Genomic DNA, 144,179 nt, shown 5'->3' on the forward strand with positions numbered 1-144,179 from the left:
TAATAATAATAAGGGATTTTTAAACTGGATATAGAAAAGAAGAGAAAATGCAATATTTTGTATAATATTTGTTTGGAATAATGAATAGAATATTTTTCCATCATAATTTTCTGTAATCTCATTTTGTATTAAAAAAAATATGAGAAAATCGTATTGTGAACCCAGTATCATGAATTGTATCGCATTGTGAGTTGAGTGAATCGTTACATCCCTACTGCTCATACATGTTTATGCCACCTATGTTCTCAACCTTTGTCCTAGGCTTCTTTGATGACATTTTTTTCTGTCTGATGATTAGAAGTCGCTTGTTTTTTTGCAACAGTCCCTGTTAATTTACACTTTAAAATCAAATTAATGCAACTGTTTTCAAGAGACTATAAAGTTAAAAATGAAAGAATGAAAAAACCTGTAAAATGTGCTTACAATTTTGAAATAATTCTGTAACATAATTTTAAATATGTAATTATAATAATTCTGAAGATAATTTTCTTTTTCACCTAGATATTTTTTTTCTAGCTTTGAAAAAATAATTATCCAAATCTACTAATTTTTTTGCAATTCTTGAAAGATTTCTCGCCAAGTTGCTTATTGCACTTTTCCAATGTTTCTGAACAAAACTGCACTGATTTACTCAGGGTTCAACTGTTCAAATACTTGTGAAAAGAAAGCAGCACAAGAAAAGTGATGTTGCTCCAGGGTTCAAAGGGTTATCATGAGCAGTTTGTGTTTAGTCGCACGGAACTGAATTGGCACAGAGCGTCTTCAGGACGAACACAATACGACGTTGCACGCGGTCAGTCAAATGGGCTGGATCCTATCTCAAATCCTTAAATTGCATCCATGCTTTCCTCACTTCATCTTTTCCTTGAGTCTAAGCCCCACCCACCAGCGATGCATGGAGAGACGCAAGGAAACCAGGAGAGGAGAGAGGAAACGGGCACAGACGGTTTTAAGAGACATGAGATGACGTTTCCTTTGAAGCCCCTTTTTGATGATGGCAGCAGCTGATCAGCTGATTGGGCTGCTGTTGGTCGTTTGGGTGCACTACGATGCTCTCATAGAATTCTCTCCATGCATCCCTGGTGGGCAGGGCTTAGACTCAAGGAAAAGACACAAGTGAGGGAAGCATGGATGCAATTTAAGGACTTGGGATCCAGCCCTAGGCTCCTCCAGAAGCCTCCTGTCTCTTCCATCCTCGCCTCCTCCAAGTGCATTCGTACAATTGGAAGATCCTTCAAGATGGGGAGGGGAAACGATTTCCCTGTCACCAGAGGATGCAGGAAGGGAGCAAGCATAAATTAGCATCATGGAAAGGGCCATGGTTGCACCCAGAGCCCTTAAGAGAGAGTCACGTCATCTCCATTCACTCCAATGGACCGTTTTTTTCACAGCAGTGGCAGAATGTCGAGCATCTCAATAGTTCCCGGAAGTGGCATTAATTGCTAGCGGCGCAGTGGAGTTGTAGCACAGAAGACCATTTGTGATGGGCTTTAACAGGGTAATACTAAAAAAATCGTTTTTTATATTATCAGCATATCTTAGCTAAATTAACATATGCATTAAAGGATGATTGGATTGTATTGGATTGGATTGGATTATTTGTTGCTAAATTAGTAGATTTACGAAGCAATAAAGATATGCTAACAGAGTAAGCTAACGGTATAGTACACTGTACTGTATATACTGAACACATATCGTTAGCCACGAACAGCCTGTTAATTTAAAATGTCCTGCTCTTGAATAATTTCATCTAACATTAAGGAGTTAAAGGGGAGAAAAGGCTGGTGTGATTTATTTTACAGCTCAGTGTGAGTTACATGTTTTGCTTTGTTAAAGATAACATGGTGCTTGATAGCAGAGTGCTATTTTATGGTACATAAGTATTGATATGAAGTAAGTGTGCATATTTAAGACTAATAAACAATAGAAAAAAAGATTACTGTAAACAGAAATGTAAATTAGGGGTGCTGTTGACTCCATTTGTCTTTACTATGTTTCAAACAAAGGAAAAAAAAAAAGCTTGGACACAGGGATGGGCAGGCTGACAAAGGATCAAAGTCTGATAAATTATTAAAAGAGGATCAATATTAGTAGGCCTATCATATGAAACACTATAGACAAATGCTGAGGTTAGCACAGCAAAAGCAAATTTCAAAGCGAGTAATTCACTATGATAACAACAAACACGACTAACAAAGCACTCAGCACTCATGGAATGCCTGTCAACCAATCAAATTGCTTGGTTGGAACTAACTGTTGTTTTTTATATATATATATATATATATATATATATATATATATATATGTTGTGTTTTACAATATATTTTATTTTTTGTATTTTAATCATATTTTAACCCTTATTTAGCACTCAGTCACTTTTTTCCATTGCCTCTGACTCTTGAGCTGCTGAAATGTTTGAATCTCCCATGTGTGAGATTAATCAATCTAATCTAACCCTAGCTGTTTACATTAATCTTCAAATATTAGCACATTTTACTTTATTTAATGAAACTACATATATTGTAAATCAATGCAGTTACTGACTGCTATTTAGCGAAAATCGGGGTTTTGACTTTCCATATTATGTATTCAAAGAGCGCCAGACACTTCCGGGAACTATTCGAAGCCTCCATGAGACACGTGACGCCCGAGCATTTTGAACAGTGCACTAGAATTAAGGACTCTGATTTTGAACTTCCGTTGTCATTGCTCTGTTCATTCTAGTGCACTAGTTGCACCAACTTCACATAGCGCAGATGTCTGAGCTACAGCAGCTGCAGCGGAGCCTCCGCGTCAACGGAGTGACTGAGTGAGTGAGAGAGAGAGAGCGCGTGCGAGAGAGAGGGAGGGATTGTGTGTGTGTCTTCAGTTTGCAGCGGTCCTCAGGCTGCACAGACGATCTTTGGGACGCACGATGCCTTCCCCGATCCCCGTGACCCGCTTGCTGCCCAAAGACATCTACCCCTCACTGGACATCGGGACTTGTAGCAGCCCGTTGACCAAAAACTCCACCGACACCACCTTACAAGTCCCTGTCCAGCGGCTCCACGGCAGAGTGGCCAGCCGGTTCTGGTCCACCGTGATCCACTGGAAGGAGCTGCGCTGCGTGCAACCTGTGGGCTCCGGGGGCTTCGGCTCCGTTTACAGGGCAGAGTACCTCGGCAGGACTGTCGCGCTGAAGAAAGTCAAGAAGTGCACTAAGAACAAGCTGGCGTCCAGGCAGAGCTTCTGGGCCGAGCTGAACGCAGCCCACCTGCGCCACGCAAACATCGTGCGCGTCATCGCGGCGACCACCTGCGTGCCGTCGGATTTTGGAGATGAAAGCAGCATTGGAACGATACTGATGGAGTTTGTCGGGGACAGAAATTTGCAGCAGATCATTTACGGCTGTGCGGAGCCGCTGGGGGGGGACCGATGGCTCCGGTACTCCACAGACATTGTACACGGCCTGCGGTTCCTCCACTCACACAGCGTGGTGCATCTCGACATCAAACCAGCCAACGTGTTGGTGTCCAGTGAAGACGTTTGCAAAATAGCAGATTTCGGCTGTTCTCTGAAAATGGAACGTGACTGTGAGGTGAGCACTCTCAGCCCTAAGCTGAGCCACGTCGGCGGCACATACACGCACCGAGCTCCAGAGCTGCTAAGGGGCGAGGGGCTGTCTCCTAAAGCGGATATCTTCTCTTTTGGGATCACCCTGTGGCAGCTGATCACCAGAGAGCAGCCCTACACCGGCGACAGGCAGCACGTGCTTTACGCGGTTGTGGCGCACAACCTGCGGCCGTCCGTCGAAAGACATCCGGTGTTTGGGTCTGAGCAGGGGCGGCTGTGCAGGAGTCTGCTGAGCCGGTGCTGGAGCGCCGAGGGCCGCTGCAGACCCACCGCCCAGGAGCTGCTGCCTATGCTGGACCAGCTGCGCTCCCTTTTATGACTCCTGGTGTGGCTGCAGAACATGTCTACTGACAGCCATGCACAGGTCAGCTTCACAGGACCGAGCTGTGGACTCGCCGTATTCTTCTGCTCACTTTCAAATGCCATATCTGATTTAAGAAAGCAAGTAATTCCACGTTTTTTTTTTTTTTATCAGTGAAAAGAGAATGTGTGGCCAACAAATAGGGTTGTAATATTTACATGACAAATCACTTATTGTAGTAAAATCAGCTTTGAAATATTTACTTTGGCATTACTTTGCCTGGATTGATACAGTTTTGGTTGCACAATAGTCTCAAACCAGATTTGTTGTTTGTTGCACAGAGCGCTGGTAATTCTCTACTGAAGGGGCTCTGTAGGATTCAGCATAGACACTGTTGTCTCAGCACTATGAGGCCTCAGTGTGCTGACAAGAAAGGCATCTATAATATATTGAATTTGGAGCAAAGTCCTCTTCTCTGACAGTGTCTTGAGAGAAGAGTGAGCACTTTAAATATTAAGGAAACCAACACTGACTCCTGGAGGTCCACATCTAAATTTGTTTAAATCTAGTTCATTATTCTAACTCAATGGCAGAAGTCCTTCACTTGTTTATAGAAAATAGATGTCTTTAAAACCATACACTACATGCACTGTTGATTCAGATGTGCACTTTGCCAGCACCTTTCAGTGGTTCAAATGTATTCAGTGTGCACAGTAAAGCCATCCCTCCAACCCTCCATACTAAGTCACTGGCTTTGTTTTAGCAATTTCTCTTAACTATGGAATCAATATACTGTGATTTGGGTTTTATTTAATGAGATTGTAATGTGGGATTTAAGTTTGATAGGTTTTCATTAAAATTATTTTTATGCTATATATGTATTTTGCTTCTCAGCTCTTTCTCACATCAAGCTTACAGGTTGCCATTTTGTCTCCAGCTACTTGCAACTTTTTTATTAGGTGAGTGCAAAGTGTACAACAAAAAAACAAGGTAGTGACAGGCAGCACGGGCTTAGAGGGTAGATCAAAACAAATGGACATAACATACAAAAGAAAATCAGGCATAATAGTATTTGCTGTAATTGATAAGATGGGTTTGCTTGTTCTCTCAACTGCGCTCATTAATTTTGCAACCAGCATTTTTGGGGCCAGCTCTTGAAAGTCTTGAAAGAACTTTTAAGGTTTTAAAAAAGGCGGTTGCTAACAAGTGGCTAAATGGGACTACAGTGTGTGTCGGGGACGCTAGACGCCATCACACCGCACACAGAAATTCATTAAACCCACTTGCCCGACATTACAGCTTTACAGAGTCGCGCTTGAACTTGTATAATTATCTGTTTGTAATATATATTTTTTGTGTTTTAAAACCCTCTATGGTACAGCGTTGCCACATGGCAACAACCCCATTTTAAGCCTTCTACACACAGATACTACATTCAAAGTTATGATGCAATGCATTAAAAAAGAGGTGGGGTTCTAAGTAAACCAATTGCAGTGTTTAAATTTGTCACATTACTTTCTATAGGCCATTTTGAAACCCTTTTCTGCAGACATCATGGACGGGAGGAGCCTCACCATTTGACGCCTAAAAATTCAACAAAAAAAGTGTTTTTTTGAAGTTTTTCAATGGGAAAAAAAATATACACTCAACAATAGGTTAGTTAAGTTCATTATCATGTAGTTTCTTGCACTGTAGTCGATCAATAAATAATAGAAAATGTTAAAAATGTGTACGTTGCCATATGGCAACACCGTACCATTATGGATTGCTAGCCTGGTATGTTGATAACATTTTGTATATAGGCCTACTTTGCAATTGCATTGGTGTACACTGATCTTCTATAGTCTCTAAACTATAATAATGCACTTTGTGAGTCCTTTCCACATTGCATATGATGATATTTGACACATCTTTCTTCCATTTACAGAATGAATGCAAATTTTTTTTATGGTACATCGCGGAAAAAGGCTGAACTAGCCCTCCCACTAGATGATAGTGAAGATGACAAAGAATTCAGTGACGAGGAAAATGAGCTGCTGGAAACACAGAGTGAGAGTGATGAAGACAGTGAGACCGATGAAGATTATGAGCCAGAGAATGAGGACAGTGGGGACAGTGAGGACAGAGACAGTGAGGGCAATGGAGACAGTGAGGAGAGGGAGGACAGTGAGGATGAAAGTGAAGTGACAGGTATTACCAGTAAGAGAGTGTAAAATGGGTAACATCTTGACCCTAACCCTGTTCAGGCTACTGGGGATTGTTTATACTATAACATGAGTTTTAAAATAAATGTTACATACAATTTTAAACAAAACTCATGTTTTCATTACTTTCCATTATGGTACGGTGTTGCCATATGGCAACGAACCCTAAAAACTACTAAAAAAATAATATTTTTTGAAAATGTCTCTTAATTATGTTTACTTGGTCTATTTTAAGACAAAAAAACACCCCAAACATTTTTTTACCAACTGGGATCATAGTGCGTACCATAGAGGGTTAACATGTTTTATAGTGTTTGTAGTGGTGACATTTAAGTCGTGCGACCGCAGTGTTGTTGGTTTATAGCTGAACAATAGCTTTTTCCTTCTGGAGATTTCATTTACGCTTCAAAACACACAAAAGTGGTGTTCATCTGTGAAGATTATTATGCTGAACAAAAACTGTAAGTATCATAAACTTGTGTTCGTTACAGGGCATGTTTTTGGCGATAGTCGAAAATCCCATTCAAAAATCCAGTAAGGTTTTGGACAAAGGAAACAGTGCGATGCCAACTTCCTGGTTGGCCTATAAAAATATGTCATCCCTTCACCACTCAGTTAAGACTGTGGGAGGAAACTCACAAAGACATCTGAAGAACAGAAGAATTTCACACAGAAAGAACTCCGCTGATAAGGTGAGGGGCTTCGCCTCCGTAATGATGGGAAGTCAATCACATGAACGCTTGGGTCCAAAGAGGTCATTTTACAGAGCAGTTTTGATTTTATTTGCAGAGAAAACCCCAGAGCCCTGTTCACTGTAGAAAATGAACTGATGCAAAAAGACCTGGTCAGGTTTCACTGAACAAAGTTAGACATACAACTCGGCCTACCTGATTCTTAAAAGGCATTATAATCACACATATTTAACTGTTAGAGGCTCCTTTCTCCCCAAATAAAACTCAAGGGTCATCCTATCAGCGCAAAATTTCAATCAAATGTTTACTGGCAAGATAATATATTTAGAGGAAGCTTAATATAATCGCTGTTGAAGGTTGTATGATCCACTTGTAATATAATCCCTAGCCAATATAAATATTCCCAGACTTAAGAATGAGAAGAGATGTGTTATGTAAAACAAACTTTCATATTAACATTTGTATTGAATCCTCAGATATTTGCAGAATCTTTTCTCTGTTAAAAAGTGTGTGTCCTCTGCCTCTGTGTTGTAACAGCCAGCTGCTACTCACTTCTAACTGTCCGAGAGGACATCTGGAGATTTGAAACTGCTAGCGGAGACCTCTTAACATTTGTGTCTGTTAATGCACGGCCACACGAGCTGATAAAAATGAAAATGAAGCAGTGTTAAGTGCTGTGATGCAGCCATGACGTGTCACCTTCCAGAAGTTTATTAGCTGATTTAGTGTTTGAGGGAGGGAATCATGGGGAAGGCACAACTGTCATCATTTCACTTCTTTTCTTAATTTCCTCTTTTAACAAAACTCATTTCATCTACTTCTCACTCAGATTTGATGACTCACATCTCAAAGTTCAGAAGCATTGTTAGAACTGGCCCAGACCCACATTTGAAACAGAGGGTGTGCATAAAAAATTTGAGTATTAGAACAAATATTATATTCAGTGGATAGACTCACAACATAAATGTGTTCTCTAGTAATTCACAGAGCTTGGTGCTGCACTAGCCCTTACCTTTCCATTATGTTTTATGAAACACAAACTGCATTACAAAATGTTTTCAACAGACACAAACACGCAGAAGAGGAACTTCACAGCTTCCATTTACGGACAGCAGAGGTCACTCCTGTAGAAACTTAAAGCAGAACATTGGATGATTGGACAGCAGATTCTAGGTTGGCCACACACTTGAGTAATGAGCAACCGATCAGACTGACTATTTTCCTGTTTAATAGGCTACAGAACACACAGATATGGGCTGCGGTAACCACACAAATTACAAAGTTAATTTCAGCACATGTAGATTATTCACAGAGACAAGCGAACTCCAGCTAATAGTGTTAGAATAAAAAAACAACAACAGACTCTTCAGTTGGCTGTGTAATAGTCATGGCTAGGTCTTCTGTAGATCTAAAAAAAAAAAAAAAACAGCAGAAGCTACATCCTTATTACCCTTTATTAAGTTTCTAGCATAATCTCTATTCAAATATTTAGTATTTAATATTACAAGTAAAAATTACACTTTATTAATCACTTTTAGAAATGAAAAAAAAAACCCTCACTGATATGCTCACACATACACACGTGTTTCTAAAGAAGCCACTGCACTCTTATAACACTAATTTAACATGTCATATTAAAATCCCTCAGCGCTCCTTTCAATACTGTTGACGTAACGTAACCAGATGTGGAGATGTCATTCTGTGCCGGAACAGTAAGGGCTGTACCACGTCAGCTCTGCTTTACATGGCTGTCGCCATGGAGACGAGAGTCAGATAAGGTGGAATCCACAAGGTGGAATCCAAGGAGGTGTCAATCAAAGCATGATCTGCCATGCCCACACAATCTGAAGAAATGCTGTTATCCTATAAATTAACTGATTTCAACTTGGTTTTCTAATATTTGCGAACATTTATTCTCATGCAGATTTTTGCAGGTACTCTATGAGACACTTTGGTATAATATGTGCATTCTTAATATTTCAAGCCACGTTTCCATGGGCTTTAAGCAGTGACAAAAAAAAAGCATGTTATGCTGTCTGAACAGGTGTAGGCTGAAGCCTTAGCTTTTTGCACCTACCCACATTAATTCACATTAATACTTTTGTACTTTTCTCTTCAGATTTATACAATGAAAATGAAAGAAACAATCAAAACAAAATTTATGTATATTTAATGTACCCCAAAGTCCCAATCAAATACTCATATACACACATTGGCATTCGTAACTCAGCTATATAATTGTCAATCATTTTACTTTTTAATATTTTTTTAAGTTCATGTAAGGTGTTTTACACATTTTCAATTCCTTCTCAAAACAATTCTACAAATTAACTCGTTTGACTGTTACACATCTTTGTTCTGCATTCGTTGTAATCTATATTTTTATAAATATACTAATTCCTCTCAGTTTAGACTGACTATCTCTGATTTTGTACAACTTCTGGACATAGTCTAGAAAGATCTTTTCTTTTTCATTTTTTTTCTTGTGCAGTTTTAAAGTCTGTGAGCATGTGAGTTTATAAATCATTTTTTGGTTGGTTCATTAAAAAAAACAACTCTGTCCACAGTTCTTATGGCGCTCCTCTGTAACATTTGTATGTATTTCCCCAAATCTCCATACATTAGGTAGGCTAATGTATGGGACTGTAAAAGCTTGACACAATATATGTATAAGCTCCACCAGTAACCCTCGGCAAGTCAGATTTAAACCATTAACCCTCAAAATTGTGCAAAGAATGGCGCTACACCCTGGACAGGTCACCAGAGTATTGCGTAGCAAACACATATAGACAGACAACCTTTCTCACTCACATTCACATCAATGGGCAATTCATTTAATTTTTACGGGAATTGATTTAATTTCTAGATTTACCAATTAACCTAACCTGCATGTCTAGGAAATGTGAGAGGAAGCAAGAGAACCCAGAGAACACCCACACTGACATGCTCCAAAGTAAACCTCGCCCCAATCCAGGTTTGATCCGGGGACCCACTTGCTGTTTGGTGACAGTGCAAACCACTACACCACCATGCCACCTGCAAACTGAAATTGCTTGTATAAAATATGGCTAATTGAAACATGTCAATTTCGAAAAAAAACAAACAAACCCAAAACCTCCTTTTTTTGGCAAAAAATGTTTTTAAGCTGGCATGAGATGGCATTTGAGCCGATGCACAAAAGCCATATTTTGCAAAATTGCAATGGAAACTCTTTTTTTTGGCTTTTCTAGGTCACTTGTCAGAAGGAACTGCCTCCAGACGCTACAAGAGGTGTGACTGGATTGCACAACTCTTAAAAAGCTGATCATGAAAAGGTTTGAATTCACAATTCTGCTGTGAAATTGTGGACTATCACCTCCCAGAAATCGCTCCCATAAGGGGCTTACCTTTACATTATCACTCACATAACATGCGTCTGTCACCTTGGATTGGATGACGGCTAGTGTGGTGGCTGCATAGAAGCAGCTAATGTTGTGAACATCCATCGCCATGCTTCTTGGAATGTTATCACCAGAAAATCACTCAGTGAAAACTGCGGAAGCCCTGAGGGGTAAGTGAGATTTTTTTTTTTCTGGTGATCCATTGATCCCGCTGATTGAAACAGTCCAGGGTCTGAATTATTTGTGTCTCAGCCATTTTTCAGTGATTTTTTTTTTCATGTGTGAAATTGCGGGGTTGCTTTGGCAAGAAAATACTTTTTTGTGACATTTTTTTGTTTTTTTGCAAGAAACAACATTTTGTTTGGGGTGTGGGGTTCTTTAATCTGCTGTTAGTGCCACGGGTGGAATATTGTGTACTGTCAGCAAGTCAGATGGAAGAATAACATTTTATGGCCTCATATGTACAGTTATTCAATTCTGATATATGAACACTTTCATGTTACATAAAAAGTTATTGTCATAGTGGTCACCATCACTTGCAGCAGTTACAGTACAGGGCGTTTGTTTTCTCATGTTTTATCTTCAAACTGCAAAATGCAAAATGCAAACTCTAACATCAACAGTAGTAATTACCAGAAGCCTCCAGCAGGGTGAGCATTCAACTGTTGAGCTGTGTTCCTCATAATAAGGGTTCATGGTAACCTCTGCTTTAGGTCAATATGTACATCTGCTCAGGACACTATTTGTAATACAGTGTGTTCGCGTATTGTCAGTGGGGCTTTTGGAAACTTGCAGGGAATAATATTATTTTTCTATATGTATTGGTAGCTATAACAAACAGAATAAGCACTTTTAATGCATTTTGATCTTGGCAATATAAATGACTATGGTTATCATTCATAGTTATGGTGATATAGAATTGGACGCTGTTTATTGAATACTGCAATCATAATGCAATGCTTATTTAATCAGCCCTTCAATTAACAGTTGAACAACTTTGATCAATCTAAATCACCTCTCAGGCCCGTCAGCTCCTTTTTGATTGTTTCATATTCCACAGGAAGGTCCACATTTGACTTGCAGGTCCAACAATTTCATCCTAGAGGTGTAAACTAACTGAGGGGGCTGTTAAAAATTCTGAGGAGGTGATTTGTTTTTTTATATAGTATAGTCAGTCAGTCAGTCAGTCATTGTCTGTAACCGCTTGTCCTTGTAAGGGTCACAGGGGGGCTGGAGCCAATCCCAGCTGTCATCGGGCAGAATTATATAGTATAAAATTAATTAATTTATCCATGCAATGGCAACATAAGGGTACTGTTTCGAAGTTAAAGAATACATTTATTTATCAGAGCACACGGACGCAGTGCTTATTCTGTCTGTATGAGGCCAAAAAATGTTAATCCTCTGTCTGACTTGCCGACAGTACACAGTTTTCGACCTGTGGCACTAATGGCAGATCAGTGCCAAGTATGACACAATCATGGCCAAAAGAAAGACGTGACAGTCATGTTACGTAACCTGCTGACACATAAGAGACACATGTTGTGTTTAGAGTGCAGAGACAAATAAAAAGAGATCGGTGGTGGTGCGTTTATGCCTCTTGTGGTCAAAATTAGTATTGCAAAATGGTAAATGGTCTTATTGACCACTCAAAGCGCTTTAACACTACATGTCACATTCACCCATTCACACACACATTCACACACTGGTGGCCGAGGCTACCATACAAGGTGCCACCTGCTACTCAGTAATCATTCACACACACTCACACTCCGATGACGCAGCATCAGGAGCAATTTGTGGTTCAGTATCTTGCCCAAGGATACTTCGACAACTGCTGACCTTCCGATTAGTGGACGACCCACTCTACCTCTGAGCCACAGCCGCCCCATGAAACAAAGGTGTTTTGAAACTAAGGTGTTTCAAAAAGAAACACCTTAGCTTCCGCCCTATTTTTTTTTTCACTGGGCTCCACACATGGAGAAAACTAAAAGGTTTTTGTGAAAAGAAGAGTTTTTCTCTGTCAAAAAAAACAAAAAACAAAAAACAAACTCTATTTCACGCATGAATTTTTTTTTTGGGGGGGGGGGAGCTTATACTTAACCTTATGTTTCAAGTCAACAATATTGTATGATCAATTGTGTCTCATAACTTTTTATACCTATGTCTACATACAAAACAGCACATTGAGTGTCAGGATCCCTTGGTTTCTCATATCTTGCTGCTGATATTTTTGCTTAAAGCTCAGTTTTTTGTTTTATGCAGCTTGTTAAAAAGTACTGGACACTTTAGCCTGTTATTGGTGGTGCATCCCACCACACAGAAGCGCTGAAGTGTTGTTATGTTGTTTGCCAGCAGATACAAGTGACATAGATGAACCTTCAGCAGCACTGTCAGTGGAGAGCATGGATGTACTGGCGGACAGCCATGGATTGCTTCTGCCTTCAGTGGGGGCGGCACATCTAACGCTTTGTATCTGTACAGCAGCAGCTAGCCCGTCTATTTACTGAGCTAATACCAAAGAAAAAAGAAGGGAAAGGGGGCGTTTCTGTCTTACGTAAACCAACGGTGTACGTGGGCATTCCTGTCCTGCGCGACAGAAACGCCCCACCGCCAGTGCGTCACACGGACTTTGCTGGCTGAAATCTTAAGTGTTACCAAGACACGTTATTTTCAGCGGCAACCTTTCGTCTCCGATCTTCCACACGGGACGTGAACGCAGCATGTGTTGAGACAGCGGAGACTGAGTGGACAGGATGAGCACCGGCAGCTAGCATCTGGTCTGCGGCTCAGCATCAACAGCAGCAGCGTTCTTGTGGAGCTCCATGACAGGTCGGTAACACACGTCACACTCACACGGTGTATGTAGTGACAGTGTGGCTGCTCATCTGTCTCATCTCGGTACGTGTGCGTGTGCTTGCTGTGGTGTGTGTGTATCGTGTGTGTGGTAGAGCAGCGGCTGGCCCTGATGCAACGCTACAGGTGCACACACACACACACACACACACACACACACACACACACACACATACACACACACACACACACACACACGGCCGTGTCCTTCACAAGATCACTGTCTCCGCAGACAGAAGGTCATTAGAAGACGCAGCCTTCCTGATGCTCAGATGTCCGGTGATCGGCTCTTACCGAGCTGTGTCAGCAGATGATGACTTTGGTAGAGTCCTCTGCACAGCTGCCCGTCTTTTGCAGCTTTGCAACCCGAAATGTGTTCTTATTGACTTAGGGTGAAGTCAGGTAATTTGTGACATCAGGTAAAATGGGACAAACATGTGTTTGGTGACTAGGTATAGCTTTTTATGAAATGTTTAACAAATAATCAAAACATTTTCACAACACTCTTTGCTTTTATGGGAAACTGTTCTGAGCATTTGATGCACTCAGGTAGAATGGGACAAAAATTAAGCTAAAATTGGACATTTTATTCTGAAGTGAAAGCAGCATGATTTATGCTATTGTGTGCCACCCTGTCATATTACAGACATTTAAGTATTTTTGTTGCCTAAAGACATTAAAGATGCTGTGAGTCCATGTTAGCCGCAATACTCCAGAACAAGCCATCACTGTAGACAATATGGCACCAAAGAAACAAGCAGCAAAAGAGCAGGGAAAGCATGGCAGCACAGTTGGACAATCGTTTTTAAAATGAATATCTGCAGGTTACATTCATGATTTCACTAGCAAGGACCACACCTCAACAGGAGAATCATTTTGACGATTTATTGACATTAATGCAAATTGGTATCAACATTGATGTTGAATTATTGTGGGATGGATGGTTGAGTGCGGTGTGGGGAAGCTTCGGTGGGGAATCCGCTGTGGCTCCCAGGCACGACAGACCCCTAGGACCCTAGAGAGAGAGAGAAGGAGGAAAAAGGAAAGAGATTAAGGGAGGGGGGGAGGGGTGCAGAATACAAGAACGAAAAAGGAAGAGCAGGTTAGGAGGATATTTAAGCCAGAAGAGGCGCGGCTGAGGCTCGGTTGAGGTGTGGTCCTGCTCCCGAAATTCTGCTAGATAGCTTCACTTAATGAATTAATGACTGAGCTGTTGAATCATTTAAAGATCAAACAAACACGATTGTCCCTAATTCAGTGTTCCATGTTCTCTTAACATGCCATCAAAGGGAGATCGTGGTTTGAAGCTTCAAAGTTTCTAAATTGGGTTCGACATTGGGGGGCAAAAAAATGTTGGTTTAGTTTGATGACGTCATCATGCTATTTGTACATTAGTGTCAGGCATCAGTCGAACAGTGTTATACCTTAAAAAAAAAAAAAAAGAAAAAAAAAAAAAATATATATATATATATATATATATATATATATATATATATATATATATATACAAGTCTGTAATAGTATATGTATATGTGTATATATATATATAATATATATACTCACTGGCCACTTTATTAGGTACACCTTTTCAACTGGTTGTTAACGCAAATAGCTAATCAACCAACCACATGGCAACTCAATGATGCATTTGGGCATGTGTAGATGGTTAGGCATGTATGGTCAAGACGACCTGCTGAAGTTCCTGTCAACTAAGAAGAGGAACCTGCAATTCGCGAGGGCTCACCAAAATTGGACAATAGAAGACTGGAAAAACATTGACTGGTCTAATGAGTCTCGATTTCTGCTGCGACATTCAGATGGTAGGGTTAGAATTTGGTATAAACAACATGACAGCATGGATCCATCCTGCCTTGTATAAACAGTTCAGGCTGGTGGTGGTAGTATGATGGTGTGGGGGATATTTTCTTTGCATACTTTGGGCTCCTTAATATCAACTGAACATTGCTTAAACGCCAATGCCTACCTACATGTGAAGTTTGTAGATATGTAGCACCTAGCACCTGGCGGGCCGTGCATTTCACACCAAGGCCTTGTCGGGTGATGTCGAGTCAAATTTGAAGCTGCTGGCTAAGGCTAAACGTAAATACAGTAAGATTGTTATTCATGTCGGCGGCAATGACACCCGGTTATGGCAATCGGAGGTCACTAAAATTAACATAGAGTCGGTGGACGGCATCCATCCCACTTTGGATGGAGCTGCTCTACTCTCTAGGAATCTGGTCGACTTTATTAGAGGCCCAAAGCCATGACAAAACCAGAGTTGGAACCAGGGTGCAGAGTCGCAGTCTCGCAGTCTAATGTAAATGTTATAAAAAAACGGTGTCTGTCCCCCGACCACTTCATTTGTTTAAAGCTAAAATAAACAAAAGGGGAGTTGCACAAGAAAATCTCCTAAAAACTAACTCATCTCCTGTCAAACAGCATCGTAACAGGAGAATTAAATGCGGTCTCTTGAACGTTAGATCCTTATCAACCAAAGCTCATTTAGTCACTGATTTAATATTGATATTGATTTATTATGCCTCACTGAGACCTGGCTTTGTCCTGAAGAGTACGTTAGCCTGAATGAATCCACTCCTGCTGGTCATATAAATAGTCACGTTGCCTGGGACACTGGCTGAGGAGGGGGAGTCGCTGCTATTTTGATTCAAGCTTAGCAATTCACACTAAGGCTAAGCTAAACTATAGTTCATTTGAAAGCCTTTTTCTTAGTCTTTCTCATGCATCCTGGAAAACTCTACAGCCAATTCTAGTGTAGTGTACCGCGCCCCCGGCCCATACTCTGAATTTCTATCTGAATTCTCTGAGCTTATATCAAGTTTAGTGCTTAAATCAGACAAAATTATTATTGTAGGGAAATTTAACATTCACATGGATGTTAATAGTGATAGCCTTAGTTCTGCTTTCTCCACACTTTTGGATTCAATAGGCTTCAGTCAGTGTGTACATAAACCCACCCACCACGACAATCACACCTTCGATCTAGTCCTTGCATACGACATCGATATTGAAGATTTAGTCTTTCCTGAGATTCCTGCTCTGTCAGACCATTATTAAATAACTTTCAATTTTTTATTACTCAACTACAAGCCTCTCAGTAAGAGTTACTATTCTAGATGTCTATCTGATTCTGCAGTTGCTAAATTTAAGAAACTGATTCCTTCTGCTTTGACATCATTACCATGTCTTACAGTGACTGAAAACACTACTACTAACTTAAGTCATTGTCAAATTGACCGTCTCATCGATAATGCTACTGGCTCAATGCAATCAGCTCTCGACACTGTTGCACCCTTCAAGAAGAAAATAATGAAAAAAAGAAAATTAGCTCCATGGTTTAACCTCCAGATTCGCAAATTGAAAAAAACATCGCGAAAATTTGAAAGACACTGGCGTTCAACCAAACTGGAAGAGTCCCGTTTAGTCTGGCTGGACAGTCTTAAAATGTATAAGAAGGCCCTCCGCCATGCCAGGGCAAACTATTATTCATCATTAATTGAGAATAAACAAAAACAATCCCAGGTTTCTTTTCAACACTGTAGCCAGGCTGACTCAGAGTCACAGCTCCATAGAGCCTTGTATTCCTTCGGCCCTAAGCAGTGACGACTTTATGACTTTCTTTAATGATAAAATTAAACTATTTGATATAAAATCCCTCACCTCTTACCCTTACCTGACCTGACCCCGGACACAGATAGCCTGGCTATGGCAGCAAGGCCTGAAATTTATTTGGACCATTTCTCCCCCATTGACCTTTATCAACTCTATACTTTGATTTCTGCATCTAAGCCATCAACATGCCTGCTAGACCCCATCCCAAGTAAGCTCCTTAAGGAAGTTTTGCCCTTATTAGACAACTTTTTATTAGATATAATCAATGCGTCTTTATTAACAGGCTATGTACCTCAGTCTTTTAAAGTAGCTGTCATTAAACCTCTTCTAAAGAAGCCCACTCTCGATCCTGAGATTTTAGCTAACTATAGACCGATATCTAATCTCCCCTTTATTTCTAAAATCCTTGAGAGAGTGGTTGCTCATCAACTCCGACTTTCTTCAAGATAATAGTTTATTCGAGGACTTTCAGTCAGGCTTCAGAGTTCATCATAGTACAGAGATGGCACTTGCAAAAATTAATAACGACTTATTTATCACTTCTGACACGGGTCTGGTGTCTGTTTTAATCCTATTAGATCTCAGTGCCGCATGTGACACCATTGACCATCAAATCTTACTGCACAGACTGGAAAACTTAATTGGCCTTAAAGGAACGTCACTAGCCTGGTTTATGTCATACTTATCAGATCGTTCCCAATTTGTTCACATCAATGATCAACCCTCCACACATACTAACGTCTGCTTTGAAATGCCACAAGGTTCGGTGCATTGGACCAATCGTTTTTACTTTATGTATGCTTCCTCTAGGCAACATAATTACAAAACACTCTATAAATTTCCATTGTTATGCTGACGATATGCAATTATATCTATCTATGAAACCAGATGAAACTGATCAGCTATCTAGACTTCAAACATGTCTTAAGAATGTAAAAGCCTGGATGAGCCGTAATTTCCTGATGTTGAATTCAGACAAAACTGAAGTTATTGTTCTTGGCCCCAAACACCTCAGAAGCTTCTTTTCCATCAATGTAATTTCTCTAGATGGCATTAACTTGGCCTCTAGCAATACTGTACGGAACCTCAGAGTTTTATTTGATCAGAATTTATCTTTTGCCTCTCATATAAAACAAACTTGAAGGACGGCTTTCTTTCAAAAAAATTAGACATATCCTGTCCCAAACAGATGCTGAAAAATTAATACATGCATTTGTCACCTCTAGGCTGGATTACTGTAACTCCCTATTATTTGGTTGCCCCAACAAATCTCTTAGGTCTCTCCAACTGGTGCAGAACGCCGCTGCTCTTGTTTTAACGGAAAGCAAGAAAAGGGATCATATTTCTCCTGTTTTAGCTTCTTTGCACTGGCTCCCTGTGAAATCCTGGATTCTTCTTACTTACAAAGCTCTAAATGGTCAGGCTCCATCCTATCTGTCACAGCTCATAGTACCTTACCAACCCTCAAGATCACTGCACTCTGAAAATGCAGGGTTACTTGTGATTCCCAAAGTTTCCAAAAGTAGGATAGGAACCAGAGCCTTCAGCTACCACGCTCCTCTCCTATGGAACCATCTTCCAGTTTCAGTCAGGGAGGCAGAAACCGTTTCAACTTTTAAGGGAGGGTAGACTTAAGACCTTCCTCTTTGATAAAGCTTATAATTAGGGCTGGCTCAGGTTGCCTGGATCAGTCCATAGTTAGGCTGACATAAGTTTAACCTGCCGGGGGACTTCCTCTGATATGCTGAGCTCCTTTTCCTTCTCTCAATGCCGCCATCGGAAAATCATACATGTCTGTTAGCTGCATTGCCATTTGCAAGCTTAGCTTAGCCTCAGTAGTTTAGCTTAGCCTTACATCTGTGATAGCCATGTGGTACTCTCACTACCTGGGGCTCACGATTACAGAGCCTGGGTCTGTTGAATTGCACTATGCTAATCTTGTTGCCTCTCGGGAGCATTCCTGCACCCTTGTTTCCTAGTTTCCTGGATTCTGGCCATAACCTTGACTGTGCCTGACTGTGGTGATAGCTGTGCTGATGCTACGACCTTACCTTTGGTTGTGCTCGTGCTGTGGCTGTACTGATACTGTGATTGCGCCGATGTTGTGATCTTGCCTTTGGACACCTCCCTATCAACATATGCATGAGACTGTTATCATCACCCTCAACATCATCATAGAGTGCAATTAATAATTTCACACCTACCGTTATTGTAATATGGCATCTGTTTCTATTATTGCTGTGCCCCCCCCCCCCCCTCCTTTTTTGCCATGATTGTATTTCATTTGTTATTTACGACATTTATTGCTCATCTGTCCATCCTGGAAGAGGGATCCCTTATCATCCTCTACCGCTCTTCCTGAGGTTTCTTAATTTTTTTTCCCCCCGTTACAGGGGTTCTTTTTCGGGAGTTTTTCCTTGGGTGATGTGAGGGTCTAAGGGCAGAGGGATGTCATACACTGTAAAGCCCTCTGAGGCAAACCATGTTTTGTGATAGTGGGCTCTATAAATAAAATTGACTTGACTTGACCAAGAATAGGCAAGCTTTAACAAGATTGTACACTAAATTGTGAAACTGCAGTTAAATATAAAAAAGACAGCAACAAGACTGTCACATTTGTTCTTGAGAATAGGCCCACATGCGACAGCGACACAATGAAACAATTCTCTTTTTGTACTTCCACTACAATCACACAGCTGCGTCAGTGCGCCACATTATTTACATACATTGCAGAAGAGCAAGAATTTATGTTTTCATTTTTAGTATATTTGTCATTTTATTTTGTTGTCATTGATTTGATATGAACAAAATAAAATTACAAAAACATATTAAATATGAAAAATTAAATAAATAAAATGCTTGCACTCACTAAAACGGCTGTCCCCCAAAACACTTATTTCAACACAAAATCCATTCTCCTTTCTTTCCTCAAGAAGACTTCAGTGACTTGGTTGTACAGTTTATCTGTGCGTTTCAGTTCCAAAAACAAATCCTTTTCTATCGACATGGAGGCCAATGCTGAAAGCCGTGTCTGTCCAGTCGTGTTTCTGGCGTATGTTTTGATTTGCTTTAAGGCCGAAAATGACCGCTCAACAGAAGCAGTGGACACAGGGATTGTCACAGCCAAACAAGCCAGTGCATAAAGCTGTTCCATACTCTCACTCAGTTCTTTGCTCCTAAGAAAATCAAGGAGATCAGCTGGACTTTTCCCTTCAAAGTCAGTTCTGTTTTTAGTCGGGGCAGATCGAACAGTGCACCGTTTGTGTTAAGCTGGAAAAGGCTGTTTGTGGAAACTTTCTCCGGTATGTCTGAAAGTGCTGGGGATCCAGAAGGGAGAGAAACAACAGTTTTTCTTGATTCAATAGTCTTGAAATTGATTCCGTATCTGGCAAAGAATGTTGTCCAGAATGTTGCTGTGGAGTTGTTGGTAGTGTGCGCGAAGGTCGCCTTGCATGGTGTTCCAGTATGTGATCAAACAACTCCTTTAGCGCAACCCTCTTCTCATGGACTGCATTCACCAGTCTTGATGTACAGTATATTGCCACTGCATTGGTGCAACATGAGGAAGATGCCGCTTGCACATTTCATCCAGTAGTTGAGTGCGCTTTGGGGATCTGGAGAAGAACGCAGCGAGGGCATTCAGGTTGGCAAAAAACACCTTGCATTTTTTAAGCTTTGAGGCTCCTTGAGTCAGTACTAAATTAAGCAATGTGCATAGCAGTGAATGAATAAGGCCATAGGTGCCCTCCTCTTAACTTTCGCTTGCACCCCATTTAGTCAAGATGCCATTACTGCTGTGCCATCGTAACACTGTGCCACAACTTTGTCCAGACAACATTCATATTCCTTGAGGAAAGAAAAGATAAGAGCAGCAATGTCATCAGCTCGCCTGCCACTAGTTACATCCTCATATTTGACAAAACGCTCCTTGACACCTGATGTCGTTACATAGCTCAGGACAAGTGCGAGACGTGCATTACCCACGTCTGTTGTCTCATCCACCATTACAGCGACGAAAGGTGCTTTTTTGATCTCCGTTTTGATCTCTTCTCCCATCACTTCCGCAATACTATAAATTAGGTCATTCTGTATTTTGCCAGATGTCCCAGTAAACACTCTGTTAGTAGACAGGGCGTTATGCAAGTCTGTGTCATGCTTGGCAAGAAAAGAAAGAAGTCCCATGTAGTTGCCTCTGTTTGTGGACTGAGTGCTTTTATCGTGTCCCCTAAATGAAAGTTCCTGTTTACCCAGGAACACGACACAATCAATCAGTCTTTTTAGTATCTCCCTATTTTTCTTCACCATTTCATCGTGGAGCTCTCTTTCCCTGCGCACCTGTTTGTTGAGCTGTGTATCCACTCTGGTGTCCCCAAAAGTTTTTAAAAGCACGGTAGCTTGCAAGTGTCCAGACGTGCTTTGGTGTCTTGTTGCTGCCTTGGTTAAACAATTTAAGTTCGCAAATCCAGTGTAGCTCCAAACACCAAATTGATCATTTGCAGACAAAAGGCATTCCCAGCAGAACAATTTGCAGCGCCCCTCGGAAGCTGTAAGCCAGGGGTACCGCTCATAGTTACTTGATGTATGATTTTTTTATGTTAACTTGGCTGTTTTTCCACAGGAAACATATGGGGCTGGCCGGTAACATAAAATGTTGAATTACAGTTGCAAATTCAGTTTATACCAGGGTTTATACAAGGCATTTTGAGCAACCATTTAAGCTGTTTTTTAGGATGTGAACATTTTCAAATCAGTTTGATAATAAGCCAAACACTGGACAGGACCAGTTTACCTGATTTTACAAGGTGTTCCACATGATTCAGCAGTCAGTCCTGAGTGGAAACAAATGACACTGCTTCTCAACAGAAAACGAGTGTCTGACTATCATGTAGCATCCCGTAACACTGGAGCTCTGTTTTTACACTAAATCCACTGAATATGCACTTCTGTTACTTCATGTAAACAAACCACACAGCTATCAGCTTTGCGCTGGAGACCAGACCAGAGGCTTAAACACTTAAGAGATGGATAAGTAACCTACTCCGTGTCTTCCTTCGTTTGTAATGTTACTTTTTATATCAGAGAACACACTTTTCTAGTGTGTTTACTAGAAATTACATACAAAATAGCCAACAGCAAGTAACATTGAACTTTTTGCAATAATCATTTATCTCAGCAAAAACCTTCAGCCTTCCAGCCATCTCCCTCCAGCCATCTGACACTGTATTAAGGCTTTTGAAGTGTAATAAGGAAGTTTCATGCACGTAAATAATTAGTCATCTCCAATTAATGAGTCTGCTGTCCAATGAAAGTTGAGCTCACATACTTGCGGCCAGTAAGGACAGCTCTTTTGTCGGCTTTGAATGCAAAATGTTTGGATTTTGTCTTTTTAAGAGAACAAGACTAGATTAAAACCTAGTATTTGGCTGGACAGTGTACAGGGGTTCTCAACCTTTCTCCTTCAGGGACTTATTCACTTTCACTGAGTAAACTGAAGTATTTCAGGGATATTTCATATTATGTTAAAATTCTAAACGTAACAGCAAATAAACTGTTCAAATAAACTGTACAAATAACCCAAATGCCTACTGCAGGAAGTTTGGGTTAGATAGGCAATTATGACAAATTTTTAGCATATTATTTTCTGTGAATATTGCATCAGAAATGGTTTTCTTGGTGTTTGTTTACACTTTTTATAGGATTTAATAAACTCACAATAATACATTCTTTAAAGTCTTTGTTTGTGAGAAATTTGTGTAGCTTGGCCATCTTTTCTTTGACAGGTTGAAGCTGTCTAGCATAGAGTGAAGGCTTTGTGAATACTGCTTGTGTTCAGGTCTTTACTGTGATTTAAAAAGTTTATGTTGAACAATAATCTAAACTTCAAAAATACAGCTGCGTTTAATTATCTTTGGTGGTTTGTTTTATTTTGTCTTATTTTATTTTTAAGTTTTTGAACAGCCTTTAAAATGAAGAAGGCCTTTCGACCCACTGGGATGCTTTGGTGACTCACAGAGGGTTCGGGACCCCCATGTTGCAAACCAGAGGTGTATGAAGCACGTTGTTGTGGTCCAGCCCAAAATTCATATAGCCTAAATATATGTTTAAATAGAGAACAGTCCAACACAGCCACACAGCGGCTGACATAGGTTTTGTCTGCCGGGGGATTTTCTAGGATACACTGAGCTCCTTCTTCCTTCTCTTGCTCCCTCCATCTGCAAGCGCTCTTGTCTTTTTACTGCATTACACTAACTCGGTTGCCTCTCTGGAGCATTCGTGCTGCCTTGCTTCGTAGTTTTCCCAGATCTTGGCTGCAATCTTGGCTGTGCCTGGATTGTGGTGATGGCCTTACATTTGACTGTGCTAGTGCTGTGGCTGCACTGATGCTGTACCTTGGGCTCGCCTTGATTGTGGTCTTGGTTGTGCTGTTGCTGTGGTCCTGTCTGAGGCTGCGCCTGTGTGGTGGGCCTTGGTTGCATGATCCTGCTTGACTTGACCTTCTACTGCCGTTATTATGCGTCATACCTCCAGTTTTAATATACACATGGGACTCTTATCAACACCTACGATATTTGCAACATATACATAACATGTAACATCACATGCTATCATACAGTTCATTTAGTAATTTTACGTCTATCACTATTTTTATATGATATGCTATTGTTACCATTATTGCTGTGCTTCTCTCCCCCCCTCTCTCTTCCCCTCTCTCTTTCTCTCTCTCTTTCTCTTTCCTCTTTGTCATTACATGTAATAATCATTTAATTGTTATTTACAACATCTATGGCATGTCTTTCTGTCCTGGAAGAGGGATCCCTCCTCAGTCGCTCTTCCTAAGGTTTCTACCATTTTTCCCCCTGTTACAGGGTTTTTTGGGGGGAGTTTTTCCTTAGATAATGTGAGGGTCTAAGGGCAGAGGGATCTCGTATGCTGTAAAGCCCTCTAAGGCAAATCGCAATAAGAGCCAAGCTCCGCTGATACCGATAGTTTGTGAATTGTATCGCCGTTAATTAACAAACTGAGAATTCTGTCATTGTGGTGGCACCCCGTCCAACACTGTAACACAAAATATTCATAACAACAGCACCACCCATAAATAACATCTAAATAAATGTAAGGCTCATGTTTTACAGACATGGCTGTTTTCAAACAAACTGATTAGGTGATCCTCTGTCCTCTGTCCAAAACTGACATAATGATCGTGGATGGCTCTATAGCTGTCTAGCTTTGTATTTCCACCATGCTGCCATGTTACACTGCTTACAGAGTATGAGGAATAACTTTACAGTAATACAGGACCGTCAGCTTCTGTCAGCGTGTCCACCGTGTCCACCGTGTCCACGCCTTTGAAAGAACAACGCCCAATAGGGAAATGGCAACGTCACATCCTCAGTCACACTGACCAGTGGTGCAACTGTATCAACTCTTATCACTAAGTCACTCACTCACAGAGCCCTGTGTTTATAAGGCTGATCTCACATGCTGCGGTCCAGCCAATAACTTGTTTCTCCTCTCATTACCCCCTCCCTCCTCTGCTGAAATTTAATCTCTTTCATGTTGCTGTAACTTACAGAAGCATATTGCTGACACTCTAGAATAAAAAAATATGGATCAGTTTCATGTTATAACGTGATAATTTTTATTGTATGTCAGCTGTATGACTTCAGCCTCGCCAAGCTGCAGTGTGTTTCATGCTTTTGGTCTGAACACATACAGCGTTGTTGCAATGTTGCTGCTGCGTTACTGCTCGCAGATATTGGTATTGTATTTTCATATTTATAAGCACAAATTCCTCTCATTTATGAAGTCGTACAAGCTCCTGCACAGCCGACAACACAGTCCTGTAAATGTTTCAAAATCAAATGTCTTGTATTAGCAACTGAGGCCTGTCAGAGGGCTTTTGTTTTGAAAGGGAAGCGGGGAAGTTGGAGTAAAACAGACGTCTTTGTATTTCCTAATCTCTGTGCAGTAACTTAAACTGCAGTAAAACGTGATGTAGATTCAATATAATCATCAAAACACCATCTTCACTGTCGATTTCTGCTGACATACAGTATAAATTATCACGTTATAATGTAAAACTTTTCACATTATAATGTGAAACTAATCCGTATCCGTGGTAACTGGCCGCCTTGGCTTGTCAGTAAATTACACATGACCTATATGACACTTGTTGCTCCATTAGTGAGTTTACAAACATGACACTATATTAATCATGCTGCCATATTGCTTTTTACTAATGTAGTTTGAGTTGGATTTAGCGACTGTGACTTCGGCTACTGTTAAAAGTGCCAGAACGACATAATAACAAATGCTGGTTCAGCTGGTTTGCATAAATTAAACTGGTTTAAGATTGTGCACTGCACTGGACCAGCCCAAGTAACCCAACTTTTCAATTCAGAGTTGAAGTGTGGTGGTGTGTTAAGTGCATCAATCCATACCTTTGCAAGTCTGGTAACCAATTACAGACAAACAGTAAGTAATACCATTACTCAAGAGTTTCGTTCAGGGTCATCTATAGTGTATGTACCAAGTTTGATGACGATAAAATGAAACGTGCCAAAATAAAAAAAAATAGCAAAGACATCTAGGCACCAATGGGCATGGCCCATATTAGTTGAATTGCCAACATCCAAGAAATACACTGTGCAAAGATTGTTTTAATGGCCTCATGGTTTATGAATTATTAGCTAAAATATATACAGTAACTTACAATAACTGACCACATGGTGGCACTACCGTGTTGTAATATGTTTAACATTTCCAGATGGGGCATGTGTTAGGGCTGAGCTATTAATCAGATTTTAATTTGGATTACGATTTTGGTTTCCCTCGATTTTCAAAACAAGATAATCGAGATAAAACGATTATGTGCGGCATGATGAGCGTAACAATGTTGCTCCCATTTTGTCTTTTATTCTGTAAATCAAACACACCCTTTCCTCCTGCTCGAAAATCCCCCCCAGAGTCCAAACAAGTGTCAGCACAGGTTGAAAACAGAGAGCCACAGCACACTGCCTCTGGTTGTTGTGAAACTTCTCATCTTTTTTCCAGACAGCATGTGCAGCGTGACAGAGAGTTCGAGTGACAACTAGCGTGAGCAGAGAGAGCAGAGAGCAGTATGTGCCGGTGGTGGTGATAGTGATTCTGCAGTAAGAGGAGCAGAGGGTTTAATGTGAAACAGGGCTGTGTGATATGTCAACATTTGAGGCTATTTGTCAGAGAATAAATGACTACAGACATGTCAGATGTGGATTTAAGTGACAGAAGTTGGCACAGAAGTTAGCAAGCTGAGTTAGCTTCCCACAGGAAACACACCAGGCTCCTTAGGTGAACTGTAAAGGTGGACCCACTTTACTCATTGTAGTAACGCTCCCAGCCGCTTCTAAACAGATAATGAGTCTCTCCTCAGTTATAGTGAAACAATCATTGATCCCAACTCAAAATTTATTTTGCTGATACAGTAATTGTTATGTATTGTTAAAATTATATTAGGTGGGTTAGGTTTTATTATTATATGAATGTGAACAAAGTACAGTTAATGTGCAAGACGTGTTGCGTAGTCATGGTTGCACCACAAAGCTTTCATTGTTTTTCAGTTCACTTATATTTAAAGTTAAAGGGCATCCAGTGTTAAAAATAAACACCAGAGTTAATGTTCAATAACTGTATGATGTTCTAAAGGCCATTGAGTAATCAGGTTAAATAATGATTCCAATATCAATCAAAATAATCGGGATTATTATTTTTGCTCATGCGTAGTCATTCTACCTTATCTCTATAATGCCAAAAATAAATGCCTAAGAAAACCAATTATTTAATGATGCTTAAATCCTGCCCTCCTTCTCCTTTCCTCTTACCTCACTTAGACCCACTGAAAGCCTCCTAAGCAGAAAACCACAGAAGAAGTGACAGGAAAGAAGGATGGACTCCATCTCCATGATGGGCAGCAGCAGGGGCCCTGTGTTCCTCACAGCCCCATCCTCCCAACACCCCCGACACAAACAGACCTCTTTTCTACCAAATGGAACAAAGAGCGGCGATGGAGATGCAGAGACTGCCTGTCTACCTGCCCAGCCCACAGTGGCCATCCTGGGCTCAGGTGACTTCTCCAAGTGCCTGACCATCCGCCTACTGCGCTGTGGCTTCCATGTGGTGGTGGGCAGCCGCCATCCCAAGCTGGCAGCCCAGTCATTTCCTCATGTAGTGGATGTGACACACCATGAAGACGCTGTGGGGAAGGCCAGCATTGTGTTCCTGGCAATCCGCCGTGAGCACTACTCTATCCTGTGGGACCTCAAGCATCTACTGGAAGGTAAATATCAACACAAATGCGCACCGAGGACACGTATATCTAATTTTACATATCTTGACCCTTTCTCATTACTTTTACACTGCAGTTAAGTGATGGCTTAAATGCATTGCCATACAACACACCTTTGAGAACAGTAAAAGTAAACTTCATGTTCATTGTGATGACCAAAGCACTTTTAACTTACTTCAAGCTTGTTTTTTAATTTTGCACAAAACAGAAAAGCACTGAAAGATAGTAGTTAGGGCTGTGTGTGTAAAAGGTTAAAAATATGAAAAAGTGTTTTTTTTTAAAGATTTTTCCCTTTTTTATTGATAGGAAAAATGTAGAATGTCAGGAAAGCGTGAGAGTGTTTATTGTTTATTGTTTATTGGATCCCCATTAGTTGTCACCATGGTGACGACTATTCTTCCTGGGGTCCCTAAAAAAATAATTCCCAAAATAGAAATCACGAAAAATACAACATAAAATATAAAACAAGCAAAAATTATTCTCATAAAACTAACTCAAATCATAAAATAGAAATAGATATAAGCATACATCATAACGTGTGCATGCACACATCCTCTCACAGACATCAAATTCTTAAAGGGTCATATAGTATGCATACACAGTACAAGTATACATACACAGTACAAGTATACATACATAGTACAAGCACCTACACATGCACCTACACATACGTACGCACACAGACACATTCAGAGATCAGCTCATTAAGAGCTGTCTCTCTACAAGTTTAAACTAAAAATCCAAAAATAAGGCACTTTGCAGCTTTACAGACATCAGTCAACTAAATTTAACCTAATTTCTTTACTCAAAACCGCTTTTTTCAATTCGCTTCTAAATCCTGATTTTTTACACTTAAGAATGAGGCAGTATGGAAGTCCATTCCAATATGCAATAGCTCTGTACAATACAGTTCTTTTCAGTGCATTTGTCCTAGGTCTAGGTGGTCTGAAACGACAGCTTAAGGCCTGTCTGGTTTCATAATCATGTGTGATCTTGATAGGTACTAATAGAGAAAATAGGCTACTGGGTTTACGTGAACTACAGATATTATTCAAATACAAGATAAGGCTGCACGCCAATCTCTCCTCTACTTTCATCCAGGAGAGTTTATCATGCATAGCAGTTACATTATTCCTGATAGAACAGTGAAGTGCCAGTCGTGCAGCTCTATTCTGAGCGAGCTGGAGTTTAGCAAGTTCTTTTTTTGAGGTGCCAGACCATATTGCAGGGCAGTAGTCAATGTAGGATAAGACTAATGATTGAATAACAAGCTTGATTGTTGTGTCAGTTAAAAAACATGCACATTTTCTTATGTTTGAGATACTTTTACTCATTTTACTAACTATATTGTTTATATGAGTAGACCAAGATAATGTTTCATCTATAGTAATGCCCAGCAGTTTGGCTTCTCTAACTTACTCAATAGCTGCACCATGTAATGAGAGGACCAACTTCTGATTAGATCGAAGTGAGTAGTTAGACCCAAGTACCATACATTTTGTTTTAAAAATATTCAACTTTAACTTGTTTGCTGTAACCCAGTCAGCTATCAGTGTTAGCTCATCTTGAAGTGTCTTATTAACTTGTTCAGTACTGTTTGCAGATGTAAAGATGGTTGTATCATCCGCATACATTACTATACCCGCATTTCTTAACACATATGGCATATTGTTTACAAAAATAGAATAGAGGAGAGGTCCGAGGCAGCTCCCCTGGGGAATACCACACTGAAGTGTCTCTATATCTGAAAAAGCACCATTAAACTTAACACATTGTCTCCTGTCAGTCATATAACTTCTCATAAAATCAATCACAGAGTTTTTAAAACCATAGGCTGAAAGCTTCAAGAGTAACAATTCATGGTCAATCAGATCAAAGGCTACACTAAAGTCCAGAAATACAACACCTACCACTGACTTCCTGTCTATCTGTGTAAGCAGGTCAGGTCATCAGTGAGACATGTCAGAGCAGTGCTAGTGGAGTAGCCTCCCTTATATGCATGTTGGACATCAGAGTTCATATTATTTGCTTCAAAATAATGCTGAATTTGCTGAAACATGATTCCCTCCAACAGTTTGCTTAGCACAGGTAACACACTTATTGGCCTGCTGTTATGCCCTGTGAGTGGCTCTCTGCAGTTTTTTGGCAGAAGAGTGACTTTTGCAATCTTCCACAGATTTGGATAAATAGATTCTTTAAAACATAAATTGAAAATATGACATAGTGGTTTTGCTATTACTTTTGCTGCAAGCTTTAAAAGTTTGCCATCTAAATTATCCAAACCGCAAGGTTTGTCACACTTAATTGTAAGAAGAAGTTTTTCCACATCTACCTCCCTAAGAATTTTAAATTCAAAACAACAATCTTTATTAACCATAATGTGATTTCTTATATTATCTATAGATGACCTGTAACATCCCGGCAACAGCTGATCCCTAATTGAATTAACTTTTTGTGAGAAATATTTATTGAAATAGTTAGCTATATCATAGGGTCTAGTTATTAATATCCCATTGTGTTCTATAAAAGAAGGCGTTTTACCATTTTTACTTCTGCCCATAACTTCATTAATTGTTCTCCATAGTCTTTTACTGTCACCATTGCACTCATTGAATTTGGATTCATAATATTGTTTTTTCTTCTTTCTATTTAATTTAGTTACCTTATTTCTTAGCAAGCGGTAAGCTTTCCAGTCTACTAAACAACCAGAGTTAATTGCATGCTTTTTCAGTTGATCCCTTCTTTTCATGCAATTTCTTAATTCCTCATCCAGCCATAATGCTTTTTTCGATCTTACAGAGAGCCTCTTAATTGGAGCATGTTGGTCACATACTGTAGAAAACAACGTCATAAAGGACTCCAATGCAGGTTCTGCATGCAGCCTCTCAAGTATAACATCCCATTCTATATTTTCCACACTAGAAACAAAGTCACTTTCAGAAAAAGTTCTGTAAATTCTCTTGTAAATGACCTTAGGCCCTGCTTTGAGAGCCTTTGTTTTTACAGCCAAGGCAATAATATTGTGGTCACTGAAACCCACAGGTAATGATACAGCTTTTGAGCATTTTTGTTCATTTTTGTTAGTAAAAAAGTGATCAATGCATGTTGATGTAATTGAGCCATAACCATTAATGCTTATTCTAGTGGGTAAGTTAATAACTTGAGATAAATTGCATATATTAGCTGCATCAGACAAAGCCCTTTTCAATGAACAGTTATCAGAAAACCAGTCAATATTCATATCAGCAAGAAAAAAAATATCATTACTAGTATCTGTTGCATTATGGAACATAGTACATATATTGTTCAAATATTCAATTTTCGAACTAGGTGGTCTATAGCAGCAGCATGTTAGTATAGGCCTGTGATGTGAAGTATAAACTTGGAGCCAAAGGGCTTCCACTCCTGTCATGCCAAGATCATTTCTAATTTTTACTGGAATATGATCTTGTATAAAGAAAGCAACCCCACCTCCAAACCTGTCTCTATCTAACCTGAAAACATTGTATCCTGGAATTGATATAGCTGCATCCTCTATAGTGTCATCTAAATGCGTCTCTGAGACAGCCATTACCTGAATATTATTATCATGCACAACAGAGCAAAGATCATGGACTTTATTTTTTAAACTGCAGATATTTAAATGAGCAAATTTTAAACCTTTTTTGGTAGGTTAAGGGTCATAAAAAGAAAATAGCTGCAAAAATTTAAGTTTAAAATTTACAATTTGCAAGTGGGGATTATCAACCTTGAGACATTGGCATATCCGTCTTCGGGGTGGATGTGAAAGGCACACTGCTCTCCCTTTGATCGTGACGCCCTTTCGGTGGGTAGGTGATAAGGCGGTCATATTTGAGGTAGGCAATGTCCCCCTTGTCCCATGCCTCTCTCAGTTTGGGCAGAAGTTCTTTTCTTTTTTGCCTTACCACCTCTGAGAAGTCTTCTTGATGTACACTCCTGGGGCAGTGGTTTTCAGCTCTTTCCTTTTCCTCCAAACCAGTTCTCTGTCTTTAAAGTTTAAAAATTTGACCACAATTGGTCTAGGCCGCTGCCTTTCCTCCTTGTAGCCCAGCTTCCCCACATGATGGGCCCTCTCAATGGCCATGGCACTGGCATCTAGATTCAGCTTCTCAGAGATAAGTTTCCGGACATGCTTCTCTGAATCCTCCCATTTTTCATGGAAAGATTCTTTCAAACCATCAAAAATGAGATTGTTCCTTCTGGATTGGTTCTCGAGGTAGTCAGCTTTAGACTCAAGTGTGACAAGACAGTCACAAATCTTGCGAAAGCCGTTCTCCAGAGTGTTGTGATCCATTGAGAGCTTGGGCACTTTGATTTTAATTTCATCAATGTCCTTCTGAGTGTCGTGGATGCTGTCCTTAAGCTCCTGGATGTTCCTGTTCATAACGTCCAGTCTCTCATTAGTGGAGTCCATAATCACTTTAACAAACTTGTTAAAAGTGTCAGCTTGTCTATCAAGCATCTCCACAAAATGAGATTTCTGTTGTTCTAGTGACTGGGAAATTAGCTTTTTGACAGCATCCATATTGATAATTTCAGACTCACTCTGGGTAGTTGGGTGGCAGAATGAACTGTCTTTTCCAGCCGCCTCGCAATCACCTTTATCCTTCTTGCCTCCCCCACCGCGCGGCATCCTTCGATATCCACAGGTTAACCACACACTAGCTCAGTGGTGGTAGTCTGGGCCTGGGCCTGGCCTGGGCCTGGTGGATAGGCTCCGGTCCCGCGCAGTGGCTCGTCGCGCTGCTTGTCCCCGCTCTCCGGCGCTCTGTGGGCGGCTGTGTGGCGGTGAATGCCCGCTGCTCCTCCGGACGGACCGCTCAGTGTGTGTTGGCGGTTTGAACCGGGCTGTGGCGGGTCGGTAGGTCCAGTTTCCAGATGCTGTTGTCTCGGCGTGTCCTCTGGTGTGTCTCTCTGCTGCTCCAAGACTGCTGCTGCACGTGCTGAGTGGGAGCTCTGCAGTCTGATGCTCAGTAAGTGGAGCAGCAGGAGCTGAATGGAGTGGGTGTAACAGCGGGGAGGATTCGATACGGGAGGAGAGAGAGAGGGGGAATGACATGCAGCAAAGGACCACAGGCTGGAATCGAACCAGGGCCACTTTAGAGGCTTTGGCATATCAGGCACACACTCTAGCAGGTGAGCTAGAGTCCACCCAAAGAAAGAATCTTTTAAAAGGAAGACATAATGTAGTCTAAGAGCCCTGACACACCAGGCTATCTGTTGGCCATTGGTCAATCTCCGGCCTCCGGTGAGTGTCTGTCACCATACTTTTTGCAGTTTGTGCTGCAAGATAGGACAATCAATTAATGTAGTTACAAACCATCAATCAATTTATTTGTCACATAAAATCATCTCAATACAATTTCAATGAAACAGGAAGGTTGGTTTCCTTGAAACTTTTCCTGAGGCTCTCAGTGCTGGCCAAGTGTGACATGAGGAGAGAGAGGGGGGCGACATGCAGCAAAGGGCCGGGGCCGGATTTGAACCTGCGGCCGCTGCGGCGAGGACACAGCCTCTTTACATTGGGCGCCCACTTTATCCACTGTAAATCCACTTATTTATCCCTCTTTCAGGTAGACCTTTTCATTGTTATCTGTGATCAGGCCCACTGCCCCTGTGTTCAAGATCAATCAATCAGTCAGTCAATCAATCATTTATTTTTCACATGAAAACTATGCTAAGTACAACTCCAGCAAAATGTGATTCATTAGCCTTGTGCTCTGTAAATTAGCCTTTTTTGCATCTTCTTACATGGTTAGCTGTCGCTTCATGATTGTCCATGTTTGGTTCTGGTAGTCCATGGTTTCTGGTTGTAGAATGTAGAATAAATTATAGAACTGTCCAAACATCCTGACTTCAACAAGATAGCTGCATGGTCGCTCAGCCTGAACACGATAGTGCCGCTTTGCAGCCACCATAAGCAGTGGTCCACAGCAGGACTTGCTGGGACAGCACTGGTTTCCATTCCTCCATCTTTCCTCTATGTTTTCTGATGTTTACATTTAAAAACTTCAACCTGGGTAACTGAAGTCTGCAGGAGGAGAGTTTACAAACTGGTGAATCAATTTCCTCATCCTGATGCAGCCATGTGCCACCACCGTCAAGCATTTTGAATGGTTCAGGCAATCCATAGTTCCGAGTTTGGGGTACAGGTGCTCCTTTTTAGAGATTAAATCCAGCGTAGACTCACTGAGTTAATGGATGGATGATGATGGTGGTGTTCCGGAACTTGCTCCAGAAGATAAGCAGTTCAATCTCAGGTTCCCCTAGTTAACATGTCAAAGTAGGGGCAGGATACTGAACCCCAGATTGCTCCTGGTGGTGGTTCCATCAGTGTGTGAGCGTGTGGGAATGGTTAGTGATTAGCAGGCGGCACCTTGCATGGTAGCCTCAGTCACCAGTGTATGAATGTGTATGTGAATGGGTGAATGATTCAGATTCAGATTCAGACAACTTAATTTATCTCAAAGAGGGCAATTAATTAATTTGCTGCTTACCCTGTCCATAAACACACAACACAATTACATGTTACATGTCAAACTTGGCTCAAACAACAAATAAACAGACAAGCGGAGGTCGGTGAAGGACAAGATAAAAATAACTAAAATATGTAGCATTAAATATGTCATTTAAAATGACTACTGTCAGAATTTAGTAACCTGACAGCAGAAGGAATGAAAGAATAGAAATATGTGTCATGGTGTATACCTACCTGCCTGCCTCCTCCTCCTCCTCTGCTGCCAGTACTTTTCCACTCATCCTCCCTCTGCTCACTCCACCTGCAAACCACGCCCACCTCCACAGCCTGCTCACCTCACAGCTGCAACTGATCACCAATCAACCCTGCATATAAGCTACTCCAGCACACTCACTCTCTGCCAGATTGTTCTTCAGCATTATGCGAGACTCTCCAGCGATATTCTGCCAGACGCCGACTCTGCCTGTCCCCGACAAACCCTCCTCGCCTGACTCCTCGTGTACCTGCCTGCCTTCCGTCCCTGACCACGTGCTCTGCTTCGGCGTTTCGGAATCCTGACTGCTCTCCTGGTTACGTCTCCTCTGCCTGGCTTCGACAATCCTTCTGCTCTCTCCTCATCGGTACTGCTGCCTTCGCGGACTGCTTTCCTGGTTACGGAACTCCTGCCTGCCCTCGACTATCCCTGTGCTCAACCGACGACGATCACTCACCACGTGTTGTCGGCTCGACGGGCTACGGGACTTCCTGCTCTCCAGCTGCAGCAACTGCAAGGTTCGTGTCCTCTCTTCGTGGGATTCCCAGAGACTGTGTTTGGGCTCTCAGCCTGAAGAACGAACTTTCCACATCATTGACTTTGAGCAGTATTGACTTTAATTGTGTTGGTTTAAATAAAGTTTATTACCAACCGTCCCTGAGCATCAGAGTACTGCATTTGGGTCCAACACTCACTCGTTTCAGTATGTATTAGTTCTCCTTGAAGATACATGATTGCGGCGGCCAGAAGGCATCACCATGAACTCACAAGACAAAACAAGATAAAGCTGGCTGATAATATTCTTAGCCTTTTTTTTCACCTGATTTTCCTAGAGGGGACACAAGTATCTGACTGACTACAATGATCTTGGAGAAGATCTTGACAATGCTATGCAGGCTGTTCTTGTCCTTAATGGATTGTCCATTAAACCAACAGATAAAGGAAAATGTTAACTCACTGAGTACCATTGACATATACCCAGCCAACATTTTTACGTAGGGCCGATGTGGGTACAAAGTGGGCAAAATAATGGGCCCCATATAGGATTGTCAGATCACACCCATATGGGATTGCCGCGGGTTCCATGTTGGCCCCAAGCCAATTGCCCATGTGGGTTTAAGGCAGGATTGCACCGGGTTTTAGGTGGGCCCCAGCTGGGCAAAACAGACAAGACCCATCTTGGTCCCAGCTTTAAGTTCTATGTGGGGCGTACGTGGGAACAGTATGGGCTGAAATATGGGTTGCAGATGGGATTGTCCGCAGGTTCCATGTTGGCCCCAAACCAATTGCCCATGTGGGTTTAAGGCAGGATTCCACAAGGTTTTCGTTGGGCCCCAGCTGGCAAAACAGACAAGACCCATCTTGGTCCCAGGTTTAAGTCCTATGTGGGACCTACATCGGAGAGGATGGGCTGAAATATGGGTTGCAGGTGGGATTGTTTACAGGTTCCATGTTGGCCTCATGCTAACTGGCCATGTGGGTTTAATGCAGTATTACACTAGCTGTTAAGTGGGCTCCAACTGGGCAATATGCAAGACCCATTTTGTCCCAGCTTTTAGTCCTATGTGGGTCCTACATGGAGACAACATGAGCTGAAACATGGGTTGCAAGTGGGATAGTCTACGGGTTTTACATTGGTTGCATTCTTGCCTGATGTGGGTTTAAAGCAGGATTATACACAAGGGATAATGTATAGTTCGGAGGTTATGGAGAAATAAACCCTGACAGGGTTGGAGGACGGGTTCCATACATCCTGAAGGGGTTTATTTCTCCATAACAACCGACAAACTACACATTATCCCGCTTATTACATGGCTTGTAAGTAAAATAATTAATTTGAAACATAATGTTGATAAAAATTCAACTTTTCTCAATTAATAAATTGACAAATCAGAGTGCAGCATCCAATAGAGCTGTGTAATAATAGGTGTTAAGTACGCCCCAACTGGGTTAAATACATAAGGCCATCTTGGTCCCAGCTTTAAGATCCATCCAAAATCAAAAAATCAAAAAATAAATTATTAATCACCAACCAGTTTGAGAAAGGCTCTATCTAATTTTAAAAATGGCCACATTCTCTGATTTCAACTTTTTATTTATGAATATGCTCTGTTTTTCTGTACATATTTTCAACAAAATGATAAATGACAGATTTATTGATAAGCAAAATAAAATTGCAAAACAAGATAGTCTTGAAGTTAAAGTTTACTTTGTTTAAGAAGTTTTACTTAACTACGCAATATCTTAACAGGGTAACTGTACTTAAAACAAACTGCACTCACTTGCCACCACTGCTTCTACTGTTTAATTTGACACTGGCTGTGTGGATGCCCTTCTTCCTCCTCTGTCTCTTGCCCCAGTGAACCACTTCGACAGTGCCCTCTCTGCTTCCTGCTGGTTCACCTGTGCCGTCAACGTGTTCTTCTTGAGAGCCTCTGTAAAACAAAGTTGGTTGACAGTATGAGTTATGAACATGATGCTCTTCAAACACCATTTAGAATTAAGTAGGGCTGCCCCGACACAAACGTGCAGGCACACACACACTAAGTGTGTCCAGCTTGAAAGAGCTCCTGTGTGTCGCTGAATGTGTGTATCACTGACTGAAAGACGTCTTCTGCCTCCATTTATCTGTTCGCTACAGTGGATTCATGTTAATGTGTATTTAAAGTTGTGGAAAAAATGGGGGTGGCGGGGAGGTTAATAAAAAAGTCTAATCTACGGCTGTCTTCAACTAAGGATTTTCATAGTCGAATCTGATTCGGCAGATTTTGCCAATAGTTGATTGTCGAATAATGCTGCATGCACGACTGTCTTGTCTTTCGTGGCTGTAGCAATGATGAGTATGAGTGTGTGCTGTGAATTAACGAGTGTGTATGGAGAATGAAAACGTTAAAGGAGAGCTCCGTTTTTTTTCAACCTGGGCTCTATGTTTACATATTTAGATGTGTGAATGATTCGTACTTATCGCGGGTCTTAAAATCAATCCAGTAGCTCTCCTCCGCCGGGAACCGCGATGTAATCCTGTAGGGCAAATGATCACTCGATGATCCGCACGGCAAACTGCTTGAACAGGAGTGTTAGCATCTAGCTAACTGTAGCTGAACGCTGAGCAAAGTGCGCTGCGACATGTTGTTGGCACAAGCAGGGAATGCACAAACACGTCCCGTTGCTCAGTGATATATTCTAGATTATACACAAACATTAATGATCGTCTCAAAACAACAATCTCCTCTCTCAAACTCTCTATAGCAACCTCCGTGTCCCTAAACAACACAGTAGTCGCGCGAGGTTTTAGACCGAAACTGTACCATGACCATGACCAAGACTGTTTCCGGGTCAAGTAGAGGTTACTATCGGTAATATAATATAGCATAGCATAACAATGTTAGCATGTCAATGACAAAAACAGATACTTTTAGTGGCTTGACTTTGCCGGATGCAGTTGCCCCGTACGATTACGTTAAAACTGCTGTTTCTGTGTTGGGGCTCCCGGCAGAGGAGAGCTGCTGGATTGATTTTAAGACCCACGATAAGTATGAATCATTCACACATCCAAATATGTAAACATAGAGCCCAGGTTGAAAAAAACAGAGTTACTCTTTAAGTTTCATTGTGGTGTGGCCATGATACGGCATCAGTGCTGGTATAGACAGCTCAGGGGCCGAGCACCATGGACAGCACTATTTTGTATGTGTGTGTGTGTGTGTAGGTGCTGTCTTCATCACTTGTGTCATAGTCAGACATTTTTATGTTAACTGATGTTATCTGAGCAGTAAACACCGTCAAGCAGGTGATGGAAGCATGCACAGCTGTCTACAGGCTGCTGCATACAGTGAGAGAGAAAATAACGCCAAGTGATTGTGAGGTCTGACTTCTTCATGGACAATGGTTTTGTGATGCAAATGTATTACTCTTTTGAACACATATGGTAATGAGAAGCAAAACGCTTTATATTTGTGACCCCAGCCAACTAGCCAGATAGCATTTCATCAACACCAAAACCAGGCCAGAACTCAGCTCACAGGACGCAGTAAAGGGAAAGTCATTGTTGATGCTCGATACTGCTGTTGGGGATTTCATATAGCTTCCTGTCAAAAGACCCCAACTATCCCTTTAAAGCTACAGTTGGTAAGTTGACGAAAGTGAAAGTTAAGTCCGCAACTTGGACGAAATTTCAAGACAAAACACCATCAGGTGCCTTTATGAACCTCTGCCAAGAACCCCACACACACGCAGACACACGTACACACATGAAGACACACATGCAGACACACACACACAAAGCAGCCATAACGCACCCACAGAACATGTACCGTATCCATAGCTGACTCACTGGCTCACTGATCACGATCCAATCACTTGAGGGAGAAATATGTCTACTTAAATAACTTCTTTATTGACTGTTACGTACTGTTTACTGAATATCAACAAAAGTAAAAGTGTACAGTAAAACTGTTTCTGTGCTGCCAAGTAGATTCAGTTACGATTATTGAAGTCTTATTGTCTTTCCTAGACAAATGCAAGTCTAGCTGCTTACGATTCAATTTGCCCAGAGAGAATATGACTTGGATAAATGAGAATATCCATAGACAGTTATTACGGTACTATGGTAAATAAAATATGATTATTTGAAAATTCATTGTTTATAAGTCACAAGTAATAGCCAATCAACACAGACATACATGCACATACAGATGTCTAATCTGCAGAGGGATGGTGTCATGGACCTGCTGTTTCTCCCCCTACCTGCTGCCAGTACTTTTCCACACACCCTCTCTCTGCTCTGCTCTACCTGCCAACCACGCCCACTGCTGCAGCCTGCTCTCCCCTCAGCTGCAGCTCATCTCCAATCAGTGCAGTATTTAAGACACTCCAGTTCACTCACTCATTGCCAGATTGTTCCTCTGCATTATGCATGTCTTTCCAGCGTTTCTCCATCAGATCACCCGTTGCCGACTCTGCCTGTTCCTGACCTGCTCTCCTCGCCTGACTTCCCCCGGACCTACCTGCTCTTTGTCCTCGACCACGTATTCAGTTTCGGCATTCCGGAAATCTGACGGCTCTACTGGTAAAGACTCCTTCGCTCGGCTAAGACGATCCTCCTGCCTGATCCCTGTCGGTACCGTTACACCCGCGGACGGACTTCCTGGTTACCGAACCCCTGCTTGTCCCAGACCATCCCTCTGCTCGATCCCAGTCAGCGTTCCAGCACGTGGAGACGGCTCGTGGAGCTACGGGGTTTCCTCCCCGCCAGCCACTGAGGGTACAAGCTTTGTTTCTTCGCCTCGTGTGAAACCCAGAGACATTGCTAGGGCTTCCTGCTCGAAGAACGAACTCTTTGTCTGTAAGCTGAGCCATTTCTGTGTTGGTTATAATAAAAGTTATTACCAACTTAACGAGCTTGTTGTTGTACTGCATCTGGGTCCCACCACCACCCGTTTCAGATGGTGTGGTTGCAGGTATCCAACCAAACAGGAGAACACCCACAACTATCATGTATGAGAACTGAAATCAACTGAATTGAATGAACTGAGTTTGGTGTGATCCTGCTTGATTGGAATGACAATCTGCAGCTACACCAGCCCATGACAAATTAGCTCAGGGAAACCTATAGAGAAAAATTAACATGAGAAAAAGAATAAGTTGGGGACAGAGGCTTTAAATTAAGTAAAGCAAATAGAGCAGTAGTAAATGAGGAACATTTAAGTTACCTGCATTTCCCAGCACACGCACATTACACAGGATCCAGTTTTCAGCTGGTGGTGTGCCCTCTTTCACAGCCTTGGTCACATTTAGTAATCCGGCTGGTGGCCACCAGCATAGTTTTCCATCAGTGCCCTCGAACCACTCCGATGGAATGATGTCCACCTGCTTGCAGCCATCATGATCAGTTTCGTCGACAAACTCCACCACACTGAATGAGGCCATCCTGCAAAGTTAATCATTTTATGTGCTGTGCAGCATTTTCTTAAGAGGCAATAATAGCAGTGGTTTTGTGAAGTCTGTTACTGGAGCACTGGCAAGCTGACCAGACAGTTTTGATTGTAAACAAACTCCAAGACATGTCGAGTCAATGGGGTAGTTGAAAAAATGTGCCCCTGTCTCAAAAAGTTCATACACTATATGTGTTTCTGCACAGGAATGCACAATATTCCTCACAACTGCAACTCTTCCCCCTAGTTCAAAACAATTGGAACCACTGGAGTTGGTGATTATTGTGTCTTTGAGTTTATACATCTTATATTGAACACCCTGATACATGGAAAAACCGGTTGGCAGTGGCCCAGATGCATAGGGCTGTTTCCTTTCGTTGACACGTCTGACAATTTGTTGCACAGGACCTTGTGGTCTTCTCACCATTTTTTTCAACTGTCCCAAATAGTTCTCAAAAGGGAAACATGAAACTGAATCTAGAGGGCCATATTTTTCAGCATCATCTGCTAAATGTATAAGACTGTGTGTATTGTTAACCAGAAATTTTGTCCCATATATCTTAGCAAAGTCAGTAAAAATAATCTTAACAATTTTCTAGCATAACCACAGAACTCTCTACACAAAGGAGACAGAAGTATTCTCATAGCACATGACAAAACCAGGAAGTTTCTGTATTGTTCATTGGGCAATCTTTCAAAAAGCATAACTGGCCCTGTATATAATAAGAACTGTTGAAATTCTGTAGCTTTCCACTGGCTGTACTCGAACAATGATCTTGGCTTTCTGGAAAAGCTCCGGGGTAAGCTTTGTCTACACCGTTTCAAGTGACAGACACACAGACAGACACATTGACTATTCATGTGAATGTTGATGGGCTGCCTCTTTCAAGAAGCTCTAATATGCAGCTGTGGCCTATTTTAGGTCAAATAGTTGAACTACCAAAAGCAAAAGTGTTTATCATAGGTGTATATGCGTGTCCCTGTAAACCTGAGTCTGTGAATGACTACATGCATGATTTTATTGAAGATTTAAAAGCCATCACAACAACTGGTGTAATGTTAAATGGGAAACACTACAATGTTGCACTTCCTGATGCTTTCATCTGTGACACTCCAGCAAGAGCTTTTTAAAAATGTATCAAAGGTCATGGTGGCTATAGTTCTTGTGAGCGTTGCACACGGTATGGCATTTATGTTGACAGTAGAGTTGTGTTTCCAGAGATGGATTCCAGCCTGAGGACAGACACTCAGTTTGAACAAATGTCTGATGAAGACCACCATCACTCTAAATCCCCTCTCCAAGGGCTAGGCATTGGTATGGTTTCTGCACTTCCTCTGGACTACATGCATTTAGTTTGCCTGGGCATTGTGCGCAAATTGATTGGTCTGTGGTTCAAGGTGCCATTGCAGTGTCGGATTCCATCTTCTGTCCTTTCTGCCATCTCTGATCACTTGTGCATAATATGACAAACTATTAAATTTAAATTACTTACGTGGCAAAGACGAACACTTTCCAGCAACTGTGATCTGGACAAATCTAAATGTGACAGGAGGAGAAGAAGTCAGAAATGAGTTTTGTTTTTTCTCTCCAACCACAGCTTCCAACTAGACCAGTTCTGAGTTCAGTTTAGGTTTCATGAGTCCAGCCATTGTTACTATTACAATGATAGGAACTTCAGTCAGTACTAAATCTGCTTTATATATATATACTCTACCTCTATATATACTCTACCTCTGATTGGCTGGTGTTCGTTGCTGTGTCTGACTGTTGTCTAGCAACGAACACCAGCCAATCAGAGGCAGAGCAGGAATCGGGAGCAAGAAAACGGAGGAAGTACGGTATGACAGTGATTATTTAAAGTTTAAAGTTTCATGGGTTGGTTCTAAAGATGCCCAGCAGCCACAGTGTGTTATTTGCAAAAAGCTGCTCGCTAATGACAATACGAGACCACGCAAACTCCGGCGCACTTCTGTCGGTCTGTGGAGTCGGAGTCCCGCACCTCTACAAAAAGGCTGTCAAAGTGCTCATCCCCTTCACCTCCACCTACCTGGGTGAGTGCGGATTTTCCGCACTGACCATGATTAAAAGCAAGTACCGCTCAAGTCTGCAAGTGGAGGATGATGTACATTTATTCCTCTCTGCAGTGCGTCCCCGCATCAGGCGTCATTGCGCATCAAAAACACAGACTCATTGTTCCCATTGAAGTAGAGGTGAGCAAAAGATTTGTCTGCTTAAAGCAGCGTCCTTAAGCTCCCCCAAACACTGTAGAAAGTCCCGTTAGTTAAAAATAGTAATCCGATGTGTCATGGTTCCTGCCTCTCATCCACCTCCTGCCACTCTGCCAGTGTTTTTCCACTCACCCTCTCTACCGGCTAGCCACGCCTACCTCCTCTGCCACCTCGTCTCACTCACCTCTCAGCTGCAGCCTATCAGCAATCAGTGCCTGATAAAAGCCTCCTCAACACACACACACGTCGCCAGATCGTTCTTTCGCAGCATGCAAGACTTTCCAGCGTTTACCTGCCTGATCACACGAAGCCGACCCTGCCTGTCCCCGACCTGCTCTACAAGCCTGCTCCCTGGAGAACCTACCTGCCTTCTGTTCCTGACCACGTGCTCTGCTTCGGCGTTCCTGATCCACTTCGCTGGTTACGAGACCTCCGCCTGTCCCCGACGATCCTTCTGCCTGCTCCCCATCGGCACCGCTGCGTTTACGGACTGCTCCGCCGGCTACGAAATCTCCGCCTGTCCCCGACGATCCTTCTGCCTGCTCCCCATCGGCACCGCTGCATTTACGGACTGCTCCGCCGGCTACGAAATCTCCGCCTGTCCCCGACCACTCTTCCGCTCTCTCCTCGACGGCACCCCCACACGTGTCGCCGATCCAGCGGACGACGGGATTTCCTCCTCGAAGGCGTCGAGTGCAGTAAGCTCCGTTTCTTCCCAACGTTCATTCACCAGAGACTCTGTTTGGGCGTTCCGCTCGAAGAACGGACTATTGCCATTACTGTTTCATCAGCATTGGTGCATTTTCTGTGTTGGTTTAAATAAACGTCATTACCAACTAGAACTGTTAATCGGTGTACTGCATCTGGGTCTACACCTCACCCGTTACACGATGTTGAAATCCGTGTTGAAATCCGTAGAATAAAATCACAGCCTAAAACTGTGATTAATCAGATTAAATTTTTTAATTGATTGACAGCACTAATAAAAGATAAAAAGATGTTCAAAATGATAAAAAATCTCTGAAAAAAGCAAGCTAGCTGACCTCAGAGGTCAAACTGAGAATGCCTCCACATCTTAAATTAAAGCCTATGTCCTGAAGAACAAACTCTGAAAGTTTCATGCTTCTTTCACAAAAAGCACGACTGTCCATATTTTAAGAGCTTAACAGCCCCACTATATTACACATATCGAATCGGCTGATCAGCAGGTTTTTTCCTTTTCAGGCAGAGCGAGCAGGCTAATTAAAATTAAAATTAAAATCCTAATTTGTTATCACATTGCTGCTTTTCCTCTCCTGAGTTCCTCCAAATACACACACAGACACACACACACACACACACACCTGCATATTTGTACGAATTTATGTCATTATCAGATAAGAGCCCCATCCCCACCCCAAAGAAACCCCCGCTGTTACTGCCAAAATCTCACTCTGAACTCAGTTCAAAACTTGAGAGCCCTGTACACATATATTATCTGAAGCAATGTTGTCTTTTCCCTCTATTTTCCCCTCACAGCACACCAGAATGCCTCATTTATTATGTGTGAAAAATCATAAAATGTTTCTATGTAATGCCCCCCCCAGCCGGGTCTCTGTTCCAACGGCTCTTCCGCTCTGCACCTTGGGCTGTGCAGCAAGCAGAGCCAGGCTCAGCGGGCATCCACACCTCCAAGCCGGCCGCGGAGCGGAGCCACAGCACAGAGCCGCTAACGTTAGATAGCATGCTAGGTTGCTAACAACAACGCTGTCTTTACCTGGTCACATGGCTGCTGCTGTAATTCAGCTTGCATTTTTGCATTCGAAATTGTTCATCACAGTACTTAGATAGTAATGGTTTTGTACAATTATTATACAGAGACAGATATGCCACTCACCAGTATCCAAAGCGCACTGCTGGACTGCTGCTGCTCTTGGCTGCTGCTGTCAGTGCTCTGTGCTGCTGTAGCCGCTGATCCGAAAAAAATGAAATAAAAGCGCGCACTGTGACCCTTAGGCTACGTAGGCTACGTCAGCTAAACTAAACAAGAGTACCTTCCAATTAAGATGGCCGACAGCATACATCCAATCCACGCCACAAGTCTCAAGCAGAAGTTAAATAATTGCCGCCAAAATAAAAGCTTACAATCCATGCTGGAAGTATCTTAAGTTTTTTTTTTTTTTTTTTTTTAACAACGATTTAAAAAAGCTATAGATATAAATTGCTCTTTCTGTGAAGGACACCCTGAAGACATATTTCATTTATTTTGGTCTTGCCCCCTCTTCACCAAATTATGGAAAGATATTTGCAACTTGATTTCTACCTGTATTGATCCACATTTTTCCCTTTGAAAAATAAAATCTTACAATCCATGCCAGAAGTCTCAAGTGGAAGTTAGTTAATCGCCACTAAAACAAAAAATAAAAGCTTAAAAAACACATATGTTTACACATAACATAATTTTATGCATTTTGTGCAGTTACATGTTTGTCATAACGGTATAATTGACTAGTTAATTGTCTCGCCACAACTTTATAGGCTACTGTAAAACTCAGAAGTTAGTTAAAACCCTACAATAATCACTAAGTTATAATGTTAAGGTTATGAATACAAATGTGAATATTGTTTGTGTGGTGGGACACACACGCCCTTCTTTTTTTTATTCAACACAAGGAGGTTATACAGAGTGTTAACTGAAAGTGATCATAGGAAATAACACAAAATGCAAAAATCAATTTATTCAAATTACAGTGTAAACACAAGGAGTCATGTAAAGACACCATTTCCAAACCATATTCAATTGTGAGCAGAACATTAGTTAGGAAATTATTAATTATAGGCTATCGAGTAGTTTGACTGTAATAAACCGCATGAGCAGTAGCCTAAGTCTCAAACCAGTGGGCAGTCAGTCAGTCAAAAAAAATAATTGAGGCACATTTCACCTTGTTACAGCACACCTGACAGCTGCTTTCATGTAGTCACAGAGTTATTAGGAAGAAATATAGAGCCTGTAGATTTTAATCAGGGTCTTATTCAGAATCAGAATGTTTCACATGTGTTATCATGTCTGTATTAATGTTAATTATGAAAGTTAGTCCACCATTGTTTATTTGGGATTTTGCTAATAGGATGAAACAATAAACGGAACGCATTTAAAAACAAACAACAAACAAAAACACAGCAAATGCTGTCTAACCTATACATAATTCTTCCCCACAGTCATGACTTTCTGATTAATCTGGGGCCCATGTTACTGAAGCAACATGGGCCCCAGATATTATTACCATGTTCCACCCCATGTTTACTTTGCCCCATTATATCCCTTTTCGGGCCCATACAGTAGGCCCACATGGGTTTACCGTGTAGGACCCATGTTACGGACACAACATGGGTCTCATATAGTATTACCAAGTTCCATCCCATGTTTGCTTTGCCCACTTACATACCTTATGGGGCCCATAGAGTAGGCCCACATGGGCATACCATGTTGAGCCCATGTTACTGAAGCAACATGGGTCTCATATAGTATTACCAAGTTCCATCCCATGTTTGCTTTGCCCACTTACATCACTTATGGGACCCACAGAGTGGACCCACATTGGCTTACCATTTTGGACCCATGTTACTGAAGCAACATGGTTCCCAGATGGTGTTACCAAGTTCCATCCCATGTTTACTTTGCCCCATTATATCCCTTATGGGACCCATAGACTAGGCCCACATGGGCTAACCATCTGCCACATGTTACAATAACCACATTGGGCCCACACAACCTGTCTAACTCCAGCCAATGCCCACTTAGCCCACTCCCATCACTTGCAGGGCCCACATGGTTACCCCACAAGGGCTTCCCATATGGGCCAAAGTTGAAGGAACCATATGGGGACCAAGAAACTATACCCAATTCCACCCCATGCCCACTCTGCCCACTTATATCCCTTATGGGGCCTTTTGAGTTGGCCCACATGGGCTTTCCATGTGGGGCACATGTTATGTGACCCATATGGGACCCACATAACTTGCCTACTTCTATCCCATGCCCACTTAGCCGACTTATATCCCCTATGGGACCCATATGGGCTGACCATATAGGCTTCCTATATAGGACCCATGTTACTGAAACCATGTGGGGCCCAATTTGCCCAGTTCAAGCCCATACCCAACTGGTACCCATGCTGCCCCTTTACAACCCATATGGGGCCCACATGTACATGTTGGCTGGGTATCTACGTCAAAGTGTGCTCCCTGTGTGTAATTTTGGGGCTGCTGGGATTCGTAGTTGTGGTATAAAAGACGGTAGATCAAAGCATGAAGTGGAGTAGCCGGGATCAGATTAGAGTGATCTGTAGGAGCTGATTCAAAACTACTGCAACAAAGCTACATCAATTCAATATCGGCATAAACGATAAACATAAAATAATGTTCAAAGCAGGCCGGTCGCCTGAATACTGCAGGTAGGATTTATGGAAAAGGACTCCGGTTCTATTTTGTGGGTTTTCTCTCACTGAACTGGGGCCATGATTTGTTGCATTGTGCTGTACTTTGCATATTTATTTTACAATAAAATAACATTTGTAATACCATTTTCAGATGTATTTTATGTCATTGAAGGCAAAATTATAACATTCAAATCACTGTTTTGCTTGAGAGACTCCCTTTCACAAAAATGCATTTTTCTCAGCTTTCTAGAAAATAAGTGGTCTTTTTGATGAAACTAGCCTCTATTCAACTTCAAATAAATCAAGAATGGAAAAAGGTGCAAACAAACGTTTTGAAAAGGAGAGTTTCTTCTTTCATTTGGGCTATTTGGTGTAATCAGAAGCCACTTTCCGTTATATAATAGGGCTGGCACTCAATGAGTTAAAAGACTTTTGATAAATGAAAAATAAAAGTTACTTAAAATCCTTTCACTGACATTGAAAGAGTTCAGCTTCCACATCAAGTGGATTCTCTGTTGTCCATGCTCTACAATAGACTCAGTGTTAATATCAAACCTTTTTAAAAAAAGTCAAATACTGTTCCAAGATATTTATAAGACTTCACAGTCTGGACTTCTTTGCCATGTATGACACTAGCTTTATGTTCAGTGTTGTGTCTGAAATCAATAATCATTTTCTTTTTTTTTAAACAGAGATCAAGATAATTATCATCACACCATTTAACAAACTCAGGTAATGCAGGACCATGATCAGACTCTAAACCTTGGAGTAGTGATACGAGGACAGTGTCATCAGAAAACTGTAGCTGTCAGTGTACATGATAAATAGAAGGGGAGACAACACACAGACCTGAAGTGAACCTGTGTTTGATACAGTTGTGTTGGACATTTGTTCATTCAAGACCTGCTGGAACCCTTTCAGAAAGAAAGCTTAAGATCAGCATTAGAAGCTGGTTTGGGAGATTAAAACAAGAGGCAAGTCTTTCACTCAGAATATGAGGCTGCATTTTGTTAAAAAAAAAAACCTGAAGAAAAAACAGCAAATATGAGTCTTGCATGAGATCTGGATTTTTTAGGTACACAGCAAACTGCAAAAGATTGAGTTTTCCATCTATAAATTAAACAATGATATTTTTTAAAAATCTTTTCAAAATTATGGTAGATTAAATTAAATTAAGGTAAATCACAGTGATTCACTGCGAACAGTGTTTAAAATAGGTCCAGAGTATTTATTCCTCTTGTGGCGCAGTAAATCTGTTGATAGAAGTCAGGCATTACTTTTTAAAGGTTTGCCTGATTGAAGTTTCCAGCAGAAATGTGCACAGCATCAGGATTACTGCTCTGTGAGGGCTCAGGTCTTTGCAGAGATCTGACAGAGCACCGTCTGAGTTTGTTTGTAGTGTAGACCACTGTGATAATGACCATGTGGAATTCCCTTGGTAGAAAGTGCCGCCTGCATGTGATTGACTGTAGCTCCAGATCAGGTGCGCAGGGATAGGATAACAGTTATATTCCAACTGTTCTGTCACATGGATACATGGAAAAAGAATCGCCTGGTTGAATGGCACTGTCTGATATTTCAGGATTTAGCCAAGTTTTGGTGAAACATTACAGTTTCTGATAAATTGTTCGGTTATCTAGCACCTGTACATTGGCAAGCAGAATGCTTGGCGGGTGAACACCTATGTGGCCAATATCTGCACTGTTGTTTGATCTCCTCACATTTGCCTTGGTGCCTCCTTCAATGCTGAGGTGGACACTGAGATGGCATTGGTGGTCCATGCAATTGGGATTGTTGCTGAAGCTCATCTTTTCCCTTTTTCCTTGACGTTTTCTCTGATGTTTACCAGGGGCATTTTTAGGATTTAAAAAGATCTGGGGCCAAGCCCAGAACATCTGGGGCTGAGGAACTGGTTTAAAAAAAAGGCCAATATTTGAAAATTTTGGCCCGCCCAAATTTTTTTTTGTCCATTTAATTCTCTTTTTTTCTCTTCTTTCCTCCCCTCCCCTGCTTCTCCTCTCCTCTCCTCAGTAAGTAAGTAAGTATTTAAGCTAATTTACTTCTATGGCACCTTTTACAGAGCAGATTAACAAAGTGCTTCATAGATTCAAAATACACAAAAAACAATCACAGTGTACACTACGATCATGTAGCGGTTATTAATAACTATGTTAAAATTTGGATTTTGCACTCGTTAAAGTAAAAGGGGCACCATTCTCCATTCAGGAGAAAATTAAATCTTAAATTGTGACAGTGTTAAGACATGTCATTACTTTAATCAATCTCATAGTCTGTACCGTTTATTCTGTATACATTGATCTTGTTTCTCTCATGAAATAATATCCACAGACAACGACTTGGCGATAAATGAGGATAATTTATTTAGACTAATAAAATGAAGAGTAAATAAATGAAATAATATGACATATAAAAGGACAGTGAACACATAAAAGGGAACCTACGTGATGTATGTTCAGGTGATGTAAATAATTAATTATGGATGATAGTGGAGGAAATACGTGACCGTCTAAAACGTGGATGCGCACTGAACGGTGACGTAGAATTTAGAAATTTGGCATTAAAGCTTCGCTATACGACATCAACTCTGATCACTAGAAAATGTTATTCTGCCTACTTTTGTCGACTTGATAAGACTTCTCCGGGGAGGTCCAGGTCCTCGCGTCACTCCAGGGGAGAGCTGCGGCGCGTCCTCCAGACGAGGTGACCCGCTGAAAGGCGGCGGCGGCCGGGCAGGTGGAGTCGGTGTGCGGCGGTCTTTAACTGGCCTCGGTTTTCGCCTCAGCGAACCGGTAAAAGTCTTTAAACAAAGTCCTTAAGGGCAGGCAACGGATGCTGATAGTTTGGGCAGCAGGTGTTGCTTCTAGATCCGTGGCAGAGTTGATGGCGAATCGATGTCCTTCTCAATTAAAACTCGCAGAAATAATCAAAGTAATTCCACTGGTCTGAGGGAGTCACTTTAAATTATTAATTTGATTTTACTTAAAAACGAATTACCAAAAGTGTCTTTACTGACCAAAAACTGGTATAAAGAAAAGCGTCAAAGAGATGTAAAAGAAAATGGCTTCAAAAGTTAAAGTTCAGCAAAGCTCTGGTGAGCTCCGCTTATAACATTGAAGAAAAGAAAAGTTGCGAGCGCGGATGCACGAGACGCACCGCGGTAAAAAGGAGCGAAGAAAAACTTCAGAAGAGAGGAGGAGAAGCCTTAAGAAGAGTGAGCTTAGAGAGAGAGAGAGAGCTCTGAGCTAACTTTAGAGAGAGTCACTCAGTTTTTATCTTTCGATTTGGGGGTGCGGATGGAAGGCGGAGTTAGCGAACTTTTGCGCCGAGCGATCGCGCATCTGGTATAAGTTTCTAAAAGACCTAATGTAATTTAGGAGACATTTACGTCTCTGAACTTTATGACGAATTACGCGATCTAACCCGTGGTGTATAAATTCACGTATCTCCTCACCACTATAGTCTCATCACAGTAACTTCCAACGCACGTTAGGAGACCCAAAAGTAATTTATAACGTAACACATGATTCTGAAGATCCTTTGCTCAGTTTTGTGAAATATGTGACCACACATAACATAACATTGTACCATGGATCCTAAGAAACTTGTGATTACTTAGATATAGGATTACTTTTAAAATTATACAATGAATTCAAAATACGATATAATTACAAAGTTGGTTATGAGCTTACTAATAACTAAGACCACTAGATGGCAGTATAGCTCCATTATAACAAAAGGGGAATAAAACGTATTTTACCTAACTCATTCAAATTACATGAGATGAAAAGAATGGGAGGTGCTCCTATCTGTTTACTGAAGCATGGAGACAACCTCACCCCCAGTCACAAAGACTAGGGAAGAAGGGAAATTTTAACTTACAACCTTGGTCCAAGTCATTCTGTCAGATGTTTATCACAACACAGGGTTATATAATGGCTTTACCCAATGTTCGACCAGTTGGTTATCTCAGCATGGGAGGCAATACAATGGTTGTTTGGTATTGCTTGGGTGATCCCAGGAGGTCGTTCAGATGCCTTACATCCTGTGGTATGCTGATGGGACCTTCGGAGTGCTTACCTTCCACCATATGTCAGGATGGAGGGTGTCAGATACTGACACTTTCCTGTGGCTCAAAAAGCCAGAGCGTGTTTGCAGACATCCCCAGGGAGTATAAGTTAAGTTAATTAACAACCCCCTGTTGGATGTTTTGGGTTCGTAAAACAGTGTCTCTTGACGTGTCCCCAACTTGCCCAGGGGACATTGAGCTCTGGAGTTCCTCAGAGGGACAAATGTAATGACCACGCCAAGGCAGTCCACTACAATCATATGAAACACAGAATTAAAGTCACAATTTACAGCAGTTGTTCTCAAACTAGTGTATGAGTACCCCTAGGGGTACGTGGGGGTACTACAGTGGGGGAAAGGGGGAAATGAAAATGAGAACGTGTGAGAGTAAATCAGTTATCACTTGACTTACTAAAATGTTATAGCCACAGTGTTAAATAAATTTGCTTTGAAGGCACTAATTGCAGCTCTTTCAACCCTTTTTCTAATATGTAATGTTTATATTCTTCAAAAGATAAGTTATAATGATAATTGCATCATACATCTACCAACGTCAATGTTACTTGAAACACATTCTGCATCACTGTCTTTTGACCAAGGAGATTTAACTGTTTCGTATTATTTCTTTTCTTTTCTGAGGCCCGTTTTACACAGCACACATCAACAGTCTGTGACGGCAGCCTCGCTGAAATGCAACGTATTTTATGCTTGTGGTGTTCACACATGCAGCAATGTCCCTGCTGTGTTGCTGCCTGCAGCTATGAGTACTGTATTTACACATTATTAAGCACAAATTACACTTATTCATGAAGTTGTGCAGCTCCTGCATTGCCGGCACCACGGTCCTGCAAATGTTTCACAATAAAATGCCTTGTATCAGCAACTAATGGGATTCTGTCCACGGAAACATTGTCAGAGGGCTAGTTTGAAATGGTAGCAGGGATGTTGAAATAAGGCCCGTTTCACACAGCGCGCATCTACAGTGTGTGAGCAGCGCCAAATGTGTTTTTGCATACAAATGCTCTAACTTGTCAACATGGGCACTGAAACAAAAAACCCCAAGAGGACTGGCGCTGCTCACACACTGCTGCTCACACACTCGCACACAGGCCTTACTCCTACACCAACAGCCCAGTGAAGCCACCCACACGATGGCTAAGCACACACACAGACACACAGGGAGTGGCCCGAGAGCAGAAGAGTGGTGTAAAACCCTGGGTGCAGGGGGGTTCACACCAAATTAGGTTTGGGGCTGAAGCCCTGAATAAATGACCCTAGCAACGCCATTGATAAAAACCTCTTTTGGCCAGTTAGCAGTCAGCCCCTGTCGGCTGATTTTTGGCCAGTTTAGTGAATTGCTGGAGAAGCCCATTGGGGAGACAAATCCCTCTCAGCTCTGTGCATGAGAAGAGAAACAGAAGTGAGGAAAGTAAACAAACGACAGTCAGGAGGGCTTGAGATTGAAAAAGATCTGTTATATTAAGTAATTTTTTTTAGGCATTGAACTAGGGCTGCAACTAATGATTATATATTGATAATTGATTAATAGGTTGATTATTTTTCCGATTAATCGATTAATTGGATTTAAAATAAAAAAATTTAAATAATATTAAAATGAGCATTTTTTTTCTCCCATCACTTTGTAAGTATAAATAAATAATATAACTAAATAATCAAATATGAAACAATTCAAAAACGAAATGTTAGCTGCTTTTACAACATACCCTTATCATTTCCTTACTTTAAAACTAAACATACATGGATTTTGGCTCCCGTCTGCATGTGACGTAAACAGTCCCACGACACAGCGACTGATGTAATAATCGTGCAAGACAACAAATCGATAATTTTGTTCATTGCCAACACATTAAATAATCAATTTTAATTGATTTATTGATTTGTTTTTGCAGCCCTACATTGAACTCTGTTGCATAAACAGTTCTTAATGGTTTGTGTTATTGTTCATTAGTGCAAAGGAAATAGGAAGGAAATATCCATTGTTATTTCAGCATCGTGTTGTGTTGTTATTGTGCTAATTGGCTGACTACTGTCCTGAATTCATCCTGTCAGTCTTCAGGTTTCCCTTTTTGAATGACATATACAGACTACTGCGCCTGTTGGTATGGAGAGGTATTGCCTCTCATGCACGTGCAGAACACACATGCCATTTGCCATCAGCTGTAGTCTTTGCAGCTTTTTTGCCAAGACACATGCGACCTGAGGTGACGTAACAGTCGGCCTTTGTTGCCACTGGGTCTTAGATGTCGGTTTAGTGTGTCTGAGCCTTCATGGTCAAGTATACTCGGAAGCTCTTTGATAACACTGAAGCGAAGTGTACACTATAATGAATTTGCTCTGTATTGTATTGTTTCTCAATTTTAATACCATCACTATGCAATACAGTCCATTGAAAGAATTTTTTGCCACTGTAATTCTTATTATACATGATGTATTATACATGATGAGATACAATCCACAAAAAAAAAAACAAAAAAACATCCTAGAGTTCAGCTGGAGATCTTCAGCAGTCTGAGTGAGGATCTTCAAAGTTAGTTAGTTCTTTAGAACAAAGTTGCTTCTTTATGTTTTCTCCAGTGTGTGATTGTGTTGGGTGACGAATTAAGATAGATTTAGAAATTTCTAAATCTTTTCTTTGTCACTGTTCATCATGTTGTCTGTAAGACATAAGAATATAATACAAATATATACAATACTTAGACTTATTTACATGGCAAAGTATGCAAAGTAATGTAGGCATAGTATGTTTTGAACTTTACTGTAAAACCTGAATAAAATGCAAAATAATAATTAAAGCTGCAAGCAGCAATGAACGGGCTCCCATGCAAGTCCAGGCTACAGGCGGGATTCTGAGTGACGCAATCATCCTTTTCAGTGAAAGTCAGGAAGTACACAGAGACATGGGAACCTTGAGTGAGATATTTCACATGGTGAATTACTTTCTTTGGACACACAAAATTGACGTCATCTTGGTCTCAAAGATAAAAAAAAGTAACTTCCTGCTACCAATAGGTGGAAGATTCAAAATTGCACTGGAGATGTCTTCAGGCCTGGACTCTTATCAAATCTGTGAAATTTTGTAAAGATCTGACCATCTGGGGCGAAGTTATAACAGTTTTTGATGTCATGTTGAAACATTGAAATTGTCCACCCGACTTCGGTAATGCCTTTCAACAAAAACTCTCAATATTCATTTTCAAGCATCATCAGCATCTTAAAGATTTTTGAGACCATTTTGAGATCAATCGAGTCAACCTGCTAGGAGCTGGGCATCTTACTGTAAAACTTTGCCTTTCTTGTGCCAATAGGTGGTGCTCTGTCATATAGATGTGTTCAGGGCAGGACCCCTATCAAACATGTGAAGTTTGGGTCATATTGGACCATTTACAGCAGAGTTAAATACCACTTCCTGTTTACTTCCTGGTTCATGGCAGAACATGCAAATTAGATGCCTCATACAGATCACACTGTGTGATAAAAAGTCATGATTTAAATAACCTTTGCTGTCAAAGGTCTTATGAAGGTAGCCATAACATTGGAAGTCTATCTGATGAAAGCGCTAGGACAAGTTCTCAAGATTACGAGCCCTGAAAATGGCCAAAAATACACCAAAATTACAACTTCAAATCAAAATTGCTGACTTCCTGTTGGTTTTACGGTATGGCCCCAAGAGACTTTTCACAGCTCGAGGTAAAACGTGCTGTGAGGGCTGCTTTGTTGAAAATCAGTAGGGGGTGCAACTGATACATTTCCTCCCAGCCATGCACGAGGCCATTAAAATTGAAAACTAATTTGGGAAAAATGGGAAAAATGACAGTATATTTCTCCTATTTCCTGATAATCTAAATAAGTCCCTAAATGTGTCTTTTGTTGCTGCTTAAATATAACGCCGCTAAGAGGGTCTGCAAAATTGCTAAATACTATAAAGTTAGCTGGTTGGTAGTCCTTTCCTGTACCCTGGAGCCTGAGATCATGTTGTATATTTGCAGAAAGAGGAGGCCATTGTTTTTTAACATAACAGTATGTATTTTAATGTTGCTAACTGTAAAAACACTGACCACCACCGTCCACTGTTCTGCAACGCTCTCTGTGACCATATCCTTGAGTGCTGATAGTAGTTTAACAATGGAGTAAGCGCACAGTCTGACTTTGTCGCTCCATGACTCTCTCTCTCTCTCTCTCTCTCTCTCTCTTTCTCTCTCTCTGTGTGTGTGTGTGTGTGTGTGTGTGTGTGTGTGAGGTAGAGTCAAAGCTGGAGCTGCCAGAGGTGTGAAACAGGAAAGCAACCAGCCTGTGTGATTGTTGTAAGGCTGTATTTGCTCAAATGTGCTGATTTTGCAGTGCCGAAAGAAGGGCCCCAGCATCATTTCCTGTATTATATGGTCTGTGAACAGAGTTGTCCTATCAGTGCATATGGGAAAAAATATGAGCCGAGGCTGATTTGCTCCATTTTGTCTGTATAAGGCTTTAACAGGTGATAATATAGGTATATTGAAAAATCAGTCGGGCTCTAGCAGGAATTGTAAAAATTGGCCAAAAATTTAAATAAAATTAAAATTGATGGACTTTCTGTTGGGTTTAGGGCATGGCTCCAGGAGGCTTTTTGGTAGGTCTTGGGCTTATACACATGTTTCCCAAGTTTCATAGCTCTAGGTTAAATGGATTGCGGAGGCTGCTTTGTTGAAATTTTCTAGGGGGTGCTCAAGAGCCACTTTGGCACATAAATGCAAAAAAATCATATCAGTTATCTTAAGGACTTTTGATGTCCGATTGTAACCATGGCAACAATATTTGATGAAAAGCCAAAAATTTTTTTCTGTTCATCATGAAGGTGTTTGTTGCATTCAGGCTGAATTCACTCTGCTGAGTACTTTTCCACTCACCCTCCCTCTGCTCCACTCTACCTGCAAGCCACGCCCACCTCATCAGCCAGCTCTGCTCACCTGCCTCACAGCTGCAGCTCATTACAATCAGTCCTGCATATAAGCCTCTCCTGCACTCTCACTCACTGCCAGATTGTTCTACAGCGTCATGTGAGACTTTCCAGCATTCTTCTGCCTGATCTCCCGAAGCCGACTCTGCCTGTCCGCGACCTGCTCTCCTCGTCTGCCTCCCGGTAAACTTACCTGCCTTCTGTCCCCGACCACGTGCTCTGCTTCGGCGTTTCTGGAATCGGACTGCTCTGCTGGTAACGATTTCTCTGCCTGGCCTCGACAATCCTCCTGTCTGTTCCCCATCGGTACTGCTGCCTTCGCGGACTGCTCAGCTGGCAACGAACCCCCCGCCTGCCTCCGACCATCCCTCAGCTCTCTCCCCGTCGGCACCTCCGCACGAACTGCCGGCTTGTCGGACTACGGAGCTTCCTCCTCGCCGACAACGGCTGTAGTAAGCTTCGTCTCTTCTCCTCGTCTGAGCCCCAGAGACTGTGTGTGGGCTTTCCACCCGAAGAACGAACTTTACTCAGTACTCATTCAATCTGCTTCGTACCTTGTTTGTTGTGATAAAAATAAAAGTTATTACCAACTGTTTCTGAGCGCCGGTGTACTGCATTTGGGTCCAAACCCTACCCATTTCACCTACAGGGGAAAAATCAAAGTGTAAAAAAAGTAACTTCCTGTTGCCACTAGGTGGCGCTATGACTGTGATTAAAGGTTGTACCGCAGGTGTCTTCAAGCCTGGACTCTCATCAAATGTGTGAAATTTTGTTAACATCTGACCATCTGGGGTCAAGTTTAAGTATGTTAAGGCCCTCAAAAATGGGTCTCATTTGTTAAAAAAAAAAAAGAAGAATTCTTTCAGTTACAATAGGTCCTTGCACCCTTGGAGCTCGGGCCCTAATAATAATAATTATTATTTCAAGAGGGTGCTTTCACCATTCGGTGCTCGGGCCCTAATAATAAGAATTTCTTCAGTTTCAAGAGGGTCCTCGCACTGTTTGGTGCTCAGGCCCTAATAATAATTCCTTCAGTTTTAAGAGGGTCCTTGCACCGTGCTCGGTGCTCGGGCCCTAATGATCAAAGTGAAAGTACAAAAACAACAACTAAGTCATTCACTGTTGAGACCAGAGGATACCTTTACAGATCGGGGTATACAGAGGAAGAAGCAGGGGGAGAGTGCATGGGCTGAAAAAGAGAGAGGGGAATATCTGTGCTAACTGGGGCCTGTCTGCCCACAAGTTCAACAAAATAATACACTGACTGTAGATATTCTTCATACAACTCCAATTCAAAAAATCTAAACTATCCCCTTAAACCAATCACATTCATATTAATTCTGCAACTCATGAAGGTATTTTAAAGTTAGAGACAACAAAACACCACAGAGGTTTTACTGTCTAGTATGGCATTAATTGTCATTGTTAAGTGATACAATCCCTAATAGTCTAGAGAGGCTTATTGTGCAGCTGTAGTTGTAGCTGTAGCCCAAGCTTAGCATGTGTTTAATGTTTTTAACTATGGGATTTATGTGTGTTTGTCTTGTGTGTATGCAGGCAAGATCCTGGTCGATGTGAGTAACAACAGGAGGGTGAACCAGTATCCAGAGTCTAATGCTGAGTATCTGGCTTCACTGCTGCCAGACTCCATTGCGGTCAAAGGCTTCAACGTCATCTCAGCTTGGGCCATGCAACAGAGCTGCCCCAAAGATGCAAGCACACAGGTGCAATAAAACATCTTCTATTTTTTGAAAGAGAAGAAAATCCAATGGCTTTTCATAATCTTTATCAATAAATAGAGTTGTTCAGTTGTCAGTTATCATAAAGTCACTTGATATAAACATAATATATATTATATTGGTAAGGTCAACATCGGCTGTCTGCAAATACTGAACCAAAACCCCTCTCAGAGAGTCTACATGGAAGAGGTCAAAGATCAGTGACTGGGAGTCACTGGGAGGGCTATTAATAACTAACACCAAAGAACAGGGGTTACCATCTTTACAAATATATGACCACCTCTTATCATGTGACTTCACCAATCTAATATATATTATGTGAGGACTGTCTCTTCAGTAGAAAGACACAAATATTTTTTTAAATAGGTGCAACATGACCAGAGAAACCAGAGAAAAAGGACACTTTTGCTCAAGAGGTAGAAAACCTACAACTACCAGAATGCATCAGACCAATAAACAATCCTGCTGGTAGGTGATGTAATGTGACCTCGTCTGTTTGACACAATGGTGGCAGATCTCGTGTTACAGTTACATTGTAAGCTAAAACATGACATTGAGGTGAGAAAATATGCATCTTTTTTGGCCTCTGTTTTCATTCTGCAAGAAACAGTATGCTGCCCACCACTTCCTGCTCACAAACTCTTACTATTACGGCAACACAGGACAATAAAATATGTTTCTAAAAATATTTAAGGAGAAAAATAGGCAGTGCAGTAACATAATTTCCAATTAAACTCCATTACAAGACAAATGCCACAAGTTGTGGTTTAAATCTCCAAAACAAACTCATAGGTGAAGTTATTATTATTTTTTTCAGACTTCTATTCCAAAGGTCAAGAATGAATGTTCATACTCACATTTTTTGTCACAAAGAGTACTGCAGATCTTTATAGAAACAGATGCATGTCATATTACAATAATGATAGGTGTGAAATTAGTAATTGCTCTCTATGATGATGTTGAGAGAGATGATAACAGTCTCATGCATATGTGAAAGGGAGTTGTCCAAAGGCAAGATCACAGCATCGGCGCAACCAGGACCAGACCACGATCAGGGCAAGCGGGGGGGCACAGAATCAGTACAGCCACAGCACGAGCACAACCAAAGGCAGGGTCGCAGCATCAGCACAGCTATCACCACGATCAGGCACAGTTACGGCCAGGATCCAGGGAAACTAGGAAACAAGGGAGCAGGAATGCTCCCGAGAGGCAACAGGATTAGCGTAGTGCAGTTCAACAGACCCAGGCTCTGTAATCGTGAGCCCCAGGTAGTGAGAGTACCACATGGCTATCACAGAGCTAAGCTAAGCTTGCACATGGCAATGCAGTTAACAGACATGCATGATTTCTGATGGCGGCTTCCATCAAACATCCACAGGACCACAGCATGAATTTGCAGTTTACTTCAGGCACAGCAATATACAATACAGTTATCCAGTTCAAAATAATAAAAAAAAAAAATCCAACATAAAAGAGGGGAAAAAAGAGAAAACCTTCCCATGTCCAAAAACTCTCCCTATTGGTGAGAGTGCAAAAGAAAAGAAAAAAGGGCAATTAAAGGTGTTCAAGGTAATTCAGGTATACTAGGTGACCAATAAATTGTGTTCATGGTATTGAAGGAGCATGTGCAGCAGTGTTGCTTTTTCATATTTTATATTATTAAGAGTTACTTTTAATGGGACAACAGTGGTGCTCTGGGATGAAGGAATATGTCATATACTGTATGCTTCCCTCTCAGTTCCATCCTTCCCGGTTGTCTTCACTATGAGTCTAACCAGTCCTCTCCTCTGTAATCCTGGCTCTATGTAGGTGTTCATCTGCAGTGACTCTGTGGAGGCTCGACAGCAGGTTATGGAACTAGCTCGCCAGCTTAACTTCCTGCCGGTGGATATGGGCACCCTGTCTTCTTCGAGGGACATTGAGAACATTCCCATACGGTTATTTCCTGGCTGGAAGGGCCCCGTCCTTGCTGCCGTGGCCCTCTCCATCTTCTTTTTTTCATACTCTTTTATACGAGATATTATCCACCCGTATGTGAAATACAAGCAGAGTGACTTCTACAAGATCCCCATAGAGATGGTGAATCGAACACTGCCCACTGTTGCCATTACTCTCTTGGCCCTGGTGTACCTGGCAGGCCAGCTGGCAGCCGCCCACCAGCTTTACTATGGTACCAAGTATAGGCATTTCCCACACTGGCTGGAGGGCTGGCTGCAGAGCCGGAAACAGCTGGGCCTCCTCAGCTTCTTCCTGGCTGCTGTCCACGTACTTTACAGCCTCTGTCTGCCCATGAGGAGGTCCGAGAGGTACCTGCTGCTCAACACTGCCTACCAGCAGGTCAGAGGCACGGAAGGCTCTAACACACGCATACTCAACATGCTTTGCTTGAGGGCCAGTTTGCAAAAAGACAGGAGGCCTATTATACTTTTATTTATTATACTATTACTCTTTAAATAGTAAAAACACATTATTGATAATAATATTCTTAATATTGTCAACGATAGAGTAGAATAAATGTAATTATATAAACAAGAATAGATACAATCATTTTTGTGAATAATTTTATTTAAAAAAAAATATATATATGTATACACTTAAGCAACTACTGATACTACTACTGTTACTGCTGCTACTGTTTATTTAACAAGGACACATGCATAAAGCACTGCATCATACGTAAAATAAAAAACAGACTTACAGGTTCATAGCTAAGACAAATTTGCAAATCATCAGTAAAATTACCACTGCTACTAACAGTAGTGCCGCTACTACCACTATTAGTAGTACTACTACAAGTACTTACAGTTCAGCTTTCAGCTTTTCTGGTGGTCTACTTCAGCTCTTACCTTCTTTAGGAGTGCAGTTCAGATTCCACTTCTGCTAGATTTTTAGGTGTTTCCAAATATCTTCTTTTTTGTGTGTTTTACCTTTTTCAGCCATGGTTTCAAATTCATTTCTGCTTTTAGCATTCATGCATCCTCCTCAGGAAATGCATTTTTATAGTTATGATATTTCTGCTTTTTTTTAGAGAGGATCCATGTTCTGTTGTCGATGCATTATTGGTTTTGTTAATGCTCTCGAGATCTCTAGATCAGCACAGGTGATGCAGAAGTGCCTGAATTCTGCTTTGAAAAATTCTGGCCTTTGGACAGATCTAGTTGATGACGCCTGCAAGAGTCCTTCAGGCTTGAACCACTAATAATAGAGTTGAACTATACAATTCTTCTGAACTCTACATATGCATGGAAAGGAAGTCCACCCCATTAAGTAAAAGCAAATACACACTAAAATGCCTGAAATACTCCAATAATAAACTGTACATACGACTTATATATATTTAAGATGTCTGCATACATAGACATATTTCACTCATGCAATCAGCACACTAGTAGGCATGGACAGTACACACTGTCATAAATCTCTGCACTGACAAATTTTGTTCATGTTCATGAGGGTCTATGTAAACATTTGTGGAAACTAACTGAGCATTTGTGTAGGTATATCCACCACTGAACTACCATATCCACAACACTGACATCATAATAGCTTTAAGGTGGTTCTAGTTGCATTACTGAGTACTAGGGTATTGAAAGTCCAGCTTTAGAACTTTAGGATTTCATTGTTTGCACTTACATGTCGCATATTCCAGAATAATTGTGTTTAATCAAGTGAACACACAGCATGGGCCAGGTAGTATTCCTGTAAAAAGTGTTCAGTATGGGGGCTAAGCATCTTAGCTTTATCCCTGGCCCCTTTTGAAGGTTAATCAGGCCATGCATAAAACAAGTGAAACATGATGACTGTGATGAATTCCATCTTTGGCATTATCATCATCTGTGTTGCCAGGTCCATGCTAATGTGGAGAATGCGTGGAATGAGGAGGAGGTGTGGAGGGTGGAGATGTACGTTTCCTTTGGGATCATGAGTCTTGGGCTCCTGTCGCTTCTGGCCATCACCTCAATTCCCTCTGTCCACAGCACACTCAACTGGAGGGAGTTCAGCTTCATACAGGTATGAGATAAAACAGGGCTTTCAATCTGGATTCCTTTGATCATGCAGAAAACTTCATTCTGGGGTTTTAAGGAGAGTCTTTTCTCTGTGATTTCAAATGCTGATTTCTGTGGTTGACACTTGAGATAGTTATATTCTTAGAAAGTGTAAGTCACATTAAATCTAGGAATATGTCTATCATGTCTGTATTTTCAAATTTAAATGAGTTTTAACTCAAAGTAAGGAGTCCAAAATGATACAAGTTGCAGCAATTGGGCACTAGGGGTTTTAAAGTACCTTAACTGCTGCCATGAGCTGTGTGTCACAGCCACTGCTGCCTGTAACATGTCAAATCATAAAGTGCAGTATAAGCGACAAAATTAAGACAACTGAGAAGTCACCAGAGGCCTTGCTTAAGCCAGCTACTGATCTGGCCATAAGCCAGTGCTGGTGACTGAGAGGCACTGGGGAATAAGAGGTCGACTATTCATTCAACCAAGGAGGTAACTCGTATGTCTGACCTGGCAACCTACTTGAGCGGCTGGTCATTAGCAATCTAATGACAACAGGGACTCCATGGTATACTCAGTGCACCTCATAAATTCTAAAATATACCCTAGAATGGCTATAATTGTTTTTTTTTTTCTTAGTTTCATTTGTTGAAATTCATCTGTCATTACTTTATTATTCTTTCAGTACCTAATATTTAATGATTATATGCTAAAATCATTACAATATTCCATTCAGTTCTGCAGACGTGTCAACTTCTGAAGCTTAAAAATGAAGCCAGTGTCAAAGTGCTTTAAGCAGCAGTTCGGTAAATGTCCACTTAAGGCTGGCTCCAGAATAAGGTCAAAGCCCATAGACTCCTCATGATAAAATTCCCACATTTACAGCAGAAATCAATTCTAATAGACTAGTTCAGTTTTAGTCTCTAATTTTCAATCACATTGCAGTCAAATGCCAGCAAATCCTAACATCTATTTAATAAAAACATAGATATTATCCCATAGACTGTCAAAATAATGGGTGTAGCTACCATGACATCACTCATTGTTTGTTATGGGCTCCCATTTTGACACTTAAACTTCCTCATCACTGCTGTCACCAACTTGTTTTTTTGGAGCCTGAAGTGACCACATTTGGACAAGAGGGTGGAGCTGCTGAGGAGTCGAGGACACTATCTGCAGACAGCCTTTCACTCAAAGTGGCCCAACTTTAACTGTGCATTAGCCAGTCACTCAAATATCCATACCCTCAAACCTTAATAAAATGTGAACAGCTGACTTAAAAAATATTCACCTCTGTACAATTGTCATGAAAGTTGGAATGAGTTATAGAGAACAAAAGTTTTTTTTGTTTTTTGTTACAGGCTGTAAATATGTTTATATGCTGTGAAATTTGGCATTTTAACATGAGTTTGCCTGTGCACATAAAACCATGTAACCTTAGCACAAAAAGAAAATCTCAAGTAGTTCTGAAAATATTCAGAATCAAAGTGAACAAATTAAAATGGCCTCTCAGCGAGGCCAAAATTGTGTTGAGAAAAGTTGCTGCCTCAGCAAGATTATTTGTAGGTTGTTGGGAAGACATCCCTACAGTTTCCCCCCATTTACACTTCTGGTTTAACTATACCTTCCGGTTTCTCCTGAAATGTGTTCCGTTTCTACTGAAATGTGTTCCATTTTAACTGAAATTTTTCGCTGTTTTTATGGGAGCATTTCACCATTGTGCGTGTGTGTGAGGTTTTCAGTTGTGTTTGTGTGTGGTTTTCAGTTGTGTGTGTGTGTGGTTTTCAGTTGTGTGCACGTGTGGTTTTCAGTTGTGTGTGTGTGTGTGTGTGTGTGGTTTTCAGTTGTGCGCGCATGTGGATTTCACTTGTGTGCGTGTATGGTTTTCAGTTGAGTGTGTGTATAGTTTTCAATTGTGTGTATGAATGTTTTTCAGTTGTGTGCGTGTATGGTTTTCAGTTGTGTGTGTGAATGGTTTTTAGTTGTGTGTGTGAATGGTTTTCAGATGTGTGCGTGCATGGTTTTTACTTGTGTTTGTGTGTGGTTTTCACCTGTGTGTATGAATGATTTTGGTTTCGTATGTGAATGTGAGAGGTAAATAATGTCCCACACGGCCCCTCATATTGCTGTCTCCTTTTTGTTGTGTTAGAGGAGCCATGTGTAACTGCCAAAAGTAACCCAGTTAATGTAACACTTACAAATGAGAGAAGTGTGCAATCCACAAAGCACTCGCAAAGGGTGAAATGCACACAAACTGCACTGCCAAGCAGACAGCATCTGGGGTGCCCCTGTCCCATTTGCTTGTATGTAAATTAGGGAATATTAAAAAAATCTCTCTCCCTATGCAAATGAGCCTCACTGCAAATACCATCTAATTGCCACAGGCAGTTACAGGGATGCAGTTTAACACCACTGAGACCCGTGTACTAAACAGGCACAATTTCTCCATCGAGCTTATATCGGATTTTCAAATGAAATAGTTGTGATGGAGCTCAGGATTCAAGACAGCCCCTATGGAGGAACACGAGGATGAGAATGACTCAGGGGATAAGGAAGAGGGGCTACCTGATTCACTGTCTGATGTGCGAGCAGACATTGGCAGACATGCCAGACAGCATATAATTCAGCATTATTTCCAGTAACATGTTGTTTTTTCAGTCAGGCCTTACATTATTTCCAGAGATATGCTGTGTTTTCAGTTAACATTATTTTCAGCTATATGCTGTGTTTTCTGTTTTACAACGTTATTTGTTTGAAATATGTTAGGTCACTGCAGGCTATGTTAAAGATTAGGCTATGATCTAAACCTGCTCTACATAATATGTGCCTTGTGATATTCTTTTATTTTACTTTTATTTTTATTTGGCACTAAATAAAAGTGACTTGACGATTCTGTAATATGCTGTGTTTTCCTCTCTGCAACAATTCCACCTTTCTTGACATAAACATGACAGCTGTGTCTAAATACAATCTATTAATAGTTTTACATTTAGACAGTCGCAGCAGCTGTGTCTCAGGAGGTCTTAATGCAGGATGCTTCAGCGAATACATCAGTAAAACCCAAACAAACCTGAGCAATCAATACAACTCAACTTATCACCCTGAAAGCAGCAATTCACAGGCCTCATTGATAGGTCAGTGTGGGCTTTATGTTGACCTAACCCATTTATTTTGTTAGGATGCAAACACAGTTGTGTCATGTTCTGTATTTGTAAAGAGCCTTTTCAGTGTTCTGACCACTTACAGCACCTTCACACTACAAATTCATGTTCACCTACTGACATATTCAAACACTGTTTGCAGACACTGGAGGCTGCCATGCAGAGTGCCAACCAGCTCATCAGCAGGTGTCTATCCATTTACACACAATAAATGAATACGTAAAGCATAAAACAGTTTTGGAAATGCATGAGTATGAAAACGAGAAAAAAAAGACAAATGAAGTCATTATTAACAGGCACTAACAAAAAAAAATATATTTATATTTATTTATATCTCCTTTCTCTTAATAGCTATCATGTGAAAGGCCCCTCCTGCATGACATGTGGGTCAGGCTGACTCTCCCCCCTCATAACCAACACATTTCTGGCCTCAGTGGCAGCAGCAATCCTACCCATGGCCTCCATCATCTCTGCATTTGTGCTCTCAAGCCCAAGATGTTTTGGTTCAGGCTGGCCAGAGCACTGACCAGCTGATGTGAACTACATGCTATTGCAGCAAGTTGCTGTTTAAATGTAATTCCCTTCAATGCTAATGCATATTTTGTCCTGTGCTGTTGCTTGTTTTTGCTGGTCAGTGTAGTTTACAGGGACAGAGGAGGGTGGGATGTCAACTGTATGTTGGCACAGAGGCGGGTGGTGTGTCATGGGATGGGGTGGTGTCCTCCAGATTTAGGTTGTGTGGACGCCAAATGGGCATCGGATCATTTAAAAAAAAATTTGTCTTTTTTTTTTCCTCTGCTTCAGGTTATGCAATCTTCTTTTGCACTCTGGAGGAGAGAATTTGCATACATCAACTGCACTGAAACACTGGGATATAGATTCCCATGTGCAGTTTCTCTCTGCACCTCATCAGACTTTGAGTTCTCAGTCTGAAAATGTTGCTTGTCTTTTTCTGTCTGACACTGCCATTGTTGTGTCTACTGTGATCTTGGCACAAAGCCACTAATTTGCCACATTGCTATTTGCAGTCACAGGCACAAATTGTGCTCAGTCAGCAAACTTTGTGGGCATGTTAGCGCCAGCATATAATTAGTCCAAATTCTTTTGTGGATATCATGGTGCTATTAGTGAGTGCAATCCGTTCTTTGTGGATCTGGCCTTCAGTGTGGTTACATGTACATGAATAATCTGTGTATGGGGCTTATCCTGGTTATGATCATATTTAGGATATAATTTGGTTTTCTAATGAACAGAATATGCTGTTTTAATCTCAAATACATAAACAGGATACTCTGCAAACCTGATCATATGCAAGCTATCCATGTCCATGTAAACACACACACACACACACACACACACACACACACACACACACACACACACACACACACACACACACACACACACACACACACACACACACACACACACAAAATGGAAAAAAGGCTTAATTTAAACAAAGTGAAACTAATGTTTTTTTATGCATATTTAAAATCTGCCTATGTAGAACTGAAGATGATACTGTATGATTTTAGCATATAATAATTAAAATGCTGTGTTGAAAAAACAAGAAAGGAATGACAGATATGAATTTTAGCAAATAAAAAAAAGAAAGACAGGGAACTTTGTCATTGTAAACAACAATTATAGCTATTCCAGTATAGATTTGAGAGTTGACCATGTGCACTGAGTGCACCATGGATTCCTGTTGACATTGGGTTGCTAAAGACCAGCGGCTCCAGTAGCCAGTAGTCGCTCCAGTGGCCGCTCCAGTGGCCGCTCCAGTGGTTTGCCACCACACCACACCACCATGCTCAAATGAATAGTCGGCCTCTCATTCCTCTGTGCCGACCTCTCCCAGTCACCAGCGCTGGCTTATGGCCAGATCAGTAGCTGGCTTCAGCAATGACATAGGTCACAGAATTCTTAATTTTGTTGCACCAGAAAATCAGTGGGCCAAATACAGAAACTTCCACCTGCCCTTTCAGCTCACTCAGAGTCTTACTTTACTCCCCCTGGAGCCCTCCCTGCAACTCCAAATGTTAAAGCCCGTGATTTCAACAGTAAAGGATGGGACTGGAGCACACCGATCAATTCACAGCCTTTGTCGTGCAAATAGACAATCGTTTCAACAGCTCTGTGTCTTCATCAAAATCAAAGAGGGCAAAGCAAACAGGCACACGATAGTCAACCTACATCAGGTGAGCAGTTCACATGATAATAGGTAGTTCAGGATTTCAAATCCATTAGACAAAACACAAGTGGGAGTTACTTTTTTCAAAGCAAAATCCCTGTCCTTGAGCTGAGAAGCACCTGATGTTTTAATTAAACAGTAAAGGCTAAGAAAAAACAGCAGAAATTGCTTTAATAAAGTAAATGGACATGAAAAAAATTAACAGCGGTAAATATTTGCCTCCCATTCACTTGTATTCATTGAGGCAATAAATCAGTGGCAGAGCAAATTTACATTGTCAGTCTTGGTGAATTTTGACTGGCAAAGTTGCAGCCTCAACTAATAGCAAAAATATGTGGAGAAAACGATCTGCCCACAGAAGAGATGCTGCTAAGCTGGCAGTGAGTCTGGAGATAGACATGGAAAATGGAAAATGGAAATTGTACAAATAACATCATATTTTATGGCATTTATTAGCAAGCCAGCTAAAATTAGCTATTTACCTAGCTTTCTTTGTCTGTCCAACACATTCACATCCCAAATCGTCACTTTGCCACTTTGCAGTGGAAATCCACGTCTACAGACACTTTAGGTTTGCTTCTATGGGGTGTTAATTGTAAAGCTGAGCACTCTGAAAGCAACAGCAACATTTCTCCACATTTAACTCTAAAACATAATTACAAAGAGGTATGAATTTTTCAAAGTAATTTTTTAACCACATTTAGAGAAATATATGCAAACTTTGTCAGATTTATTCTATTGTGAAAAAAATATGTTCAAGATAATGTCACTGTGAAATAAAAATGTTTCAAATTAAATCTAAATGTTAAATGTTAAATCTAAATATGTTATATATAAATGTTAAATGTTAAACACCAATAATCAATAAATGTTATTTATGATGGAGGAGGGTGATTAATTAGGAAAAACATTTAGAGCTTTATTGAGTGTCGAGATAAAAGAAAAATCACCCTAGCCACTGCCCTCCTCTGATAAATAAAGTACAGTTTCTTAGAGGGTTTGGGTCATGTTTAGGTACGGGTAACACATATTGACGGGGAAACATCCTAAACACAACAAGCTCCACACAGGTGTGTGTGGACACTAGAGGACAGTCACATTGGGCATAGACCCCGCAAACCCCTGGCCCTCTCCGCCTGGTTCTGTCCTCCATAGGACCCACAGTGAGCCAGGCTTTGCTGTGCTCTGTCTCCTGGACTGCAGCCCATGCTGTGACGCTTCTCAGTGGGGAGAGCGGCGGATGGAAGCCGTGACGACTCTCCCTCAATCAGCAGTGGTAGCAGTTTGAATAAAGCCAGTGCAGACCTCATCTCCCCAGGTTAGGCCGAGCGCTGCCGCCTGCTGTGACAGCCCTTGCTGGGTTAACAGGTTAGCTCTGGCTGAATTCAGCTGCTACAGCGAGTCAGTCTCCTTTGTGGAGGTGCGGCCACTCTCATCATGGCAAAAGTTTCTCATATAAGCCAGGAGTGAGGCAGAGATGAACCGCTGTGTAAAAATGTGTTTTCTGATTTTGATTTTCTCTTTCAAAACCAAAATCTGTCGGTTGCCATGTACAAAGAACAGCAATACATTGAGCTCTTATTTTGGTACTTTCACCAAGCGGCAGTGTGAATTTGCATAAAAGTAAAATAATTAGAATCGTGACACAACGATTTAAGATTTAGATTTAGCATATAACAATTAGATTTAAGATTTTGATTTAATTTAAAAAAAATTATTTTCTTATTTTGAACATATTTTTTCATGAAAGAATAAATCTGACAAAGCTTGCAAATATTGATCTAAATGTAATTAAAAAGTGACTTTAAAAAATTCACACCTCTTCAAAGGTGGCTTTTGGTGTCGGAATCTTACACCAAGAGCACTGTCAAAGCAACGGTATTTGATGACTTCGGAATGAGAATGTGCAGGTCTGTCACAGCTGGCACTGCAGACATTCAGCACAAATATCGCCTTGGCAGGCGATGGTCACTTGTATGCATTCACTCATGCCTGACTGTGCCCATTCACAGAGTGAAGATACAGTGTAGCTGTTTTTGTGGTTGTGACCCAGCTTGCTGGCTTTCCTCTGTTTGCTGTATGACCACAGAAGCTGTTACTTTACATTCCATCATGAGTCTTCCTGTCTTTGCTGCAGTCCACTCTGGGCTACATTGCTCTACTTATTGCTACCTTCCACGGCTTGCTGTTTGGCTGGAAGCGAGCCTTTGAGGAGGAAGCCTACCGTTTCTACCTGCCCCCAGCTTTGTGGTGGCCCTGGCCCTGCCAGTGTGTGTTATAATGGGGAAGGTGCTGATGCTGCTGCCCTGTGTGGCCCGCAAGCTCCACCAAATCCGCCAAATCCGCCGGGGCCTGGACAGCAGTCACTACCGATGCCAGCGCCTGGAGCCAGTGGGCTCAGCTGCACACGTTTCACCTGAGAGAATCACCATCATGTGATCACTGCAGCACACAGCCGACTGTTCCTTTAGTGGGTTTTTACCCATACAATAGTTAGTTGTTTTATCTATTTGTCTATTCATGGGATTCTCAATGAAAGTACATGTTACTCTTATACTAATGTCACAGTAAAAAATTATGCTGACATGTGAGGCCTCTTGTGTAATAATCAGCTGTTACTCGTTACAATAACTCCTGACCTGTATATTTATTACTGATATGTTACAATTTGTCCACCTTAACTGTAAAATGGAATAGTCTTCACTTGTCTGTGTCCTACCTATATGTCAACAGTGTTTGTTGTGACTTTGAAGGGGAATTCCATTAATTTTATAACTTCTGCTGAGCAGGGGAAATCAGTTGTATGACATCTTTTGTTGCTCTGGATGAACTTTTACAAGACCAGGAAAATAACCATCATAATTTCACAGTAGTGTCAAGGATGGTGGAGACAACAGCGGGTGTTAACCAGGCAGGGATGGTCTCATGAAAGGACACTACTGAACTGCATTACTGTTTTTGAAGGGTCCAGTGTTTGTGATATCTGGGCTTCTGCAGCACAGAGTTATGATCATTCTACTCTTTCTTCTTAATATGTCTCTTGAGAGTTCCTCTGTCTCATGGAAGTGCAGTACTAAATGGCTGTAAGCATGTGCAGTATTTCTGTTGATAGGTTGATAAAATTTCATCAAAATAAAAATAACTTGTAAGCAGTGTTTTTATTCTTACAGCTCACAACAAAGTAACTGATTATGCAATTGTGTAAGCAACATAGAAGATATTATATATTGATCAGATATAGCATCAGCATATCAATATTTCTATGTGGGTATGGGGCTCGACCGGAGAAAAATACTCTCCTCTCTTTTATCACTTCTACTGTTTTAACTGTGTAGATATAATTTCCTCCTTAAGTGTTGATAAAGTTCACTACAGGCCTTCAAGTCTTCAATATTTGAAACCATGACACTCTCCTCTGCTGATCGATACCAAACACCAAACAAATAACTCTTTGGCAGATCATTAACTAATTAAAAGAGTATTAACCACGTTTAACATACATAACAAATATATGTAAAAATAAGTAAGTGTAATACTATGGTGTCAAAACATTTTGATATAATTAAAGGTTATTAAAGATCCTATTTGAGTAAGGATAAACAAGTACTAGCATCAAAATATAACAAAGTAAGAAAGTACTTAATATGACCAAATGTCTATCAACAAAACCTATAGTTAGTGGTCCTCTCTCCCAGTCTGGAGATGTGCGGGTGTGTCGTGTTTTGGTTGCACAACAAAAGCATAAATTCTCAGTTTCTATGCTGTAGCGATCTCCTGATGTCTCATTGAGTCTTTGCAGGAGCCCAGCTGACAGCTCTTTGCCCCAAATGAGTCTTAAGTTAACTCAAACTGTTGGTCGGGCAATAAAATCTGTCGGAATTTTGTTCTGCTGCCCAGAGTCATAAGTTCAACAGGCAATAAGGTCCATTAGCTGACCCTGATGGTCATGTAAGGAATCTCCAAAAAGAAATTTCAGTTTTGGGTAGGCATTTGAATATCTTCTTATCAGGAGCTGCCCTCACCAACCACGACACTAGGTTTTGAGATACCCTGGAAACATCGTTCAATTTTGGACTCTTTTTGAACGAAGGAGATGGCGAGCCACTGTTGAACCTGACCAATTCCTTATCTAGAGGAGCTGGAGATCATCTTTTGCTGGAGGAGGGAACCACCCATGGCAGGACTGTTGAAGCCCACATTTGATGTCTGACTAAAAACTGAGACAGCAGAAACTAAAACTGACTTGACACTACCCTTTCTGACTGAAGCTAGCTGAACTGAGCTAGCTTAAACCTAAAGGAACGGAAACAGGAATCCTGAACTCTACCGCACTCAGAGACAATACTCTTTCCTTGGAATTTAGTTTTGTCAAACAACTACTTTAATGGGATTATTATTATTATTATTATTATTATTATTATTATTATTATTATTATTACTAATATTTAATGGGATTATGGCATTTATATTATGTGTTCAGTTTGTGAAGCACTGTTAAAACAGTTACTGATGTACTGAATACATTTATATGGTATCCACTCTTTTATTGATACTAGAATACTTGTTTAAGAGAGAATTTCATTTTTTATTTTTTTTTTCTTGGTTAGAAAGGGACCCTTTGATTTTAGTTTTATGCCTACATTTTAATATACTTTTAAGTAAAATCCACTCTGTGACTCCAGTTGTTTATCATGTCTGTCATTCTCTTTCAACCCCTCTTACGAATCTACATGCTGGTCCTAATATATTGAGATACTCTCGTGACCCCTAGGCGGGTTACAGAACACACCAAGATTCTTGAGATATAAGATTCTCCAGGGTAAGTAAGTCAATACAAAGCAAATGTGTGAGAATCGGGTAAGAAAAGGGTACAGTGGATACTTCATAATCCAGCCTGCACCCCTGTACGTACTATGTAAGTTCAGGTAAGTACTTTGTAGTACAAGGTAAGCACTGTGTAAGAATATGGTAAGAAAGGGGTGCAGAGGATACTCCATAATCCAGCGTGCACCCCTATAAGTATTGTGTAAGTACAGAGTAGATTTTATATAAGTTACAGGGTTATAAAAAACAGTGTGATACTCTATAACCCAGCCCGCACCACTGTAGGAGAACAGTGGATACTTGTATTGATTTTAAGACTAACAATATTATTTATTCAGAAATAGCCGATCTGATGGTCTTGTTTACTTTAGTATTACATTGAGACTTTAATATAATGAGTTAAATTTTTCATTACATTGCATTTAAAATTTTGGAAAAAAATCTTACTAGCTTTGCATATAGCATAGCTATGTTTGATTCACCTTCATATTTGTCTGTGTCATTATTAGATTACTGTATTATGTTACTTTGCCATCCTCGGATGACAACATAAGCTATCTGTTGAGCTGAAGAAAGGTAAGTTTGTTTTCTACTTCAGCCTGTCTCATATGTGTTGCTGCAGAGGTGAATGAATGAAGGGTCTATTCCATGTCCACCAGCTGAATGCCTGTATGATTATTATGTTCAATAAAGACAATAGAAAAGATTCTTGGTGTGTTGTTATTTCAAATAATATGTCCTATGATGTCAAAGACAAATAAGATGAGAAGATAATACAAAAAGTATAATTCATAATAATTCTCGTAACAACAGAGAAATGCATAGTTGGCAGGATTCCATTTTTGTCAACCATTTGGATTTATAACCCTGTACCTACCTTGTAGGTACCCAGTACTTATTACTTCTTAAATTTTTCCCTCTAAAGTACCTTTGTAAAGTATTCCGTGGGTACCTAGTGCTTAAAAACACTTGGGGGATAACTTAAAACATCTTTCCTCTAAAGGACTTTGTGAGTACCACATAATTACACTGTAAGTTGTGGGCTGTATTATAAAGTGCTTCCATTAATTTCTATGTCTTATTATACTTAGTATCAGTATTAGCCGATATGTTATTAGGGTGCCTGCACTGTGAAGCAGCGCAAGGAACCTGTTACAATTCACATCATCATGTCATGTCACACTCCCAGAGTGCATACACATTACTACACACTTAACACGTATACTAGTAAAGACTCGTGGCCCCACTCGTAGTCCCACACAAAATATACATCAAAACGTGTGGAAATTCAGGAATGGTGTGCCATGTCTTTTCTTAGAGAGAAGGAGCGGCTGTGGCTCAGAGGTAGAGTAGGTTGTCTTTTAATCGGAAGGTCAGTGGTTCAATCCCTGGCTGACCCAGGCAACATGTTGAAGTGTCCTTGGGCAAGATACTAAACCCCAAATTGCTCCTGTTGCTGCATCATCAACCATCACTGTGTGAATGTGTGTGTGATTGTGTGAATTTGACATATCCTGTGAAAGTGCTTTGAGTGGTTAAAATAAGAATAGGAAAGTACTATACAAGTACAGTCCATTTACCATTTATCTTAGAGATTGGTCAAGTGATTTTCCCGAAAATCCCAAAAAAAAGCCACAGTGTCGCTAGAGTGTAGAGTAGCTAAAAAATATTCCCAATTTTTCTGAAAAAACTGTTCTTCTCCCACAATCACCACTCATTATACAAAATGTATACATCAAAACAAAGGAACACAGAAATGTATTTTTGAAAGCAGACAACCCAACATAGCTGACTCAGTGAGCCTCAAAGGAAGAGAGACCCCAAAAAAACCCCCTATTTACTCCAATACAAACTGAAATGAGAAATTGCTGGAAATTGGCTGAGGGCAACTGTTTCTTACACGATGTTTTGGGCATTTTTTCAGACATTTTTCAGAAAAAAAATGATATGTGTGCATTCAGGAGAACCTCCTCTCTCTGTCAAATGTCATAGTTTGACAACTAGGTGAGTTTGAGAGTGAATATTTGCATCAAATCCAACAAATGCAACTACCTCCTCTGAGCAGCACTCAGAGGAGGTAGGAGAGGAGGAAATAGCAGAGCCCTTTAAGAGAGAGTCGCGTCAATAACAGATATGCTAATAGAGTAAGCTAATGTTCACTAAGCTAATGAACACATTTCGTTAGCCGCTAACAGCCTGTTAATTTAAAATGTCCTGCTCTTGAGTAATTTCATCTAAGACTGGGGAGTTAAAGGGGAAAAAAAGCCTTGTGTGATTTATTTTTACAGCTCAGTGTAAGTTACATGTCAGCTTTGTTAAAGATAACATAGTGCTTGATAGTGGAGTGCTATTTTATGGTACATAAGTATTGATATGGATTAAAAGTGCATATTTGAAACTAATAAATAATGTAAAAACATTACTGTAAACAGAAACATAATTCAAGGGTGAATTGTTTTTAGCTTTGTGATTCTGTTGACTCCATTGGTCTTTATTATGTTTCAGCTCGGCTGATTTTCAATCGATGGCAAAGGGAGGGAAGGTGAAAGACCTGAATGAGATCACAGGGTAAGTCATTTAGAAAAATGAAACATACTACGCTTAAGGGGATACCGAAATTGTTACACTACTGTATTATATTATATTTTTTATTATGGTGTTATATATGTAATCTTGTTATTGTATATTGGTAACTTAAAATAGGAGCACTGGGTGCTGGAGGAACTATTTCGAAGCAGATTATAAAAACACAGATGACTCTAGTTTAATGCAGTTCATTAACGTATAAATCCAGTAAAGGGCAATATTACACATCCTAATGAAGGCTCTCCTCTGGAGTCCAGATCTGACTAATTCATGCATTCACATGCAGTGGTTTACACTTTGTATTAAAATCACTCTCTTATATTCACAGTAGAGTGATGACATAGAACCATGAAGTAGCCTAGACCTCTTTAAAACAAAGGAAAAAGCTTGGGCACAGGGACGGGCAGGTTGACAAAGGATCAAAGTCTGATGAATGATTAAAAAAAAGGATCAATATTTGTAGGCCTTTCATATAAAAACACTATAGACAAATGCTGAGGTTAGCACAGAAAAAGCTAATTTACAAGCGAGTAATTCACTCTTAGAAGCGCAAACATAAGATAGCCAAAAGTTTTCATAACTGAAGTTGGGGAACAAACATGCCTTATCTCCTAAAGTGGTTTCATCCAGGCTATAAATGTGTTTCTAACCTGCTCGCCCGTCCTTTTTCTCCCTCCCTCTTTCAGTGAAAGAGCTACACGGGATTCAGTGGAGTCTGGAGACTCCCTGCACTAAGACAGCACCCTCATCCTGAGTGTCATCTCCCTGTCTTCTGCAAGCCTTTCCCTGTTCCTTATTTTTATTAAACCATATACAAGGCTTCCCAATGGTGTGGTTTATTAGATATTAATTAAATTAATTAATTAATTGCCGTAAGTAAGTCAGAAAAAAAAGACAAATATAAATAAAATACACACACATATATAAGCAATAAACAACAACCTGCTCCTTTACCATGGTAAGTCTAAAATATGTCAGCATAACCATATATGTCATATCCATATAACTCATATTTTTACTATGTAATTACACATTTTATATATGAAAGTACTATATATATGTATTTATATATATGTATATATATCTATTTTATATATTTTGTGTTTTACAATCTATTTTATTTTTTGTATTTTCATATTTTAACCTTTGTTTGCACTCAGTTGCTTTTTTTCTATTACCTCTGACTCTAGAGCTGCTGAAATGTGTGAATCTCCCGAGTGTGAGATTAATCAGTCTAATCTAACCCTAGCTGTTAACCATTAATCTTCAAAAATAAGCACATTTTACTTAAAAAAAATATATAATAATGAAACTAAAGACAATGTGCTCCGTGTATATTGTAAATCAATGCGGTTATTGACTGCTATTTATCAAAAATATGAATTTTGTGTCTCCGTATAATGTTTTCAAATGGCCCACCAGACACTTCCGGGAACTATATGAAGCCTCCATGAGTCACGTGACGCCCGAGCATTTTGAACTTCCTCTGTTTATTCTAGTGCACTCTAGTGGAATAGGGGTGCAGGTGGGAAATTAATTACCATAGCAATGGTTACCGACACACAAACACAGAGACATGTTGGTGGTGCGTGTGTTTAAGTTAAAGGCTTTCATTTGCACATTTTAAAGGATGAAAACATCACTTTTGCAAAGCCAGTTAAATTATGGCCTCAGTGGGAATGTTCAATAAATGTCTTCAAATAGGCCTAGTGAGAAAAAGATCACCTGGATTCTGAATCTCATTTCACCAGTGACCATAGATGTTTTATGAAATTATTTTCTATGGAAAAATGCTACCTGCATTTTATCTATTATACAGAAAATGTAGAAACTTTTTTTTATATATATGTATATATTAACAATGTTCATATATTGTAATATAATCTGCTATATCCTCTTGTAATCAAAGTTCAAATCCACAATGTGTAATTCAGTTCAACTAAACATCTAAACTTCTAAACTAAACTTCCTTTTGTAATCAAAGTTCAAATCCACAATGTGTAATTCAGTTCAATTAAAACACAAGAATCTTGCCTTGGGTGCCTTGGAAACTTGCCAGGGTGACAGGTCACAGGTTGTGCTCCAGAAAAGAATAAGCACACTAAAGAAACTAGGGTCACCAATTAGCTAACACATCTTTGGGGTCATCAGGTGGGAACCTCCTTTCATCAGCGTTTCACCTAGTTGGTTCCACAACACCTCCAGGAGGCTAGGCAGTGAACTCTGGCGTCCCAAAGCCACTCCCCTACTGCCAGCTCTTACTGCTCCTATGCAGCCCAAACAGCTCTGCCACATTTAACAGACCCAGGCTCCGTTAATGCAAGCTCAAGGTAGTGGCAGTACCACCTGGCTGTCACAGACACAGGGCTAAGCTAGACTACTACAAAGCAATCACAGATACAAGCTAAACTAATACAAAGCTATCACAGATACAAGCTAAACTATTACAAAGCTATCACAGATACAAGACTAAGCTATGCTACAACATGACTATCACAGCTACACTAGCCACGCTAGCTAGGCTAGTTATCACATGCCTATCACAACCCAAACAGCAATGCCATCTTCAACAGACCCAGGCTCCATTTATGCAGACTTCAGACTTCAGGTATCATCAGTATCTTTAGTATCATCTAAGAATACTTCAACAAGTTGCCTGGAGGAGCTGGGGATCGAACCGCTGACCTTCCGATTAGAGGATGACCCACTCTACCTCTGAGCCACAGCCGCCCCAAGGAGTTGCCTGTTCAGTGGGTTCGCCTGCTGGTCCCCAACTACCATTGTTTCTTCTGATCCAAATCCACTGACTGGATTTAACTGTCTCATCTGACATTTCCGTTACTGTCTTTTTTAAGCTCTGTCCCCTTACTTCCATTTCCCCCAGGAGAGAGGTAGCTGATCCACCTACAAATCCACTACATCCCACTTTAACTGGGTGAACCCTAACTTTCCATCCTTTTTGCTCAACTTCTTCCACTGAGGCTTCCCAAGGGACTGTTAGCTCAATGAAATAAACGATTGAATAATAAACCATAAACCATAAATAAACCATTGACTCACTGACCACAGCACTATGTCAGGCCTCAAATTAGTACAGACTATTTCCTGGGGAATAACAAGCTTTCCTCTTCACAAGCTCCTTCCAGGCAACCACACCCCTGCCTCCTCCCTGTCTTACTGCCACTATGTTTCTCCCACTCACGTACAAACTGGACAGCTAGACTCACCTTTTTAAAAAATTCTCCTGAATTCACCTGTCTTCTTCTCCCCTCAGTCCCTGCAACTAAGCTTCTCAACACCTGAATATGTCACCACGTATACCGGCCCTGTGATGAACTAATTTTGCAGCCTCACAAAATATGTCTTAAGGTTGCTGTACCTGAACACAATGGGCACCATTTACTCAGAACTTCAGGTTCTGGGGGGTTGGCAACACATCATGTAGCCCCTATCAGGAATCTAATGCGGCTCTCCTTCATATTCCACAGGTCCCTCTAGCTAAGCTTCCTCCTCTCTACATTTTCCCAATTCAACCACTGACCATGCTTAGCCTGAGCCACTGACTTAGCACCCCTTGCAGTCTCCTCCTGCCCACGTACCTGTTCCGCTACCAGCTTTCTTCTATCCTTGGGGCCTGCTGTATTCCACACCAGTTTGCCTAGCCCAAGCCCCAAGCCTCCCCGGCCAAACTGAACATTACCTACTATCTCCGCATGCTTTAGCGGTTTAAATAGGGGATGTATTAATTAAAATTAATTAAAATTATTAATTTATTAATAAATTAATACCAAAATACATAACTATAACTCATAATGCTAAATTATGACTCAGAAACATTAATTGGTATAAAGATGAAGTGGAGTAATGGGATTCAACTTCAGCTTTCAGGAACAATAAGTTTACATTAAAAATTAGAGTTTAAAAACCTCGGAGCACCACCCATTAAAATAGAAAGGTTAATAGCCCATTTTGCCTTATAAATTAATCTAGTCTTATAATTTTAAGTTTGCTACAGAGTTCTTTTTCCAGGTGTACAGTGACCTGACATTATACACACACAAATCACAAGATCAAGTGTCTTTATAAATGAAATGTTTATTAAACTATTCACTACACAGCAAAACTACGCCTAAAAGACTACAAATGAATGAGTTTAAGAATAAGTATGGATACATGATGAAACAGTAAATACAGAAGAGACACCAAGTGAATAAAATGACTAAATGAACAACAAAATCATAAAAGAAGCAACAATAAAAATGAGAGAATGAAAACCAATGAGGAACTGAATTTGGTGAAACATCTGGACTTGATCAGGTGCACTGAAATAGTGCAAGATGATCAAGCAGATGAAAAGTTAAGATTAAAGAAAAAAGAGAGGCAACCTATCACATAAAACATAAAAGGAAAAGATAAAGAAAAGGCCTGATCAGAGAACAACCCACAATTGTATAAATTTGAGATCCTAACCTAGGTCTAACACTTCCTATGTGTCCTTATCATTTAAGAGCATCAACCCCATAAAGCCACAGAAAAGATCATTTTACCTTCCTCAGAAGTCTCGATGCCAGGGAAACGGTTTGCTTTAGAAAGTTGCAGTGTGGCCTTTGTGAGGACACTGGATGGGCAGTTTGGTTATACTCGTGCCGTTCCGGTGGCTGGCCTTGGTCGGTTTGACTCGGCTTGAGTTTGATTCCTCCATCTCTCTCTCCATGAACAGCTGGATCATCTTCTGACACCTCATGTGGCTGAAGCCCAAAGAGCCAAAAGCGCAGAACCCAAAAAGCCGAAAGAGCCAAAAGACCCCAAAATACGAAAGTCCTTCAACTTCACTGGGGTTATATCTCCTGTGAAAAAAGGGGTGTGGTGCTTAACCGTGAAAATACACTCCTCCCCTCTGTCACTTCTGCTGTTTTAACTGTCTAGATCTAATTTCTTTCTCAATCGATAAATTTCACTACAGGCCTTCAAATCTTCAATATTTGACACCATGACGCTCTCCTCTGCTGATCGATAACAAACACTTATGAGAAAACCAAATAATTATATGGCAGATCATTAACTAAGGAAAACAGTAGCGACCACGTGTAACAAATATAACGAATATGTGTTAAAGCCTTCAAAAAGGCAATTCATTTGTGAGAAAAATAAAAATAACAATAAGAATAATTCCTTCAGTTTCAAGAGGGTCCTCCCACTGTTCGGTGCTCTGGCCCTAATAATTCCTAGCATTCCAAGAGGGTCCTTGCACCATTCGGTGCTCAGGCCCTAATTAAATCAATGATGAATGGGCCTGAGCACCGAATGGTGCAAGGTGGAGTTACTGGCGTTACTCTGATTGGAGCAATCTTTAATTTTAAGTGAAAGCTGGAAAATACAAACAGAAACTTTGGAGCCTTGTGTGAAACATTTCACATGGTATAGTTCTTCCTCAAGGCCACACAAAATCTATGTCATTTTGATCTACATTATTTGTAGACCAAACCATGTACATTTAATGTCAGTGAAAGGATAATTGTGTGAAAAGCCATACTTCCTGTTGGCAGTAGGTCAAGCAGTGAGTATCATATCTCAATGACATGTTGATGTAGAGCTGCAGCCTGATCACAACTGTGAAATTTGGGGCCAATCGGTTGATGCAAAGTGAAGTTACTTCCTTGTTGGTGGCAACCACTGGGTCTCCATGGCAACAGCATTCATGGAAAACCTATTCTACAGAGGGAGGCATCTTTAAGGTCTTAAAGGTTTTGTCACCAAATGTGAAGTCAATCAGATAAAATCTGTTGGAGCAGTCCAACAAAGAAGAAAGCATGTAATTTCAATGACATTTCATGTTGCCAGTAAGGGGCGCTATAAGTCATGGTAACGGTTGTCATGTGGATGTGTTCAGGACAAGAATGTCATCAACCACGTGAAGTTTTGTGCAGATTGGACCATGTTCCTCAGAGTTATAAACTAGTTCCTGCTAACTTCCTGGTTCAAGGCAAGGCATGGAAATGTTTGGCCCAATAACACCCACAGTGTGATGAAAACTCACGAATTGAATAACTTTTGATGTCCCAGGCCTTCTGAGAAGATGTGTAAAATCTGAAATAAATAGGAGGAAATCTGTACGAGAAGAATGAAAAAATACAACCCCTGAAATTGGTCAAAAATACACCAAAATTGCACATTCAATTCAAAATGGCCGACTTCCTGTTGGGTTTAGGGATGGGTCCAAGAGGCTTTTTTGTGGGTCTTGGGGTTTTACACATGTCTCCCAAGTTTTGTAACTCTGGGTGAAATGTACCACAGGGGCTGCTTCTTTGGAATTTTGTAGGGGGCACAAAATAAAGGAAGAAACCTCAGGAAGAGCAGCAGAGGATGATGAGGACAGACAGACATGCAATAGATGTCATAAATAAAAAATGAAAAACAAGGGGGGAAAAAAGGAAGGGGGGGGGTGGGGGGCAATAATCGAAACAGACATATGTCATATTACAACATGGTCTTTGCACCGTTCAGTGCTTGGGCTCTAATAATAATAATTTCTTGCATTCCTAAAGGATCCTCGCACAGTTTGGTGCTTGGGCCCTAATTACGTCTCCTCATCTTCATTCCTGTGTCCTGACTGACACACCATCCTGATAAATTACTTACCTGAACACATTTAATATTTCTACACACTGGGGTCCTTGAACAGTCTTTGTAACTGTATAAATTGCGTATGACTGGAAAGCTGAGACTCTTGCGAATTGACTGAGCCTAATTTTATTTATGTGTGATGATGTTAGCCCCCGTAGTATCCATTTTACTTTGTCTCTCATGATCAGACCTCTGCTTTCACTTGATTGGTCTTTCTTGATAAATAGATTGCCACAACAATGTCCAGTTCATTATTAGCAGTTAAGTGAATGTCAGTGATAATATAAGTGATTTGAAATAATGCTCTTCCATTTCCACAGACCGATGCTGGATTCCTGATGCTGGATACCTTAAGGCCTATTGAGGCCTTCTGAGGGATGTCCCTGATGGACCACTGCTTCTCTCAGAGCACACCCATTGTTCTTGACTGACTGACATGACTCTGTATTTATTTTTAAAAATGCACTACTATTTGAATTCACTCAGGGTTGTTGAATGGTGCACTGGCTGTTGGGACATTTTAACCTGTGACATTTTGGTTTGTGGACAGTATTTATTTTATTCCATCTTGGTGTGCCTTTGTGGCACTAACACTATCTGCTGGTGACTGAAGGGCTGACAGTTTGATTCCTGACTCCTCCTGTTTACATGTAGAAGTGTCCCTGAGATATACCCTGAAGCCGGCATGTAAAGCCTTGCATGGCAACTTTGTCACCATCAGTATGTGCATGTGTGTATGAGTGTGTGTAAATGGGTAAATGTGAGGCTGATTAAAAGTGCTTTATCTGTAAAGGTTTGCTGTTGGACCCTCTATTTTGTAGGCAGAGTTGTCCAGCAGTGCAGTTGGCTGGCAGTAGACCCTTCAAAGCTGCATGAAGTGGCATCATAAACAAAATAAGGAGATGATGGAGCTTGGTTTTGAAAAGTGTGTTAGTGTGTGTATGTGTGTGAGGACACTTTCTACTTTCATGACTGAAGTTAATATTGAGATATATACTTTTTTTGTCCCTAAGATTTGTGTAATCAACGTCATGTCGTGTTGATTTAACAATTTCCTAAAATGCATCTCTTTGTCCTTTGTCCTAGTAGACATCACGTTCTTAATTATTTATACTTTTTTAAAAAGTGTAATTATAATGCAATAATGCAAATGTGGTGCAAATAAAACAGAATTGGCTCATTAAAATGACTGAAAAGTAAGCACAATAACAGCATATAGTTTTTTGTCAATAGTCACTGGAGGAGGCAGGATAGATATGTCATGTTCAGCCTCCAAATTACGGAGACATCAAACAGTGCAGACGAATAATAATATGACATGAGGAATCATCACACAATCATACAAAACCAACATTTTAACAAGGAGGTGAACTGTCTAGTGTAACAGTATTATGCATGTTACTCTATTACAACAGGCTGAAAATCTGTAGTCCACTCCATGGGCACTTATTTAGTTAAGATAGTATCTGTCTTTTCATACATTTATACATTCTTGAAATTTACAGGGGTATACTCCCCATTTCCTTTTATAGTTAATACTCGAGATGATAAAAGTGCTTGCAAATGGCGAGGTAGTGCACAGTTGTGACAGAGAGTAATTTTTTTTTTTTATTTTAGTGGTGACATTACTGTTTTCCATAGTGTTTTAACACCAATCAAAGTCCCCTTAAACAAAGAAGACAAAGACTTGACTAATTTCATAGGTCTTTCAAAAAAAGGTGTTGAAAAGAGCATGTATTCGTTTTTTGTAATTCAAGCTTTTATTGCTTTTGTCTTTGGTTTATGAGAATACAGCCATTCACACTGTGAGAGAAACCATGTCACTTACAATAAAGGCATCAGTGATAAAATGATGAAAAGAAAAGATGGAAAAAAAGGTCAAATAAAAAGGAAGATTACAAAGCAGAAGTGCCCTGGGAATATTAGTATAAACATCGCTAGGAAGAACATCCACACACCAGATTATGATGTTATATGATAACAAGAAACAATGTTCCTGCAGCAGTTTTATCAGTCAGAATCTGAGCAGATTGAAGGCTTTATATGAGTCCAGAAACAATCCCACAGTGTTGGCTTTCTTTTGGTCCTGTCATTCATCCTGTCAAGCATTTACTGAAAAGAACCGGTTCTCGTTATCATGTTTACCCATTCTTTTAATTCTGGAGACTTGGGTGTTTTCCAGCGTCTAAGCACGATGCAAACTTCATTTGCTGTGACTTGGCAACCCTGTGTGGCACGACTTTGCGCAACTTCTAATGGCGGCCTTTCTTGGTTTACCACGCTTCAACTAGATGAGACGGCAGATACCAACATAATCTACCATAACGTTTTTCTTCACATAGGAGCAGTGGCAGAGGACCGGTTCAGAAGAAGTCCCCAATCAGGAATGTGGTGTGTCATGTTCATCAAAATTGCTGTCTGAGACCTAATGACCCAAATCTCTTGTCTGAGGAAGCTGCCCTTACACTCCAGGATACCTTTGCATTAGCTAATCATTTGAACTATGAGGAATGGGATGACTACACCCTTGTCGAGGTAGCCTTGTTTACTCTGGAGGTTGTTCTCTAATCGTAAGGTCAGTGGTTCGATCCCTGACTCCTCCAGTCAGCATGTCGAGGAATCCTTGGGCAAGATTCTAAACCCCAAATTTCTCCTGATGCTGCGTCATCGGAGTGTGTATGTGTGTGAATGATGTGTGGGTGAATGTGACGTAGTGTGAAAGCGATTTGAGGGGTCAAAAAGACTAGAAAAGCGCTATACAAGTACAGTACATTTACCATTTAAGTCTTGTCCTGGCGGCCACAGTAATGCCCACCATGATCCCCGAGAACTCCCCATCCGAGATGTTGTATATTGGGGTTTGTCCCCTACTAAACACAGTCTTAGTCACACTGGCAATGTCTTTCCCAGCCAGTTGCTCAAGTATTCCAGAATTGTCCTCCAGAAGGGCTGTATGTTTGGGCACTCCCAGATGCAATGTAGAAAAGTGCCTATATCTTTCTGGCACTTCCAACAGAGATTATTGTTTATTATACCCATTCTGTTCAATCTCAATGGTCCAGTAAAACCTGTTACTTTATATTGGGTAAATTTCCCTTTAGCTTCCCTTCCTACTGTTGATATAACTTTTAATGTGTTGTCCTCAATCGCACACCCAAAGTCCTTCTTCCACAGTTTCAGCAAGCTCTTATAGTCATTGGCAAGCATTTGGTTGGCTGCTCTGTAAAAAACAGAAGCACAATGTTACTCCTCTTATAGTGTGAAATAGTCCATGATGTGGTTTCCATCTTTGTACTGGATCCTGGAGATTATACAGTTCCTGATCTGTAATTATATCCAGAAATGCTCTTTCCCTTCGAGGTTATATTTCCTTATCATGTCTGCATAGGACATAATCACACCGTGTCCATATATATCACCAATATTACATAGCCCATTAACATGACACTTTTTTTAATACACCACTGTCTTTCCAATGCTAATCACAAAGTTATACCATAAGGGAGACAGTTGTTCACTGTTTTTTATTGTTTACAACATAATATCTTACGCATCAACCCACCCTTTGTTCCTAGGAGAATACATTTTACTAAGCTTAATCCTTGGCCTTTACCCCTCCCATAAAAAAATCCTTAATTATCACATCATATTGCTTAAAAATTGGGGACCTATACTAATTGGCAACATCATAAGTATATGATTAAACTGTGGTACCACGACAATTTTATAATGTGAGATTAATTTTTCCCCACTTGTTTTACTTTTACATTCAAAATTTAGCACGGGCATTTCCTCCACATCTCCACTTTACTCGATTTCTATGTTTTAATCCATCTGATAAAAATGAATCCAAATCCAAAATTTGACAAAGGGCTGGAAAATGAAGCCATCGCAGCAGTGCCAAAAACTGCAGTTCCTCTAATGGCCACATTAGGCTGGCTTCAAAAGTGAGTCAATCACCATAGACCCCAATGTTAAAATGCCCAACTTTACTGCAGAAATATGCAGGTTTACAGAAAAAAAAATTTTGGTCTGTATAGCTGATTATTAACATACAAGATAACTGTACAAGGGGTGATTTTTTTTTATTAAAGTAATTCACCCGATTACATTTTCTTAAGGCTTAAAGTTATGCATATTATTTAAGGGCATGGCCTCTAGAAAGACAGGCTGTTTGCTGATAGCCTGGCAGGACCATCCTAATGAGCTCAACATTTTGTTTGTCTCTCTGTATCAGTCTGGACTCTCTGCTGCCCCAAACACTTTCAATGAGCAGGATTACTTTCTTTGACATAGAAACTCCTCTAGACGATCCTGTCGTTAGCAGTAGCCTGTACTACACAAATACGTTTTTACAGTAGACAGCAAAGTAGATCTAAAAAACAACAATTTCCACAAGGTTTTTGTGATACATTGGTGCTGCCAGCATATTTTGCCATTTCTTATTCAGTAGCCAGCTGCCTTTGGACTGCTGACTACCAGCTGGCAGCATCCTTACTATCTATCTGAAGTAATGTGAATCTAATCTGGATGGCCACAATTCCTAGCTTTATATCTGGTCTGGCTTTTGTCAAATCCAGTCAGAAAATACTTTTTTGTCTTTTTCTCAGAGAAACTCAATAAGTGCATACTATTATTTAAACAACCTATTTTTAATTACCAGTCACCCAGTCCAACAGAATGGAGGGCAGTATTTCAACCTTTAAATGACTTTTCCACACATTTAATTTTGCCTCATCTCATAACAGTTATCCAAAGTGGTTACAATAAGGTGAACTGGTTGACATTATTTCAGTTGGTCTACTACTGTGTCCATACAACCGCAATGTACAGTCATCAGTCATGAATAAAGGCAACTCATAAGAAGAGCAAGAATACAGAGGCTCTAGTTTACTTTATAACTTAGCTCAGTTTTAGCAACTACACAGTGACAAGAAAACAGTCACATCAAAAGTTTATTGCAATCTATAAGCCTACAGTCTGTTACACTAAAATATGTTTATATAAAGTTTATATAGTCTAAAAGAAACTTACGAGTTCAGCATCAAACTGCACCTTTTTACTCTCCACCATGGGGAACGTTGCTTCTTTCCGGGAGCTGCTTGTGACAGGATAGTGTGACTTGCTGGTGGCAGCATGACTCGCTATTACCTGTCAGGCCAGGATGTGTTATTACAGAAAGGATGCCCCGTCCCTGGCTGCTTAGCAGTGGTTATCTCTGCAGTACAATACATGGGCATCTTGGCCATAATGTCAAAGTTGTTACTTCTTCGCACTCTGTTGATACGGTTAGTTCATTTTTGGAATGTTTTAAACTAAAATGATGTCCATATAGCTCCTTTAAATTGTTGTTATTGACTTTCTTTCTGAAATAACTTCACTTATTACTATATTTTGTCTAGAGTTAGCACCTGCTGCTTGGTGAGCTTTCATTAGTGTTCTGCAAGCCTTCATTTTTCAACAACTAAGTCCCTGATTGGATGCTTACATTTTAAACTACAGAGCAGAGACCTGATTGGATTTTAATTACTGAATACAAGGCAGGGCCCAGCTCCGACATGCATAACAATTCTGAATGTTGAGCTCATGTCATCAGGATGGTTCTACCGGGCTAGTCTGCAAATGGTGTCCAAACAGTCAGTCTTGCACAAATCTGGTCACCTCAGGCTCCAAAACAAAGATGGGGGTAGCTGAAATGCCAGAATTGAGGCTTTAAAATGGCAGTCCAAATACCAGTGGGTGACATCATGTTAGCTATATCCATGTTTTTTCCAGTTTGTCTGACTCAGACAGAGTGTTTTGGTTGGTCAATGATTGCCATTGATCATTATAAGGCTTCCAAAAGTTTCCAAACAAGAGCCAACAAACCAATGGGTAATGCCAGAGTAGCTATGTCCATCATATTGCACTACATGGGAATGCACACAGTTTATCACTTAATCTGCTGCAAGTGACTCTGGATCAGTGACAAGTCCTTCATTTATGTTAGTTTGCAGCTGTGTGATGTTTTATGAGGGACCAATATCTGGCATGTCTAGGTGAGGCTGGCATCATCGAACTAGTGCAGTTTCTTATTTCACCTGCTGGAGGCAGTAAGTTCTCACTGTAAGCCAAAGCTCGGACAGTTGCTTTTACCACACAGATGATATCAGGTTTGTCTCTCCTCAGGGGAGACATACACTTATAATTTTATACTCCTTTATTGTGGAGGATAGAAGTTTCACTTATCAGACTCGCTCAAATCAAACAAAAAACCTGTTAGTCCATCTCACTAAAACCTCAGTGCAGTAAATCATGTGACATAAATATCTATGTCAGGATGCTACAAAGAATTCAATACAGGACAATATGTGGCTGACTTTTAGTACCAGCCAAACCTGAGTGCAAGCACATTGTTCTAGGAAAACATATTTGTAATTCAACACAAAAGCCAGTATTCTTAACTAATAGATGTCTGTTTGGTAATATTATCTTAAATACCAAACCAGAACGTTGCCCTAAAACTACCAAATGTATTATTAATATTTTGAAATATCTTACGGAAGATAACAAGACAAGGTACCTGACCTAATGGGTGCAAATTAGAACACACTGGCAACACTTTGTCTTAATTCTTCTCTTCTGTCGTCCACCATCAATTTTACAAACAGTTACATTTAGTTAATTTAGTTTTTGTCTTTTTCATTCCAATGTTCTGTCACTGTTTATAACTCAACAGCTGCAGCTTTTTTCTTTGGACTCTTTTCCTTTTCAATTGCATAAAAAGCCCTAAAGGTCTGCCAATGTCATAAGATCAATTCAACCTGCTTCTACTTCAGAACACTTTTAATTTATTTCTTCTTAATATAATAATTTCTACTATTATTTGTTTTATTTGTGTATATAAAAAGATAAAAAAGCAGAAAGCTGTAATACAGTCAAAAAAATATTTTATATTATTCGAACCAACTGATGTAGTCTACATTTAGAACAGGTCAAAATGTAACCCCATCATCATATTCTTTTACTTGTTTGAAAAAAAGAGACAGTTTGATTTTGTAAAGAGTAGCATTTTACTTTTCTTTATTATTTGTCCTCATTAAAAGAAAAAAAAATGCAATAACACAGTTTGGTCAGAAACAAGCTTTCATGTCTAACCTTAAAAATACTAGCAACACTGCTGTAATGCAGCCTTCCTGGCCAACCAGCATAGCAATGGCTGTTCCTGGTGGTATGACAAACACAAATCCTAAACATCAAGATATCATTTCAAACAAAGATCATGATCAAAGTAGGGAACTTTGTTCTCATTCTAAAACCGAAGTGGTGCTTGTTGGTGTGAGAATGGTCTCAGAATGTGCTGTTGGGTGCTCAGTTTCATACCGTAGCATGGTTATTTGCTTAGCTTGTCTTTGCATTCAGTTGTGTGTTTATTACCTACCTTGAATGAATGCATTATTATCCAACAGTCCTGCAATAAATTGTCCTTACACGAAAGTCCTAATGTTCATGTATGGTTGGAACTGTTATAGAGAGGTATACAGTTTGGAGGCTGTAGTTTGTGCTATTGTTGAATTGTATTGTGTTATCGCTAGAGGTGTTTCCACAATTTTGTTCATCATCAATGATGGCATGCTAAATATTAAAAGACCTTAACTTTGTTTGCTTAATAAACTGACAACAGAATTGTGGTCTGAGGGGTCCTGGTGTGGTGGCAGACTATGTAACAGACTAACTGTCATGCACAAAGTAGTTACACGGCTGCATTGACATTACTACACCGTTATCATTCATTTAGTTACAGTCCACACCTGGACTGTGGTTCGTGAAAGCATCACATCTTGAACACAACAGCAGTGTGAGCTCACTGGAGTCTCTCAAAGTGAGCTCAGTGGTCAGACCATCAACAGTTAAGTCAGGCACTGCTAGGCTGAGGAGCATGCAGATTTATCCTTTAATTGTTCATGACTGTAACTCAACAATGACATGGACAACACTGGCTTTGAACTGTGCATTTAATATGGCACAAATACAGTTGTATGGAAGGAACTGAACTGAACTGAAATGTGTGCAACGTAAAAGTATTTGATTAATTAGGAATAAAGGAAGTTTTGAAATCCATTGATTTACCTGAGCCCTGTTCCAGACATATCTATAGTCTGTGTTCTCTCTCTTTGTGTAACACACATGAAATTAAAATTCTTAGGTTAGTTCATACAGTTCACAGACACATTTTTCTTTTTGCCTTGATGGATATATACCTCTTTGGGTATATATCCATACAGACAGCTCTGGTCAAATTAGGAAATAATACAGGACATGCTGTTCCAACATCCTACATCCTACATTCTACATTCCAGCTTCCTGTGTGGTGGTCCTTGTAGTGGTTGTTATGGTGACAGCACGCGAATGCTCTGTAACTTATCCATTTTATGGGCAGTTGAATAAAGTGCTGCATGACCATCCATCGTTTTGCCAGATGGAAGGACACGTGTTGATTTCTGCTCACAGCAATATCTCCAGCTTTCAGCAGCATGCTACAAAGCAGCTAGCAAAACTGTGGACATAATAAGTGTGCACAGAACAGTGATGAAATCTAAACAAAAGTGGTCAGCTAGAGACCCATGATTATCATGGCTTGGGGTGGAGGAAGAAATCTCATAACTGATTCTTTAAAGCAGCTGACCTCTTGTGACTTAACTTTGAAGTGGCAGTGATTTATGAAAAAAAATGCTTTCACAATTAATAAATATTAGCAAAATACAAAACCTTCCCAATTTGATTTGACCCATCATTATTAACATCTGGGTTGCTCTGTAATGTATTGTACAATCATATTATACGTAATGATACAATTATGTAAATATACTATTGTAGCACTAGCACCAGCTGTCCAAAGGCTGTTCTAAGGTGTTCAACCATACCATTATCTATATTGTATGTTTTGTGTAGATGCTGCAGTTACATGATACATGATCAGTAACACTTTCTATGAACCCCATGTCTATAATTCATTATAACGCATTATGAACATACTTAAAATTCACCATAATGCCTCTATAATGCTGTATAATCATAGTTTTATGCACTCATGGTTATTTATAATGCCTTATAAAAAATAATCATAACTCATAATGATGCCAATGTATATAATGAATTATGAACACACTTTTAATATGTTGAGGTGCAAATAGCGATAAACATTTATAAATATTTAGATTCAGATTCACTCTTTATTGTTCTCTTAGAGGAAATTTTTCTATTATATATTCAGAATACTTCAGAACAGCAGTCGTCATTCTGTAGTTTAAAAGTAATGTTTGTTATGTCTCCAAATCCGAAAAATTCAAGGTTTTATTCTGAAAACTCTTTCTAATGTGAAATGATGCAGGATTTCCTGGTGATGAATTTGACCCCAGCTCACAACTCTGAATCTGCAGTAAGGCAACTTCATACAGGATTATTTTTGTGCTTTAGAGTTTTACCTTTGTGACAACCAGATAACACTGTTTTAATCTTCTAATTAACTGCTTAATCGACATTTGCTTTCATCATTCATTCTGCTGCTCGCTTGTATCTCTCTATCTCTCTTGTTGAGCTGCGGAGGAGTTATGCCTCTAAATCATAGCTGAATAATACAGAAGACAATCTTCCATCTGCATGCTTATATCTGTATTATTATCTCCACATTGAGACAATAAGTGTTGTTTCAAATGTTTGTCATCACAAAGTTTGTACTGTTTGTATGTTCCTGTTCAAAACAATATGTTTTACAGCATATTATGTGCTGTTCTTGCATTGACTCAGTGTTTTTCTTTGTCAATTTACTTAGGGCAAAAACAAAGACTACTTATAGTGACTTATAACTATATACACATTATAACACATTGTAAGCATGCTTTTAATTCATTATAGACATTGGCATCATAATGGGTTATGATTATTTTTATAAAGCATTATAGATAACCATGACTGATTATAACTATGATTATACAGCACTATAGGGGCATAATAATGCATTATAAGTATGTTTTTATTATATGAAGACGTGGGCTTCATAGAAAGTATTACAGATACATCTAATACACAAGTTTCAGAATGGCTGAAATTTGTCAAGAATGCAATATGAAAATCTGCTCTGTACTTCAAGGTGGAAACCAACACAGTGTGGTGTGTGTTTGTTGTTGTGTGTTTGGGAGAGCTGAAAAGGGAGGGGGGCAGGGAGACTGAGAGAGGCTGTTTTCATCTCCAGCTAAATGGATACTGCACCATTACTAAGCCTTCCATGCTGCAGAAACCCCCCTGCAGGACCCCCACTGATGTCAGCTGAGAGAGAGGCTGCCGTTGTATGAGAGGCGTTCCAGAGCAGAGAGGTGGAGGAGAGGACCGCCGCCACATCCTGCTGCTGTACACTCAATGGAAGGAGGAAGCAGCAAGTTGACAGCTGAAGCTTACCTCAGCGAATAGTGTCGCAGATATCACCGAACAGGCCACCTCCTCCTCTCTCTCCTCCTCTGAGCTCCTGCCCCAGGAATAAACCAGCAGTTCAGTCGTCTTGCGTCCTCTTCATTTCCACTTCTTTCTCTTCACTGCCCACTTCCACCCCCTTCCCCCGCCCCCCTGCTTGTTGTTGGGCATCCAAATCAGGATGCGGACCCAGCAGGGCTCAGAGGGGGGCGTGCCCCTGCCTGGGGGCAGTTGTGGCAGCAGTGGCAGCTCAGGGCTGTCGCCAGGGTCAGACTCGGACGGAGGGAGCCCGACAGTTGGAGGGGTGGACAACATGGTGGACGGAGGTCTGGGGCTGGGTGGATGTATGGGTGGAGGCGGAGGAGGAGGTAGCTTGGGTGGAACTCTGAGGGGGGTCCTTTCTCGCTATTGGAGCTTGGAAAGTCTGCACTCTACCACAGGTAAGTGCTTTCCACACACGAAGCAGGTCTGTGCACATCAATCTCAAAATAATTTAACTGCAGCACCTATGTCATTTGGAACGTCTCCTTTTTCATACACATGGATGCACACACTGCACTGCGTGTGAACACACCAGAAGACCAACACACTGTCGTGAGGTTAGTGTGTTATTCAGGGTTGGACTGGATGTACAGTTTGTGTGTGTGCTATGAGAGAGAATGTGCGTGTGAGCGTCATGCCAGCCATTTGGCTGACACCCGCTGACAGGGTAGGCTCTGTATCGATGTGTCTGGGTGGGCCGTATCCTTTTGCTTTTTAGGATTGCAGAAAGATCCAGAAAATACGAACAGGTTGCCTTTCACATGTTCCTCTTTTCACTGATTGAAAACTGTGTTTATATCTGCTGCACACATGGCTTGTATACCAAGTATCTTGGACTCACAGTGGCCCTCAGGTAGCAAAAAGAATCTGCCTGACCACCCTCAACTCTCAAGACTTGGGCAGGATGTTGTTTAAAGGTTTTCAAACTCAGTGCTGATATTGATGTAGATATTTTCAGACATTTAACTTGTTTCAAAATGACAGCACATAGCTAAAAAGAGAGGGAGGAGGCATGACATGCAACAAAGTTTTGCAGGTTTTACAGAGTCAAACCAGAAATAGGCTATCATTAAGTCGTTATATCAGGATTTAATGCCACAGTAGCTGGTGAGCAAAAATTTTGAAGTCAGGGTAAGGTGAAAATCAATTCTTTATAAATACATGAGAAAAAATACTTGTTGAAAACACATAAAAAGACTGTGACCTGTGAATTGTTATGCACTGGAGCCATGCTAAACATAACCCCTGCCTTGGACGTCTGAGTGCATAGCATCGGTGTGGTCTCGTTCAACCAGTGTGTGAGCGCCAAGTTTGCTGCATTTCACAAGATGTGTGAGCTATTTCATTCTATAAATACATTAACATCTCTGATAAATTCCACAGTCATATAAATACAAGCAAAATAACCATCACTAATGTGCCTTTCACCCAAATTGGTTACCCAGGCCGATGGAAGTTACTGCTCACTGCAGTGGCCGATGTTAACGCTAACATTAGCTGTTAACTACTGAGCGAGTGTCTGTAGTAGGTGGCAGCATGTTCTTTGACTTAGATATATGTGTGCTTTGTATTACTGCAACACATTCTGACTCTCAACATGTCTTGTTGCTTGTTCAGTGGACTTTTCATGTTTACATATGATGTATATCATGAATGCATTTGTTGTTGACTGTAACATAGTGTGCTTTTAAAATACTCTTCTGATTCCACAGGAAATGTAGAATTTCTGCTCATTACATGCATAGTCTTTTTCAAAATAAACATACAACTTCAGTAAAACAACTTGTATTTACCTTTAATTCCTTGTACAACACAAGCAGGTGGTTGGTTTAGGCAACAAAAGCACCTGGTTAGGTTTTAAAAAAAAGGCCTGTCATGCATACATACAGGAAGCAAATAGCGGGCTCCTGTGTGAAGGTCCGGTGTTTGCTGGACCTATCCACCACCACTCCCGTGTGCCCTATATGGATTTGCAGCTTATGTTAAGCTGTTGCCTGGCGCTCCAAACCAGGTTGGGCTGGTGTGAGGAACAGGCTGTCTATAGATAGTGTCCTTGGCTCTTCAGTCAGATCCACTAGGTAACACTCTGGTTCAAGTCAAAAGAGCCATATTAGGTAAAACACTAGTGAGGCTGATCGTTGCCTCAAGTTCCAGGTCAAGTTTATTCTTATCAGGTGTGCAACAATTACAGAGAATCAATGCTCCCTCCAAAGCAAAATCAGAATTTCAGACAAAAAAAGTGCATGTTAAAACACAGGGCTAAAATAAAAACAAAGACAGTCCCATAGAACCTGTCTGAATATTGTCTGATAAAAATTCTCCAACTCAGCCAGTTTTTTTTATGATGCACCACAAGTCCAGGCTGACTCAAACCTGGTTCATAAGAATTTAGAAAATATTTAAGCAATGATGGATGACCCCAAAACCAATAGATTTGAGGTTGCATGATGTTTAAAAAGTCAGGGCAAATTTTCCTAATTAAAAGTAGGATATCACACATTGTACATACAATACTTATGAAAGCTCTGTGTCAATGACTTAATAAAAACAGAATTTTTCCCACCGTTTTCTCACAGTTGTTTTTGAAGTTGTATGAAGTAGCTCACCTTCTAGAAGATAAAATGTTTTACAACAGTAACACACAGGAGTGGGACTGTTTTTCTGGAGCCAGTGTTTTGTAATGACCTTTTGGGGTGGCTGTGGCTCAGAGGTGGAGGGGGTCACTGGTTTGATCCCCGGCTCCTTCAGTCAAGATGTTGAAGTATCCTCGGGCAAGATACTGAACCCTGAATTGCTGCATTGGAGTGTGTGTGCGTGTGAGTGGTTACTGAGTAGCAGGTGGCACCTTGTACAGTAGCCTTGGCCACCACTGTGTGAATGTGTCTGTGAATGGGTGAATGTGACATGTGGTGTGAAAGTGCTTTGAGTGGTCAAAAAGACTAGAAAAGTGCTATACAAGTACAGTCCATGTACCATTTACTATTTTACTTAATATAAGATAATCTTCACTTAATCCAGCAAGAATATTTTCAGGATAAAGACTGGATGTTGTTTTGATGATTGTTGTTACATCCCTCCAGAAAGTCTCAGTAGAAGGACAAAGACCAGAAATTACAGCCGTAATCAACCATGCTTTCTTAAAACCTCTGCTTGGGATTGATGGAAAAGCGAATCAGGTTTTTCCAGCAGATGTGTCGCCAGGTCCGGAAGTTAGTGGAGGTCAACTGTGTTTCCCAGGCGTTCAGCCACATGTCCTCAGTTATTTCAATGTAGCTCTTTTTCCCATTGTTGTTTGAAATAATCTGCAGTGACCTTATTCATTGATGTGATGCCGTGGTATAACTTACTTGTTACACCTTTTTGAGTAATAAACATCAATAAATATATGAATGACAGTTGGTGGAGTCCTGCCCACCCAAGTCATATGATGACTTGCAAAAAGGTTGGACAGCCAAGATTTATACATTGGATCAGGAGGTGAGGGTAGCAGAGGAGAACTCCTGCTATTGTTTCTTGTTGCCAGTAGAATAAATATAGTTTATACATTCTTTGGTGCCCATCCTAATTCACCGTGACATACTTACGCATTTCCATCAAAAGCTTCCAGTATAGTACCTTTGGAACCGAAAGTAACTGGAGGGGGGGGGGTGGGGGTGGGGGGCTGTCTGTCACAGGGACTTTTCACTTGCCCTGCTACCTCCAACAGAGGACAAAAAATCCTCCAACCTAAATCTGATTAAAATTCTCTTTTAATCTCCATCAGAGGAAATCTCAACTGCAAAATCCCCATCACTCCTTCCCATATCTGTCAAGGACAAAAACTACACAAAAACAGTAACCAAAAAGTCTTTTAAACCTTGTATAATCTGTTTCCACCTCTTCCTGTCTTCTGTCTCTACTTTTATTGCAGTGACTACCTGCATGTTCTCTCTCACCATATCTATAAAGCTTCTCTTTGGCCTTTGTCTTTCTTCCTGACAGCTCTTACATCAGCATCTTTCTCCCAATATATGCAGCATTCTTCCACTGAACATGTCCAAACTGTCTCAATCTTTTCTCTCTCTAATATACTCATCATGTTCATCCTCAGCCAACTAAAAATTAGCATCTTCAGCTCTGCCACCTGTGGTTTGGTCAGTGTCACTGCCTCTACACCATACATTATAGCTGGTCCCACTACCATCCCGTAAACCTTCCCTCTCACTGTAGCTGATACCCCTCTGTTGCAGATCACTCCCGACACTCTTTTCCATCTATTCCTCCCGCCTGCACTCTGTTAAGCTGAACAACTGCCTAAATTACCATATATTGTTTGCCAGTGCCTTTCTAATATGACCCATACAAGCTTAAAAAAAAGATCTAATGCCACACGCTGCAAGTTCTCATCCCAAGTCGTCATATGTTGCTGCTTTGTAGTGGATGAAATATTATACTTTAGGTATGCGTCTGCGTTGGCTCTTTGTGTTGCATGATGCAACTGTGATGTCAACAGATGCACATTGTGCAGTTGATGCTGCACGTGGTTACGTTTAAGCAACCAACGCCGGGATGTAAACAAATCTGCATGCTGGCATGGAAGATTAGGTTTAGGGGAAGGAGGCATGTTGTAAGGTATAGAAAAAAAACCATCATGTTCAGATGGGAAACAAACATATATATTACGCCATTACCGGCAGCGTTTAAACCTGATACTGTTCTGGCACATCTGTTTCAGGCACATGGGACATGTTTCATTTGGCTACATTCGCAAGGTGCCCATTCACTTCTTAGGCCAACACAGCAGGTGCCATCAGGCTAACCACCGGCACAAAATAATTGCATTGTCTAAGTCTAATTCTTTGTCACTTTACTTAAGGCAAACAACGACCTCTTATAGTCACTTATAACTACTTGCACATTATAACATATTATAAGTATGCTCATAATTCATTATAGATATTGCAATCAAAATGAGTATGTAATGAGTAAGTATGTTTACAATGCGTTATTATGAATTATAGACATGCGCTTCATAGAAAGTGTTTGCACTCGACTCATTTTTAACACTGTTACAGCAATTTACAGACAGAAAGTAAACAACAGGGGAGTGAGATAATTTCAAAACCAGTTGAAAAAGAATTGTTATGCGCACATCGCGTAGGTGCAAAGCTTTTGAAAAACTTGAATGAAGAAAGAAGGTAACCCCTGCACACTTACTCCATGCCACACAAAATTGTTCAAGACAACGTTTCGATCCCACTTGGATCTTTGTCAGGTCGAATGTTTGAAAGTATCATCAGAATCAGAATCAGAATCAGAATACTTTATTCATCCCAAGGGAAATTCTGTTCGTAACAGTGCCCCGCTCAACAACAACAAACAGGTAAGAAAAACAAGACAATGCACATAGTGCACATAATGACAGAATAAAACTATATACATAGTGCAAAGAGCAGTGCGCAAGAAATAAATAAGACTGTACGATAAGTGTCAGGTTATTATGAAATAACCTGACACTGTGCAGTGAATGTGGAAGGATGACAGTGAATTTACAGAGATGAGTTGTACAGTTTTATTGCCACTGGGAGAAAGGACCTTCTGTGACGCTCAGTTTTTGAGGTGGGTGGTCTGAGTCTGTTGGTCCGTGTGCTCCTGTGCTGGACCAGGAGCTGATGGAGGGGGTGGGTGTTGTTGTCCAGGATGCTCCGTAGTTTGAGAAGCATCCTTCTCTCCATCACTGTCTCCAAGGAGTCCAGTTTCACCCCCACCACATCACCAGCTTTGCGGATGAGTCTGTTGAGTCTGTTTGCATCTGCAGCCCTCAGTCTGCTGCCCCAGCACACCACAGCAAACAGAATCGCACTAGACACCACAGACTCATAGAACATCCTCAGCATCGTCCTGCAGATGTTGAAGGACCTGAGCCTCCTCAGGAAGTAGAGGCGGCTCTGTCCTTTCTTATAAAGGGCTTCGGTGTTCCGAGCCCAGTCCAGTTTATTGTCTATGTGGACTCCTAGATATTTATAGTCCTCCACAGTGTCCACGTTGACCCCCTGGATGGAAACAGGGGTCACAGGAGGCCTGGTCCTCCTCAGGTCCACCACCAGTTCCTTAGACTTTGCCACATTGAGCTGCAGGTGGTTCAGCTCACACCATGAGACAAAGTCCTCCACCACAGCCCTGTACTCAGTCTCCTCACCCCTGCTGATACATCCAACTATGGCAGAGTCATCAGAAAACTTCTGAAGGTGGCAGAACTCTGACCGATAGCTGAAGTCCGTGGTGTAAAGGGTGAAGAGAAAGGGAGAGAGAACAGTTCCCTGAGGTGCCCCAGTGTTACTGACCACTCTGTCTGACACACAGCTCTGCAGGCGCACATACTGTGGTCTGCCAGTCAGGTAGTCAATAATCCAGGACACAAGAGGGGCTTCAACCTGCATCTCCGTCAGCTTCTCACCCAGCAGAGCCGGCCTGATGGTGTCAAAGGCGCTGGAGAAATCAAAAAACATGATCCTCACAGAGCTGGCTGGCTGGTCCAGGTGAGTGTAGACTTGGTTCAGCAGGTAGATGATGGCATCATCTACTCCCAGGTGGGGCTGGTAGGCGAACTGGAGGGGGTCCAGGGATGCAATGACCATGGGCCGAAGCTGATCCAGAATCAGGCGCTCCAGGGTCTTCATAACGTGTGACGTCAGAGCCACTGGTCTGTAGTCCTTATTGCTCCTGGGATGGGGAGTCTTCGGGACCGGAACCAGGCATGATGTCTTCCACATCACAGGGACCCTCTGGAGGCTGAGACTCAGGGTGTAGAGTCGATGTAGAACTCCACACAGCTGGGGGGCGCAGGCTTTGAGCACCCCAGGCCTGACACCGTCAGGGCCTGCTGCCTTGCCTGAGTGGAGGGCTCTCAGCTGATTCCTGACCTGGTCAACAGTCAGGGACAATGGAGGACCTGGTGGGGAGGGGGGAGAGGTGGGGTCTATGGGCTCTGATGTGACAAGGGGGGCAGGTGGCTGAGCGAAGGTGTGAGGTGGAGGTGTGAGACCCTCACAGGACGATGAGTGAGGATAAGGAGGAGGGGGGGGGGGTGTCAGGAGATCAAAGGGCGCTGTTCGGGGACAGACACCAGCAGGGACTGATGGGGGTTGAACCGGTGCCACTGAGTCAAATCTATTGAAAAACAGATTCAACTCGTTGGCCCTGTCCATGCTGCCCTCAACCTTCCTGCTGCCCTTAGGTCTGTAGCCGGTGATGGTGTTCATGCCACTCCAGACTTCCCGTATATTATTTGTCTGGAGTTTGGACTCCAGCTTCCTCCTGTAGTTCTCCTTGGCCTCTCTGATTTTTAACTTCAGGTGCCCCTGAATGATCCTCAGCTCCTCCCTGTTGCCATCTCTGAATGCCCTCTTCTTGTCATTCAGGATGGCTTTGATGTCCTTTGTTACCCAGGGTTTGTTGTTTGGGTAACATCTCACAGTCCTTGTTGGACATTGGAGTCCACACAGAAATTAATGTAATCGGTGATACACTCTGTGAGTTCGTCGATGTCCTCTCCATGTGGCTCACAGAGTGCATCCCAGTCAGTGACTTCAAAACAGCCCTGCAGTGTCTGGTAGGCCTCCTCAGACCACTTCTGAACAGTCCTAACAGTCACAGGCTGCCTCCTCACCAGGGGCACATAGCAGGGGTTCAGGTGGACCAGGTTGTGGTCAGATCTTCCCAAGGGGGGGAGAGGTGAAGAGCTGTAAGCCTCCTTAATGTTAGCATACAGCATGTCCAAAGTCTTCCCCTCCCTGGTTGGACAGTCCACATACTGACTGAATCCTGTCAGGGTTTTGTCCATATTGACATGGTTAAAATCCCCAGAAATGGTGATGAGAGCACTGGGGTGATACGTCTGAAGCTCCGCGACTGCTCCGTGGATGACGTCACACGCTGCTGTCGGGTTGGCGGAGGGGGGGATGTAAACCGTGACAATGATGGCGTGTGAGATCTCCCGGGGCATGTAATATGGACGCAGTCCAACGGCTAACAGTTCAAGGTCCGGGCCACATATCCGTTTTTTAACAGTGATGTTACCGGGATGACACCACTTGTTGTTAATGAGAACAGCAAGCCCACCTCCTTTCCGCTTGCCGCACGCAGTGAAATCCCGGTCAGCCCGTAGAGTCTCGAACCCAGCCAGGGAGACGTTGTTGTCAGGAACATCCTGGTGAAGCCATGTCTCCGTAAAGCACATGACACTGCACTCACGATACTCCTGAAACCACACTGAAACCACACTTATATTTATACATAATTCACACCAACAGGCCGACAAGTTCTATGGCTGCAGGTGTGGTTGAGTCATTCCGGGTAGTTAAACAATTGCCAATAAACAATTAAATAGATTACATAGGAAATACATTGAATGCATAGACAAAAAAGTGATGTCAAGGCCATATTATAGAAACATTTGTATTAGATCCATCAACAACAAACGTCTAAAAAGCAGAACACATGTAGTTCCAATACAGGAAAATAATGTTTTAGTTCAAGTTCCAATGAAGGAAAAAAAGGGGGGAGGGACACATCCATAAAAGAGTAAAAATCTCAATGTGGAGAGACACACACTTACTATATTAACAAAAACACCTTGTTATATTAATAAGTTTGCACGTCCAAAACTGTATATATACAATGGTACACAAAACACAATGAAACACAGAAAAAGGAATTAATCTCGTATTCTTGGTTTAAACCTCTGGGTGTCAACATTTGGAGGGTGAAGATGTGGAAACTCTCTCTGAAATAGGAGAGTATTTAAATCTCCTCCTCTTCTTGGAGACCTAACCTGCCAATATATCTGAGGGAGGCCACAGAGTGATTAGCCTAAGCTAAGACCACATGGACATTTTATCAAGTAAATTACATTTTTTGTTGAGCAGTATATGGTGCCTTTTATTTTTATTTTTTTTACTGTTATCGAGTGGGTGTATGTAGTACACTAATATGTAAAATTGCACTATGTGCATGAACCACACCGTTAGTTACCTGGCATAGGATCAAGGAAAGTGATGTTTTTGATTGGGGTAAGATCAGATTTTATGAGCATTTGTCTTAGGTTGGGGGGACGCTTGTACACTATTTGGGTTGATCCTTAAATTCATTTTGTAGAAGCAGATCACTACTCAAAAGATCCCCAGTCTTTTTGAAATCTAACTCGCTAAAAACTCTTTGACACATTGTCAGAATTCAGTCTTCTAAATGCATTTTCAAAGTATTCTAGTGTATGGTATGCATTAATCACTTATGATGTGCCATACATTCTTATAAATGCATGAAAATGATTACACTTTACTTAATACCTACAATGATAACTTATGATACAGCATGGACCATTATATCACACTATTGTCATGGTTCCTGCTTCCTCCCCCTCCTCCTCACCGCCAGTATTTTTCCACTCACCTTCTCCTGACCTGCTCTCCAGACAAGCCACGCCCACTGCTGCAGCCTCCTCTCTCACAGCTGCAGCTCATCGCCAATCAGGCCGGTATTTAAGACACTCCCACACATTCATTCACTGCCAGATTGTTCCTCTGCATTATGCACGACTCTCCAGCGTTTCCCTGCCAGATTTACCGTTGCCGACCCAGCCTGTTCCCGACCAGCTCTCCGTGCCTGACTCCCCGTGTACCTACCTGCCTTCTGTCCCCGACCACGTGCTTCGTTTCGGCGTTCCGGAAATCTGACGGCTTCACTGGCAAAGACCTCCCCGCTCGACCACGACGATCCTCCTGCCTGCTCCTCGACGGTACTGTTGTTCTCTCGGACTGTTTTCCTGGCTTCGGATCCACTGCCTGTCCCCGACCACGATTCAGCGCAATCCCCGACGACGCTCACACACGTGTTGTCGGCTCGTCGAGCTACGGGGTTTCCAGCTCTCCAGCCACGGTAGATTCAAGCTTCGTGTCTTCTCCTCGTGGGATTCCCAGAGACTGTGTTTGGGCTCACGGCCCGAAGAACGAACTGAATAACTGTGAGTTGCTTTTCGTGAGTGTTGGTATTAATAAAAGTCATTACCAACAATCCCTGAGCTTTGGTGTACTGCATCTGGGTTCTACACACACCCGTTTCAACTATGAGTCCTTACTACAGTTAATTGTTTTAATATTTATAATGCATTATCGGTCCCAGCGTTCAACCTCTAGTTTATAACAAGTCAAGAGCATCCATAAGATTATTGCTACTTATGAATCATTATAAGCCAAATCTATAATGGTTTATGACTAATGATATAGTGCATCAGTAAACATTATGTGTGTTTATGACGGTATTTATAAAGCATTATGAATGCATTATACTTCACTATGAATGCCTACATAATGCATTATAGATTTGGTCTTCATAGAAAGTGTTACAGTTTTTTATCATTTATAACAAAAAAAAAAGAGAATAAAAAAAGGGTCACTGATTTAACCATGCAAGTGAATTTATGCACATTCTCCTTTGCACAAAATCTGCAGGGGGAGGCGCTGCAAAAAGCTGTCTGACGTATAAATCAAGCTTTATAAATCTCTCTCTGTCTCCTCCACTCTGTATTTCAGTATGGACAGCTCCATACTAACCTCTTTCATTTAGTATTTCCATCAGTGACATGTCCACATTGACATTACATTCATATAAATAATAGTAACCTATGCCTGTGCCATATGAAGATATTAAATTGTGAAGAATTAGAATGAGCCCACGATTCGCCAATACAGAGAGGTCAATGTAACATGCTACAGTGCACATTCTATCACCTGTAGTCCTATGCTCATACACGCAACACATCCAAACTTCCGAGCGGAGCTGCAGAGGGAGGATGTGTTAATGATCAGCGGGTACAGCTCCAGAGAAAGCACCTCACCTCTGCTTTGTGACTGTGTCTAAGGCTTAGTGTATTGTTCTGCATTTTAACATTACAGGGTTGTCAACTCTCAAGCTTCTGGCGTTTAACACACGCTTTCACTGTCAGTCTCGTGCTGCCTGGGCAAATCTCACGCCAAAACACTGCAACAGCAGAAGTGTTCAACAATCATGTTATGCAGTGAATGACTGACTGTAGAATAAAGCTGATTATTTGATAAAAAAGCAGCGTTTCATTATCACGGATCAAACAGCTGATTGCTTCTCCTCACAGCACCAAAGTGTCTGAATGAACCAACAGACAAACATTCAGAGGTGGAAAGTGACTTCTTTAGACTCCTAAAGACTATTTCGCTTTAGGTTTAGTCAGACTTTGAATGGAAGTACTTAGAGCGCATCGTTCCGTGTCTCATCCTCAGCACTGATAATGAGAGCACTGAGCTCAGGGGCAGACTTAGTGATTTGGGGGCCTGAGGCCACAGGCACATTGTCTTATTTTCAACCTTTCTCTTAATTTAATATGAAATATCCCTAAAAGATATCCTCAGTGTACTCAGTGATAGTAAATAAATCCTTAAATAAGTCCCTAGTCTTGTTTTTTCTCAGCCGAAGGCTTGGTTGGTTGTACTGTTCAGTAACATGCACAATAGTCTTAAAATCCAAATGAAAAAGAATCGTGATAAAATCGTGATTGTGATCCTTCCTTAAAAAAATTATGATATGGTATTTGGCATATCACCCAGACCTAACCTATAGTAACCTTTATTCATAATTAATAAACAGCATCCATCTAAAACTGACAGCTTCGTAGTAGACAACCATGCCATTTCCAAAGTTGAAATATCTCTTGGCCATGACTTAATTATTTTGTGGCCACAAGATAATAATGCTTTTTATCAAATGTCACCAGACAGGACCGTACTTTCCCTCTTGACTCAGTCCATTAAAACTCCTGTCAAACTGCCAAAAGCACAAGACAATCCGTAACAGTTTCATTTAAAAAAAAAAAAAGAAAAAATTGAAATAAATAAACGTTAATTTGGTGAGTGTCGGACCAGCCCAGCCAAGCCCAAACCAGGCAGGTCAGATCTAGCCCAATCGAAAGAATCAAAGATCTATACTACAAGTCCTTACTACAAGTGGTTGTTGATGCATGTAAAGGTTAATATAGGTTTTCATTATGTATCATAAGCCCCATCAGTCAACATCCAGTTTAAAAGTAGTCAGTTCATAATACATTTTAAATTTATTATAAGTTACATCTATCATGTTTTATGACTGTTGATATAGTGCAGCAGACAGTAGTGTGTTTATGAGTGTAATCATAAAACATAAATACATTATAATTCACCATGAATGCTCTTAAAACAAATTGTAGATGTGGTCTTCATCGAAAGTGTTACACAGATTTAAATCCTTGACGCTTGACCCCAATTCAACACTACCATGTCACTCATGACAATACAATTTAATGCCATAGAGGTTATGTGTGTAAATATATCTGTGACTGGCCCATGCTCGTCTTAACTCATGCCTGGGCCTGTCAATTAGAGCAAGGCCAGCTGGAAACTGTGCAGCACACAGTGCCACCCAAATAACACAACACACACTCACACACACACAAACACACTCACTGCCAAATGTCTTCATCTGTAGGGCAAGAAACAGTGAGAGGAGGAGGGATGAATGTCTGAAAGCATCCATCACAAAACATGGGAGGCACAGGGCTCTCTGGGAAATAGGTCACTGTTTAACAGCCATTGAGCCCAGGGCATCTTTGTGTTCTACCTCTGCTAGAGTTACTTGGTTAAGAGTGGGGCAGGGGAAACTAGGAACAGAAGTAATGCAACTATCATGTTAGTTTTATCTATCTGTTAACTATGTTGTCATCTAATAAGGGACTTTGGCTCTGTGGTTTCCATTGATGGGAGCAGTGCAGCCATCCGCTACATGTTTGCATTTGAAAGAAGAGAGTTGCCAGGGTGAGCTGCTCACTGTATGAAGGTATTTTGAATGCTAGCATGTCACTTAAAGCAAAAATATATGTAAAACAGATGAAACATCAAAGCTTTGAACTGCAAACTGAGAACTGTACCTTTTTGAACCAAAACAAATTATTTTGTTTTCACTTTAAACAGATTTTGTTTTTTTATGTTTTTTTTGTACTCAAATTACATGAGAATTACAGAACAAGACTCTTTGGTCTTGGTGAACCTTTTACCTCTTCTAGCTTTTTTACGGGTGGAGATTGATGTAGAAAAAAAAAGGTACGGTAATGTTAGGTGGTGTTTTGTTTTCAACAGGTCACTTTTGCTCATTACTAGCTGCAAAATCTATCAGCAGTTTCAATTTATGAAATTCTGGGGCCTTATTTGTAACAATTGTGTACAAGCAAAAAGGGACTTGAAATGTGTGTACGTCACTTTCTAAGCATAAATTTGGATTTTTTAAAAATAAGACCTGTAAGTAAGACATGTAAGTAAATTTAGGGAAGCCCTGTTCCATGCACAGGTATATTTTAAATAGGAGGGGAAGTGGCAAAACAGATGATATACAGGTTACATGGAACATGACTCTGCAAACACAGAGTACACTGCAAGGAACATGACTCTGCATGCACAGAGCACACTTGAGACACACTCTGCTTCTCCAGTCACCTCACCTGGCACATATTCACCACCTGCACATATGGATTGTGAAAGATGGTGGGGTTGGGGTGCAATTCTTTATTTGTTTGTTTTGTAAGATTTAGATCTGACCTTTTTATAAAAAAAAAAAAAAAAAAATCCAATATGATCCTGCATGTTGAACCCACTGCATGAACTGCTGTAGCAAAATGTTGCCACTCACCTGCTGCCTTTTCTTTTGTTTGTGATCCAACTATAGAAGGAAATTTGGCACTGGCAGGCATACACCATATGAATATTGTTTGGTATACCTACTTTTCCTCATTTGTATGTATTCTGCTGAATCAAATTGTTGTGCAAGATATTTAGTGTATCAGTATTTGTTGTCATATTCTCAGTCTCAGAGTTTAAACGGTGAAGGTGAATTCTACATTATAGACACGACAAGGGGGGGGGGGGGGCAGTATTTGAACTTGTAAAGTAAAAGTGTAAAAGTGTTCCTGTTCCTGTGAGCCAGTTGAAGGCACATGTGTGCATTTGTATTTGTTGAGAAAATATGTCTAGTATAAGACAGTTAATTTGAAGGTAGAGGAAGGTAGATTTATTAGTAAAAAATACATTTGTCCTTGATCCTGCTACATCCCTGGAGGTGAAATCACCTGCTACTATGAAGATTCCTTTTGGTTGTTTGGGCAAGTTGCTGCTGGTGGTATCATTCAATTCCTGCAGTGCATTTTTTGAGTCTTGTGTCCTTATGGCTCCCAACAAGGTCCGCCCATCCTGTACAACAGCTTGATGCTGGATGTTAAGGGTTTAACCATGGCTCTGTGAAGATGTGTGCAGGGCAGTCTCTGATTGCCAATTGGTGAGTGAGCCTCAATCACATCTCATCCGCTCATCTCATCCACATTAGCCAGAAGAAGGCTTGGTAGAGGAACAGCTCTCAGTCCAAGTTGTGTCAGCCTCACCCTGATGCCAGCTCTCCTCCCCCTCTTCATTTGGTGCTTTTGGCTTCATTTCTCCCCTCTGGTCTCACTTGCTGCTCGGCGTATGCCTTTGGTGGAAATCCTTTTGCGGTCTGTTGCATTAAGTCCAAACCCCACACAACTCTTCCCGATGTTGATAAATGCTTCCCTAACATGGAAAAGTTGTTGAGTAGCCAGTAGCTCCTCAAGGATTTGAGGAACTACTGGCTACTGCATCTACATGCGCTGCTGTCAGCATAGCAACTAATTTGTTGATGAACCTTGTGAATTGTATCTAAGCTAAATTTTCTAATGCTATCATTGTTAAATATTGCTCTTGTTGATGGCTTCATATGAGTAGAGGAAATATGTGCTAGCCACTAGGCTAATTTATACAATGTACAATGCTTGTTCTAATGACCATAGGCTTTTTCTAATGATGTTAGCATGTGATCCTGTCACAAAAAGTGAGATGCTTGCAGCCAGCTGTTTACAGTCCTGTAATTTATCCCTCCACCACTAGGTGTTGCGGTGTCTTTCTGCTAGTAGACCCCAGAGACTGAACTCTGGTGGTGCGTGCTGTGCACTACATACGATGAATTTAATAGAAAGAGAACCACCTTTGGGGCGGCTGTGGTTCAGAGGTAGAGTGGGTCGTCCTCTAATAAGAAGGTCAGCGGTTCCTGATGCTGCGTCATCGGAGTGTGAGTGTGTGTGAATGATTACTGAGTAGCAGGTGGCACCTTGTATGGTAGCCTCGGCCACCAATGTGTGAATGTGTGTGTGAATGGGTGAATGTGACATGTAGTGTTAAAGCGCTTTGAGTGGTCAATAAGACTAGAAAAGCGCTATACAAGTATAGTCCATTTACCATTTACCATTTACCTGTACTTATGATGGTATTAAAAAATAAATAAATCTGGATTTCTAAATACACTGGTATAGAATAATACAGTGATACCACCAAACCCACTGTACATATTGCCAAAGCATATTTAAATGTAGAAAAGTAAATATTTTAGTTTGAATTAATCACATTTCTCTCTCTCTCGCTCTGTCTCTCTTTCTCTCTCTGTCTGTCTGTCTGTCTCTGTCTGTCTCTTGCTCACAGTTTTCACTCTCAAAGAAATTGGTGTGTGTAGTTGCTGTGGCTGCTTTAAACTGTATTTAGTCTGATGTCAAATACATTAAAGCTGTCTTAACACACCCAGGTTTATTTACCTTCCCATGATCCATGGTTTTCATGCTAATAAAGCAACCAACACTCAAAGTTAAACTTTATTTTCTTTTGGTTTTATCATATCAAGTCACAGCTTTACACCCAACAAAAACATCTCTGCTCCCTCATCAGCAGGTGGTTTTTAGAAACATTTCCTCTTTTAACAGATTTCCTCTGACAGAGGACAGAGCAAGGCATGCCCGCCCAGGCTGAGAAGAACTGAGGCTGAAACTCTTGTCTTCTTGTTCTCTCTCTTTATGCAACTTTCTTCAATCTCGCCTCCCCCCACTGTCGCATTGTTGCAACTCTGCCTGTCATCACTGGGAAGGACAGAACAGGGTGATCAGGTGCCTCCACCTGGCTGCTCACACTGGTGTTGATTGACAGGCAGGCAGAGAAACAGCACAGAGGATCACTGAGGTTCAGAAAGATGGAGGGAGACTGGCATTTGAAAACAAGTTGTTAAATGCAGATAATTGGCACTGTATCACTTCAGATATATGTTCCTTTTGCACAGCCGCACAAGATTTAAATCAGCTTTGAAGGCTTCTTCATTGTCAATGTATCTTTTCAAAATAATTGTTAGTATTGATTTGTAATAACTACTCTCTAGCATTTATTTGTTCTGCACTTTTTTTCATATATTTTTAAATCCCAACATGATGTTGCTAATCTCTATAGACAGATTTTTTCTTATGTATACATAATCCGTAGGTAACAGGATATTGGTGGTACTCACTCACTCAAATGAATAAATAAATAAATAAATAAAATAGCTCCCTGAATTTTTGAAAAAATCAACAAAATAAACTGAATTGAACTGTTCTCAAATTTGGGATTGATTTAGTACTTCCAATCCAGTAGCACCAGATTGTGGTGCAGAAAGCAGAGCTGCTCAGCATGCTCTCCTGTTAGGCGGCTTTTCTTCTTCTCATAAAGTTCAGAGACTTCACTGAACACTCGTTCACTTGGCACAGTGACTGGCAAAAAGACGAATATTTAACATCTATGCTGTGTGATCATTGTGTAGTGACAGCATGAGCGCTGAGGGAGAGGCGACTATAAACAAACAAGGACACATTAGCGTGTGGTGTTAAACTTATAGGCTATAATCGCCTCGGGTGTTGTTTATTGACAAACCAGGAGCCGCCCCATGGGTTGAGACATGTTAGGAGATTAATTATTCCCACAAAGTAATGATAACCGTAAGTGTCTCCTATTATTATTGTGCGTCTGGCCCCAGCTCTAAAGCAGCTGGTCGTGTCAATTATAATGTAGCGGTTAGCCATCATTAAATAGCCTACCCCATGTTGAAGTTGTGAAAAGTTTAATCTCAACAGCCAAACTGCAGGTTTTCCTCCCTTTTTTTGTCGTGAGTGATGCTAGTCCTATCTTGCAAAGTCGTATGCTTGATGTGACTAGACAAGTAGGTTGGTGAAATGTCGACTCTGGGCCTGCATGTTATCACTAACATTGATCAAGGTTGTGGTATTTTTAAAATCATCCTAAAGGGCTTTGAAACTTCGACTGACACTGCCTTACCTTTTCTTCTGGATCAGCCACCGAAGCAGTCCTCTGTTTCTCCTCTGTGTCTGTGGCACTGCATGTAGAGGCTTCAGTGTTGATTGATTGGCTGTCACTGGCTCACTTGTGCCAAGTAGCCAATCAGTGAGGGATGTGGGCGGGACATTGTTACACAACCAAGAGAGTGGTGACTTCAGGCAGAGACGGCTGCATCAGAGCCGAAGGAGCGCATTTTAAAATACATTAATTAATTTTATCGGTTATCGGTGAAAAAAACGGCCGATGCCGATGATCGCAAAAATGCCGAATATCGGACGATATTATCGGCCAAGCCGATAATTGGTCGATCCCTACTGCATTCATATGCAGTTATCTGTTTATAGAAATTAATCAAAATGACTGGCAAGTGTCAGATAAAGTCATGGTCCAGAAATCAGCTGGCTACACTCCATCAGCCTGAAATATTGGCCCTCGCCTTCAGAGGCTTTATGGTTTTCAGACTGAAAGCCTATGAATTCAGAGATTGTGATGTTGATACATCTTGATGAATCATGCAAGAGCTTTCCATGTGCTTTAACACCACAGAGATGTAAGAGCCGCAGTTTTGACCTTGTAATGACCAGTGACAATCAATTACAAGCCAAAAAAATGTGTCTGGGTCAGACAAGTTTGAGTCAATACGATGCTGGAAAAATAATGTATGTATCTACCATGATTTTACCCACTGGTTTGTGGACTGAAATTTTGAGCTTTCCAATTACCTAGTGCGCTAACTAGGCATATGCTAGCTAACGCATATGCTAGCTAACGCTGATGGTCAAAAACAAATATATATGATCCATTGTTGCATTGACAGTCTAAACCAGGGGTGTCGAACTCATTTTCACCGAGGGCCACATCAGCGTAATGGCTGTCCTCAAAGGGCCAGATGTAACTTATAAATGTAACTAAATGTAATCGAATGTAATGTAAAATAAATGTAACTACTCCTTAATGTTAAATGACTCTGAATTTATTACTTATTCAAGTCACAAACATTACAGTTGCATAGAAAAATATGTTTGCTTGTTGCTCTGTTATAACATAAATCCTTTTAATTTGTCAGCTTATGAAACCCACATAACTCCATCAATCATGGATCAAACTATCCAAGTGAATGAAGAAAAATAACATAATAAATAACTCTGAAAAAACTCAGAAAAATAACACAATAAATACCCATTAAAATGGGCTTAATTACTGTAAAATCAACAATTGTGAGCTGCTAAGAACATGTATGACAGATGTAGCATTTAAAAAAAAAAGGCTGCACACAGCCTTGCATCCAACTGATGGTTTGATTACAATAATTTTTCTGCATACACACATTAAACCTGCAAACACTAAATAATTGCAACAGCAGCTACACATAAATAATATGTAATAAACTAAAAATAACAAAATAAAGGTTGACTCAGTTCACAACTATATTGGTTAAGTTTTTAGGTTTTTGCAGAAGAGATGCCGCCTGTCCTTGAACACACCAAGTGGATCCCCTCTCTACCATCCATTGATCATGTTCTGAAAATAACAAACACAAAACAAAATGCAAGCACAATCATTAAATTGCACACAGAGTTTAACTATTATTCTTCTTGGTTGAATTACATTTTATTATATTCTAATGAAGTTTTTTAAAAATGCTTACCTGTGTGTTTTCTGACCAGATGTCTGACACTGTTTTACCGTTACCAGTGTGTCAATGTCTGGTTTTAGGTCCTGTGCTGAGGCAAGCCGTAGAACAGCATGGAGGTTGTCATCAGTGAGGCGTGATCTGTGCTTGTTTTTGTTCAGATTCATTATGGAAAACATCTGTTCGCACAGATAGGTGCTCCCAAACATGGACAGAACACGGGCAGCATGAAGTCGAAGCTGTGGCATCAAACCAGGGGGCAGCAGACGGTAAAAGTCCTGGATTGCAGCATCCTGAAACTTTGATCTCAGGCCACTGTCACTTTGAAGCTCAATTAACTCCATCTGAAGGTGTTGGGGTGCAGTGCAGACGTCGGTGGTGAAAGGATTGGCAAAGATGTCAAAGCCAGACTGCTGTGCTCTGAAGTCAGAGAAGCGCCGATCAAACTCAGTCTGTAACCGGCTCAGTTTGGTAGCCAGCTGAGTACATGAAAAAGTCTCGGGAAATGAGGCTGACATACTCTGACAAACAGGAAAGTGGGCAAGATTGTCCTGTTTCACTTGGCACATCCATAGGTCCAGTTTATGCTGGAGAGCCTTGATCGTGTCGGACATCTGCGTGATGACTTGTTTGCAACCCTACAGCTTCTGATTCAGTTGGGCGAGATGCTCGGTTATGTCACACAACACAGCAAAGTCACACAGCCACTTTGGATCTGACAGTTCAGACAAGGGTTTTCCTTTACTCTGCATAAAAAGAGCAATGTCCTCCCTGAGCTCAAAAAATCGCTTGAGGACTTTGCTCCTACTCAGCCACCGCACTTCTCTATGGTACGGCACATCCCCGTGCTCTGAGCCCATCTCCTGCAAAAACAGCTGGAACTGACGGTGACTCAGGACTCGCGCCCGAATGAAGTTCACTGCTTTCATAACTGTGGTCACTATGTCATCCATCCCCAGCACCTTCCCACACAAAGCTTCTTGATGGATAATGCAATGATACGTTATCAGAGGCGTGACAGTTCATTTTTTGCATTTTCCCCTTCATTAGTCCAACCAAGCCCACTTTTCCTCCACACATTGCCGGTGCACCGTCTATAGTTAATCCCACCAAGTTTTCCCAGGGCAATGCATTTTTACTTACAGACTTCTCCACCGCATCAAAAATGTCCTGTCCAGTCGTGGTCCCATGCATTGCAGCTACATCCAACAGCTCCTCAGTGACAGAGAGATCCGACTTCACGCCGCTAATAAAAATTGATAACTGCGCTGTATCCGTGTTATCTGTGCTTTCATCAACAGCTAATGAAAAAGCAGTGTAGCTGCGTGTCTCCTCGGCCAGCTGTGTTGCAAGATTTTCTGCTAGTTCCTTAACTCGGTCCGCGATGGTGTTTCTTGATAAACTGACATTTTTAAAAGTCTGTAACTGGTCGGGACACACCTGCTCACAGACCTTCAGCATGCACTGCTTCAAAAACGCTCCTTCTGAAAAAGACTTGGAAGCGTGGGCGATTTCTTCAGCCACAATAAAGCTAGCTTTCACTGCCGCATTGTTTTTGGCTGTGGATTTCGTGAACACACGCTGCTGCAACCGCAGTTTGCCTCAATTTCTTGCTTTTCTTGAAGGCTAGCTTTGCCGTACTTAGCTCCGTGTTTGGTGTCAAAATGCAGACGCAGATTGTACTCTTTGACAACCGACACCGCCTTGTAACACAAAACACATACCGGTCTTTCTCCTTGAAGCACAAACAAGTATTCCCCTTCCCATCTTTCTTGAAACAGTCTTCCGTCTGCATTAACTTTTCTCTTCCTGGACATTTTGGGATCATTATTTATTTCTCAATTCCACTCATTAGCATTGATGTGGAAACACTGCCGTGTAGTGGCGCTGAGCTGTCACTTCGCGGGTATCATAGTCGACAGGCATTGTGGGAAATGTAGTTTTTGGTCAAAGCACTCTTTTGACCTATTTATTTTTAGACACTCAGACCTTTTAAGCTCTTGCGGGCCACATTAAATGACGTGGCGGGCCACATTTGGCCCGTGGGAGTTTGACACATATGGTCTAAACAAAGAACTTGTGGTGGTTCCTCTAAAATGAGCAGTGGTGAAAGTTACTATACTCCATAATGATATAGTAACGATAAGCAGACCGTAGCAAGCACTAGCATAGCTAAGTAATTAAAAAATACTGTGAAGCGATTAGATAGGAATTGTTAGCCTATGACTGGCCCAGTTAAGCTCAAACATCCGCATGACTTAAATGGTGGCTGAAGTCGCCCATGTGCACCTCTTATGATGGCTCTCTGGCTCTGACTGGGGCAATGCTTCTCTTCAGTGTTGGAATCATTTTTCAGCCTGACAGTGGACATTCCAGACATGGATTAATCCTACATCATATCTTACTTCAAATCATAGCTTTAAATGTTTAAATCATATGTGTGCTTTGCCCAAATTGTGAAATAATCTTTGATCTCACTTACCTCAGTTAGTATCTAACCAAGAAGATCTGTTTGGTTTTATTTTTCTGGGCACTATCTGAAATTTCTGCCTTCACCCTAATACAACAGAGGTAAATGAAATTTTGGTTGTGCTGCTAAAACCTTAATCATCTCTTTCCAGAAACCCCCTCCTTAAGACTCTGGTTTTCACAGAACACACTATCAACAGTTTTTCTTGGAACTGTGTTTTTGGTATACAGTGATTCTGTTGAAAACCAGCCACAATAATGTTTGCTATATCTCCAAATCTGGGCAAATGAAGCTATGCAGAAACTGTATAGAGTCTTACAGTTTTTGCATAACTGTACCACCAGAGCTAACTAATAACCAGATACCTCATGGTCAAACAAATTTGATAATTAGTTTTAGAGGGTCAGCAGGGACTTCCATAAGCTTACATTAATATTTCCACATAAATATGCTGTGCTAAGGGGCTCCATCGGCCCTGGCAGCGATAATGCTCTTACATGTCATACAATATCTCCGGGGCTTATCTCCCTTTTGGTTTTAGATGGTGTAGCCCTTTTCTCTTTTTTTCCCCTCTTCTTGTACATTATTGAATGTTTTCTCTATGTGATCTACAGTCAAAGCACTAACTTTTCCATGCTGATGGCTGTTTTGGCAAATTAAATTGAATTTAAAATGCTGTCTTAAGCTGGTACACACTACAAGATAATCGGGCTGATTTTGGGCCCGATTCCCCCCTTCCGACCAGTCAGCAAAGGCCAGATTATCTGATGGTTCTAAAGATTATTTTACCAGATTCTCCTGTGGTGGATACCCTCTACCCTCTGTCCTCATCGCGAGCGCTGGCATTTAAGCGGCTGCTATCCCGTCCAATTAATCCACCCACGTCATCTCCTTGACCTCAACCATCCTCCCGTAGTAGGCCAGCTACGGGTCGGCGCATGGTTCTACCTGATTCCTCCACATGCAGGAGGTCAGTCAGAGAGACGACTACACACCCCCTCCGCGTCTATCAGCCAGCTCCGCTGTCAACCCTCATAATTGGAGACTCGATTGTGAGGAACATGAGAATAAAGGGAGGTTACACACTATCATTCCCTGCTACCACTGTTATAAACATTGTGGAAAAATACACAGACATTGTAAAATCCCATCCAGGATAAGATCGTCATTCACATAGGTACAAATGACATTCCAAAAGAGCAGTTTGAATTACTAAATGTGACTTCAGCGTCTTCATCTCTGGTCCCACTCCCACCTGTGACCATGAAGTGGGGCTTTTCAGCAGGCCGCTCAGCTTAAGTACCTGGCTCTCCTCTATCTCCGACTCCCATTGCTTTGGCTTTATAGACAATTTCAATGTCTTTTGGGACAGACGGCATCTTTTTGGATTGGACGGGCTGCATCTCAATAAATCAGGCACACAGATGCTGGCAGCAAACCTGGTATATGGCATACAACATGTTCGCACCACCACACCTAGCGGCTCATGCCAACTGCACATGGTTGTTGATAGGTCCTTCGGAAATTGATGTCCCCCAGGTCCTCGACCCAACCGCTGTAGTTCCACCTTTAATAGTACTACATTATTTAATGGGCTTGGACCCGCTGCTGACATTTTCTTTGTTAGCAAAAGATCATTTAATGTGTAAGATCTGTTGTGTCATCGAATTTATTAAGTGTCATACTGCTCCCTTCAGTTATTTTCAGCTCTGTACTTAAATCTACCTCAATTAAGCTCGGTCTGTCATAATTTAGAATCAGATTTATTTTATGCTCTTAACAGAAACATGGTTGCACTCTGGGGATGACTGCAAGGTGTGCGATTTTATGATTGTATTAGTCAGCCCAGATTAAGGGGCCGTGGTGGAGGTTTAGCTGCTGTGTTTGACAAATGGTTTAAATGCGACTCCATTAAGGTGTCAGATGTCTGTAGTTTTGAGGTACTTGTTTTTAGAATTAAGTGTGACACCCTTACTATATGTGCAATTGTCTATCGTCCTCCTAGATCTGCAATAGACTTTCTAATGGACTTTTCTGATTTCCTATCATACTCCTCTCTCTTAACTGTATAACTGCTCTGTGATCAGGAAAGCCACCCTGATCACAGAGGACCCCTCTCACCCCCTCCACCAGACGCTCCTAAGTCCCACTGAAACACAAAAACATCTACAAAAAATCTTTTATTCCATCTGCAATAACCACCCTGAACAAAATGAAATAGACACTCCACTACATATTTTTATCTGCTGCTGCTTTTTAATGTCTGTACTTTGTGAGTGTGGTTGTGTCTTAAGTGTGTTTAATAATGTGTTGTATTTTTTGTTGGAGCCTTGTTAAAGGAGAATTTCTGTCACTAATTGGGACAGACAATAAATTTTGTCCTTTCTTGTGATAGAATTATATTAGCTCATGATGTTAACATTCACTCTGATGACCTTTCTGATTCATTTGCCACAGAGTTCCTAAACATGGCTATGTCATTTGGGTTGCAGCAACATGTTTCTGGGCCTACACATAACTGTAGACATACTCTGGACCTGATTTTTTCATACGGTCCAAGTATTGGCCACATAGATTTTGATGACCTGTACATATCGGATCACGTATGTATTTTATTGGATAGCATTTTTTACAGCCACATTTACAGTAGAAAATGCTCATATTATATGTTTACGCACTTTAATGGGAACACTGCATCAAAATTCACAGTGTGTTTTTCTGCCAAAAATAGCACTCCAAATTTTTTCAGACAGAAAACCTCATGAATGCCTCTAATCTCCTCCACACATCCACCTTAGACTCTGTGGCACCTTTTAAGACAGAAATGAAAAATAGACAAGCTTTGGCTTTTCACTGGATAGATAATTACACTTGCACTCAAAAAAGAATGTAGAAGAGTGGAATGGAGGTGGAAGAAGGCAGGACTCCAGATACATTATCAAGAAATGAAAAAGTTAATGTAATGCAAGGGCCAACTATTTTTCGGCTTTAATTCACACAAATAAGCACAATCCCAGAGCTCTTTTTACTGCTTTAATACTGATTAAATACTACTTTAATCAGTGTAAATCATCTTGTGAAAAATTTGTGACCTTTTTTAATGATAAGATCAGCAAGATACAATCAAAAATGATAGCTACAGAGTCTTTTATTGATGTAACCAGCCCTAATCGTGCTATTTTGTCTAATTTTATGCCGGTCTCTCTAAAGGACCTCATGACCACTATAGCACAGCTCAAACACTCTTCAAGCCCTGTCGATATTTTGCCCCCTGAATTTCTCCATGAGGTTATGGATGTGACTGCTCCTTGGTTGCTTTCAGTTGTCAATAGTTCATTATCCTCTGGCTGTGTCCCTGAATATTTGAAAACTGTATGTGTGCAACTGCTGATTAAAAAAATCAGCCTTGATCAATCGGAATGCAGTAACTGCAGACCAATTTCCAAATTACCGTTCATGGCAAAACTCCTTGAAAAGACTGTCTCCATACAACTCCTTAAAATGTTGAAACAAATATGAAAAATATCAGTCTGATTTTAGACAGCATCATAGTACTGAGACAGTGCTTATTCGAATTACAAATGATCTTTTGAGAGCAGCTGATATGGGTACATGCTCTATCCTTGTACTGCTTGATTTAACTCCAATATTTGATACAGTTGACCACAATATTTTAATTGATCGACTGCAGCACTGGGCTGGTTTAAGCGGGACTGCCCTGAAGTGGTTTTGTTCTTATTTAATAAATCAGAGATTTTTTGTATCTGTTGGTGACCATGTCTCACCATGCTCATCAGTGTTTGTGGACGTGAGATCTCTTTTCACTACTATGCTGATGACACGCAGCTGTATCTCCCTGTTAAATTCAACAATACTCCAAATCTTTCTAACCTCACAAACTGTCTAACAGATATAAAAGATGGATGTCAACAAATTTTGTTTAATTAAACTCAGACAAAACTGAAATCCTTATCATTGGTCCTAAAAATCCCAGTATCCAGTCCTCTCTTGGTCCACTATCTCTAAATATAAAACAAAATGTCAAGAACCTAGGTGTGCTCTTTGACACTGACCTCACCTTTGAAAGGCATACATATACAATCACTCAGTCCTGTTACTTCCATCTGAGAAACATTGCCAGAATACTACTATCTTAAACTTTAATGATACCCAAACCATCCCTCATGCTTTTATTTCCTCTAGATTGGATTACTGCAATGGTCTTTTAACAGGTATAAATCAGGGGTCAATTCATAAACTACAAATGGTACAAAATACAGCAGTAGAGCTTTCAACTGGAATCAACAAAAGGGAACACATTACTCCTATTTTAATAACTTACACTGGCTGCCCATTTGTTTTAGGATTGATTTTTAGATTTTACCGGTTACCTTTAAAGCCCTCCATGGCCTTGCCCCTGAATATATATCTGAGCTACTGTCCCCATACCGACTAGCCCGAAACCTGAGATACTCAGTAAGGCAGTAACCTATTGACTGTTCCCACCTCACACTTAAAGACCAAAGGTGACTGAGCGTTTGCAGTTAGGGCTCCTCGGCTGTGGAATGATCTGTCTGAAGATCTCCGTCTTGCTATATCACTATCTTCCTTTACATCACTTTTAAAAAAAGTATTTTTATTGAAAGGCATCTTTTTATAATAGATTCATTGATTAATATGTGGTCTTGCATTGCACTCATTTGATTTTGTTTCTTAACCACTGATTCTAAATTTTCTTTTGTGCTGTATTTCTTTTTTTACTAACATTTTTTTCTCTGTTTTGTGATTTGTAAGTGTACAGCACATGGTTTTGGTAAGTGCTACATAAATACACTTTATTAATATTATTATTTATTATTTATTATAAGGAACTGTACTTTATTTATCAGAGGTGGTGACTAGGGTGATTTTTCTTTTATCTTGACCCTCACTGAAGCTATAAATGGTTTTCCTAATCAATCACCCTCCCTCCACCACAAATAATGCTTATTGATGAAGGAGTAAAATGATGCCTCTGATAAATAAAGTACAGTCCCTGGAGATGTTCCCTCAGTCGGTGGCATAAGCAGCTTGAATACTGCCAGCACTGACCTCATTTCCCCCGAGACCCAGCGCTGCTGCCCACTTTACAGCCCTTGCTACAGTGATTCCATCTCCTCTCCGGAGGTGCAGCCGCTCTCATTACAGCAAAAGTTTCTCACATAAGTCAGGAGTGAGGCACAGTTGAGCCTGGGAGTAAAAACTCGTTTCCCGATTTTAATTTTTTCATTTTAAATCAAAAATCTGTTGGTCACCATGTTCACAGAACATCAATACATTGAGCTCTTATGTCTTCCACCAAACAGCAGAGTGAATTTGCATATTAGGTTAATAATTAGGATCATGACATAAAGATTTAAGATTTTGATTTAACATTTAAGATTTAGATTTATCTTTTAACATTTAGATTCAATATTTCACATTTAGATATCACATATAGGCTAGCATTTAGATATGACATATGACATATGACATATTTAATAGCTAACATTTAGATTTAACATTTAACATTTAAATATAATATATAAAATTTATATTTAAGATTTAGATTTAATACAACGGAGTGCAGCTGCAGCGGTCGCCGAGGCAAAAACTCGGGAGGAGTTCATTGAGGCCATTGAGAAGGACTTCCAGACGGCTTTGAAGAGTTTCTGGACCACAATCTGGCGTCTCAGGAGGGGGAAGCAGTGCTCTGTCAACACTGTGTATGGTGGGGACGGTGCGCTGCTGACCTGAACTCGGGATGTTGTGGATCGGTGGAAGGAATACTTCGAAGACCTCCTCAATCCCACCGACATGCCTTCCGGTGAGGAAGCATGGCCTGGGGACTCGGGGGTGGGCTCTCCCGTCTCTGGGGCTGAGGTTGCCAAGGTGGTCAAAAAGCTCCTCAGTGGCAGGGCCCCGGAGGTGGATGTGGAGGGTGTGTTCCAACTATAGAGGGATCACACCCCTACAGTGCTTAGACGATCACATTGACTAAGGAAACCCCCGCAAAAAAAAAAACCCTATAGGAAGAGCAACTGAGGAGGGTTCCCTTTTCCAGGATGGCCAGACGTGCAATAGATGTTGTAAAAACAATTACAGTACATGAGAAAATGATATATAGGAGCGAGGGAGAGAAAGGAGAAAGACAGGGAGGAAGAGAGAGGGAGAGAGGGGATGAGATACACAGCAACAATAACGGTAACAATATCATAACGTATAACAATCGTAATAGACAAAAATAATAAATGTAATTTATAGTAACATGTAATGTTACATGCAAATATTGCAGTTTATGTAAGTGGCAATAACAGTCATATGTTTAAATTAATAGAGGAGGCATGACTAAAAATATTTGCAGTAAAAGTTGGCATTGATCAGTGCAATAACAATCCAGGCACAGCCAAAGGTAGGATCATAGCATCAGCACAACCATGACCGTGATCCAAGCGTAGCCATGATCCAGAAAATCTATGAAACATGGGGGAACAGAGGCCAAGTTAGTGTTATGCAGTAATAGGACATAACTGTTTGCAGATGAAGAGAGCAAGAGGAGAAAGGAGCTTAGTGTATCATAGGAGGTCCCCTGGCAGACTGTATCACCCCCATTCTGACCTGTTGTCCTGGCTCCCCCTTGCCGTAGCATCGTTGTTGTACCTCTTCAATCTGAGCTAGCAGTTGTTTCTTAGGTAGTATTCATAGCTGAACTGTTTAGTCCACTTTAAATGGGCCAGATTTAGTTTCATTTGGGTTAGTGTGAAAGCTCATTCAAACACTGGTGCGGACCAAACAAGTGAACTCTGCTTGAAAAGAAGAAGTCAGAAGTCATCATATAATGACCTGATTAATGATCTCTCAACTGGTGATGCAGATGTGTGTCTCTGTAGAGCCTCCAGCAGCTGCTGAAAAATGCCTGTTCTTCTGTAGTGGAACATATATGCAGAGTTTATAAAGTTTTGTGATTGTGTCACAAAACTTGTGACACAACTTGTGTCAAAACAAAATACTATACACTTGAATATTAAAACATGTCAGTACTCTCTAATAAACAAAGTGTGTTATTACAACATAGTTTCTCAATTACATCAGATTGTACTTTGACATTTTTTTTCTTCTTTGATCAACTAAGTTCTTGGCAGGGAAAAGTCAGTATTTAGTATATGAAAATTCAGGAGCTAAGGAGACAAGAAAACAATTGTGTGTGTTTTTTTTTACCTGTTTTAAGTGTTTGTTGCAAGGTGCATCATCAATGACTGCTCCCTGTCATTCAAGACCCAAGGGATGTATCAACCCCCCTTCTCTCATTTTTCCAGACTATGCTGCGTCGTCCTATGTTCCTGACTTTCCTACCTTACTACTCTGCCACTTTCCTGACTATTCCAGTCCTTTACTGTCTACTGTCTGACCCTTAGACTTATCCTGTTCTTATTCCTATTTTCACCTCTTATACTCTCATCCTCTGCCTCCATCTTCTACTTTAACTCAGCTTCCTGTCTCTCAAATCAACTTCTTGTCTCTCAACTTAACTTGTTGTAACTTGCCTAACCTTCCTGTCTCCCAATCCAGCTTCATGTTTCTCACCTCAACTCCGTGTCTCTTGACTGTCCTTCCTGTCTCACAGGCCAACTGCCTGTAACTTGACTGACTTTTCTGCCTCTTCACCTAACTTCTTGTCTTTCCCCTAACTTCCCATCTGAATGTCCTTCCTGTCTCTCAACCCAACTTCAAAAGTCACCTGTCCCAGATAAGACTTGAATCACCAACGTCAGGCACATTTACCACCTGATTTACCAATCAATTTCATGGTTTATGTATAAATGTTTTAACAAACCAAGCCAATGCATCTGACACTTCACCTGTGTTTGACTTTGAATATAGCTCTTTGTTTTGGACAACTGACTTTAAAATTCACCTGCTGTGGATAATCATTGTCGTTGTTTCTTAAGTAGCAATGATGTGTAGATGATGAAGGTGGCGCTATTCCAGATAGTGAATATTGTCATATAGATGTGTTCAGGGCGGGACCCTTATCATACCCTTATCAAACCTATGAAGTTTCATTGGACAATGTGCACTAAAGTTACAACAATTTACAGTTTTATGGTAAAACATTAAATTAAATTAATATTCTATCCTGCACCAGGGGTAAAACATAAAAGTTTTGCGTGGACTTTTGATAACTTTTTATCATCATGGGATTAATATTGGACACATGAAATTTGAAGTGGATTAGGACAAATTTGCAAAAGTACGAGGCCAGAAATCCTCAAAAATTAGCACAAAGTTCAAAATGGCTGACTTCCTGTTAGGTTTTGGATGGAGGTCAAATAGGTTTTTTGTGCATCTGGGCATGATACATCACCGTACCAAATTTCATAATTGTAGGTGAAACTGGCCACTGGGGCTACATGTTAGGGGTTGCTATGGAATCATTTTTCCACGCCCGTTTCACCAGGTCAGACGTGCGTACCAAGTTTCATGAGTTTTTGAGCATGTTTAGACCTCCAAAAATGCTATTCATTTGGCAGAAAAATAATAATTCCTTCAAATCAGATTCAACGGAGCTGAACTCTCAACTGAACCATCTTTTTTCAACATTCCATTATTGCAGTTTAGTGATATCTCTGCTTTTGTGGTCTTGACCAATCCTCAAATAAAATTCCAAGTCCTCCTTGTCTGGGACCAAGACAAGACAGAGTAGAATTCCAGTTGAGCCTAGAGACGAGAGTGATCTATGCAGCCATTTCACTACTAAGTGTTGCAGGGACCAGCCCTATCCCTTACAGTTCTCAAGAATTCTGGGGAAATGTATAGTTCCAGGTGATGTGTCTCCCTGACTGTAGTTATTCCCTGCCTTTTCATGTAATACAACTTTGAGCTGAATATCTCAACATGTCCCCATCAGGATGGATTGTAATATTTTAGCAAGCACAACATCTAGTCAAATTTTTAATTTGCACTTCTGACCAAATATCTGCAAGACTAATGACCGTTCAATGAAGACCACATCTATAATGCATTACGAAGGCATGCATAGTTGATTATAATGCATTCATAATGCTTTATGACTATGCTCATAAACACACATAATGCATTACGAAGGCATTTATAGTTGATTTTACTGCATTGATAATGCTTTATGACAAACATATACGCACATAGTACTTACTAATATACTATAACAGCAGTCATAAAACATTATAGATGTCACTTACAATGATTCATAAATGGCAAGTGTCTTATGGATGCTCTTAACTAGTTATTAAACTAGAGGTTGACTGATGAGGCTTATAATGCATGATATATACCTATAATCACCTATACACACATCAACAATCAACTGTAGTAAGGGCTCACAGCGTGCTTAACAGTGCAAGTTATTGTTGTATGTAAAAAAAGTAAAGTGGGGTACATATTGATGCTTTTATAACAATTTATGCAATTATAACAATTTGTTGGTGTTCTTTCACGGCCACCAAATAGGAGTAATCATACAGTGAGGCTCAAACTGTTTCTAGGAAATATGTTCAGGGCAGAAACCCTGGAAAAAACGATGCAAAACGTTTTGAGATTAAACGTGCCCCTGCTAAACATCAGTGTTATGTGTCCTATATGTGACATGTCATTCTATGTTGTACATTCTGTTATGTTTCACATACGTATGTGTGTGCCTGCTCTCTGTTTTAGGTGAGGGTCACTAGTAGAGGTAAGATCTTAAGCCCGAGCCCGAGTCCGAGCCTGACCCGGCCCGAATTTTCAGGCCGGGTCGGGCCAGGCTTCTTTCTCGCTAACTTTTTTTTAATAAATATATATTTATATATTATGTATACTAAAACGATGTATGGATATTAAACTAAGGAATACTTGTTATAAAATAAATAATTTGGATAAAACAGAGAAGGCGCTGTATGGTAATTGCTATTTAACTACTAAACAGGAGCCGCAGACTGTACACACTCACAGTCAAAAGCATACTAGGAAGCTTTAGGGCTCCGCTTTTTCAACCAGAGGCAGTGGCACCTGTTTCACGGGCCATTGCCGACTGAAGTCTGTAATAACCAAATACACGGCTTGGGACACGCGCGCGCTTTACGCAGCACTCAATGCCAGATGTTCAAGAGGACAAGACCCGAGACTGAACTCCCGCACAATACGCACTTTATACCGAGATGACCGCCCTGGACCAGCTACCTCAGCAGGTCTGACTTCTGCAAACAGCAGCTGGTCCAGAAACATGTATGAATGGATTCATCCGTGCGCGCAGTCTCCAGCAGAGGATTTTTAAAGTCTGTTTGTTTTCGCCTTTGGTAACAAAGACTATAGTGAACCTGATGCGCTCTGGAGGCTTTACCCCGTGTATCTCAGATGCCCTTCCTTGTGATCTACAATGAAGCCCAGAGACCTGCCCCTGCTGCTGTTCCTCTCCTTGTCAGAGAGGCGAGCACAATATCACACACAGAAATATAACAAACTTTTCCAGCGTTATTTCATTGTGTAAATGCATTTATAATGATCATAAAAATATGTAGTTTATTTTAACATGAAGAAAACTTGCGCTGCATTTTGCCAACGAAATGAAGCATGAACTATCACACCTGATAGAACAGACACACAAATATAAAAGATATAAATGTTTATTGAATATGCATCTTACAGTCTTGTTTAACTGGGAGAATTCATTACAAAAGACAGGCTTTAATTTGTTATCATTATGCACAGGCATCGTCACAAATGTGATCACACAAATCGCAACCAGTCCCTTTTCCCAGAGCAGTGCTCTGTCCGGGTCTGACTGACGCATCTCCTCCCTTTCCTCCTCCTCCTGAGTCCTCACAAATAAAATATAAAATTTCGGGTTTGTTTCGGGCTCGGGCCTGCAAATCAAGTTAATTGATCGGGCTCGGGCCGGGTCGGGCTTTAATACCCGTGGGCCCGGGTCGGGTCGGGCTGGATTTTTTAGGCCCGATCTTACCTCTAGTCACTAGTGATTGGTAACTGACTGACAGCTGATTCAGAGCAGCTGTGTGAAGCTGTGGGCTGAACCGTTATCAGTGGCTCCATGCTCTCCTCTCACTATCTCTGACTCCCTGTTAGTTAGTAGGTCCAGGCTGTGTTTGCTACATGAGGTAGATCCTTTTTGATGCCCGCCTAGTTAAGGAGGCCTGCGGGTGTTGGTGTGACCTTCACCACTTATTTGTTTTTGTGCAGTAACCCTAGGGAGGCTCCTGCCATGTCAGGTCTAGGTTTAATTAGATAGCTCTAAAGACTTAAATAGAGAGGAAACCAGATGAGTTCTATTATAAGTCAGTTTGACATGTCAATATTTAACCTAGGGATAGTGTGTGATGGCTTTTGCTGAACTTTCTTCATACACATTGTATTCTGTGTGAATTTAGGGAGTCGGGGCATTTTTTTTTGTTATATGCGGTAGTTTCGTTTAATGCTGAGCTGTAGTTGTGTCCTTCTGAAACGTTTACAACCGTAATTGCTCTGTGTAAGCTTTGTATTTGTGTGGCCACATGCAGTGGCGTGCACAGACTTTTTGAAGGGCAGGGGCAAAAAGGAAAAAAAGGGCACATATAGCGTGTCCTCGCCACTGAAGAGGGCACTTTAGACATGTTTTATATGTTATACAAATGGCACATTACGTAGCCTTAAAACAGACTAACTAGACAGACTACTCAGGTTAGTTTGTTGTTAGGATCAGCATCCATGAGAACTGTGTGGCTTCAATGTTGACTGTGAAGAACACACAGTGGCATGAATGTATTCTAATTTTAACACCATATTAGCACCAGATAATCCAAACTGGTTTTGTGAGATATAGTTCTGGCTCAATATACATCAACAAAGGGCCCAACATAAAAGTAATTGCAACAGTAATGTGTCATAGTATTTCTTAGTCCTAGCAGTCTTCTGGAGTTTGATGTGTTTTCTTCACACAAGAGGGCTCTGTGATAAAATCACACAGGGAACTATACACATTTAAACTATTTATTTGACATCTCGAAAGAAACAAACTATGATGAAGCATGAGAATAAGTGCTGCTCCATTGTTGCAGGTGGCAGGGATGAATCAAGTCTCAAGTCTTTGAGCTCAAGTGCAAGTCAAGTCTACAGTCTTTGAGGTACAAACCAAGTCAAGTCTAAAGTTTTTGAGGTACAAACCAAGTCAAGTCTAAAGTCTTTGAGGTATAAACCAAGTCAAGTCTCAAGTGTTTGACCTCAAGTTTTAAGTCATGTCAAAAGTTTTTCACCTCAAGTTTAAGTCAAGTCTCTGTGTGAGTGACTGAAGTGCGACAAGTCTCAAGTCTTTGTGCCCATACTGTATGTGGCAAGTGGAACTACAGTAAAATTCTTCGATTGGCCATCTGTTTGTATATGTCAATGACCTTGTTCTGGTCAATTGGGATATCTCTTTCAATGGAGAGTAGCATTAGGTCAGAGAGCCTTTTTTCCCCACACTGGTTTCTCAGCACAGTTTTAATGAGTTTCAGTTTTGAGAAGGACCGCTCTACTGAAGCCGTTGTCACTGGTATAGTCGCATACGTTTTGAGGAGCATGGTCAGACTCGGAAAAACTGATTCAACATCATTTTCTCCAAGGCACTTGAGTGCAGCTGTGACATTGTTGGAGGGGAGTGCATATGATGAGTGGAATACCTTGAGCTCAGTGATGAGGTTTTCTTCATCTACATCATAGAACTGGCACATATGTTTGACAGATGCAGCAGCTTTGTCATCTAGTTTACCCTTCCAGTGACGTGAGACAGTAAGGCAGTGAAGACCTGATAGGATTGACCCAGTAGGTGTGTCATTCTTTCCCTTGAATCTTCGGTGTAGCTCATGGGACAGCCTGTCAAGGAAGGAAAAGAACACCTTTCCCCGGTAGTGCTCTTCCAAGTCATGGGCTTGGTAATCCTCTGTTGCTGATTGAGAGCTATACTTGAACTTTTGAGGTACCTTTCTGCATCTGGCTTGTCCAGGTATTTCTTCTGGCACCTCAATGCCTGCTGCCTCGGCTTGTCCTTTTGCTTTTGTAAAAAGGACCTTGAACTCCTCATCTGTCCTCATTGCCTTTATTCTTTGTATGACCCCTTCGACAATGGTGTATGATGCTGATAAGTCAAGGTTCTTTCTCTGAAGTGTTGCAGATGTGATGGCAGTCTCATTAAAGATGGGTGTGGTGATCTCCATGCACAGGATAAATTCAAAATCTATTCTGTGCAGGAGCATCCGGGCATCACCTGCTGCAGAGTCTGGTGGATTACTGTCAGCCATGTTCTGAAGAAGCTTCACCACTGCAGAAAGGACCTTCTTCAGGGATCTCAGAGCATCTTCTCTGCAAGCCCACCTTGTTTCAGACAGCCTTTTCAGTTCACAGACTCTTTGACCCGGGTACATGGTTTGTTGGAGTGTCACAAATGCAGCATGGCGTTTTGGGGATCTGGCAAGGAAAGTGTAGAGACTCTCAACTAGATTGAAAAAACTAACAAAGGGCTGACTTGATTTGGCACTCTCCACCAAGACGAGGTTGATGGCAGTGCACATGGCAGTGCACGTATAAAGCTTTCTCGTTGTGGCTTTGAATTCGTGACTGCAGACCGTTGTATCCTCCACTCATGTTAGCGGCTCCGTCGTAGCCTTAGCCCCTGATGTTTTCCACTTTTAATCCATTCTCCTCAAGGACTGTCATCACAACATCGTCCAGTTCTTTTGCTGTTGTTCCGCTCACATTACACACCTGTAAAAATCTCTCCTTGATTTCCATTTGATGGACAAAACGAACAACAAAGGACACTTGCTCAACATGAGAAACATCTGTTGTCTCATCCAAGAGAATGGAGAATGTTTTTGACTCATCCATCTCTTTGAGAACAGTTGAATATAATTGTACTGTGTACTGTATTGTATGATAAGTGGCCCAATGTATTATCAAATAGTAGGCCAATGCCATACAGCACTACTTAACATTCTTGGCTTGATTGGAGGAGAAAGGTCTATGGTTGGTCAATTCAAATGCTGGTGAATTTAAACCTTGAGAACTATTTTTCTGTACAAATTAAGCATTCTTGATCATGTTAGCATCAAATTCTCTGTGATAATCCAAACTGGCTCTGAGTGATACAATACTAACAGTGAGGGGTAGCCTATAAGCCTACACATACCTCTATCATGATCTCCTCTTTTGTTTCTTTGGATCCAGTCTTTCTAAGACAAGCTGCCTTTTGCAACAGTTTCCAGCTGCTTTTTAAGGACTTTCTGTTTTCTTTCTTTCCTGGGCATTCTGAATCTGTAATCATATAATATGCAGGGTTTCCCCCCAAAAAACTGTTAGGCCCAGGGCGGGGGCAAGTACTTTTTAAAGGTGGCCAGTGGACTGGTGTAGACAGACTGATAGCAGCATTAAGATTATTTATTTATTTATCTATTTATTTATTTATATTTCTCTGTTTGTTTTTCTCCCTCCCCTTCCACATTAAGCCAATTCCAAAAGCTGACTGGAGAATTTAAAATATGGCCACATAATGCATTGTTATAAAAAAAAAATCAACAATTCAAGAAGAGTCTTCTAGAGAATCAGACAATGTACATTCTTGTAATGCTGTTTCAACAGCAAAAAAATAAATGAAATTAAAATAAAACAAATAATATCAAAGCTTAAGCCATAGCTGTTGAAAAGCTCTGAGACACATTTACTGCTCCTTGGAATAAATTGTGGCTTATTCATGTCTCTAAAATTAGCTAGCCTAAATGTATCTAGCCTTCACAAAATTCAGGAAATCTGCTTTGCACAGATGACTGCAGATCTATTTTTATTGCAAAGTGTATCATAATATACACTAAAGCTACATTCACAGAACATAATGCTCACCCAGCTCTGTTCTACTTAGCTGATGGGGAAGTCAACTTAATCCTGGCTGAAACCCTGATATGCAATGCTAACTTTTCTTGCTAGCTTGCTAGTCTACCTAATAATAGAACTTCCAGGCTACATACACTAATATTTATTAGTGCATTATTGGTAACTCCAGAGGCAGCTTGCTATATTAGCTAGTTAGCTACCTACCTCACACAGCAGTAGGATGCACAGTTGTGACTGCACCTCAGTCAGCATTAAGCCCGCCTCATTTTTTTTCTCCCACATTTAGCAAAGACCTGCCCTACCTCTGATTGGCTAGTGGGCCTACTGTCGCAGCACACCAGTGGGTTAAGGTTAGGGCCAGGGCAGGTGGCCAATCAGACGCAGATAGGGGTGGGTCTTCGTTTGAATGCGGGTGCGTCCCCACTGTGACCATATGAGAGAGTGTGTGTCTAAAACTGAATACTAAAATGGATGGAATGGACTCATTTTAACAATGGGAGTGTGTTTTTAAAACTTTTAGTTACTATCTATCTAGCTGCTATCAATTTATTCCATCATTTACTGAATGAATCCATTTAACTTGTCGGCACCATAAAACGACTCTGGGAAAGCTTGCATGCCTTCATTGGAATCAATATTGTCCATCCAACAGCAGCAGTTTAGTTTGTTTTTCCACCCAATAGGGCAGTTGAGTGTTTTTTCCATCCAAGAGGGCATTTTAGTGTATTTTGCCAACCAGGAGGGCACATTAGTGTGTGCTTTTGCCACCCAATAGGACACTTTAGTGAGTTTTGGCGTCCAAGAGGGCATTTTAACACGCGTTTTGGCGTCCAAGAGGGCACTTGAGCACGCGTTTTGGCTCCCAAGAGGGCACTTTAATGCGCGTTTTGGCTCCCAGGGGGCACTTTAGCACGCATTTTGGCTTCCAAGAGGGCACTTTAGCACACCTTTTGGGTTCCCAAGAGGGCAGTTGAGTGTTTTTTCCATCCAAGAGGGCAATTTCGTGTATTTTGCCAACCAGGAGGGCACTTAAGCGTGTGCTTTTGCCACCCAATAGGACACTTTAGTGAGTTTTGGCTCCCAAGAGGGCTCTGAGCACGCGTTTTGGCTCCCAGGGGCACTTTAGCGCGCGTTTTGGCTCCCAAAGAGGGCACTTTAGCGCGCGTTTTGGCTCCCAAGAAGGCACTTTAATGCGCAGTTGCCCCCCCCCCGTTAAGTTGTATTTTGATGCTTTTAACGCACTGAATTATCAATTATTCTTGTGTCTAGCAGTTGTTGTTATTGTTATCCTTTTCTTTCTTTTTCTTCTTCCGCATGTTTTTTGGTCACTAACTACTTCTGCATACTTTCTATTCTATTTCAACCATTCAACTAATCAAAACATTCAGATCTTTCAGGACATTTCTGTGATGACATTTCTCATTTCAATTAGTTATATTTAAATATTTAATAATAACAACAATAATAGCTTTTTTCAACTTTTTCTCCTATTAAATGATTGAGAAAAGTCTTCAACTTCTCTTCAACCCATTCCACTTTGAAAGCCTACTGCTTCCACACAGTGTCAACTAGAGACTCCATTTTAACTTTAAACAGGTCCCAAAACCTTGAACTATTCAGCTGTGATTCAGCTCTTTGACATCATTACTGTTTTTGTATTCTTGCGATTTAAGTTTTACACTCTTTTCAGACGATTTTTGAGTTTATAATGGGCTCTTATGGAAATAGAACTCACATCTACAGTGGATGACATTACTAACGGCATCCCGCACTTTAGATAGTTCTGCCTCTGTTCTTTCACAAAAAATTGTCACTGAATCTCCTCCAGTGGCCACATTTTGACAATGTAAAATGCAATATTTACATCAAAACATACAGTCCCTGACAAAAGTCTTGTCACTTATCCAAGTTGTAGAAACAACAAATAATAACTTGACTTGTAGTTGATCAATTGGAATCAGAAATGGCTTCTACGAAAGGCAAAGCCCTCTAGATTATGCTTATTGTACCAAAATAGTTTTGTATCATTCATTGACTTTTATCATTTAATTAGGACAGAAAGGTCAGATTTTGCTTGGACAAAAGTCTTGTTGTGTCTTTAAATGATTCAACCAATCACAGATTAGAGCTGCACTTGTGACAAATACCAGAATTAACACATTCCCAGGTGTGTATAAAAAAAAAACCCAGCACACCAGACCTTTATGTGAAGTGCAACCTATCAAAGATTCAACCACAGACCAAAGTGCTGATCATCAAAAGCCTGAAGACCAAGTCTGCTGCTGAGTTGGCAGAGATCTTTTAATGTATCAAAACAGAGGATCAGAAAAAGATCTGAAGAAACTGGTGGCGTTCATGGCAAGCCCAGGTCAGGTCCGTTAGACAACTGTTCAAGAGGACCATTTGTTGCTTCGACAGTCCAGGGCCAGCCCCTTTTCAACTGCAGCGGAGCTACATGAGAACTGGTCACCAGAAACCCCTGTATCCAAATGAACAGTTTGTCAAATTCTCTTACACAGTTGTCTCCATGGCCGAATTAGTGCTCAGAAACCAGCATTAAACAGACGACAACAAAAAAAATCGTGTTGCATTTGCCAAGGACCACAGCTTGCAGAACAGATGGACAGTGGAAAAGTGGCAGAAGGTTGATTTTTCTGATGAATCATCCATTGAACTGCACCCCAATCACTGCAAATACTGTTGGAACCTGCATGGACCCAAGATTCACACAGAAAACAGTCAAGTTTGATGGAGGAAAAATCATGGTTTGGGGTTACCTCCAGTATGGGTGTGTCTGAAGTATCAAGAAATTCTTGCTGCCCACCACAGGAGAGGGCAAATTCTGCAGCAGAATGGCGCTCCTTCTCACACTTCAGCCTCCACACCGAATTTCTTGAAAGCAAAGAAGGTCAAGGTGCTCCAGGATTGGACAGCCCAGTCACCAGACATGAACATTATTGAGCATGTCTGGGTAAGATAAGTTGGAGGCTTGGAAGATCAAACCAAAGAATCTTGATGAACTCTTGGAGTCCTGCAAAACTGCTTTCTTTGGCATTCCAGATGACTTTATCAATAACTTATTTGAATCATTGCCAAAATGTATGGATGCAGTCCTCCAAGCTCATGGAAGTCATACACTATATAAAATCTTTTTTCCAAGGCACCATGACTTTATGTTCTGATGTTATTGTAGCATGTTTGTGTTTTCAAAAAAAAAGTATACGTATAATCTTTAAATTTTTCTGTATGCGACAAGACTTTTGTCAGAGCAAAATCTGACCTTTTTGTCCTAATTAAATGATAAAAGTCAATGAATGATACAAAACTTTATTTTGGGAAAATAAGCATAATCTAGAGGGCTTTGCCTTTCATATAAGCCATTTCTTATTCCAGTTGATCAACTACAAGTCAAGTTATTATTTGTTGTTCCTACAACTTGGATAAACAACAAGACTTTTGTCAGGTACTGTAGGCATTTTTGTCTTCTTTAACCTCATATGCTCATTTAAGCAATAGTATTTGTATTTTGTGTGCCTTTTCTGCCTCAGAGCAACAAGAGATCCCTTCCAGCTCCCATTTGCTGCAATGTTAATTTCTCTCATAAAGTTTGAGAAAAACCCAGATGGAGGGACTTTTTGGAATTTGCTATATCTCCGTCATTGTTCATTTTATCTACACATTTGACACATCATTCTCTTCAGTAACATTTTGTAGTACTCATTGTCCGTTCATTTTGACAGCATAACTTAAAGTTATGTCTGCAGGGTGTCTTATTTAATCACTGCTTGTTTGTCTTTTATCAGTTCTGACCATGACTCTGAGATGCTGTCTGTACCTCTTCCCTCCTCTCACACAGGTGGGCCATTAATTACCATTGCAATGGTTACTGGCTCACAAACACAGAAGCATGTTGGTGTGTATGTGTGTTCTTCAAAACACAGATGCCTTTTATAGTTAACAGATTCAAACTTCCAGAAACTGAAGTTTTGAAACTACTTCTTTGTGTCTTTCTGTCTCTCTCTGTCTGTTTCTGTGTCTGTATATGTTTATGTCTGTTTCTGTTTATAGACGTAACAAAAAAAAAACAACTAAAAAATAAGACAAAAAGTGAAACGTGCAGGACAAATGAAGTAAAAACATCATGTCAGGTTGTTGTTCAGGTTGTCCCGTAGACTGTGACATGCACCAACAAAACTCGCTGTTTCTGTGACAGACACTGGTGCCTCCAGTAGATACTGTATTTTTGTCTGGTCAGTGAGAGCATCAAAATCTTGGCATTTACATTTAATTTGTGTGAAGAACTTTGTTCTAATATTCTGAGAAATTTTTGAATTTGAAAAAGTCATTTGAAAAGTCAATTAGATGAAATCTGTAGGAGAAGATCTAAAAATTGGGACTTCCTTTTGGGTTTAAGGTATGGGTATGGTATTGGTAGTTCTTGGGCTGTTACACATGCCTCCCAAGTTTTTAGCTTGAGGTGTAATGTACCACACCACTCAAATCTGTGAAATTTTGACCATCTGATCTGACCATCTGAGGGGAAGTTACAACAGTTTTTGATGTCATGCCGAAACATCGAAATTGTCCACCCCACTACAGTAACGCCTTTCAACGAAAACTCACAATGTTCATTTTCAAGCATCATCAACGTCTTTAAAATTGTTTGAGACAATTTTGAGATCAATCGAGTCAACCTGCTAGGAGCTGGACGTCTTGGTGTAAAACTTTGCCTTTCCTGTGCCAATAGGTGGCGCTCTCATTATTGCTTAAAATTGTCATATAGATGTGTTCAGGGCGGGACTATCAAACATATGAAGTTTGGGTCATATTGGACCATTAACAGCAGAGTTACATACCACTTCCTGTTTACTTCCTGGTTCATAGCAGAACATGAAAATTAGATGCCTCATACAGATCACACAGTGTGATGAAAACTCATGAATTTGAACTCTTGCTTTCAAAGGTCCGATGACGGTAGCCATAACATTTAAAGTCTATCTGATAAAAGCTCTAGGACAAATTTGAAAAATTAGCACCCCTGAAAAAGGTCCAAAAACTACACCAAAATTAAAACTTTAAATCAAAATTGCAGACTTCCTGTTGGTTTTATGGTATGGCCCCAAGAGACTTTTTGAAGGTATTGGGGTGTTGCACAGGCCTCCAAAGTTTCACAGCTCATGGTAAAATGTGATGAATGGGCCCTCGCACCTCCGCGCACATCAGGGCTTTTTCCTCCATGTAGTGTTGAGGCTGGAGATGTTTGTTTTTGTTGTAGAATGGTTAAGCTATAGCCAAAGATTGACATGTAGATGTCCTCAGGCTGTGACACTTTAGCAGGATGTGAAATATGAGAGAGACTGGACCATGCAATGTCAAATGACAGCAACTTCCTGTGTTATGGTTGAATATTGAAATTTGCTGCCCGCTAAAACGGACAGTCAGTGTACACAATTAATTTTTTGATTAATCAGCCAATTTGGCTGGAAGAAAAAAATCTACTAGCCAAGCATATTTTTTTCCAGACAAAATAATAAATACCCTTTTTATCCTCACATTTACATTTGTTTCAGTAAATGTAATTGAGATAATATGCAAACTGAAAGAAGAAGTCAGAGCACAATCTGAAGTAAAAGTATTAAATATTATGAACATCTCATCACACCACAACCTCTGTGTATAAATGAGTTCCCTCTGGCAAGCTGTGATGCTATATGTCTGTCTAGGGCCTTTATTGTGGAAGGTAAGATCAGAAGAGTGCTGCTACTGCCCTGACACTGTCAATGTGAGAGCCAAAAAGAGTTTGCTGTGATGGTTCAAATTAAAGGTCCTCTGTCTTAATATCTCATAACCTTCATCAGTATGCACACAGCGTTAGCTCCCAGCAGACCAGCTGCTGGTGATAGTTTAGTGATCAGCTGATGTCTCGTGCTGTCAACAGAGCCGCAGAATGAGTAGCACTCGAGACGGCTGGCGCACTGCGCAGTTGACACAGAGACAGGTACAAGAGCGGCGGCACAGAGAAGCAATGCCATTTGCCCATAAAAACGCGTCAGAGATTCTCAGCAGAGTTTAATATGTGACTATTTTGGCATAAATATTTACCCACCAGTGTGGTGAATAAGCCTCAGAGATTTGATGACATTTGGTACTCAGGGGGTGTTTATTTGGGACCCCGCCGTCAGATTTTACCATGATTCCAAAGCACTGCGATCATGCAGTTATCATGATAATTAATATTGAAAAGGTAAAGGTTACTAAACCTCGTGGAATGTCACCACAGTTATCACTGGAAACCCTGCCATCTGTATACCTATGTATGTTATTGTGGCTTACTGTGAAAACACGCTGCTCCACTTTGCTCTGCTGTGCACTCTTTGCTGAGAGTAGTTTAACAATGGAGTAAGTAAATGACAGTATATTTCCTCCTTGTCCCCTGATGATCCAAATAAGTCTAAATGTGTCTCTTATTGCTTTTTAAATACAATGCCGATGAGACTCTCCTCCTGTCACCCTGGGACCTTAGATCGTCTTGAACATTTGCAGAATGATGAGGCCATTGTTTATTAACTTCACAGTATGTATTTCAACGTTGCTTACAGTGAAAATGCTTTGACTGACTGCACCACCATCCACTGCTCTCGAACGTTGTCTGTCACAAGGTGGTTGAGTGCTGAGAGTAGTTTCAAAATGAAGTAAGAACGCACTCTGCTGGACTAACTGTAAACACAATTTCTAAACCACCAACCATCATATTCTGCATTATATGGTCACAAAAGTTTTCTTATCAGCGAAACGCTGATGCCAAAATTCTCTATTATGTCTGTAAAAGGCTTGCATTGGCTGATAATATCAGTGAATTAAAAAATCAGTTGGGCTCTTATGGAAATGGCAAAAATTCGCCCAAAAAATTCAATGAAATAAAAAAATGATGGACTTCTGTTGAGTTTACAGCATGGATCCCAGAGGCTTTTTGTAGTTCTTGGTATGTTACACATGTCATCCAAGTTTTGCAGCTCCAGGTTAAACAGTCCGTGGGGGCTGCTTCGTTGAAAATTTCTAGGGGGCCCTACAGAGCCATTTTGACAGAGCAATGCAAAATATTATATTAAGTATCACAATTAGTGATTTCTGATGTTTCTATTCACGTTTGTTGAGTTTTGGTGCATAGCTTGCCCCTCAAAAAGTGCTTCAGTTTTATATCGTATGATGCGTATCTTTGGCATCAGCGTTTGATGAAAACTCAAAAGTTTAATTTCTGTGCATGATGAAGGTCTTTATTCTAATTGAATATGAGGTCAATTAAGTTAACCTGCTACAGGGGATAAAAATAAAGAGTAAATAAAGTAACTTCCTGCTACCAATTCAAAATTCGATTCAAAATTGCATTGCAGATGTCTTCAAGCCTGAACTCTTATCAAATCTGTGAAATTTTGTAAAGATCTGACCATCTTGGGCGAAGTTACAACAGTTTTTTATGTCATGTCGAAACATCGAAATTGTCCACCCAACTTCAGAAACGTCTTTCAACGAAAACTCAGGAGATCAATCAGGTAAACCTGTTAGAAGCTGGACATCTGACTGTAAAGCTTTGCCTTTCTCCTGCCAATAGGTGGCGCTCTCATTATCACTTAAAATTGTCATACAGATGTGTTCAGGGTGGGACTCCTATCAAACCTGAAGTTTGGGTCATATTGGACCATTTACAGAAGAGTTACATACCGCTTTACTTCCTGGTTCATGGCAGAACATGCAAATTAGATGCCTCACACAGATCACACGGTGTGACTTGAATACCTTTTGCTGTCAAAGGTCTTATGAAGGTAGCCATAACATTTGAAGTCAATCTGATGAAAGCTCTAGGACAAGTTCTCATGATTACAATCGCTGAAAATGGCCAAAAATACACCAAAATTACAACTTCAAATCAAAATGGCTGACTTCCTGTTGGTTTTACGGTATGGCCCTTAGAGACTTTTTTGTAGGTACTGGGGTGTTGCACAGGCCTCCGAAGATTCAGAGCTCTAGGTAAAACGTGCTGCGGGGGCTGCTTCATTGAAAATCAGTAGAGGGCGCAACTGATACATTTCCTCCCACCCACGCACAAGACCATTAAAATATAAAATTTTTCACCAGACCTGATAGGTCTGCAAAGTCATGACTTTTTGAATATGTTAAAGCCCTCAAAAAGGCAATTATTTTGAGAAAATAATAATAACAATAATTCCTTCAGTTTCAAGAGGGTCCTTGCACCGTTTGGTGCTTGGGCCCTTATTAAAGTTACAAGCAGCGATGAACAGGCCCTTGCACTCTCACATATGTCGGGGTTCTGGTGGGACTCCAGCTAATGCACTTGTCAATTTCTATGAAAGTCAGCCTTATACGCAAAGACCACTAGAGTGAGCTACTTCACATGGTGTAGTACTTCCAGCAGCCACTAGGTAGCAGCAGAGGAGTGACAAATTCCATGTTGTCTTTTATGTTGACCAAACCATGTAAATATCATGTAAATCCAATGATAATTGTCTCTCAAGGCTTGCTTCCTGTTGCCAGTAGGTGGCGCTATCATGACTAGTAAATATTGTCATACAGATGTGTAAAGGGCGGGACCCTAATACAACCTATGAGCCTTCAGGCAGATCAGACAAAGTACACCAAAGTTACAACAATATCCTGTTTTCTTGCGAAACATCAAAATTGTACGCCAGAAAACATGAAAACATTAAAAGTTTTGTTTTGATAATACACACAGAATTTCAACTGGATCCAATTAATTGTTTAGGCCAAGTTGACAAAAGTATAAAAAATGTTATTTCCTGTGGCCAATAGGTGGCGCTATCATGACTAGTGAATATTGTTATACAGATCTTTTTTAGGGCGGGACTCTTATCAAACCTATGAAGTTTCAGGCAGACCAGACAATGTACACCAAAGTTACAACAATTTCCTGTTGTATGGTGAGACACTTCAAAATTGTACGCCACGCAATGGTTAAAGTTTTGCGCAGACCTGTGATAACTTTTCATCACCCAGGGGTTGAGAATGGACACACATATTTTGAAGTCAATCCGATTAATCCTGTAGGACAAGATACTAAAAGTACAAGGAAATTGCCAAAAATCAACACAAAATTCCAAATGGCTGACTTCCTGTTGGGTTTGGGGGTTGGGTCCAAGAGGCTTTTTTGTGCATCTACACGTTAGGGGGCGCTGTGGAGTCAATTTGAGAAACCACAAAAATCCGATTTTTTTTGCCAGGCCAGGCGAGCATACCAACTTTCATGAGTTTTTGAGCATGTTCAGGCCTCCAAAAAGAAAGAAGAGAAAAAAATAATAAGTATTCCTGTATTCCGAAAGGGTCTATGCACTGTTCAGTGCTTGGGCCCTAATAATAATAATACCTTCAGTTTCAAGAGGGTCCTAGCACCGTTCAGTGCTCGGGCCCTAATTATAATAGTGCTAGACAGAATTATCTAATAGATCTTATGTATATAAAAGGCCTATAACTGATTTCTCATAAATTACAAGGTACAAAGTACAAGGCAGATGTATTTTCATTTCTTTAAATGTAGTTTAAGAAAAAAAGAAATAAAAATTTGTCCCTAAATCCTGCTACATCTTTTGGCGTTGAAGGAAGAGTTTATGAGTCTCACAGCCTGGGGAACAAACCTGCTCCATAGTCTGGTGGTTCGGCAGCGCATACTTCTGTATCTTTTTCCAGATGGCAGCAGGGTGAACAGACTGTGGCTGGCTGCTGACCTTAAACAATAGGTTGTTCTCTGTACACCACTCTGCAAGATTCCGGTATGAACTCTCATCATTGTTTGTAATATGGCCGATGATGGCGGTGTCATCCACATACTTCACAATAGAGTTCTCATGATGTCTGGGAGTGCAGTCATAGATGTACAGTGTGAAAAGGAGAGGGCTGAGCATATAGTCCTGGGGGACTCCAGTATTGAGCACAAATGTAGAGTAGGTGAGACTGCCAATCCCAACTCTCTGGGGTCCAGTATGTAAGGAAGTCCAGTATCCAGCTGTGTGTTGTACTGAAGCCCAGAATGTTAAGTTTTCCAATTAGCTTCATGGGGGAGATTGTGTTGAATGCTAAGCTGAAGTCAACAAACAGCATCCTGATGTAGCTTTCTTTTTTCCAGGTGAGTGAGGACTTAGAGAAAAGCAGGAGATATGGTGTCCTCTGTGGATCTGTTGGTTCTGAAAGCATACTGGTGAAGGTCCAGCCTGGCAAGGATTTTGCTGTTGATGTGCTGGAGAAGCAGTTTCTCAAAGCACTTCATCAGGATGGGGATAAGAGCCACAGGGAGATAGTCATTAAGACGAGACACAGCAGCCTTTTTGGATACAGGAACGGTAATGGCTGTCTTGAGGCAGGAGGGAACAGTCTCTTGTGAGAGTGTGTTGTTGTTTCTTAAGTAGCAATGATGTGCAGACGATGAAGAAACCTCTGCTGACACTGACTTGGTTGCATAAGAATCAATTTATTACAACAAAGTTCAGCATCCACCAGGCACCATGGTCTGCCTGGGAGAGGATTCAGGACCAATGCAAATCTCTCTCTCTTACAGCTCATGCATGTCTCTTATATAGGTACAAGCATCTACACATTCATCAGTAAACGTTCCTCACCTCCTGTGTTCAATCACAAAAACCCCCCAAGGGGCCACATTCCATGTCATTTAAGCCTGGTGCCAGTACTCTAGACATCTGACCCCAAGGCCTAACCATCCATCAACCTCTGACCTCAAAATAAGACCCATATAAACAAAGCATAATACACCTCAAGTGCAATGTTTAAAATATCAGTTATAACATTAACATGCTGATCAGCACAAGTTTTTGGAACTCATCCTGGAATGTTTTCTGTGCCCGTGGACTTGTTTATATGTTTGTTTATATTCACTCTTGGCAAGAGTTTTCTCACATCTGCTGTGGTAACTGAGAGTGGCCGGTCCTCCGGATGCGGAGTAGACCTCAAAGCTGAGTCCTTATTAGGGAGGTCAAAGCGAGAGTAAAATGTGTTCAGCTCGTCCGGCAGCATGGTCTCACATATGATGGGCATGCTCCTGCTTCTGTGACATTTTTATTCGCCTGCCACATATCTTTAGTGCTGTTGGTGTTGAGGTCTATCTCCAGTCCCTGCTGGTGTCTCCTCTCAGCCTCCGTGATGCCAGCTCTTAGTCCGTGGTCTGGCAATGATGTATGCCTCCTTGTCCCCTGACTGAAAGGCAGCCCTTTTAGCTCTGAGATGAGCCTTTACCTCCCCATTCATCCAGGCTTTCTGGTTGGGAATGATCTCACTGTCTTTGTGACCACCACATCATCAACACATTTGCTGATACATGATGTCACAGCAGATGCATATTCTTCAAGACTGATATTGTTATCTTGAGTGGCAGCATCTTTGAACATTTGCTAACCCATGCACTCAAAACCAGTCCTGTATACCTGCTGTGGCTTAATCTGTCCACACTTTTAACAGTTTTAACTGTTGGTTTGAGCCTTTTTATCAGCTGACAAGATGTCAGCAGAAGGAACAGAAAAATATGACCTGATAGGCCAAAGTGAGGGTGTGGGAGGGCTTTGTAGCTGTCAGGAATATTTATATACATGTGGATTTACACCAGGATGTTTCTTCGTCTGGTGAGGATCTGGACATGCTGGTGGAATTTAGGTAAGACAGATTTGAGGTCTGTTTGATTAAAATCACGAAATAACTAAAATAATAAAATACATGGAACATCAGTACCATATTTGGAGCATCGTCCACTCCTACCTTTCAGCATTAATGGTGCCTTCACAGATGTACAAGTTACCCATGCAATGGGCACGAACACACCCCCATAACATTACAGATGCTGGCTTTTGAGCTTTACGCTAATAACAGCATGGTCCTTTTCCTCTTTGGTCTAGAGGACACGACGTCCATGATTTCCAAAGACAATTCGAAATGTGGACCTGTCAGAACACAGCACACTTTTCCACTTTGCGTTAGTCCATCTCAGATGAGATCGGGCCCAGAAAAGCCAGAGGTATTTCAGGGTGTTGTTGATATATGGCTTTCGCTTTGCATGGTAGAGTTTTAACTTGCCCTTGTAGATGTTGCGACAAACTGTGTTAACTGACAATGGTTTTCCGAAGTGTTCCTGAGCTCATGTAGTAATATCCTTTATAGAATGATATCAGTTTTTAATGTGGTGCTGCCTGAGGGATTGAAGGTCACGGGCATTTAATGTTGGTTTTCAGCCTTGCCGCTGACATTCAGAGATTTCTCCAGATTCTCTGAATCTTTTGGTGATATTATGGACTGTTCCTTGCAACTGTAAGTTGAGAAACGTTGTTCTTAAACTGTTGGACTTTTTGCTCACACAGTTGTTCACAAAGTGGTGAACCTCACCCCATCCTTGCTTGTGAATGACTGAGCCTTTCGGGGATGCTCCTTTCATATCCAATCATGACACTCACCTGTTTCCAATTAACCTGTTGACGTGTGGAATGTTCCAAACAGGTGTTTTTTAAGCATTCCTCAACTTTCCCAGTCTTTTGTTGCCCCTGTCCCAGCTTTTTTGGAAGATGTTGCAGGCATCAAATTCAAAAAGAGTGAATATTTGCAATAAAACAATAAAGTTTCTCAGTTTGAACATTAAATATCTTGTCTTTGTAGTGTATTCAATTGAATATAGGTTAAAAAGGCTTTACAAATAATTCTTTTCTGTTCAGCTTCACTGTTAAATCTGTTAAATGTTCTGCAATTTTTTTTCTGGCCATTATTCAGCATCATAACTCAAGAACAGGAGGAGAGACATTTATTTAGAAAATGACTGGTGACACTTTGGGTGTCTTCCTTGAAACTGTGCTAAATGTAGAGATCTTCTGTACTGCTGCGGGGAAGATGCACACATCCTCTCCCTGGCAGCAAAGAAGCTACAGTCTTTAGACATAACGTATTCATGTTTTCACAGACATGGATGTACACTGTAACTGCAACTTGACTCTTGGTATCCACTGAGAAGCTGTGAGGTGTGCCTATATCTGTCTTATTGGTAAATAATTTATCAGCACTGTTGAGAAGCTCTCCAAGGTCACTCAGATTGATCGATTTAAGGTTTCTATGTGTGTGCAGATTCTGCTGCAGAGCTATGTTTTATTTCTTTCCTTCATGTACAGGTGCCCTAGCTGTAGGTTATCATGATGCACACAACCTAATTTTTTCAGACAAAGTGACAATTTTCTTTATTTCAGCCTGATGAACGCTTTGAGAAACTGGTTCTCTTGCACATCAACGACAACATCCCTGCCAGCCTGGACCCTCACCAGTATGCTTTCAGAACCAACATATCCACAGAGGATGCCATATCTACTGCTCTTCACTCAAGTCTTCACTCACCTGGAGAATAAGAACATCTACATCGGGATGCTGTTTGTTGACTTCAGCTCAGCATTCAACACAATATCTCCCATGAAGCTGATTGGAAAACTTAACACTCTGGGCTACAGTACAACACTCTGCAACTGGATAATGGACTTCCTCACATGCAGACCCCAGAGTGTTCGAATTGGCAGTAACACCTCCTCTACATTAGTGCTCAACACCGGAGCCCCCCAGGGCTGTGTGCTAAGCCCCCTCCTGTTCAAAGGATGCGGACAACACCACCATCAGCCATATGACGCAGAGTGATGCAGAGTGGTGCACAGAGATACACTTACTGCTCAACATCAGTAAAACCAAGGAGCTGATTGTTGATTTAGAAAGAAGGAGGCAAAGACACACACACCTGTCTACATCAGCAGAGCAGCGTGGAGCCAGTGAACAGCTATAAGTTTCTTGGAATTATTATAACTGAGAACCTACCTTACCACACATAACCACCTATGTTAAAAAAGCGCAGAAAAGGCTCTATTTCCTACGGAAACTTAGGAAGGCTAAATTCCAGAGCAAGATCCTGGTTAACTTTTACAGAGGAGCAATAAAATGCATACTGACTGGAAACATAACAAACTGGCATGGTTGGTGCACGGCCCAGTACAGGAAGGCTCTATAGTGGGTGATTAAAACTGCCCAGAACATTACTGGTTCCCATCTACAGAGCATCAGCTCTGTGGTGATGTTCAGCATATTTCAATATGCTCTTATGTTGAAAGGACTGCAACAGGAAGTAGTTCTGAGCAGAAGCTCTATATTGCGTATTGAGAGTTAGGCAGATGCTTGACGGATTTAATGCGGTCAGACAGTAAAGTGAGTTCCAGAAAAACCCGACAGTTGTGGCAGTGAATCCTTAACGCACAATAAGACATGGTGTCAGAAGTGCTGCGACAGCGAAGGGTACGTGCAAGAAAGCTGTAAAAGGGAGAGTTTTGACATTCTCACGGCGAGATGGACGAGGACGACGGCTAATGAGCGGCTAAGTGCTATATTCACTATTCAGCCTCCCGAAGCCTTCGACTTCACAAAATCACATGACTGGGAAAGATGGATACGGAGATTTGAACGGTTCCGACTGGCCAGCAATCTTCATTTGAGCTCAGAAGCAATTCAAGTCAACACGCTAATCTACTGCATCGGTGATGAAGCAGACGATATGCTGCGAGAACAAGCTGTTTCCGAGGCCGGAAGACAACAATACAACACGGTAAAAGAGACATTTGAGTCATACTTCGTGCCCAGGAAAAATGTGATTTATGAGAGAGCAATATTCAACCAAAGAGTGCAGCAGGCTAATGAGACTGTAGACACCTTCATTACTGCTCTATATGCATTAGCTGAAAACTGCTATGGTGCACTCCACGAGGAGCTGATCAGAGACAGTCTAGTTGTGGGACTGAGAGACGCTAGCCTGTCCGAGCGAATGCAGCTGGATAAAGATTTGACCCTACAGAAGGCAGTCAACATGGCAAGACAGTCGGAAGCGATAAAAATACAGCAAACAGATCTCAGAGGGGACAATAAACAAGACATTGATGCAGTAATCCCCCAGCTATGGGAAATCATAGTGCCCAGCCAAAGAGGTAACATGTCACACCTGTGGAAAAAAAGGACACTATAGCAAAGTGTACAGATCAGCTAAGACAGTGCATGAAATAGTAACTGCCAGCACCTCTAATGCCACACCACTATTTCTAGGCTCAGTTAATGCAGGCTCAGACCCATGGTTTGCAGATTTGACTATAAGACAACACAAAGTCAGATTTAAGATAGACACAGGTGCTGATGCCACAGTTATCTCAGCACAGACCTATCACACCATAGCTGAGCACACTCATCTAGCTCAACCTGACATACCACTGTTTGGCCCAGGTGGTAAGCCCCTGTCAGTCTTAGGCATGTACGTTGAGATGCTGAGCAAAGGACAGTTTGCAATACAGAAAAAGGTGTATGTACTGGAGGATCTACACACAGCTTTACTAAGCAGACCAGCAAGTGTCAGGCTTAACCTGGTGTCCAGAGTAGATGGCATTGACAAAGCTAAGATGGAAGAGTCATACCCAAAGCTGTGTCAAGGTTTAGGTATGTTGCAGCAGCCATACTCCATCAAGTTAAAGCCAGACGCCATCCCCTTCTCTCTTGCAACTCCAAGATGAGTCCCCATCCCCTTGCTAGGGAAAGTGAAAGCAGAGCTGGAACATATGGAGAGACTGGTGTAATCTCGAGGATCGAGGAGCCTACTGAGTGGTGCTCAGGCATGGTTTCAGTACCAACCAATGGCACAGTGCATATATGCGTAGACCTCACTCACTTCAACGAAGCAGTCTGCAGAGAGAAACACATCCTGCCTTCAGTCAAACAGACACTTGGTTCTCTCGCAGGTGCTAAGGTCTTTAGCAAGCTAGATGCTAACAGAGGCTTCTGGCAGATTCCTCTAAGCCTTGAGTCGGCAAAATACACCATCTTCATAACCCCCTTTGGCGCTTCTACTTCCACAGACTGCTGTTTGGCATAGCATCAGCCCCAGAGCACTTTCAGCGGATAATGTCCCTGATACTCGATGGACTACAGGGAGTTGTGTGTCATATGGACGACATTCTTGTTTGGGGAAAAGACCAACATGTGCACGACACCAGACTCCACACTGTCCTACAAAAGCTGCAGGAAAGAGGAGTCACACTGAACATGGAGAAGTGTGAGCTAAACAAACATGAGGTAAAGTTTCTGGGTCACATATTGCCCACAGAAGAGGTGAAACCAGACCCAGACAAAACTCGTGCTATCAGGGAAATGAAAGCACCTACAAGCACAGGAGAGATCCACAGCTTCCTTGGAATGGTCAATCAGCTGGGAAAAATTCATCCCAGGTCTGGCAGAGAAAGATAAGCCACTGCGCAACCTACTCTCAAAGAAAAACCAGTGGGTTTGGGGCACGGTACAACAAAAAGCCTTCGACCAACTAAAAACTGATCTAACATCAGCTCCAGTTTTGGCACTGTATGATCCCAACAGAGAGTTGAAAATGTCTGCAGATGCGTCATCGTATGGACTAGGCGCAGTTCTCCTACAGAGAGAGAGTGAGCAGTGGAGACCGGTGGCGTATGCATCACACTCCATGACAGAGACAGAGCAGAGGTACGTACAGGTGGAGAAGGAGGCGCTGGGATTAACATGGGGTTGTGAGCGGTTCAGAGACTTTCTCATTGGGAGACACTTTTCACTAGAGACTGATCACAAGCCACTTCGCCACAGTCAGTTTGTTAGGCCACCAAGCACTAACAGAACTTCCCGCAAGAATCCAGCGGTTCCAACTCAGACTGATGAGGTACAGCTACTCTATCTTTCACACCCCAGGTAAAGCCCTGCTAACAGCAGATACCCTCTCACGGGCACCTGTCAGCCAAAACACAAGTTTAAAGGACAGTGACAAAAGTTTAATGGAAGACACTAACATCTATGTAGATGAGATAGTGAACAACCTGCCAGCCAGTTCAACCTACCTTTCACAGCTGAGAGAAC

General features: G+C 41.0%; 2 protein-coding genes across 2 annotated transcripts; both read left to right on the forward strand.

The window, feature by feature from the left end:
- Window positions 1–2,721: 2,721 nt before the first annotated feature.
- Window positions 2,722–4,788, forward strand: mos (v-mos Moloney murine sarcoma viral oncogene homolog). Its single transcript, XM_042510579.1, has one exon. It carries the CDS (start codon window positions 2,915–2,917, stop codon window positions 3,929–3,931), a length of 1,017 nt encoding a protein of 338 aa, XP_042366513.1. The 5' UTR covers window positions 2,722–2,914; the 3' UTR covers window positions 3,932–4,788.
- An 8,063-nt stretch (window positions 4,789–12,851) lies between these two features.
- LOC121960911 (metalloreductase STEAP2-like) lies at window positions 12,852–68,905 on the forward strand. The gene is given in 7 exon segments (XM_042510804.1): window positions 12,852–13,021; window positions 26,548–26,993; window positions 56,929–57,095; window positions 58,920–59,447; window positions 60,957–61,121; window positions 68,604–68,706; window positions 68,709–68,905. Coding segments are annotated over 6 exon segments (1,551 nt in total). The 5' UTR covers window positions 12,852–13,021; window positions 26,548–26,602.
- The last annotated feature ends 75,274 nt before the right edge of the window (window positions 68,906–144,179 follow it).

The sequence above is a fragment of the Plectropomus leopardus genome, chromosome 21, assembly GCF_008729295.1.
Source record: "Plectropomus leopardus isolate mb chromosome 21, YSFRI_Pleo_2.0, whole genome shotgun sequence".
In the NCBI taxonomy this organism is placed as follows: domain Eukaryota; kingdom Metazoa; phylum Chordata; class Actinopteri; order Perciformes; family Serranidae; genus Plectropomus; species Plectropomus leopardus.

What these genes read in the sequence shown, in the direction of transcription:
- mos (XM_042510579.1), top strand. Translation starts at nt 2,915, where the DNA reads ATGCCTTCCCCGATCCCCGTGACCCGCTTGCTGCCCAAAGACATCTAC.